This window comes from Apodemus sylvaticus, chromosome 16, assembly GCF_947179515.1.
Source record: "Apodemus sylvaticus chromosome 16, mApoSyl1.1, whole genome shotgun sequence".
In the NCBI taxonomy this organism is placed as follows: Eukaryota; Metazoa; Chordata; class Mammalia; order Rodentia; family Muridae; genus Apodemus; species Apodemus sylvaticus.
In genome coordinates, this window is record NC_067487.1 from 66925833 (window position 1) to 67069554 (window position 143722).

The 143722-nt window shown below is 46.0% G+C and overlaps 2 protein-coding genes across 2 annotated transcripts; one reads left to right on the forward strand and one right to left on the reverse strand.

The window, feature by feature from the left end:
- The first annotated feature begins 3677 nt into the window (after positions 1-3677).
- Scamp1 (secretory carrier membrane protein 1) lies at positions 3678-91795 on the forward strand. The gene is made up of 9 exons (XM_052159717.1): positions 3678-3889; positions 38432-38509; positions 68212-68310; positions 69054-69162; positions 73209-73337; positions 77821-77980; positions 84347-84448; positions 86467-86584; positions 89115-91795. Exons 1-9 carry the CDS (start codon positions 3833-3835, stop codon positions 89277-89279), a joined length of 1017 nt encoding a protein of 338 aa, XP_052015677.1. The 5' UTR covers positions 3678-3832; the 3' UTR covers positions 89280-91795.
- Positions 91796-97762: 5967 nt separating this feature from the next.
- On the reverse strand, positions 97763-120647 carry Lhfpl2 (LHFPL tetraspan subfamily member 2). The gene is made up of 2 exons (XM_052159831.1): positions 120236-120647; positions 97763-101274 (listed from the first exon to the last, which is right to left on the reverse strand). The coding sequence occupies exons 1-2, from the start codon at positions 120645-120647 to the stop codon at positions 101021-101023; spliced, it is 666 nt and encodes a 221-aa protein (XP_052015791.1). The 3' UTR covers positions 97763-101020.
- Between the last annotated feature and the right edge of the window lie 23075 nt (positions 120648-143722).

A 143722-nucleotide genomic window follows, 5' to 3' on the forward strand; every position in this document is an offset into this window, starting at 1 on the left:
TGAATTTAATCCTCGGAAGCCATTTGCCGGGGAAAGAGGAGCAAGTCCCGAGTTGTCCTCTGACTTCTGCGTGTGTCCATGCTTCGGAAGAACAGTGGGCGGTGGTGCTTACACACGCGTGAAGTGTGCAAAGAAAAGGAAGAGGGGAGACTGTCACTCTGAGCAAATTTCTAGGAGGCAGATCTTTCAACTCAAGGAGAAAAACATGCAAATGGGACCAGGGAAGAAAAATGAATCCTGCTTCATTTGCCCAGGAATGCCCAACTTAAAAAAAAATCACATCTATTTCTTTATTTATTGTGTGTATGTGTGTGTATGTGAAGTGATTTTATTTTATTATTTTATTTTATTTTATTTTTCTCATCTGCTCTCTTATGCCAGGAGGTCAGAGAACAGCTTTGTGGCTTCTGGGGATTGGACTGAGGTTGCCAGGCTTGTGTGGCAAGTACATGTATCTGCTGAGCTGTTTGGATGACTCCCACAGGCCCTACCCTTCCATCTAGTAAACCGTGTTATCCACAGCAGCTGGAACACGGCTCGCCTCTCAGTAGGGTTCAGGAAATACTTGTTAAACTGGGCGAGCAGTGCCAGCCAGTGATCCTAGCACTCCAGAGGTGCAGCCAGTGATCCTAGCACTCCAGAGGTGCAGCCAGTGATCCTAGCACTCCAGAGGTACAGCCAGTGATCCTAGCACTAGAGGGCTCAGGAGCCCAAGCCACCCCCCTCTTCCCCAAAAGAAAGACAGAATTGTTAACTGGTGATGAACTAGCTTTGGAACCTCAGACAGGAAAAGTGAACTGTTCTGACCCAGGTCACAAATAGCTGACCAGAGACCAGTTTTGAGACATTTTTTTTTTTAGCCTGCCCAATTTAGGAGGCAGATCCTAGAGAAAGAAGTCTGCTTCCCATTTCCCGATTCTTTTCCTCCCCTACTAAAATGATCGAACTGAAGTACACATCCCCAAATGACTGGATTTGCCCTGATTTATTTTCTTCAGTGGCCGTGAGAAAGGTCCAGGGTCCTTCCTCGTCCTGTTCGTCTGGTTTCAGAACAACTAATGAACGAACGAGGCCCTTCACAGACCATGCTATTTGAATATCCTAACATCCGTGCTCTTGAAGCTGAGTGAAGAGTATTCAGCACGCCACCACCGTCAGAATCACCTGGGTCGGGGAAGCTAAAAATACCATGTGTCTTACAGTTTTCAAAATAATGCTAGAGAAACATAGTTAATTCAGAGGGGTTTCCATTAGGCCATGCTTCCGAGCCCCTCCCCCACTCTATCATCACCGTTCAAATAAAAAGTGACGATATTTCTGTGTCACGGGGAAGAGACCCTAGGCTATCTCCTTGACAAGTACACAGCTTACTCAGAAACTCTGCACATGTCCCAGTGAGGAAAACAGGCTGGAGACAAACATGGATCATGCCCTGTTTCCCCAGTGTCAGGACAGCCTGAGCCGAGGACTGTCTGCAGGACTGAGAGACAGGTGTGGTATTAGGGTGTACATAATAATGTTGAGAATACTTTACAAAGTTGGTAAGAAAACACAAAACCACCACCATCACCACCACCAAGCAAAATCAAGCCCACTCCATGTGACTGTTTTGGTTGTCAGTCTGGCACACAGAGAACCAATGTGAAGAGGGGGCATCATGGGGGATTGCCTAGAGTAGTTTGGCCAATGGACATGCTGTACAGGTGTGGCTTGGTTTTGCTAATTGATATAGGAAGAGCCAGCCCCTAGCGGGCACCATCATTCCTTACACTTGAGTTATTAGTTGCTCCAAGTTCCTGTCTTGAAGTACTGAAATTATAGACAACTTGAAACATGAGCCGAATGAGTAGACCTCCTTTCTGCTGGGATTGCTTTCTGCCAGGGTATTTTAATGCCAGTACTAGGAACTAAAATCATAACAGCCATATTTATGTTTTGATCCTGTTTTAGGAATTTATATACAATAACATTTATATGAAGACATTTAAAAAATGCAGATGCAGGGTCCCTATTTGAGAACCCTAATGCAAACCCTTGGGGATAGGAGATGCACAGGCCTGGATATCTGCCCAGGAACTCCATGGGGCTGGAGCAGTGAGTGCATCTTTAGCTAAAAAACAAAACAAACAAACAAAAAAAACCCCAAGAGATCCCAGTTGGAAATTTCCACCCTGCATTGCATGCTCAGCTGATCCTTACAGCCTCGGAATACAGAAGATAAGTATAATAGACACCGGATATTTGAGTCATCTGGGGGATACATGGAAGCAGCGAGGGCAACATCAGGTTCAGGATGGATGAGAGGAATCACAGAACAAGGAGCAGGGTACCCTCACTGTTTGCACACATGCAGCCAGTATTTGCTTGTTAAAGACATGCAGGGCACATTTTACATGGTATTTCATAGTTATTCTTTAGCCTCTAATGCTCAAGAGAGGTTAGCACAGGAGCACAAATTGAAACTATTGAAGTTGGGCTTGGATTTCAACAGGTGCTGAACCAGGAATAGGCAGCTGCTATGGATCTGGGAGCAGAGTGGATTGCTCCGCCCCCCTCGCTCCCCCATCTTAGAGTCTTACCACCTTGTGGTGATCACTGTTGGATGCCTACTTCCTAATTAGTTGGTGCTGTTAGCTGGCTGTCTAGAAGCAGCTGCTTTGTAATCCCAACCTGGATTCTTCTAGACTAAGTTGTGCGGGGGTGGGGGTGGGGTGGGGAGGTGCGCTTTCACATCAGGGAAAGTTATTATTGCCTAGGTGACTGCCTAGTGCAAGGCCCGCAAAAAGCTACGGATATAAATCTGGGTTTTTCCAGTTCTTAGTGCCCTGCCAAATAAAAATAATTCTGGCTTTTCATAGGTTCATCCAAGTGCCCTTCTGTTAAAAGTGGAAGGAAGGATAGAGTTGGGAAAGCCATGTCCTCTCAACAAGTTCCGGGTGGCGCAATGAGTGATATGTCATTTACTGTATAGTTTTCGATAGTCATTCCCTTCACTGGGAAGAAAAAAAGGAGAATATCAGGAAGTGTGTGTTCTCCATCTAAAAGCCTGAAAATAAAAGGCAACAATTTCCCTTCCACTGTCAGTAACTTAAAGACCTGGGTCGATAGACTCTGCCACCTACTCGGCCGTCCCACGCCCCCCATCATTTATGAGTGTGGAGGGAGGATTGAAGGCAGGGACCGCCACCTCCCACCCCCCACCCCCCCACCCCCGCACTGAATGTTGTCTTTTCTTGGAGCAACTCCGGATCCTCAGCGCGAAGCCGCTTTCCGTGACTTAGCAGTAACCTGGGGTCGGCGGGACCGGCTGGGTTTCCCAGGTGGGGGTGTGTGTGGCACGGGTGTTTTAAGTTGTTCTAGGGTTTTTCCCTCTCTGGAGTCTGGAATCTTTAGCCTCTGCGGCAGATGTTTCCCACCTCGGCTACTCCCTCTCCAAGTGTCGTATCTCCCACCTGCCACGTGGGACCTGCGCGTACCGTCCTCCCTTACACAGGCCACCACCCCTTCCCCAAACCGCACTAGGTGGGTCCACAACCCAGGGCTTGTAACCTGCCCTCCGCCTGTGCTCGCCCTTCGGTCGGAGGCAGAGCCCGGAGCGCAGATCCAGGCGGGAAGGGACGGCCGGATGGCTGGGCGCCGCGGGCCTCCGCCGCACCGGGCATGCTCAGTGGCACGGCCGGCTCGGTGGCCCGCGAGCTGCACCCGGATCTGTGCGGCGGCGGCGGCGGCGGCGGCGGCGGCGGCGGCGACGTGAGCGCGCAGGGGGGCGGCGGCCTCGCCTCGTCTGTGTCTCGGCGCCGGGCTCGGGTGGGTGACGCGCAGTGCCGGGGCAATGTCGGATTTTGACAGCAACCCGTTTGCGGATCCGGATCTCAACAACCCGTTCAAGGTGAGCGCCGGGCCGCGGCCCTGGCCCGCGTTGGGCGTCGCGGTGCCCGCGGAGGCCCTGCCGGGAGGGTCTCGGGTCGCAGCGTCACCGGCCGCACCACCAGCCTGGAGGCTCGCACCGGGCCGCGGAGCGACCGGACCGGGAGCCGGGTCCGCAGCGGAGTGGGGCACGCGTGGCCGCCACTAGTCGGCTCGGCTCGGCGGGCCGCGGGGCGGGGGCCGGGAGGCCGGGGCGCCCGGGGCTGGGGTTGTCATGGGGACTTGGCACCGACGCTGCGTGCCGGTGACGGCCAAGGTGTGCGGGAGAGAGGCGCGGGTACTCGGACGCTGCGATGAAAGGATAAAGGGGTGTTTTTATTATCGAAACTCGGTTGCTCCCGGAGCCACCAGTGGCGCTGCTGGAGGCCCCCCTCCTCACCGGGCCCAGCTTAGGGGACCGAGCATCAGACAGAAGTTAAAAATAAATAAACATCTGGAAACAATAGTGCACGCGGGCATCTCCCCACCTAGCTGCTGTTAGCGAGGTGGACCCTGGGCCATTTTCCAAGCTGGGAGTGCGTCACCGGGGATCCGAGCTGTTTGAGGATTCCGTTCCTCACGTGAGTGAGTTGCTTTCCTTCTTGGAGTGGACATGATCCCCAGCCTCCGAAGGGCTTGGCACAGAAATAAATGCCCAGGCAGGCCATTTAAATGTTGGTCATCTGCTCTAAAATTTAATGCCGCGTCCGAGAACTTTGCCTTGAAAAGTACTTTGGGTTTCTTAAAAGACTTTGAGGCATAGCAAGGCGATTTCTTCCAACTGTTGGCTTGGTTAGTTGTTTCTTAATTTCTCTGACTATGTGCAGCTCAAACTGTAATTTGTAGTCGGTGAAATAGGAACTAATTTGTGGCGACCTAAGTGTTGCTTCTGGCCTGTTGGGTTTACCTCTTTTTAGTCCTTTTGTGGCTTACACCGAAGCAAAAAGCACCCCTGTTCTGATTAACCTCATGACTTCATAAAGGATTCTTTTAATGAAATTATCCCGTGCATACCTGACAGCTGGACCCGTTTTGCAAAACTACAGAGAAAGCCCTGCCACGGTTGACTGTAACTTCCAACCCCTCCTCCTCCCCCTCCATCGTTTGCTGTTTTGTTTTTCATTGTTGTTGCTTTGAGGCAGGGTCTCACTGGGTAGTGTACCTGGCTTTGGCACTTTCTACCTTCTACCACAGCCTGACAAACGCTGTAATCACACATAAAGCAACTCGGGTACATTTTAAAGGACATTCCATGCTCCCCAACCCCTGGAGTTTTGATTTATTTACTATTGGACTCACTTCCATGAAGTGAAAAATTGTATTATTCTTATATTATGGATATCCAAAAGAAACATCTCATAATTTGTCAAGTGAGTGTCATTTAAAAATAATTAAAGATGAAACATTAAGAACCCATTAGCCTCTCCTAACGCAGATAATTCAGGGATGCTGTTTTTAAGCATTTAACCACAAGGCTGTTGGGCTTATTTCTGCCTATCCATTTCACGGTTCCTTTCAGATTAGTCTCTTGTTAGGGCAAGATCCTGGATTTTCTGATCAGAAATTGGTATTTTGTAATATGTAATGTTACCGTGACACCTTCTGTTTCTGCTGGGCATAAGGTTGCTGTGGTAATTCTAAACACAGTAGTTTTTAAGTATTAATCATAGAAGAAAATGAATAACTTTTTCTGTTTCTGTAAAGGAGATGCATTCAGGACAGTGATTATCCATGTCCGTAGAATGCTCTAAAGGCTGGATAATTTGTGTCTGAGGAGGTTTGGTTGAACATTTGTACTATAGTTCACCACTTGTACTGACTGTCACACCACAGACAGTGTCCCTCGCATTATCTTTGCATTAGTAGCTAGTCACCCACCCTTCTGTCTCTCAAAGTAACCTTTATATCTACAGGAGGTTCCTTTCCTTCTGCTTCATTTTGTGTAGAAGTATCTTTTGAAATAATACTTCTTGTTCATGCCCTTGTTTACAAAGTTCCCAGGATTCTTACTGTTACTTTCTGGTCGATTTTCTTTTTAAATCTTACTGTTGACATTTTTTTTAATCCATGCTCCATAGTTCATTTTTACTTGATGTTGGTTTGTGTGTTTGGTTTTGGAGACTCTTGTAGCAAAAGCTGGCCTTGAATTCCTGATGAGTGGACTAAGGGCCTTGGCCAGCGCTCTTCAGGCCTCCAGGATATTGTTTCCTCTCTGCACTGTTGTGTTAGGAACACTTTTGTAGACATCTTCATTTGAGTCATGTCCTGAAAATCATTCAGCATCGAATCTCCTAGGATGATCTAAGGCTTACTTGATTTTATTGCTTTGCTGGTGTCAGTTTGTCTTCTTTGAGCACCTGTTTTACCCCAGTGACTGTGGTGGGCCTAGTGAATGGCTTTATGACATTTCAGGGTCTTTTATTATACATAAGGAGGTTGAAAGAATTAAAAATGTATGGTAATCCAAAACAATATTAATTTTTGGAAATTCATAAAAATCCATTGTTTTTGAATTGTTAAAATGTGACTTGAAAGCCAGAAAAGGGCTGTTCATAGTGATGCATGCCTGATCCCAGCATTCTGAATGTGGAGGCAGGAGGATTACCAAGTTTGAGGCCAGCATGGTTGATGTAGTGAATTGAAGGCTGGCCACAGCTAACATGGGGAGACCCTGTCCCCAAAAGTGGAATAAAATAAAAGTATTTTGTGCATACTCAACCTGTAGCTTGGGAACAGTTGCTATATGTGTCTTATTCAGTTTCCGCCTAGCCAACAGATATTGCAGCAGTATTCCTAATGTTGTGAATATTAGTCTAATACAGAGGTCAGGCATGCCTGTAGGGTGAAGGGAGTGTTTACTAACGAGCAGAGGCCCATGTAGAGACTTCTGTAATTGGTCAAAAGTTAAGTGAGTAAGGGTGGAAGGGGGGACGCTTGTTCAGAGGGCAACATTATAAGGGGCAAAGGTATCTTTAGGCTTTCTAATATGTTTTGTCCCTTAGTGTAATTGAATTAGATAAATAATAGAAGTAATATTTAAGACACTAGGGAATCAGAATTCAGAGCTTGGAAGTACATCCTCAGATATATTTGGTTAGGACTATGGATAGCAAGACTACTTTTGTGTGTGGACTTTGGTTAGACTGTACAGTGTCCAGGTTCCTAGTCCATTGTTGGTAGTGCCTTATAAGGTTGTTTGTTTTTAAAAACGTATTACTGTGTGTGTGTGTGTGTGTGAGTGTGTGTGTGAGTGTGTGTGTGAGTGTGTGTGTGAGTGTGTGTGTGAGTGTGTGTGTGTGTGAGTATGAGTGTGAGGGTGTGAGTGTGTGAGGGTATGAGTGTGTGAGGGTATGAGTGTGTGAGGGTGTATGTGTGAGGGTGTATGTAAGTGTGAGGGTGTATGTAAGTGTGAGGGTGTGTGTAAGTGTGAGGGTGTGTGTAAGTGTGAGTGTGTGTGTAAGTGTGAGTGTGTGAGTGTGTGTGAGTGTGAGTGAGTGTGAGTGTGTGTGTGTGTATGTGTGTATGAGTGGGCTGCCAGTGCTACAGTGTGCACGTGGAGGTCAGAGGACAAAGCTGTCCAGTTTCCCCTTCCACCTTTATGTAGATTCTAGGGGCTCAAATCCAGGTCCCTGGTTTGTGCAGGAGACCGTTACAGGTCGAGTTGTTCACTAGCTCTGCTCCTTACTCTTAATCAGGAGCTGAGGCTTGAGGCCCTGTGGAGTGGGAGCAGAGGGAGGTTTAGTGTGAGCTCCGGGCTTTGAAAAGGTTTGAAAAGGGTCTTGGTTCTGGTTTTATCACTAACCAGCTGTGACTCCCAGGAAAGTCACTTAGTCTTTAAGGCTCAGCAACCTTTCCCTACAGTAGGAGAAAGTGTCTTGTGCTGCTGATTTTATGTCAGTGTGCACAGGCTAGAGTCATTTGAGAGGAGGGAACCCCAACTGAGAAAATATCTCCCTAAGATCAGGCTAGAGGCAAGCAGTGGTTCTCAGCTTGTTGACCAAGACCCCTTGGGGGGGGGTCACATATCAGATATACTACATATTAGATATTAGTCTTCATAATAGTAGAAAATTACAGTTATGAAGTAGTAACAAAATAATTGTATTTTTGGGGATCTCTAAAGCGTGAGGAACTGTATTAAAGGGTCACAACATTAGGAAGATTGAGAACCACTTCTGTAGAACATTTTTCTCAGGGATTGATGTGGGAGGGCCCAGTTCAGCCATGCCATTGGGATCGAGTCAGTAAGTAGTACTCTTCAATGGCCTGTCTGTCCTCAATGGCCTGTCTGTCAGCCAGCTGCTGCTTCCAGATTCCTGCCCTGTTTGAGTTCCTGCACTGACTTTTGTTTACCTGGAAGTGTCAGCTGAAGTAAAAGCTTTCCTCCCCAAGTTGCTTTGACATGGTGTTTTCTTACAGCAGTAGGAACTACTAGGACTCTGTGCTCCATAGGAGTCCTCCCAGGATCTGAGGACTGTATGGGAGCACAGAGAAAGTGCTCAGTGCTTGGTGGCTTTGATAAGGTGCTAGTGTTTAGTTCATTACCAGTATCGGGTGCTTTATCCTTGGTTACCTGCTAGGCTCTAGGTCTAGACCAAGGTTATCTAAACTTTAGTGTTTTTTTTTTTCCACTGTACATGTCTTTCTCTAATCATTTTTTATTGTAAAGTTTTCATTAGTGCCATGTGTGTGTTTGTGTGCATATACCACTGTGTATGTGTGGAGGTCAGAGGACAGCCTTGGCTGTCTCCTTTCATGTTTGCATGGGGTCCTGGGGTCAAAACCTGGTTGTCAAGCTCATGTGTAAGTACATATCTACAGGCTCAGCTGTCTTACCATCCTCTACCTTATGTTCGGAGACATAGTCTCTCACCAGACCTGCAGCTCAGTGATTGGCTAGACCAGCTGGCCTAGTTCTTCCTGTCTGCCCTTCCAGTGCCAGGATTGCCTGGCTTTTATGGGAGTGGTCAGCTCTGATCTCTCTAGTTCCTGGAAACAGCATGTTGTTATGATCTATTTTATAAGTTGTTCATCTCTAATATTACCTAATTTATAAATTAAACTTCATTACGGGTATGTATGTGTATAAAAATACATAGTTTAGATACAGTGTGACTTATAATGCTTTGCAGAATGTCTCAGCAGCTACTGTAATCGTTTTTTGTTTTTCTCTTTTGTTGAAGTCCAGAGGATGGAGGCCAGGGCCTGGAACACATTGAGCAAGTGCTCTCCTGCAGAGCTAGGTCCTGCCCTCTGACCTGTAATCTTTAAGATAGCCTGTACAGTAGTGTGCTTCCTGACCTTACTTTTTACTTAGAGTAATTTTCCTAGCATCTTAAGAATTGAGCTGAGCCGGATGGGGTAGCCTGCACCTGCAGGAGTTTGAGGCCAGCGGGGCTTTTTTTTTCTTTTCTTTTTTAGAAAGATCTGTGGACAAGAATTTCAAGAACTTTGTCACTAAAATGTTTCCCATAATTCAAGGTTACTAATCAGCAGTCAGGCAGCTATGATAAAATACATCACACTGGGTTGTTTGTAAACAGCAGGGGGTTATTACTCTTCAATCCAGAAGCTGGAGATTCCAAGACGGAGGCTCTAACAGATTCAGTCAGACAGGCCTCGCATGAGATGGCACTTCCTGGGCCCTCTCTTTAAGGGTATTAATTCAGTCTGTGAGGCCACAGCCCTTGTGACTTAACTACCTCTGAAGGGCTCTACCTTGTGTAGTATCGCCTTAGCTTTAGGCTTTAACGTTTATGGAGGGGAGGCATATTCAGATCCCAGGGTCATTTGTTTTCAGTTTGTAACATGGATGGTGGCATCTGTCTTGTCTCATGTTTATAGGGACATTTGCAGTGATCTCTCTCCTCCACCCATTTAAAATTTGGAGTCTGGACACTGGAAAGCATTTCAGTAACACTTCAGTATTTTTTCTGCAGTAGCTACATTCTGAGGACCTTATCTTTCCCTATTACTTAGGGACACAGTGATTCATCCATGTCACCTGTCTGAGTCTGGGCTCTGTTGTCCTTGGGTTACCACTTTTGATTTATTGATTATATTTGAGTTAGGTGCTGCTATTAAAATGCAGCACTATTTACCACTGCCTCAGTTTTCCCTTTAGTCTAAACAATGGCCAAACACAGTGGCTTTCAAACAGTCAGCTGCTTGTTGGTAGCCTCACGTTTGAGCTAGAGTTGATGGCTTTTTTTTTAAATGTGTTTTAGTTATTTGACATCTTGAATGTGTGGTTTAAGGGGCTTTCGGTTCACTGCCCGCTTGTCACCTGGAGCTGCTGGGGCGGCCAGCGGTTGAGATGTTTTCCCAGTGTGGTGTCTTTGCTGGGCACAGCCTGGACTCTGCAATCACAAAGGCACAATGTCGAAGTGGACAAGAACAGAGGCTTTAGGGGTTATGGGGTCAGAAGCCACTCCTGCTATTGGTCGACATAAGCTCCAAGTCACCTTAGATTTTAAAAGCGAGGTGACAGGGGAATCAGGCTCCATTTCTTGACAAGAATGCCGCCTCTCCTGAGAGGAGCCTGTGGACTGAAAAGCTCAACCTGGCATAAAATGTTGAGACAGGTACTGAGGGAGCTCTGTAGGCAGGCTCCATACAGTAGAGGGGGAGTGGGCGGCACCCAGCAGCCGCCGTCTCTGGCTCATTCCGCATCCATTGGGGACATGGTAGCTCCCGTCAGAGGAGGTTTGCTGGGTTCCTCGAGTCAGATCCGTTCTACCTTCTTCTGGTTTTCAATGTTCTCTCAAGAAGCCTTTTTCCACTACTGAACTCTGGGGGTCAGAAGCCAGTTCTCATTTTGAAATATCTCCTCCTTTCAGTCTTGCTGATGTAAGTCTCTTTTAACAGTTTTCATTAATATTATGTGAGTTAAAACCACGCTTCAAAAGCATCTCTCCAGTCGGCGTTTGAGACAGGCCTTCCGTCCGTGGGTGCTCCGTAGTGTCAGGTGCTCAGGGTCAGCCTGTGTAGAAGTGCTTCCACCCTCTTGGGTGTTTTCTGTGTCTGGAGGACGCCCAGTATGGTACAGGGAGAAGCTGCTGTGCCTTTAAAGCCAGCATTCAGGCACAGGTTTATTTAGGGATCATCATAGTTAGCTCGAGTTGTCAACTTGACATGCCTTCAAAGAGAACTCAGTTGAGCAATTGCCTCTCTCTTTGAGGCATTTTCCTATTGCTAATTGATGCCGGAGGGTCCAGCCCCTGTTGGCACCCCTCCCTCCATCTTGAGCAGGTGGTCCTGGGTTGTATAAAGAAGGTAGGTGAGGAGTCCAGGGGAAACAAGTCAGTAAGAATCGGTTTCTGTGCTCTCTGCTTGAGCTCCTGCCCTCGGGCTCCTGCCCACGGGCTCCTGTCCACGGGCTCCTGCCCTCGGGCCCCTGCCCACGGGCCCCTGCCCTCGGGTTCCTGCCCTCGGGCCCCTGCCCTCGGGCCCCTGCCCACGGGCCCCTGCCCTCGGGCCCCTGCCCTCGGGTTCCTGCCCTCGGGCTCCTGCCCTCGGGCCCCTGCCCTCGGGCTCCTGCCCACAGGCTCCTGCCCACAGGCTCCTGCCCACAGGCTCCTGCCCTCAGGCTCCTGCCCACAGGCCCCTGCCCTCAGGCCCCTGCCCTCAGGCCCCTGCCCTCAGGTTCCTGCCCTCAGGTTCCTGCCCTCAGGTTCCTGCCCACAGGCCCCTGCCCTCAGGTTCCTGCCCACAGGCCCCTGCCCTCAGGCCCCTGCCCTCAGGCTCCTGCCCTCAGGCTCCTGCCCTCAGGTTCCTGCCCTCAGGTTCCTGCCCTCAGGTTCCTGCCCACAGGCTCCTGCCCTCAGGCTCCTGCCCTCAGGCTCCTGCCCTCAGGCTCCTGCCCACAGGCTCCTGCCCACAGGCTCCTGCCCTCAGGCTCCTGCCCACAGGCTCCTGCCCACAGGCTCCTGCCCTCAGGCTCCTGCCCTCAGGCTCCTGCCCTCAGGTTCCTGCCCACAGGCTCCTGCCCTCAGGCTCCTGCCCTCAGGCTCCTGCCCTCAGGCTCCTGCCCACAGGTTCCTGCCCTCAGGCTCCTGCCCACAGGCTCCTGCCCTCAGGCCCCTGCCCACAGGTTCCTGCCCACAGGTTCCTGCTTGGTTTCCCTTGATGCTGGCTTGTAACCTGTAAGCCCATCAGTGCTTTCCTCTCAGTGGTTTTGGCCAGGATGCTCCATCACAATGGCAGGAAAGCAAGCTAGAACAGGCGCATAGCTGTAACAGCAGTCATTCTTGTGGTGATGATTGTGGACACTGAATTGTTCTTCAGCTTATGTTATTAAATATGTTTAAGTGTGGTTAGTATTTTATAGTACTGCATGTATATCTGATAAACTTAGTGGTTCTTTTCTTTGTATGTTTGTGGGTGTGTGCGAATGACATTGTGTTTGTGGGATTATGGGTGGACAGGGTGTGTGATGGATGTTGTTGTGCAGGTCACAAACAGCCTTTGGTGTGAATCCTTTCCTTTACCTAGTTGGAGACAGAGCTCTTGTTGTTCACTGCTGTGGACATCACTGTCTGGGGATTATTCTCCTGTGTCTGCCTCCCCTCTTGGCATAGAGCACTGGGATTCAGATGCGGGCACTGCACCTGGCTTTACCTGGATTCTAGGCATTTGAAGTCAAGTGCTCCCTGTTAGTGGCAGCTGCTGTACGCTGAGATGTCCTAGTCCTAACTGTTTTTATTACGATGATCCACCACTTTGATATAGTTGCTAAAGATATATGTATTGGATTAATGATGAGTGACAGGTTCCAAAAACCTAATTCTACAATTTTTTGCTCTAGTGTAGTCACTTAGTTACTGTTCTCGTCAGCTGAGTACATTGTGAGAGTGGTTTGCAGGCGGTCCAGCGTGTCCAGTGAGAGCAGCCGGGAAGGTCCTGGAGTAAGCTGCAGGCAGCCTGAGAAGTCTCACTGAGCTGTTAGTGGATGGAAGGCTGGCCGGCAGGAAGGAGAGCTGCCAACAGGCACTTGACGTCTCCTTGTGTAGTTAAGTGAACAAACTGATTACTTGGTGCTTTAGATAAAGTATCCAAAGCTGACTGGCTTTCTGCGTAAAGGTGGACTTTGTCCCAACATAGAGATTATTTAATCAATTAGAATAGCCAGGCAATGCTTTCGTAAATATACTTCCTCCAATGCTTGATGGAATCATTCAGGCAGAAGCTGAATGCTCTATAGTGATGCCATGGTGGAGGTTTCTGTGTGGAGTCTCTCTGTTTGAGACTGCTTCGCTCCATTTCCACCACCATAGCACTTTATGACTGCGCACATTCTCTGATGTTCTGCTCTGCCTAGTAGATGCTGGAGGTGACTCTGATCATGTAAGCAAGAGAGGAGGCTCATGTTCTTAGATTGCTATGCTCTGAGACTCAGCTCCTTATGAAAGAACAGCCCTCAGTGGTTGTTCCTACTACAACTGGTTAATCATGTCCTCTGCTGAGTGATGTTGGCCTCACATGATTGAGTTTATCGGGGTACCTCTGGAGTAGGAGCTGCTTGCTCTCTCTGGGCTTCTGAGGGCTATTTTCTAAGACTTCCTCTTTTTTTTATTTATTGATTTTTTTGTTTTTTGTTTTTTGTTTTTTTGGATTTGGTTTTTTCAAGACAGGGCTTCTCTGTATAGCCCTGGCTGTCCTGGAACTCACTCTGGCCTTGAACTCAGACATCTGCTTGCCTCTGCCTTCCAGAGTGCTGGGATTACAGGTGTGCGCCCCCACTGCGTGGCTCTAGACTTCCTCTTGTGCAGTCTAGCTGCTTCTGAGCGGTAGGGACGGTGAGGGAGCAGTGTCTGTGGAAGCTGGTGGACTTTCTGTATGTGTTTTAAATGGCACCCCCACCATCCGTTTGTTTTCAGTGAAAATTGATAAACAGTAAATGCAGTGTGACTTTTTTCAAAGCTATGATGAATAAAACCTGAATTATATGTAATTTTTAATATTATGCTGGAATAGCACAGAATTATCAGGAGAGCTCTATCAACAGATGTGGAGTATAAAGCATGAAGGGGTGGGGTGGGTGTGGCTCTGTAACAAGTGCACTTGCTATTTTGTTGATTGTCTTTTGTCCCTATGGAAGACTAGACTCTATACTGTTCCATTGCTTCTGACTTTACATCTGTCCTGGGGCCAAAGCCCCGTGTAAGAGCTACCATGAGAATCCCCTGTAGACTCTCCCCAGGGGACAAGCCAGTAACCACCCTCTTGGCCTTTAGTGTTGGATCTATGTAAAAATGAAGATGATTTTGAGCCAGTGGAACTCAGAAGAAGAGTTCCTGCTTAGCATGCCCAAGGACCTGGTTTCACTCTACCGCTGGCCCCTGACCCGCTCCCATATAATGTCAGCTCGTCAGCTGCTGGACACATGGGCTGTTTTCTTTCCTATTTTGGCTGTTTTGAATAATGTTGCTGTACTTGTGCAGATCCTCATTTGAATGCTTGGTTTTCAATCACCTGGATAGTACTCAAGTCAGTGGCAGCTCTCTTCTGAGGCCCTGTGCGAGCCTTCTCCTCTGTGGCTGCTGGAGCATGCAGACTCTGTGTGTGTGGCAATGCTCCTTACTGTCTGGTGTTTATTCTGGATGTCATAGCTATTAATCCTTTTGCTTCAGCCTCTGGATGCTGGGGGTTCCAGATGTGCAGCACTGTAGTCAGCTAGAGTCTTGTGTTGGTTTGTATTCCCTGTGTTGAGGATGGTTGGTTCTACGTACATATTAGTATTGTGTATCTTTGGAGAAGTATCTGTGCACACCCTTTGCCTGTTTTGAGATTGGGCTATTTAGCTGTTTTAAAACCTGATCTAGCCGGGCAGTGGTGGCTCACACCTTTAGTCCCAGCACTTGGGAGGCAGAGGCAGGCGGATTTTTGAGTTTGAGGCCAGCCTGGTCTACAGAGTGAGTTCCAGGACAGCTAGGGCTACACAGAGAAACCCTGTCTCAAAAAACAAAAAACAAAAACCAGAAAACAAACAAACACAATAAAAACCCTGATCTAGCTCTAAGAGGGCTCTTCATCAGTTATTTGTCTTGGAAACATTTTTCCGATTTTTATTTTCTTGATGTTTTATTTTCTTGAACTTTGATCATCAAGTTGCAGTGGGGCTGTATCTGTTGTATCACTTGCTTTAGCTTGTGTGAGGCTCTGGGTTTGGTCCCCGTAACACACTTACACATACACATGGACACGTGCATATGCACAGCAGCCTTTAACTTTGATCTTACCGTGTACCTAGGACCACATGGCCTTCTTGCCTCCTCCCAGGTGCCGTGATTACAGTCTGCCACCAGACAGGACAGACCCTCTTTAGTTGTTCATATTTTGTGCTGTATCTAAACATTCTTTGCCGAGTCTGAGATAGGAGGCTTTACTCTTGTGTTTCCTTTAAGAATTTTACAGTTTTATCTAGCTCTTGCGTAGTTTCATGATTGACTTTTGGTTAATTTCTATGTGCAGTGTGAGGTAAGGGCCAACCAAGTTCATTCTTTGGCTCATGGATATCAGTTGTTCAGTACCATTCATTGAGAACACTGTTCTTTCCTGAGGTTTGTGGCACATGGCTGAACACCACAGAATCCTTTTTAATGTTCGTTCTTACAAAGGAGAATGCAATATTTGATCTACAAAACTTCTCATGTTTCATTCAAAGATGGCTGAGTCACTGGGATCCCAGAGTGTTCGTTAGCCTGCGCAGGTGTCAGCCTGGAGGTGCTAGTGTGGACCTGCCTCTACGTTGTGTGTCTATGTTATCAACTTGATAACCTTTACCTTAAAGATTCCCTTAAGAGGACGTCCTCCATTTGTTCTGCAGAACATAGGAGAATTAAGGAATTCATTTTTACTTAGTGGCAAAACCCCTGGAACTGCTCAGACTCATGAAGGAAGAAGCATACATAGGAAATGTTAGCAATTTGAGCTTCTGCCAGGTCCAGCGTTGAGTGTTGGTCCTTGTGCTACAAAGGAGAAATGTGGGTGATTATTATGAACTGATAATTTTAACTTTAATAATAGAAGCAAAATAAAATATTTTGTTTTGAAGTTTTTATTAGTATATATTAACTACACCCAGCAATGGGTTTTCCTAGGACATCTTTGTGCATTTGAACGTCTTTTGATTATGTTGACTATCCCTATAACCCTTCCTCGTTCTTTCCCCAACTCCTGCTGCTCCCTTCCCTTCTCTTCCCAAGGAGACCTCTCGCAGGGCCATGTCTGTCTGTCCCTCCTCTCCCTCCCTTCCTCTTCCCTCCTCCTCTGTTTCTTGTGACCTACAGAGTTTAATAAGTATTGCTTGTAAGAACATGGGTGAGGAGTTATTTACAGGAACATGGGTGTCTTACCAGTGGCTAAACCACTAAAGCAAACATCTCCCTACCCCCAGAAACCACAAATTGCATTTATATTCTCAGAGCGGTGTGGTCGCCATCCCCTACCCTCCCTACCACAGAGTGTCGAGTGCCTCCAGTTGCTCGGGCTTTGAGAGCTGAGTAGTACTGTGACATTGTGATGTTCTTGAGAGCTGAGTAGTACCGTGACATTGTGATGTTCTGGGTGGAAAGCCTTCTCCACACTGCACTCTGCCCTCTGGCCCTTATGTGGATTCCAGGATTCCATCTTCTCTTCCTTGATGTGCCCAAACCCTGGAGGGAAAGTTGTAGGTGTCCCATTTAGGGCTTAGTTTCCAACAGTTACTGTCAGTACTTGAGTTAGGAGTCTCTGTAGTGACCAGCTGCAAAGATAGGCCTCTCTGGTGAAGACAGAAATCAGCACAGAGATATGGGTTTAAAGAGAATTATTTAGAAGCAGTTGGATAGACACATGGGTGTTCAGTCAGCAAACAGTAGCAGATTTTTCGCTTATGACGCCTCTAACCATGGGCTTGACCACATTCACTGCCCTGTATGTGCTCCCTCCTAAGGAGCTAGCCTCAGATCCAATCTGACAGTGATTGGCTACTACAGACTTTCCGTTAGCAGCTAGCTAGTCAGTGGTGTAGCACCCAGGCTGCTTACAACTGTTGGTGACGGTGGACTCCAGCAGCCTGTCTAGCTAGCATCTTTGGGCACAGGTTCTGACTCAGTACCAATTTCTGTGTGTCCTGTGACACAGAATGTAGTCTCTTGAGCACTAGGGCTTTCCTGTCTACTGAGGAGCTGATAGCAGTGGCAGAAGCCCTGTTTGCTTTGGGGCCTCGGGGAGCTCCCGACCCAACAGGTAGGGAGGTGGCTCACCCCTTCTAGTCAGATGTTGGAATGTAAGTGGTTTTATCTACAAGATTTACTTCTTAGTGTGCTGCTGGGAATCACAGCCAGCACGATATGCAGGCTAGGCCAGCACTGTACTACTGTGCTACATTTCCTGCTATATGGTTATTAAAGATTGTGCATGTCGAACACCGTAAAAATAACACACGGCATGGAAACATTGTCTGTTAGTAAACAGACAGTGGATGTTCCTGCTTGTGCCCAGAGAAGCGAGCAGCATTTTACCTGTAGGAATCCTCGAATGGCAGTGAGAATCCTCATGGACAGTTGGAACAAATGCAAAGTGGTGACAAATAAAAGTGTTAGGTGACAGGGGACAGCACCAGTGGGTGATGAGGGTGCAGTTGTGGCATTGTCTGACAGTGTTTTTCCTTGCTTATTTTAAGTTGGTTTAACCCAATGGTTTAATATAATCTTAACTTTGATGTCTTAAGTAACCATGAATTTTAGTGAATTGCTTACAGGTAACTAACAATTATAAAATGCAAATTAACACCCTAAGCTTAATACAAGTATAATTGATGACTTTTCTATTAAAAATTTTTTAACAGAAATGTTTAGATTTGTGTCTCAGGGTAGTTTAACATTTAGAATTGATTTTATAAGAGAATGTGCTTTGAACTATGTGCATCATAAGCAGACATTTGGGCTTTTGCACTGATGTTAGGGGAATTTGAAGGAAGAAATAGATGAAACTTTGAAGACATTTGTCTTCCGGATGAAGAGAGTCAGAAAAAAGCCAAGTTGCTTAGGTGCCTTAGACAAATTCCTTGATTTCCTGCCTTCAGAATCTGCTGCTGCTTATCTTCTTCCTTTTACTCTCACAGGATGGGCGTGCCAAGGAGTTAGCTGAAAGGAAGCCCACTGCAGGCTTACCTTTGGTTGCAACGTGACATTATTCCTTCCTTCATCCTCAAAGGGTCTATTTTCTAAGGCACTCTCAAATTTTTATTAACTTTTAAAACTTTTTGGTAGTAACAGAAATAGTAATGAAAGGAAAATATAAATTATTGACTACCTTCCAAAGCTTCAGGGATTTTAGAAGCTATTATGTATCGCAGTGTGAACTGAGAGGAAGTGAGGACGTTCTTACCTTTGTGACCACTTACCTGGGGATATAGTGTTCACTCACAAGAGGCGTGGTCTTGCTGTTTAACCTGACAGGTGTTTGAAAAGAACATTTTGTGTTCTTTTCATTACATTTGCATGAATAGATTTTTAAAGTTATGATTACTTTTGAAGTCATGGAAAGCCAGCAGGAGATAAATCTCTGGTTTCTCAATTACCACTGCCCCTGACACCCTTCCCCCCCACCCCCTGTGGATACATTGTTGTAGGGAGTGGTCAGGGTGGGTGGTGCTAGGGTTCCCAGCACTGGGCTTGGAGTTAAACTATCAGTTACCTTATATCAAAATGTTGCAGAAATGATACACTTACACCCAGGAGGAAAACATAAACCTAAAAAGTTGATTGGCTAGACTATAGGAAGCTGTTAAACTCGTAAAGCCTCTTCACAGTATGCTAGGTAACTGCAAGTTACATGGTCCTATTGATGTCAAAGGTCCAGAAAGCATGGCAGTGGTTCCCTAGTTCTGAGCAGAAGAAGGGACATAGTATTTTACTATTTAATAGATGAACAGACAGTGACAGGAGCACCATTAGTCATGAAATGAAACCATAATGCATGAAAAGGTGAATTTCTTGGTGGAAAAGAAAACCTTTAACAGTTGATTACCACAGGGGTATTTATGTGAGAAGACTCTGCTATTTTCTCAACACTACATATCAATTCAGGGACTCTCCTGTAGTGAAAGTGTCACCTGAACAAATATGTGACCCCGTATTTTCCTGTTCTGTGAGCAGCCTTTTTTATCATCCGTGGGGTTCAGCACATAATCTGTGGGCACCTAACTCTTCACTACCCAGGCTCTCAGGATTTAGAAGGCGTATCAGGGCGCTGGAGCCCCTAGTAAGGAAGCGCTCACGGTGGTGGTGGTGGTGGGTGTCTATGCAGTCCGGATGCTAATCTCCCAGCCTATCCTCCTTCTCCAGAAGGAGCACATTGGTTACTTAATGTGGCACTTTGTGCTTTACACTGTGAAGATCTGTAGCTAACTGGCTAGCTATTTTTTTCAAGAAATATCATCTATGAAATACATTCCTAGTCTCTGTCTCTCTCTGCACCCAAAAAAAGAAAAATTCATCAAACTACCCTTGGAATGCAGTTTCTAAGACATCTAAAAGGCACTCTTGGCCGTTTTAACATACTTGCAGTTGTCTAGGGACAACTCCAAAAGGAAACCTGTGTTCTCTAATAGTCACTTTGTATTCCTCCAAGCCTCCAGGTCTAGGTGTTCATAGGAATGGAACCATGAAATATAGAGTCTTTTCTGACAGCTTCTTTTCCTGAACATAATGTATTGAAGGTTCATACATGTTGTGGTATGGGTCAAAACTTTTCTCCTTTGGTGTGTGTGTTTGTGTGTGTGTGTGTGTATGTGTGGTATGTATGAGAATACAAATGTATGCAATGTGTACAAGTACCTACGTGTGTAGGTTTGTGTGCACATGAGTGCATGTGTTTGTGGAAGCCAAAGAACAACATTAGATATTTTACCTTGGGAGCCACCATCACGTTGTTTTTGAGACTGAGTCTTGATAGCCTAGAACTCACTGATTTTCCAGGTTGGCTGGCCTGAAGGTTGCAGAGACTTTCTGTGTCAGCATGCACAGCACAGGGGTACTCACCATGTCAGACTTTTAATTTGGGTTCAAAGAGTCAAACACAGGTCCTTGTGCATGTGCAGCCAGGACTTCCTGTTGGTAACTTCCTATTACCTCCCCTGCTCAGCCAGCATCATTTCCTCTTACTGTCAATCAGCACTGGGTTGTGTGTTGGGTTGTGTGGCTTTGCTGGCTGCCCGTTCTCAAATGCTGCTGTGAATGTGGATCTTGTGTGCCTTCACAGTGTGCTGGCATCTGTAGGAGTAAGTGCTGCCTGTCACACAGGAACTGCCAAGCTAATTTTTGAAATGGTTGCTCCATTATTATCCGCCGTAGAGAAGGGGAGTCTTCTTTCTGTATCCTTGGCAATGCTCGTCTTCTTGTGTCTGGAAGTGCAGTGCTGTCAGAGCCTTGCGTTTCCCTGACGCCTGATGACGCAAGGCATCACATCCTGTCCTTGTTTGCTGTGCCCATGAAGACCCCAGGCCTGTGCTCTTTAGTTGTGTAGCTGCGTGACTTCTTTATACCCTCTAGACCCCGGGCACATAGCAGATAACGGGTTTGCAACATTTGCCCCCATTTCTCTGCATTTTTTTTGTCTTGATGTCATTTCCAGCATGAATTTTTAAAATTTTGGTGAAGTCCAGTTAGCTTTCATTTTTTTTCTTTGTACTTTGGTGTATAGATAATAAACTTGCTTAACTCAGGATAATGAAGGGTAAGTCTACATTTCCTTCTGTTTTATAGTTTTAATGTGTACACTGGGGCTTTGATTCATTTTGAATTAACTGTTGTATACTATAGAGATACTCATTTCCTATTTAAAACTGCTTTGTTTAAAATATTTAAGAGGGGCTGGAGAGATGGCTCAGCAGTTAAGAGCACTAACTGCACTTCCAGAGGTCCTGAGTTCAACAGCTCACAACCATCTGTAATGGAATCTGATGCCCTCTTCTGGTGTGTCTGTGACAGCGACAGTGTCCTCACATACATTAACTAAGTAACTCTTTTAAAACGTGTTTAAGAGCCAGATGTGGTGGAGCCTGCCCGTAATCGCAGGCTCGGGAGGCTGAGGCAGAGTATCACTGAGAGTCTAGGCCAGCCTGAGCTCCATAGCGAGCGAGTTTCAGGGTAGCTAGCCTGGGCTACAGGGTAAGTATCTGCTTCAACCAGTGGGGCTGGAGATAGCTAAGAACTTCAGCAAGTGCTTGCTGGCTCTTGCCCTGGACCTTGGTTGGATTCCCAGCACCCACATGATCACTTTCAACTCTCTGTAAGTCATTTCTCCGGGTCTGACAGCCTCTTCCCACACATGGGGCACATGCACATAGGGCAGGCAGTACTCCATACATCTAAGATAGGATAGCTCTAAATAAGTAAACATCTCTAAAATGCTTCAGAGGCGTGACGGCAGCTGCCAGACAGGTGGGTGCTGTCTAAACAGTTCCCTGGCTTACTTATTTCCCTAAGAAGTAATTGGTTTGGGTTTTGCTTTATTTTTAGGGATCTTTTCTACTCCCCGCCTCTTCCCCTCTTTTTCTTTTTCTGATGGGGTTGTACTATGATGAGCGGCTGAGACTATAAGTGCTTGTCTGACCTGGCTCTAGAAGTGTGCTCTGTTTGGTGGACGCTCATGTAGTCTAACTCAGTGCTGCTAACTAGAATGTGCATTTGCAATGGTAGCTGATTGTGTGACCCACACGCCTGTAATCCCAGCACCCGGGAAGCAGAGGCAGGTGGATCTCTAAGTTCCAGGGTTAGCCTGGTCTACATAGTGAGTTCCAGGACAGCCAGGGCTACATGAAAAAACTTCTGTGTCAAAAACCAAACCAAACCAAACCAAATTTTGGGAATAACGCAACTCCTTTGTCTCAGTGGCTTCTGCTACCATTGCCCAGTGTATAGTCAGTCCCTGTGCGAGGTTTTGGTTGCAGAGGTAACATGACTCGAGTCAAGTATATGCTCAGATTTTTACCATTGAAAATGAGAGCCTTCTGTGTCAGTCTTTATACTTTGCAGATACTGGTGCACACTGTGACCCATGCATCAGAGATAAAAGCCACCACACTGGCTTGTTTCCTCAAGGATTCTGCCAGACACATTGGTAGTCATTAGATAAAGACCAGTGAGACCACCATATCAACACATCACATCTAGAGTGCTTCGTGTGGGAGGATAAAGCTCAGGAAGAAGCAACACATTTTCAGGAGCAGTATATCTGAGGTGTTTTAGACAATGAAGAATTGAGGAATTGATTACGCTGTATAGTTGCCTCCTTCTTCATATACAGACAGGGAAGTTTAGTCAGACAAGTTTGTAAGTTAACTCAGGAATGACAGAACTTGGAGTAGATCTGTGTCAGGGAGCCCCTGTAACAGGCTTGTTGCCATTGAGTCTACCTTAGCCGTAGATAACAGGAGCAGGAGCACAAAGAGCAGGGGATGTTTGGAGAATGGTGGGCAGTCCACAGAAGCAATAAGTACTGATTGCTTCACAGTAGTCTCAGATTTTAGCCAAACTTTCAGTTTCCATTAGGAATGTGGAACAGTTTTTTGTTAATTTGGGACATTGTTATTAACTGACTTTGAGTTATCTTGGCTTTTGCTCACTGCCAGGTATGGGGTGTATGATCAAAGAATCTGATGGGCACCAGTACTGATGGCAGTTACGGGAAATACTAAAATAGATGCCACTCACGCTATGCCTGCAGGCCCTGTTGGGCTGGCTGGCCAGGCACTGGCGGGCATGGCCGACCTGTTCTCATCTCGTGGAGACTCTCTAACTCTGATTCTGAAATCTTCCACCCAGCTCGCTAAGTTCCCATTGGCACATCGTTACCTTACCAACCCCATGCTTCAAAATTCCCTTGGCCTTTTGGGGTGCACTTCTTGCAAACCCCGTCTGTGCCACTGTACCTTTCCCTCTGGAATCTAGTTGAACTATAGCGTGAAGAAAAACATGATACGAACTTAGTTCAGAATCAAGGGTAACTCAATCGCTGGGTGCATCAACTAGAATCCTAATCCTGTATGCCATATTAAATCTAATCCTGGAGATTCACCATCTAAACCAGGGGTCCCTAGTAGCTACATCTTGTTCTCCCTATGTCCCGTCCCCCCTCCCTTTCTCCTGCCTCTTCTCTTCTTTCCTACCCAGAAGTCCCGCCTACTCACCCAGTGATTGGTTTCTTTATTCATTAGAGGAAGGTTCACAAAAAGTCACCTGAGTAAGTGACTCATTCCTCAGTCCAGACAGCTCCTCCTGGGAAATTGGAATTAACATCAAAATACAAACAGTACCAGGGCCATCCACAATGGGCGGTGTATCAACTCTCTGTCCCTTAGCAGTCATTTCTGTCATTTCTGTAAATGGGAAGCTTTGCTCATCTTTGTCACTTCTATCCCTTAAGTAAAATTTCAGTTTCTATTATTTAAAAATGTTCACATGCCTGAAGTTTTCCAAATTCCTATCAATCAAATCTGTAGGCATGGTGTGAACAGGCTTGTACATCGAAAAGCTCATGTGGGCTCCTCCTGAAGACAAGCTCTGAGAGTGGGAGAGTTAAGAGTGGAGAGAGAGGAGGCTCTTCCTGTTAGCAGTGAGACAGACGAACTGGAGCCTGATTGGGGGTTGTGGGGCTATCACGAGGTATAGTCTGAAAGATGGGAGCAAGCAGCATGGTGGCTGCAGTGTGTGCTTCTCTTAGCTCCTTTCTCTTTGTCAAATTGTTAGAAAAATTTGAACTTCAAGGGATATTAACAAGGGAGAATACAAAAGACTATAGAGTGTATTTGTTTTCTCTTCCTCTTTTAGTTTCTAAATTAGCAGGGTAGGGGGTGGGGGTGGCAGTGGGGGTGTGAAACTAGCAATGATTTGCAGCAATTGTAGATCACGACAGCACACACGTGGCCAATACTTGTGCTTATTAAAGTCTGTCATAGCAGATTTTATATAAATACACTTATCGAAGTTAACTTTTTACGTAGAGTTTAATGAAATGCAAAATGGCAAAAACATATTGTTCTCTCTGTTCTCTAAAAGAGAAACTTCCTCAGGTGATGAGTTTATTATTAAGACTCTTAGGAGAGGGAAGGGAGCTCAATATAGTCCTCTGTAACTGTAAAGTCATAGCTGCCACTGGGGAGCCACTCCCTGCTCTTCTAGAGGAGGACCTGGGTTTGGTCCCCAACACACAGGGTGGCATCCCCTCAGTCCAACTCCAGTTCCAGGGGATCTGATGTCCTTTTCAGGCCTCTGTAGGCAGCAGGCCACAGGTGGTGCATGTAGAAACAGGCCAACACACCATATAGTAATAATATCAGCAACACCAACAACAATAATAAAAAACAGCCTCTGATGGGGGAAGGAGTAAGATGCTACCCAAGCCCTCCTCGGTGCCCTCCCTGAAGCAGGGCAAGCCACTGCAGTGAGCTCGATGGGTAGAAAACATAACAGTAGAGCTGCCTTGATGAATTCAAGCTGAGATTGAAGGCCCCTCTCGTTTCCTCCCCTCCCTCTGCCTCCCACTTTCCCTTCCACTCTCAGGCGGAATTAGTTCTGAACTACTGGCTTCTGAGAGTGGTCATTGCTCTCCAGTCAGAGCGATGGGCGCTGTGGATCTTCCTTCCCCTTCTCTGATGAGTCATCGGCAACTTTGTCTAGCTGTCATTCCCCAGAGGTCCATCTGCTGCTCTCTGCTCCCTTTCTGGTCAAGTTAAGATTTATTTATATTAGTTTTTAGCTGTGTGTGTGTGTGTGTGTGTATGTGTGTCTGGGTGTGGGCAAGTGGTTGTGAGCTGCTTAGTGTGGGTGCTGGGAACCGAGCTCAAGTTCTCTGGAAAAGCAGTACGTGCTCTTGACCATGGAACCATTGCTCTAGCTCTATAAAAATATTAAAAACTAAAAGTTCCCTTCACACCCAGTTGTGTTTGGTTGTGTAGAAGATTTATTTATATGTGTGTGTATGAATGTTTGCATGTCTGTAAGTGCCTCTTGTGCATACTTGGTGCCCAGGGAGGCCGGAAGAGAGCATTGGATCCTCTGGAACTGGAGTTAGGATAGTTGTGGTGGTGAGCTGTCACGTGGGGGGCGGCGCTGTGAACCAGACCTGGGTCTCTGCGGGAGCAGCCTGTTCCCTTAGCCCTGAAGCCAGCCCTGTTACACCCCACCCTCCTGCTCAGCCGGACCACCCATGGTGACTTTATTATGAGAACACCTTGCCTTTGACCAGCATCCACTTTTGCTGTTCCTTACTTATTGACGTGTCTGTGGTTCCTATTTGGTCTCCTTAAGAAATAGGATCTAGTTAGATTGGTGAGCGATTATCCAATCTAGACTCTCTTCTGTTGGGCCTCCCAAGTACCCTCACTTCTAGTCCTAAATGTTTCATTTGACTGGGAAGAGACTGCCTCATCTGTCCTCACGTCCTAAGCTAATAGGACCACACACCAAGGTTGACAAAGAATTACTTCTGGAAGTTTCCCTCAGAGGTGGTTGCAGGTGATTTGGCCATTTCCCCTAAGACATGCAGTATTTTATAAAATTGTCAGTAAATAAGGGGGAGCTTTTATTTCGTTATCCTTGTTGGTGATAGTAATAGCCACAGTTGTCACTGAGTACTTTTCATTGCAAGTATGTGTTAGCATGTATTAGCATGTAGCAACTGTGAGCAGTGTGATTCCTTTTACAGGTGAAAACCCAAGGGACAGTAAGTAAAGTGTGTTCCTTGTTCCTATTTTCTAAGTGGAATCAACAGTCAGCGAGTGTTCCAGACAATGAGGCACAGTCCATAGCATGACATGCTGGTCTACAGCGGGGCAAAGGGACCATCAGATCTCCTTAGTAGTTGTGAGGAAGGGCTCAGCTGGTCGGTGTCATGAACAGGTCTGGAGTCCTTCAGTAGTGCTCTTGCCTGCTAGGGAACAGTTCTCAAGTTTTGAAGTGGTAACAGGTCTTGTGTTAGACACACACTTCATGGCTGTGTGTGGTGTCACTCAGCAGTGGTGACCCACAGAGACAAGAAGCAGTGTATGGCCCTGTCAGCCAGGTGGATTGTCTGCTGAGTCAGCCTCCACTCTGACAACTGAGGAGGATGGACTCTGTTAGACTAGTCTTCCGGTGATACAGGACACTAAGAAAAGCCCTAACCAATGCCTGTTTTAGGAAAAGTGATTGCTTTGGAGAGTGGGAGGGATTCTAATGGAGGATAAGCACCCTAGGCGAGCATTGAAAATACAGTGAAGGTACACTGTCCTGAGAGCAAAGATTCTGAGATTAAAACCATCAAAAGCTAATTTTATTAGATGTAAAATTCATTGACTGGCAGAAACTTCCATTTTCATATTGCATCTTGGTTTTTAAATGAAATAACTTCAGTTATTTCATTTAAAAAATGGAATAACTGAATAGTCTTGGCTCTGCTGCCGTGCTTAGGAAATGCCTTTCGGTTTTGTGTGTGTGTGTGTGTGTGTGTGTGAGAGAGAGAGAGAGAGAGAGAGAGAGAGAAAGAGAGAATGTGTGTGTGAGTGTGTGTGTGTTTGAGTGTGTGTGGGGGTGAGTGAGTGTGTATGTGTGAGTGAGTAGTGTGTGTTTGTGAATGTGTGTGTGTGTGTGTGTATGTTCTGAGGACTACGATATTTGGAGGTTAGTAAGCATCGGAAGTCAATAAGATAGTCCTGTCCTAGAGTTCCTTTTTAGGAATCAGTTCCCCAGTCTCCATCCATGACTGATGTAGAGTGGGCTCACTAGTTTGGCTTTTATGGATAACAACTTTTCGAGATGGTTTGTTCCTGTGTATGCTGATGTTTCAGATCCAGTGACACAGGTGAAGTATGTTGTCAGTGGAAACAGTTTTATTTTCTTTACGTTAAAAGGAAAGCATTTTCTTTCCCTTGAGTATTGGGGCTCCTAATCAGCAGTGCTGAAGTCTGTACGCAAAGTTGTTTTTAAATACAGGGTTTTACGTGTGGCTGTGGCTGACCAGAACTGGCTGTGTTAGGCACAGGGGACCCTGAACTCAGAGACCATCTGCTTTAGGAGTGCTGGGATTAAAGGCATGCTCTACTCTGACCACCATCTGTTCTTGATCCAGTTTCTGAGGAGGCTGTGTGGGCACTGGGAGTCACGTTAGCAGGTGCTGGCTACACAGCAGGCAGTAAAAGATTGTTACATAAAGCTTCAGATTAATCCGAATCTCCACACTCCTCACAGTGATTACATTTGAAGTTGGACAACATATCTGTAATCAGTCTCTGGAACTCAGGCACCTGAGGGCAAGAGGCCTCAAACCTAAGTCTGAGGGCAGCTTAGGTTGGCTACTTAGTGCTTGATGAGGAAACAAACAAAATTTCAAAAAAAGTAACCAGACAAGTTGTGTGGTAATTCAGAGCTGTGAGTTCTTTCCTTTTAAAAGCGAGTCTCCTCTCACACGCTGCTGCTCTGTCAGTAAATACTTCATTAGGGAAGGTTCCAAAGAGGCTGGGCGAGTGTGCGTGAGACAGTTAACTTTGACCTGGATTGTTGTAGAAGGAACGTGTACAGTTTGGTTTCAGTAACTGAAGGTAGAGAATAGAAGGATGCTCTTACAAGAGTCTCTTTGATATAAGATATGCGTTTATTTATATACTTAATTTTTCTTTTTAGGAGTGTAAGGTGAATTTTGTGTTGAAAAAACTGAGTGTGTACATTTGAAAAATCAAAGCTGGATGCCATTGTACTCCGGTGGCACTGGAGAAACACTGGTGGCTGCAGAAATGCTGGGTGAGAAGGCCAGGCAGTGTGGTGCCGCTCACCAGCCCTCGGGAGGCAGAGCCAGGCTGACCTGCTTAGTGATGTAGGCTACCTAGGGCTGCCCAGTGAGAGTCTGGCTCCAAACAGGGTCTGCCTCTTTCTGAGGCACATTTTGCCTTTGTACTTTTGTTTTTCAACTGATTTTGTTACTTGATAATAATAAGTATTTCATGTCTCCAAAATCAAAGCTATGAAGGTCTGTGCAGTTTGGTCTAGACTCCGAGGGTCCCTTCCTCTCCGATAGGGCATCACTGATACTAGTTTTTGGGTTATTTTTTCCTTAAAAATATACACAGTCATTCTTCTCTTCTTTCTCAGTCTACATTTTCTGTAGACTCTCCTTTCCTCACCCGTGTCCGGCAGTCTGTATGACCCTTTATACACCTTCAAAGCTGTGTGTGAGTCAGCTGGCCATACCTCAGCCTGTCCGCAGGCCCCGGCTGTGGGCGGACCCGAGTCTCCATCCAGTCTTCTGCTATGATGACTAATATTTAGCTAGTATATCCTTGGGCTGGGCTCCTAGAAGTGCAGCTGTGGCTCAGGATTTCTATTCCTGTTAACCAGGTCTGAGAACCCCTGATTTCTTTGTGGCTTGCTGAGTGTGACTTAGGGAGTGTTTCTGGCTGAGGGAAGTGGCTTTATGTCAGTATAGTTTTAATTAGCCTTCTCTGGTACAAGGGACTAAAATCTTTTCATCTCCATTTTGAAGGATCTTCATAGTTTTACTCCTCTAAGGAAGTGTTTTTGGTTATTACTGTTGAATAATTCCTTTTAGTGTTTCTGTTTAGGAGTTACAATACTTATTGTATTTATACTTATACTTATGGAAAAAGGTATCACTAGGCATGCCTAGTTAAGCAGCAGACCCAGAAGCCTGCTTTGCTTTCCTCTTTACTTTTGAAAGTGTTTAACACTTAAGCTGTACAGAACCACGAGCTGAGCTGTTCCCGCCCCAGTTTGCTGTGCTCTCCTTTGTCTGCCCCGCCCCTTCCTGCTGGTCCTTCTCAGTTTCCCAAAGGCTACTTTTGTTTCATGTGACTTGTATTCTGTGGCCTCTTGTCTTGCCCTTCTGTGATCTCTTTCCCACCTCCTCGGCCTCTTTCTAGTTTCATGAGTTATATATAGGAATATACATAGATGTGTGTATAAATTTAAATCTAGATTTTGTATATGAGAGAAGCACAGGTATTTCTGTGTCTTGCTTATTTTGCTTAACATGGTGATGCTTGTCTTGGTCCATTTTTTTTTCTTTGTGACAGAATTTACCATCACTCTATCTGTTCACCTGTTGGTGGGCGTGTAAGTTGGTTTATAGCTTGTCATTGTGAATAGTACAGCAGTAAAAGAGAACCTGCAGATGTATCTGTGGCATGTTGACCCCGAGCCCCCGTATGTATCTGGGTGTGGTGGGGCTGCTGCCTGGTGGCTCTGTGCTCCATTTTTTTGAGCAGCCTGCACATGGATTTCTGTAGGGCCTGTGCCAGTTTGCATTCTTAGCATCAGAAAATGAGGGTTCCTCATCCTTTCGTCATCCTTGTCAGCATTTACTGACATTTGGTTTTTCTAATAGTGGCCTTGGTGACTGGGGAGCAAGGGACTCTCCAGCAGTTTCAATTGCATCCCTGGTGGTGAAGGATGGTGAAGACTTGCTAAGATACTTCTTGGCCATCTGTATTCCTTCTTTAAAGAACTGTATACAGTTCATTGAGGTCCCATTTATTGAGTGGATGATGGGGGGCGGATTTAATTTTTACTTTAATCCCATCTGATGTAGGTAGCAAAGGTCTCCTTTGGGGTAAAATTATCCCTTCCTTCTGGTAGAGGTTTCCGTGGCTGTGCAAAGCCCTTTTATTTTATACAATCCCTTGTCAGCTCTTCTAATTAATATCTTTTTCAGAGACACTTTGCTTGTGCCTGCATCTTGAAGTGCTTTACATGTGTTTCCCTCTAGTTTCAAAGTTTCAGGTCTCACGATAATTTCTTTAATCTATATTGAATGGAATTGCCCTCTGGGTCAGAGGGCAAGGTGCAGAGGCCATTCAGCTTCCCAGAGTGGCCCTTGTTGCAGCGGCTGGCTTTTTCCAGCGTAGGCTTCTGAACGGCACCGTTGTCAAAAACCAGGTGGCCACAGCTGTGTGGGCTTCTTTCTGGAACCTCCATTGCATAGTTGGTGTCACTGTCCCTTTTGTGAACTCCATAGTTTTTGTTACTGTAGTGTAATTTGAGATATCTCCAACATTGCTTTCTCTGCTTAGGATTCCTATGCTTGTTGGGTCCTCTGTGCTTCCTTAAGACTTTTTAAAGATTGTTTTTTAGTTCTGTGAATGTCACTGGAATTTTGATGGAGATTGCATTGACTGTCTACATCATTTCTGATAATACACTGTTACACTTTTTCCTCTGCTGCCCCACAGCATGGCGGTCTGCCTAGTTGTCTAGTTCTCTTTAGATTCATCTTCATTAAGGAGACCTTCCACCCCTTTGCTGAGGTTTATTCCTAGGTGTTTTATGTTTTTGAAGCCATTGCAAATGAGATTTTTATTAGGATTATTTGCTTAGTTTTCACACCAGAAACTGTGCTTCTGGTCATAGAACAGCTATGATTCTGATATCTTGTTGTATTGCTAGAATGTTTATCAAGTTTAAGACTCTAGTGCAGCCCTGTGGGCCCTTTAAGTAGAGAACAGTGTTGTCTATGGTACAGATGCTCTAGAGTTCTTATATTCAACCTGTCTTATTCTTTTGGCTAAAACCAATATAATTGAACCTTGTTTTATAAGTTTTATTATTTATGGGTGTGTGCATATGCATGTGCCTGAACTGTGTTGTGGAAGTCAAAGGATACTTTTGGTTTTCTCCTTCTCCCTTTGTGGGATTTCCAGGGATCAAACACAGGCTGCCGAGTGCCTTTATTCACTGAGCCATCTCATCTACCTGGATCTGTTTTTAATGGAATCAGGCCTCCTTTGCATATTTATGATTTCTAAATGAGGTTATCATTAAGAGGGGTTTAGTCACAGGGTTGCTGGCTTACATGACTGACTCATTCCTATGCCCCTTTCTTCATCCATTCCTCTAAAGAGATTGGTACTTCGCTGTCCAGTCTTCCCTGAGGAAGATTGCCTTTGCCTTCTGGGTATATATAGCATTTCTATACACAGTGGTAGTTTGGTTATTATAACTTGCTTCAGTTTGTACTGTCTTGATATGTTCTTCTCTCTGGTTTTAGTTAGGGTTTTACTGCTGTAACAGATACCATGACCAAGGCAACTCTTATAAGGACAACATTTAATTGGGGCTAGCTTACAGATTCAGAGGTTCAGTCCATTATCATTAAGGTAGGGACATGGCAGCATCCAGGCAGGCAAGGGGCAGGAAGACCTGAGAGTTCTACATCTTCATCTGAAGGCTACTAGCAGAATACTGACATCCAGGCAGCTAGGATGAGTGTCTTATAGCTCACATCCACAGTGACACACCTACTCCAACAGGGCCACAACAGCTGAAAGTGTCACTCCCTGGGCAGAGCATATACAAGCCATCACTCCACTCCCTGCCCCATAGATTTGTTTAAACATATGAGTCTATGGGGGCCACACCTAAACATAGAATAATGCAAAATACATTTAGTCTAACTTCAAAAGCCCCCAGAGTCTATAGTAGTCTCAACAATAAAAAAAAAAATCCAAAGTTCAAAGTCTCTTCTGAGATTCATCCACTCACTTAATTGTAATCCCAAAAGCAAGACAGGAAATGAGCTGGGAAAATATCAAACTCTGTTCCATGTCTGATGTCAAAGCAGTCTTCAGCTCTCCAACTCCTTTTTACATCTCTGTTGACTGCAACAAACTTCTTTCTCCTGGGTGGTTCAGCTCCCTGTTAGCAGCTTTCCTCAGCAGATAGCCCATGGCTCTGGCATCTCAAACATCTTGGGGTCTCCAAGGTAACTTCAATGTTAGAGCTTCTTGTTTGAATGTCTGGGATCTACACATGATCTTCTGGGCTCCTCCAAAGGAATGACATCACTGCTCTAGCTCTGCCCTTGGTAGTGTAAGACTCTGTCGAGCCTTAGCTTACCAGTGACCTCTTGAGTGAACAGCACAGAGTTGGAAATCAATGCAAAAAGCAAGAAGAATTTTTTGTTCCAACATGTTGGGGTCGCCCTGCACATGGAGAGAAAGAACGACCATGCACAGCCCATCCAGTGAGCCTTTATACAGTTCTCAGGACAACCACCATTAGGCACAATGTGATTGGCAGAACAATGTGACTTTTAAACTGATTGGTCTCCAGGGAATGAGGTAGGTGGCCAACTGTTGGTTCTGGGAAGGTGGCCAGGTTGGTCCCTGTGGTCTAAGGAATTTAATCTAGCCCCTCCCTTCCAGAGGGGAGAGGTCTGGTGGAATTTTCCAAAGTTTTTGAGCTGACCTCTTCATTAGCATTCTAAGCTCAGGTTGATCCACTCCACTGCTGCTGCTGTTCTTGGAGGTCATCCCATGGTACTGGCAACTCCAATATGCTGGAGTCTTCTACTGCATCGAGGCTTCACCTATAGCCTCTCATAGGCTCTCTTCATGGTGCCAAGCCTCCAACTCCTTTGCACGACCCCTTCACTCCTGGGCCATCAACTGCAACTGAGGCTACACCTTCACTAATGGCCTTCCATGGCTTCTCATAGTGTCAAGCCTCAGCTGCTTTTCATGACCTCGTCATGCCTTCAAAACCAGTACCACCTGGGTGATTCTTACACATTACCAAGTGCAGCTGCAGCGTGAGATACAATCTTGGCTATCTCTGGCACACAGCTTCTTTGTGCCCTCATTTCCCAGAAGATTTCACCTTAATGATGCTGGTCTCTTCTTAATCACCACTGCTGGTGGTGGCGGCACATGCCTGTAATCCCAGTACTCTGGGAGGCAGAGGCAGGTGGGTTTCTGAGTCCGAGGCCAGCCTGATCTATAGAGTGAGTTCCAGGACAGCCAGGGCTACACAGAGAAACCCTGTCTCGAACAAAACCAAATCCAAAAAACCGGAAAAAAAAATCACCACTAATTTCTAAGCTCCAGTTAACCAGCATAGTCTATCACCAGCTTTCTGTTTCCAGCTTCCTCATGGCCTAAGCCTGGCTGTCCTAGAACTTGCTCTGCAGAATTGCCTAGAACTCAGAGATTTGCATGGCTTTGTCTCCTGGGACTAAAGTGTGTACCACCATGCCTGGAACTAAATTTAGCTGCGTAGGATCTTGTCCCATTGTCCCACTCCCTTAATTTATCGCCTTGAACATAGGGTTCAGCTCCGTTCTACTTCCTGATGCCCCTGTAATACTTGAACCATGCATTTTATATTTTTCCTCTCTCAGCTTGCTGTGCTTGTTTAAAGCACTCTGTATGAGACTTAGCCAGAGAACAGAGCCTCTGCTGGGCTTTTTTGAGACTTCCTTTATCAATGCAATTAATATAAATCTCTTTACCTTAGCCTCAGGTGGACTATTTAGGAAAGGGCAAAAAACAGCCACATTCTTCACCCAAATACCATAAGAACAGTCTCTCAGCAACCTATTAAAATTCTCTGAAACCTCCAGAGCCAGGCTTCCACAGTTCAAGTCATCCTCAGCAACAAAGTCTTCCATATTCCCACTAGGGTAGCCTATTAAGCCCCATTTAAAGCATTCCACTGCTTTCCAAAGTCCCAAAATCCACATTGCTCTAAACAAAAGCATGGCCAATACCTACTCCTGGTACCAACTTCTGTCTTAGGGTTTTGCTGCTATGAACAAACACCATGACCAAGGCAAGTCTTATAAAGGACAACATTTAATTGGGGCTGGCTTACAGGTTCAGAGGTTCAGTCCATTATCATCAAGGCAGGAGCATGGCAGCAATCAGATAGGCATGGTGTAGAAGTAGCTGAGAGTTCTACATCTTCATGTGAAGGCTAATGGCAGAATACTGACTCCCAGGCAGCTGGGATGAGGGTCTTAAAGCCATACCCACAGTGATATACCTACTCCAACAAGGCCACACCCACTCCAACAGGGCCACACCTTTTTTTTCCCAAAGAAGCCCCGTTTTTATTGCAGAGAGCACACAAAGCTCTTTCTGGGATAAGTCCTGTTCCCCTCTCCAGGGTGACAAATTTCCTGTCCTATCTGTACTTCCCATGCCGGTTAAAAGTGTTTGTAGAAATAGCTGATGCGCTTGTTAAGGTTGTGCAGGTCCTTGATGAACATACTGTTTCCCACCATTTTCATCTTTTGGATACAATGCTGCAATTCATTCCCTCTCCAGCCTTGAAGCCATACTGGGCTCTTGATCAGTTCTTTTGGATGCTTTTGGAAATTCCCCAGGATTCCAGTGTTGTCCTATACACCAAACAGAGCCCTCTTCTCGGTCCAGCAATCAACCACTCTGGGAGGTGGAAGAATGATCCTTACATGGGCTGACAGTGGAACCCAGAGAGAAGCTTCTGTCCTCGGCATCTGGCCCCACAGCCTCCTACCTGCTGCCCAAGGGACACTCCCTGCTGTCACTCTAGCCTGTCCACCTCAGTAGGGACAGCAAGCCAGCTTGAAAAAATGGGAGCAGGTGTGAATTCCAAAGACAAGACATAGACTGCAGTCCCAGGCGGGACTCAGTATGAGAAGCCATTTAGGGCCTTACCTAGGGAAGGGCTACACCTTCTAACAGTGCCTCTCACTCCCTGGGCAGAGCATATACAAACCATCACATCTCTTCATCAGTTTTTAAAAGGTGGCTTTGCTATCTGAAGCTGTCTTGAGTGGTATTTGTTTCCTTTGGAGTGAAGTATGTGCCCCTTGCTTCTGTGGTTATTTGAGTTGCACATTGAGATCTGATGTGTTTGCCTTTGTCCATGTGTTGATGTTTTCTCCTTAAAGCTTGTTTTGTTTTATTTTGTTTTATTTTAGTTAAGTTTACATTCAGATGCTGAGGTCTGAACTATTGTTGTGCAGAGTAGGCAAGGGCACCCCCACTGAGTTGCCCCTAAACCCCTTTTCCTCTTTACTATGGCTTCCTTTGTAGTTTCAACTTCCTGACTGTGAGATGTCTGCAGGCATTCTTCTCTTGTGGTTGGTTGGTTGGTTGGTTTGTGGTTGTTTTTTTTTTTTTTTTTTTTTTTTTTTGAGAGCTGATTTCCTCCTCTAAATTTGGTAAAGTTTTTGGAATGATTTCTTGTGATAGATCACTTAAACCTTTAAATGTTAAACTTTTCATCTTTTTGGTTCTTGAGCCAGGCTGGTCTTTCCCCACAGCTGTGTGGTGCCTGCAGCAGCTGGTCCTTTTCTGGGGGCGGTGGGGCAGGGGCGATGCCAAGGTGAGGTGACTGAGAGATGGCAAGGCTGGAGAAATAGGCAGGGGCTGGGCTGGTGCTCAGAAGCCTTACATATTTTATCTGAGATATTTGAATTTAGTCTTAAAGTTGCTAGGGAGACTTAAAAAATTTGTAATGTGTGAGGGGTGGAAGAAGGAGTCCTCAAAATCAACTTTGCATCTTCAGAAGCCGGCTGTGAGGAAAATGGACTGGAGTTGTACTTGGCAGGGCCGTAGGTCCCATAGGAGCTGCATGACGGGAGAACTTGTTAGAAACACAGATTTTCTTTTACCTATTTAAAATTATCTTTTTGTGTGTGCATTGGTGTTTTGCCTGTGTGTATATCTGTGTGAGGGTATCAGACTCCTGGAACTGAAGTTACAGGCAGTTTCAAACTGCCTGTGTGCTGGGAATTGAACCTGAGTCCTCTGGAAGAGGACTGGGTTGGGGTGGAGTAGTCGGTTTCATTTGTTACATAAACCAGTGGTTGAAAGATGATGAACTTCATTTCATGCAAAGTCTGTAGTTGGTTTTATTTGGCATGTTCATTATATTTGTGTTTGACACTCAAAATTGAAGAAAATAAAATAGAATTTTGTAATTTAGTAATTTTTATAGGAAACCTTAATATTTAAAGATTTGAAAGGCTAGGAAAGTGTGCTAATGTATTTGGAAGGGGGGGGAGCCTAGGCCAAGTAGAAAAATAAACTACAGACAATTAGTGATACTGGCATAGAGAAAAGTCAGAGGAATGGTCTAGATGTTGGCTGTATATGAAGTTGATTTCTAATGTATTTAATCTGAAGTTGGGAAAACTGTTGGATGTACTATTTTTAAAATGAGGACCATCCTACTTGTAGAGAAAGTGCTATGGGGGGGGGTCAGTAGAGAAAGCGCTATGGGGGGTCAGTAGAGAAAGCGCTATGGGGGGGTCAGTAGAGAAAGCACTATGCCGGTCAGTAACTGCTGAGAGTGAAACCTTTCTTCAGTGATGAGCTTCCCGGGAGGTTAACTGACCTCAGGTGGTCAGCCTTGGATACACAAACACATGAACACATGCACTCTATAGGTTATGTATCCCAAGGACCAGCCTCGCCTTGGAGAGGGTTTATGAAAGAAGGCGTGTCTGGAGTGGCTAAAAGAACCCCAAATCAAATATCACTGATCCAAGCTGACCACCTGTGTTCTGCCTGCCTGAGATGGCTCCCTAGATTGCTCTCTATAGAGAGCTCTTTAGATTCCTCCCTCCCCCTCCCCATTACCCCTCCTCTCCCCTTCCCTCTCCCCCTCCCCTCCCCTTCCTTCTCACCCTCCTCTTCCCTTCCCTCTCCCCCTTCCCCTCTCCCTCTCTTTCTCTTTCTCTCTGTTCTGCTCTGCTCTAGACAGCATTTTTTTTTTTCTATTCTAAAAAACTGTGGTTGAGACAGCTAGCTTTCTGTTCGAGACTGCTCTCTAGTTGAGACAGCTCTCTCTGCTAGTAAAATTCTACAAGTTCTCTGCATGGCTCATGGGTTTTCTGACTGAAGACTGAAAAGGTGCTATAAAAAATTCAAGTCAGAAATTGAGTTAGGAAAATTCTAAAAGTAATCCTTGCATTTTCCAATGAAAATCAGAATGCCAGAAAAAATTCTAACTAAGCTCTGTTTGTTCTTCAGACAGTCTTCTCTGGGTAGCTGCTAGAAAACATTCTAAGGGAGCTCTGTCAGCTCTCTAAGCAATTCTTGGGATTTCTGACCCAGGACCCAGGTCAGAAATCCTATTTTAAAAAAATTCTAAAGTGCTGCATTCCCTTTCCATGGACTTTCTACTAAAATTAAAAAAAAAAATCCTATTAAAAATTAAAGAGATCTCTAGACTGTTCAGCTTTCGCTAGAAAAACATTCTAGAAAAAAATTCTAGAAAAAAAATCTTTCTGCTGGCTCATCTCATGCAGACCCAAAGCCCAGTTTTGTTTTTTATTCACATATCAACTCAGTTATTTATTCCAGGTTCCCTCTTAACTATCCCACAAGTTGCCAGGACTTTAGCTCCTTGACTCTTAAGAAAATAAATAAATAAAAAGGACTGCAAGTGCATTTTTTTTTAACATTGCAAAAAAAAAAAAAAAAAAAAAAAGGTTCAGTGATCTGCCCTCTTTGTAAACTTAGCTGGGTGGGGCCCCCTGTTCTGAGATTGCCATTCTGACCACACCTGGACCTAAATTAGCTCTGTTCCAGGCTGTCCTTAAATTCTGGAATCCAGCTACTTTTGTAAGCTTAAAAAAAAAAAAACACTTGGCTGGGTGGGATCCTGCCCTGCAATCCCCACTCCCCAAATCTCTTTATTACCTTCCTTAGCATCTTTCTGATGAGCTGGCTCATAATGCAGTTGCCTCTGTTCTTGTAGATCTGTGAAGATCCTTATACAATTCATATTACATTCTTATATTTTTGCATAATTGAGAAATTATATATTTTCAGACTCATGTTTTTAGAGTTCTTTTCCACAGCCTCAAGGATTGTCCTAAAGATCCCAGTATTTACCATTTTACTGAGACATTAACCACACCTTTGCCTCCCAGTTTCATGCTGTCTCTGATTGTCATGGAGACATTAACCTTAACTGAAAAAACTTTCCTGGAGGAACATAAACATGATGTGTATTATTATTCAAATAAGCTTTACCCCTAAGCAGCCTTCTATACTCACAGAGGCCCATGCCTCACCAAGGCCATGCTTGATTCAGCAATATATACATATTCATGCATATCTCTCAATATATACCTGTGTGCATGTATATTTACACACACACACACACAGCAACAGTAATTAAAGAAGAGATTATGATTTGGGAGGTAGAACATAGGAGGTTTTAGAGAAAGGGGGTGGGAATGATGTAGATAATTACTCATGTATCAAATTCTCAAAATAATAAACCATTGCAAAAATAAAAAGGAGACCATGAAGCCTGATATGGTGAGTTATGAATCTAATGGCCAACATTCAGGAAGCTGGGGCAGTAGGACCACCAAGGGTTCAAAGCCAGCCTGGGCTATAGAGTGAGACCCTGTGTCATAACTGGGTGAGGGTATGAACTTTATGTTGATCTTACAAATGGTAGGTTTAACCAAAGTGTCCTCGGCAGTCAGCGCCACACAGCAAGTGGGTGGGCCTACTTCAATCTTTATAGACAGACTAGTAGCTGACTTGCATCTAACACATGTTTTATTTGTTGTTCTTTGAGGGTGTGAGGGCTGCAGGTTTAAATATTCCTTTGTTGGAACGTTGAATACATCTGACAGTACTTTCAGTTTGCTTTGGTTTGCTGAGTGACCAAAGGTTCAGATAAAGCAAATAGTATGTGAATATCAAAATTGTGTCTTAATTATTAACTCGTATTTTTTTCTCTTTTAATTCCTTTTCCAGGACCCATCTGTCACACAGGTGACAAGAAATGTGCCACCGGGACTTGATGAATATAATCCTTTCTCCGACTCTAGAACGGTAACATTTATTTTTTGCACTTTTAAATGTTTAAATGGAAGTTAAATAGGGGAAATTTTAATTACTTTTTTTCAGCTGATGGATTAAGTGAATGTAAAACAAGCTGTGTGAATGTGTTGTTTAGAATTCAGCAAGTTAAGATTGTTTTCTTTTATGGGAAGGACCTTGGTGGTAACCAGAAATTACCATGATGGTTCTAGGGAAGTTCCTGGGATTTCCTCTTCCAGTCTGTACATTAAAGTGTTGTATGGACCTCCTCACAATACTTACAGCATTGGGAAATGTTGGTGCTGCCTTTGTGGGAATGTGGGCGATGCTGTCTTAGGATGGGGACTGCCGGTGACATTCATGTGCTTGTCATTTGAGTCACCTGCTGCTGTAGGAGTTTCCTTCTGGAAGCCTACTTGCTCTAGGAAAAAACTTTATTCCTCTCAAAATTCAGTGTTGCTTAGAGGAATGAGAAGAATTCCCCTGATGGGCGCTCTGCGACTCAGTGTGCTCAGTAAGGTGTAAAACACTATGTTCTGCCGTGTGGCAGGGTCATAACCAGTTACAGGTAGGGCTTTTTCTTAAAGCCTTTTTTATAATTTTATTTGATCAAGATTTTAGAACTTTTGAAGTAGCTTTAAAATAATGTTGTCTTCTGAAGCTTTGTCCATATCTTAGACAATTGTATGTACCAGGTCCCTAGGTATAAACAACTGTGACTCTGAAAATATTAGTCACCCCATGGATACTTGAGTTATATATGTGGATTTTCATCATTATAAAGATCCTTAACTGGTGATCACCTCTTCTGGTGAGTATGTTTCATAGTGTAGAAGATCATTTTGAAAGATAATGTAGAATTTCCTTGGGGGTTTTCTCAATGTGTATTTTATTGACTCCTTAGTTCTATAGGAGCTTTGTACAAAGTTGTAATTAAAAACGTAAATATACTTGGTCCCTGTCCTCAGTTCTGGGTATATAGATCCTAAAACATTTGGAATTTGTGGTATGTTAATGAGGTAATTGGTAGCTTTGTGTCCCTAGGTGCTTCAGGGTGTGTGTGTGTGTGTGTGTGTGTGTGTACGTACGTGTACACATGAGCCTGGTGGAGAAGCCGGAAGGAGGCATCCGATTCCTGGGAACTGGAGCTAGGGATGGTTGCTCGGTACCATGCAGGTGTTGGGAACTTAGTCCTCATCTTCTGGAAGCACAGCTGCTGCTCCTTTGCTCAGCCTGCTTTCTTATAGAACCCAGGCGTGGCCCCGCCCACAGTGGGATAGGCCCTCAACCACTAATGTAAAAAATGCCCTACAGCCTTGTCTATAGCCGAATTTTATGGAGTCATTTTCTTGAGGCTCCTTCTCAGAAGACTTTAGCTTATGCCCAGTTGACATAGAACTAGCCAGCACACACCATGTTCTCTTCAGAGATAAATGACTGAGGAGTAGAAGTCCTGGCCTTTGGAAAGATTGTCACCTAAATAGGATTAAAAAAACTTCACATACATTCAAAGAGGATATTCTGGATAAATGAAACCTAAGATGGGAAATTATGATCCTATATGTTGAGTCTCTGCAGTCCCGGAAAGGCTTTCTGGAAGAGCGTCTAGCTAGGCTGTAGTGAGAGTGTCTAACGCTGAGGCTGCTGTTGGCTTTGTGAGCACACACACCACATCAGTGCCAGGAGCACCATCACTGTCAAAGAACCCCATGACGCTCGTGCCGCATCCGTATTTTTTAAGGTGTGTTTTATTTCATGTGTATGGGTGTTTCTGCTTGCATGGGCCCCGTGTGCCCGCAATGTTGGCGGAGGTCAGAAGAGGGCCTTGGCTCCTCCGGGTTCATTGATAAGTGTGAGCTGTCTAGTGGGTGCTGGGCACCAAACCTAGGGCCTTTGCAAGAGCAGCAAGTGCCCTTACTGAGGAATTTGAGTTAGTCTTAAAGGTGCTAGGGAGACTTTTATAAAAATCTGTAATGTGTGAGGGGTGGAAGAAGGAAACCTCAAAATCAACTTTGCATCTTCGGAAGCCGGCTGTGAGGAAAGTGACTGGAGTTGTACTTGACAGCCCCTAAGATTCCTTGACTAATTGAATTAAATGATGTGTCTGACTTTTGTCCAAATACTGTTTTACTTGATTAGTGTATTCAGATTTGTTTTAGAAGGTATTTGTGACATGGACACTTCTAGACTGTTGCATAAGGATGTGATGCGTTACTTTAGGTCAAGCAGGCAGATTCTACAGCAGGATGGCTGAGTGTATAATCTTGCTGAGATTTAAAATGTTAACATTATTTTATTAAAAGTAGGTTTTTCGGGGTTAGGAAGCTGGCTTAGCCTTTAGGAACAACGGCTGCTCTTCCAGAAGACATGGACTCAGTTCCCAACACCTGCATGGTAGTGAACAACCATCTGTAGCTCTAGTTCCCAGGAATTGGATGCCTCCTGCCTTCCATGGGCACCAGGCTCATGGCATGCAAGTGTGTGTACACACACATGCACACACACACACACATACACATACACACACACAGGCAATACACTTGTACACATAAAAAAAATGAATCTTAATGATTTCAATCAAGGCATGATGGTATGTGCCTTTAATACCAGCACTCGGAAGGCAGAGGCTAGTGGATCTTTGTGAGTTCAAGGCCAGCCTGTCCCACTAGGGAGCACAAACGGGCTAGAGCTACATGAGACCCTGTTCTATGAAACCCAGTTCCAATGGATACATCTACAAATCAACTCCCACCTAAGGCTCAGGGAACATTTCAGAAGAAAGACTATGAGATCAGGGAGTTTGCTGTGAAATTATGTCTCCTAGGAATGCAAGAAGCATCATCCAAACAGTCTCACCAGCATGACTGCTTAAACAAGGACAGCAACAGTGACATGCCAAAGTGGGCAGTAGAAAGCTAGGTGGTCTCAACCCTACACAAAGAACTCCAGGCAGCTAAGGAATGCTCAGAGAGGGAGAAGTAGTCTGCCGTAGAGAAGAGCATTCCAACTGGTTATCCAACACCAGATGCTCAGCCCTGCAAACATCATAAATGTAACATTATACAGACGAAGGTGGGGGTAGTTAGGAATATATATGTATAGACATATATGTATGTAACAGCAAGTAATGAAAAAGAGGCTGCCTTAGACTTACTGTTACTGAGATGACACATCATGATTGAAGCAACTTGGGCAGGAAAGGATTTATTTGGCTTCTATGTCCTCATTACTCTTCATCACTGAAGAAAGTTAGGACAGGAACTCGGACAGGGCAGGAACTATACAGAGGTCATGGAGGAGTGCTGCTTGCTGATTTGCTCCCTGTCGTAGTTAGGGTTTTACTGCTGTGAAGAGACTCCATGACCAAGGCAACTCTGATAAAGGGAAACATTTAACTGGGGCTGGCTTACAGGTTCAGAGCTTCAGTCCATTATCACCAAGGTGGGAGCATGGCAGGCAGACATGGTTCTAGCGATGGAGATGAGAGTTCTTCATCTTGATTCCCAGGCATTAGAAGGGGGCCGTGTGCCACACTGGACAAAACTGGAGCACAGGATACCTCAAAGCTTGCCACCATAGGGGCACACTTCCTCCAACATGGCCACAATTCCTAATACACCACTCCCTTTGGGCCCAGCAGTCAAACATATGAATTTATGGGGCCACACCTGTTCAAACCACCATATTCCCCGTGGCTTGCTCAATCTGCTTATAGAATCCAAGACCACCAACCCAAGGATGGTACCACCCACAATGGGCTTGGGCCTTCAGACATCAATTATTTATTAAGAAAATTCTCTTCAGATTTGTCTACAACCTCATCATTTCCCCTTCTTTCTCTTGTCTACAATCTCATCATTCTCCCTTCTCTGTCTGTCTGTCTGTCTGTCTATCATAGGGTTTCTTTGTATAGTCCTGGTACTCAACTCTGTAGACTTGGCTGGTCTCGAATTCAGAGAGATCCGCCTGCCTCCTGAGTTCTGGGATTAAAGATGTGTGCCACCACCTTCCAGGCTGAAACAGTTTTCTTAATTGAAACTTCCTCCTTTCTGATGACCTTAGTTTTTATAAAGTTGTCATAAGCCAGCACTTTGGCCATGACTTTGAAAGAGACCAAGGAAGAGTATATGGGAGGATTTGGAGAGGAAACAGGAGAGGAAATGATGTAGTTATAATGTCAAAAGAAGACTTACGATGTGTAATTTTTTTTGGAAAGAAAACTTCAGGTAGTTAAAGACTATAGAATGAAAAGTTGAATACTTTTATAATTTTTGACTCAGACAGTTATAAATTCAAGAGTTTTCAGCAGAGCCATATAATGTAGACGTGTCCACTGGTGTGGGGGCTCTGAGCACTTGAAGTGGACGGGGTCTGACTTGAGATGTGCTTTAATGAAGCCATCTTGAGTTGTGACGTAGTCTGTGTTGCTTGAGTGTGAGGTGCCTTTTGTCACAGAGACCATGCACAAATATCATGTGCTAGGTGGTCCCCGCTCGACCGTCTGAGTTGCTGGGGCAATGATTTGATCCTTGAGAACTGATCAGGAACACTTCCCTCATCCAGGTAATGGTCTGATAGGTTTTCTTCTGACAGATATTAAAAGGTAAATACTGAGGACACATGGGGCTGGAATGTCGTGCTCTAGATAGAAGTCCTTAGAGACTTAGGGCCTCACTTGCTGCCATGTTTCTGTTCCTTGCAGAGGGTTGGTTTGCCTTCTGCTTTGTTGTACCATGTGCAGTTCTCTCACATATCTATCTATACCTTCCAGCAGAAAGAACCATGAGAAGGAGATAGCCAGGCAGTCATCCTAACCGTAAGGGACATCAATAACTGGCTTGTCTAAGAAAGAACTGTCTCTAACATCCACACAGGCCATGCAGTAGACGGGGCCTGGACCTGCTGTTAGCCCCGCTCTGACTGCTGGACCTGCTGTTAGCCCAGCTCTGACTGCTGGTTAGTGGTAGCTGCAGGCATGCATCTGAGCTCCTTTGGGCTTTGTTCATGTCTCACACAGAGGCAGGGAGGAAAGCATTGAGATAAATAGTTCCTCCTGTCGATGAAGCTTTTAGCTGCAGGACTGACTGTGATTGCATAGAGCAGTTCTTGTTTCTAACACTGCGATGCCCTCTCTCCATTTGACACCTATGTGCCTCTTGTACCTGTCCTTTTCTCTCTGCAGCTCTTGGCCTGGCCTGGCATCCTGGGAGCCTGGTACCTTTCTCCAGAGCCAGTGTTAGTTTCCGACTCCTTTAGTGACACTGTGCTTCTGTTCTCTGAGTGTCCTAGTGGCTAAAAGTACTGATGTTCTTGGGCTCAGATAGCATCCTTTCCTGTATCTAATCAGTGGCCACATCCTCACTCCTTGAAGAGCTTTACCTGTCTGTCTTTTTAGCTGAAACCAAGCTGCCCTCATTGAGAAACCTGCAGCACGGCACAGTGGTGGCCTTCCAGAGACGCAAGGCCGCCTGTCTGTCTTCAGACTACTTTTTATCCTGTTAGGGAATTATTTCCTTAGCGATCAGATGAACTTAGCTACTCTCTTGTATATCCTATACGTAGTCTGGCACATGGGGCCAGCTGACTAGAACTTAGCCTGTCTCCATTTTTGGCTTGTAGAGGAACTGAGGAGGAGGCCCAGCGTGGTCCAGGTTACCCATCTAGGCTTGCCTCGGTCCTAGTCTACTATGCTGTTTGCTTCAGCCAAAGCCATCCAGCTCCCTACAAAGCAAACCTCACTGAGACCCCGACTCGGCCTTCCACTGTTGTGAGGGAGTCAGGAGACTGTGTGATCACAATGCCGGGGTTTCCTAGGTTATCCTCGCCGCAGTGGGTCAAGACAGCCATCTACACAAGTTTTCTGTTGTTTGACAAACTATACAAACTCAGTGATATGAAGCAATAATAAGATTTCCCACAGTTTCTGAGGGTCAGAAGCCTGGGCTCAGTAGAGCTAGCTGCCTCCTTTAGTCAGTCTAAAGCTGTATTGAAGGTATTGTCTATGTTGTATTTTTTAAAAGATTTATTTTTAATTGTATGTCTGTGGGTATGTGCACATGAGTGCAGGTGCCCACAGATGCCAGAGGAGGGCGTCAGGTCCTTCTGAGCTGGAGTTACAGGCTGCTGTGAGCTGCCATGTGGGTGCAGGAAACCAACTTTGGATCATCTTGAAGAGCAGTATTGTTAACTGCTTATCCATCTCCACAGCCTCCTGTGCTCTGTTCTTGTCTGGGGTTTGACTGGGGAAGAATCTGCCAGGCTCCTTGAGGTTCCTCACCAAGATCATACTCTGTGTGTGACAGAGAGTCTAAGCAATTTCCAGGCAGTTAGCTGCTGCCCTCCATTGGGGCACAGATCTCCCCCGCAGTTCCCAGGGCATACATGGGTCTCCCGACATAACCATTCTGTCTATCCCATAGAGCCTCTCAGTCCAGTCTGCTAAGGTAAATTCTTAGAGCATAGTAGAATCAGGAGGGTGGCAGTCTGTCACCACTGTTGTACTTGAGTATTTTGTTGGTTCGAAGTGGGTTAAAAGCCCTGAAATGCTTTCAGGAGGAGGATTCTATTTCAAAGATGTGAAGCCATGGGGAGAATCAGGAGGGCTCCCTTTAGAGCCCAGTGCCACACTGGGAGTTAGTATGTTAGGACTAGGGCTGCATCCCTCCTGTCTGTTCACCTCAGTTTTGAAAAGGGTCAAAGTGGAGGAGCTTCTGTCAGAACTCCCTCTGCCTGCCTTTAACACCACCCGCCTGAGTCTGCCCAGACTGTTGTCATCCTGCCAGTGTCCAGGAAACAGGACTCCAGGGCTGGTTCTCCTCTGCTGCTGGTTAATCCTTACAGTGTCTGTGTGGCCTTCAGCCCGCCTCCCTTGTGTGCGTAGCTCTTTGGACTCTGTCCAGTCCTGCAGGAGTCTTGAAGTCCTTTATTCTCTTTTGAGTGCCTCTTCTTTGTGCTGTGGAAACGCCATTCCGTGAGGGTAATGTGCTATACTCTGCAGGTGTAGCCAAATGCCTTATGCTGGGTAATTTATAGACAATGGGAATTGATGGCTCACAGTTCTGGGGGCTGGAGATTCCCAGGTGCACAGGCGGGCAGATTCAGTAGCTGACAAGACTCTTTCCTGGGGCCTGTGTGCCATTTCTTGCTATGCCCTCACGTGGTGGAAGAGAGCAGCTACCCACCCCTACTACCTTATTTTTAAGGGGCACTGATTGGATTTACAGGTGTTTCTCCCTCAGAACCACATCACCTAAATATCTCATCTGCTAAAACTATTGATTGAGGATTAGGTTTCAACATAGAACTTTTGGGGTGATAAGTCATTCAGACTCTAGAATTCTGCTTCTTCTGCAGCCTTTTCAAAAAAGTAGTTGACTTTTCTCTCACAGTTTTAAACCAGGCATGAAGGAGATTGTTTCCCATGATTCTGAAAATTCCCCACCTTTGTATCTCATTAGATTTTAACTAGGAGCCAGCAGACACTGTAGCTGACATCTAAGGACCTCCACAACTTGCTTTTAATGTTTTTGTATCTTGACTCACTAGAACTATCTGTGTTTCTAATCCATTCCTATTTTGCTGTTTCTGATCATTTTTCCAAACTCTCATGTCTCGTTTCCTTGACCCTTTATGTTGACTTCTGCAGCAGTCACTGCAGTATCGTTTTGTGTGTCCATTTATTTGGTACGAGGAACTGAATGTAGGGTGTAAATAGGTTAGGCGTGTACTCTACCATTAAGCTGTATCCAGCGCCATGAAATTGGATTCCCCCCTTCTTCCCCAAGACAGGGTCTCACCATGTAGCTCTGGCTGTCCTGGAACTCACTATGTAGAACAGCCTGGCCTTGAACTCATGGAGATCTTGTCGGTTTCTGCCTCCTGAGTGCTGGATTAAATGTATATGCCACTCGTAATGGGATTATTTTAAAGGCAAATAAAAGTGGTTTATTTTAAACCAAATAATAAATAGCTATGGCCTAGAAACATGAATTTAAATTACCCCAAATGACGTGTTATTTATGCAGGAGGTTACATGAACTTTTACAGTCATAGACCTGAGAAAGTTATAAACTAGCTGTTACTAATGTTCCTGCCCTGGGGGAGAGTGAACCTTTACCCACTCCTAAGGTCCCAGTGACAAACCTCCTGCTGTGGTCTCCCCAGTCTGTATACCCTCCCATCTGTCCAAGACTCCTCTGCCACATGCTGTTAGAGTAAAACTGCATATGATGGTGAGGGGAACGGCTGGATTATCAGAAGGACCTAAAGTCCATTCCCACCCCTTCTGTGAGGAAATGCTGGTAATCCACAGGACTGGTCGTGATGGACCCCTGTGCAGCTAGAGGCAGAATCGCTGGGAGGATAGCTCCGTACAACAGCATACTATACAGTCTTCCACACAACAGGCAGCCCCGGAGCAGGGCTGTGGACTCTTCTGTAGCAGAGCAGTTTTACCCAGCTGCTCCCTTCGCTCTAGGATTTCTCCTCTGTGGCTGAGGTCCATGTGTCTGTGACTACTGCCTCTTGTCTTTCAATCACTCCTCTTGTTGGCACGTCTTCCAAGGTCTCTGGGACCTCCAGTGTGTCAGTCCTACTTGTTAGCTTTCTGATTTCCTCGACTTCATGTTCCCCCGTCATTAAATTCTGAATTGTCCTGAGGCTACATTCTAGGCTGTGATTAGAAACAGCCCTCATTTCCTCTACTTAGACAGAACCCTCTGCTCACCGCGCCCCCTTTGTTGCTTTTCAGTCAGTTATGACCAGTAGGAAAAAGGAGTTGCCTGGGCAGGGGGTAGGGCCTGCCTTTAACCGCCCCCCCCCCCCCCCCCCCACACACACACACAGGCAGAGGCAGGTGGAACTCTGAGTTTGAGGCCAGCCTGATCTACAAATCAAATCCAGTACAGCCAGGGCTACATAGAGAAACCCTTCAGTCTCTGTACTACTGAGTTTCTCTTGATCATTTCATTTCTATTTTTCCTAAAGAGGCTTTGTTCTTATAGAGCAGTGTTCCCTTCCCAGAGGAAGGTTCCCACCTGCTCCTGCCCCTTCCCCCAGCCAGCCCCAGTCTGCTGTCTCACTTTACCTCTAGATTGACACAATTTGTCAGGCTGGGCAGTGGTGTCACACGCCTTTAATCCTAGCACTTGGGAGGCAGAGGCAGGCGGAGTTTGAGGACAGCCAGGACTACACAGAGAAACCCTGTTTCAGGGGGGAAAGAGACACAGTTTGTTACAGTTAGTGAGCCTAGACTGACACAGAGAAACTCAGCCTAGCTGTGTGCCTGCTGTGGATTGAGTACATGTGGGCTGACCTAGGCCCATCACTGTAATTGACAGCACAGGGGACCCCAGCCAGCACAGGGGACCCGAGCCTTGCCCTCCTGCCACAACCTCAGCAGCAGCCGCTGGTGCTTGGGTTCCCTGCTTCTGTTCGGTTCCATTTCTGTAGCTTCACCTTTGCCACCAGTCATCTTACCATTGCACTGTGCAACTGTGCACGATGCAGCCCTGGTGTGTGTGTGTGTGTGTGTGTGTGTGTGTGTGTGTGTGTGTGTCTGAGAGTGTCTGTGTGTGTCTGTGTGTATGTGTGTCTGAGAGTGTCTGTGTGTGTCTGTGTGTGTGTCTGAGAGTGTCTCTGTGTGTGTGTGTCTGTATGTGTCTGTGTGTGTGTCTGAGTGTCTCTCTGTGTGTGTGTGTCTGAGAGTCTCTCTGTGTGTGTGTCTGTATGTGTGAGAGTGTCTGTATGTGTGTGTGTCTGAGAGTGTGTGTGTGTGTGACTGAGAGTGTCTGTGTGTGTGTGTGTGTGTGTGTGTGTGTGCGGTTATGTTTTTTCATAGCTTGATGGCTCATTTCTTTTTAGCACTGCATAGTATTCTACCTTGGGTCTACTGTGTTTAAGGATCCGTTGACCTACCGAAGGGAGTGTACTTACTTCCAGTGCCTTACTGTGATGGATAAAGATGCTGAAAATATCTGTGTAGGGTTTACTGTGAGCATAAGTGACAGCGCCCGCGCTGCCACGGTACTGAGTATCGGGCGTAGGCCTGGAGGATTAACAAAAAACACAGACGGGTCATTCTGCAAGGAGAATGCCAACGCTTTACTGAGAGACCAGCAATATATATACTAGAGGCCAGGGAAGGGAACAGGAACAGGAAAAATCAATTATAGTCATAGGTCAGGCACCTGGGAAGTCCGTACCACACCAGGCAGGAAGGTAGGAATCAAACTAAGCCACAAGATGTTTTGCTCTCAAGAAACCTGTGCAAACAACTCAGCTGGGGGTGTTGAGCCTAGCTCGCTGGTTCCCAACACATAAGTTTTCAGCTCATTTGAGTAAGTGATTGCTAGATCACACAGTAACCATATGTTTAATTTAATTTTTTAGTGTGTATATTTAATTATTGCAATATGATTTAATGAGATCTATATAGACGGGGAATTTACATTACTATCTTACTATCAGTTCACCCAGATGCTGGCTTTGGTGGCAGCTACAAGCTGCTCAGCATGCATTTCCAAACCTGTGCAGTTCCCCTCCCTCACCTGAGCTCTTCCTGCTGCACGTCCCAGTAGGAGACTTGCCTCTGAAGTTAAATTTGTATTCTCTGGCCTTCATCTGCCCCTTTCCTGCCCCAGTTCCTCCACATCTTCTGTAATCACCATTTAGTACTCTCTGTGAGCCTTCTTTTTAGCTTTCACATGTAAATGAGGTCTTGCAGTAGTCTTCTTCCTGTGTCTGGTGTATTTCACTTAGCATGACTTCCTGTGGACTCATTAGTATGGTAGATGGCAAGCTCTCATTGTTTTTGAGAGCCAAATAATTGTAAACTGCCACTTCTTTATCCATTTATGTGTGCTTCTTTTTTTAAATTCATTATATTCTTTATTTACATTTCAAATGGTTTTCCCTTTCCTGGATCCCCCCCTCCCAAAAGTCCCATAAGCCCTCTTCCCTTCCCGTTCCCTAATCCACCCCTCCCCACTTCCCTGTCCTGGTATTCCCTGACACTGCTGCACTGAGCCTTTCCAGGACCAGGAGCCACTCCTTCCTTCTTCTTGGGCATCATTTGATATGTGAATTGTGTCCTGGGTATTCCAAGCTTCTAGGCTAATAACCGCTTATCAGTGAGTATATACCATGAGTGTTCTTTTGTGATTGGGTTACCTCACTTAGGATGATATTCTCCAGTTCCATCCATTTGTTTAAGAATTTCATGAATTCATTGTTTTTAATGGCTGAATAGTACTCCATTGGGTATATATATCACATTTTTGGTATCCATTCCTCCATTGAGGGACATCTGGGTTCTTTCCAGCTTCTGGCTATTATAAATAGGGCTGCTATGAACATAGTGGAGCATGTATCCTTATTACATGCTGGGGAATCCTCTGGGTATATGCCCAGGAGTGGTATAGCAGGGTCCTCCGGTAGTATCATGCCCAGTTTTCTGAGGAACCGCCAGACTGATTTCCAGAGTGGTTGTACCAGCTTGCAACCCCACCAGCAGTGGAGGAGTGTTTCCCTTTCTCCACATCCTCACCAGTACCTGTTTTCTCCTGAGTTTTTGATCTTACCCATTCTGACTGGTGTAAGGTGGAATCTCAGGGTTGTTTTGTTTTTTTCATTTCCCTGATGACTAAGGATGTTGAACATTTCTTTAGGAATTTCTCCACCATTCAGTATTCCTCAGGTGAAAATTCTTTGTTTAGCTCTGTACCCCATTTTTTAATGGGGTTATTTGGCTCTCTGAAATCGGCCTTCTGGAGTTCTTTGTATATTTTAGGTATAAGCCCTCTGTCAGATGTAGGGTTGGTAAAGATCTTTTCCCAACTTGTTGGTTGCCATTTTGTTCTTTTGACATTGTCCTTTGCCTTACAGAAACTCAGTAATTTTATGAGGTCCCATTTGTCAATTCTTGATCTTAGAGCATAAGCTATTGGTGTTTTGTTCAGGAAATTTTCTCCTGTGTCCATGTCCTCAAGGGTCTTCCCCAGTTTCTTTTCTTTTCTTTCTTTTTTTTTTTTTTTTTTTGGTTTTTTGGATTTGGTTTTTTTGAGACAGGGTTTCTTTGTATAGCCCTGGCTGTCCTGGAACTCACTTGGTAGACCAGGCTGGCCTCGAACTCAGAAATCCGCCTGCCTCTGCCTCCTAGAGTGCTGAGATTACAGGCGTGCGCCACCACCGCCCGGCTCCCAGTTTCTTTTCTATTCGTTTCAGTGTGTCTGGTTTTATGTGGAGGTCCTTGATCCACTTGGACTTGAGCTTAGTACAAAGAGATAAGAATGGATCAATTTGCATTCTTCTGCATGCTGACCTCTAGTTGAACTAGCATCATTTGTTGAAAAGGCTATCTTTTTTCCCACTGGATGGTTGTAGCTCCTTTATCAAAGATCAAGTGACCGTAATTCTGTGGGTTCATTTCCAGATCTTCAATTCTATTCCATTGATCTACTTGCCTGTCACTGTACCAATACCATACAGTTTTTATCACAATCGCTCGGTAGTACTGCTTGAGGTCCGGGATACTGATTCCTCCAGAAGTACTTTTACTGTTGAGAATAGTTTTAGCTATCCTGGGTTTTTTGTTATTCCAGATGAATTGAGAATTGCTCTTTCTAACTCTATGAAGAATTGAGTTGGAATTTTGATGGGGGATTGCATTGAATCTGTATATTGCTTTTGGCTTTTTACTATATTAATCCTGCCAATCCAAGAGCATGGAAGATATTTTCCATCTTCTGAGGTCTTCTTGGATTTCTTTCTTCAAAGACTTGAAGTTCTTGTTGTACAGATCTTTCACTTGTTTGGTTAGAGTCACACCAAGATACTTTTGTTTGTGGCTATTGTGAAGGGTGTCATTTCCCTAATTTCTTTCTCAGCGTGTTTATCCTTTGAGTATAGGAAGGCTACTGATTTGCTTGAGTTAATTTTATATCCAGCCACTTTGCTGAAGTTGTTTATCAGCTGTAAGAGTTCTCTGGTGGAGTTTTTTGGGTCGCTTAAGTATACTATCATATCATCTGCAAATAGTGATAATTTTACTTCTTCCTTTCCAATTTGTATCCCTTTGACCTCATGTTGTCTAATTGTTCTAGCTAGAACTTCAAGTACTATATTGAATAAATATGGAGAGAGAGGGCAGCCTTGTCTAGTCCCTGATTTTAGTGGTATTGCTTCAAGTTTCTCTCCATTTAGCTTGATGTCAGTTACTGGTTTGCTGTATATTGCTTTTATTAAGTTTAGGTATGGGCCTTGAATTCCTGTTCTTTCTAAGACCTTTAACATGAAAGGATGCTGAATTTTGTCAAATGCTTTTTCAGCATCTAATAAAATGACCATGTGGTTTTTTTCTTTGAGTTTGTTTATGTAGTGGATTACATTGACGGATTTCTGTATATCGAACCATCCCTGCATCCCTGGGATGAAGCTTACTTGATCATGGTAAATGATCGTTTTGATGTGTTCTTGGATTCAGTTGGCAAGAATTTTATTTAGTATTTTTGCATCAATATTCATACGGGAATTTGGTCTAAGGTTCTCTTTTTTTTGTTGGATCTTTGTGTGGTTTTGGTATCAGCGGAACTGTGGCTTCATAGAACAAGTTAAGTTAGGTAATGGTCCTTCTGTTTCTATTTTGTGGAATAGTTTGAGGAGTATTGGTATTAGGTCTCCTTTGAAGGTCTGATAGAATTCTGCAGTAAAACCATCAGGTCCTGTGCTTTTCTTTTGGTTGGGAGACTGTCAGTGACCACTTCTATTTCTTTAGGCGTTATGGGACCTTTTAGATGGTCTGTCTGATCCTGATTAAACTTTGGTAGTTGGTATCTGTCTAGGAAATTGTCCATTTCATCCATATTTTCTAGTTGTGTTTGAGTATAGGCTTTTGTAGTAGGATATGATAATTTTTTGAATTTCCTCAGTTTCTCTTGTTCTATCTCCCTTTTCATTTCTGATTTAGTTAGTTTGGATACTGTCTCTGTGCCCTCTGTTTAGTCTGGCTAAGGGTTTATCTATCTTGTTGATTTTTCTCAAAGAACCAGCTCCTGGTTTTGTTGATTCTTTGTACATTTCTTTTTGTTTCAACTTGGTTGATTTCAGCCCTGAATTTGATTTCCTGCCTTCTACTCCTCTTGGGTGTATTAGCTTCTTTCTGTTCTAAAGTTTTCAGATGTGCTGTTAAGCTGCTAGTGTATGTTCTCTCCAGCTTCTTTTTGTAGGCACTCAGAGCTATGAGTTTTCCTCTTAGCACTGCTTTCATTGTATCCCATAAATTTGGGTATGTTGTGCCTTCATTTTCATTAAATTCTAAAAAGGTTGTGATTTCTTTCCTTATTTCTTCCTTGTCCAAGGTATCATTGAGTAGAGCATTGTTCAGCTTCCATGTATATGTGGGCTTTCTGTTGTTTTTGTTGCTATCGAAGACCACCCTTACTCCATAGTGATCTGATAGGAGGCATGGAATTAGTTCGATCTTCTTATATATGTTGAGGTCTGTTTTGTGGCCAATTATATGGTCAATTTTGGAGAAGGTACCATGAGGTGCTGAGAAGAAGGTATATCCTTTTGATTTAAGATGAAATGTTCTATAGATATTTATTAAATCCATTTGGTCCAAAACTTCTGTTTCACTGTGTCTCTGTTTAGTTTGTGTTTCCCTAATCTCTCCATTGAGGAGAGTGGGGTGTTGAAGTCACCCACAATTATTGTGTGGGGTGCGATGTGTGCTTTAAGCATTAGTAAAGTTTCCTTTACGAATGAGTGTGCCCTTGTATTTGGGGCATAGATGTTAAAAATTGAGAGTTCTTCCTGGTAGATTTTTCCTTTGAGTATAAAGTGTCCTTCTGTGTCTTTTTTGATGACTTTTGGTTGAAAGTCTATTTTATTGGATATTAGAATGGCTACTCCAGCTTGTTTTTTGGGACCATTTGCTTGGAAATCTGTTTTCCAGCCTTTTACTATGAGGTAGTGTTTGTCTTTGACACTGAAATGCATTACCTGTATGCAGCAAAATGTTGGGTCTTGTTTACGAATCCAGTCTGTTAGTCTATGTCTTTTTATTGGGGAATTGAGTCCATTGATGTTAAGAGATATTAAGGAACAGTGATTGTTGCTATTTTTGATGTAATTTTTATGTTTGTGTGGTTATCTTTTGGATTTGTTGAAAGAAGATTAATTTCTTGTTTTTTTTTTTTTTTTTTTTTTTTAGTGTGTAGTTTCCCTCCTTTTGTTGGTGTTTTCCATTCATTATCCTTTGAAGGGCTGGATTTGTGGAAAGATACTGTGTAAATTTGTTTTGGTCATGAAATACCTTGGTTTCTCCATCTGTGGTAATTGAGAGATTTGCTGGATATAGCAGTCTGGGTTGTCATTTGTGTTCCCTTGGGGTCTGCATGACATCAGCCCAGGCTCTTCTGGCTTTCATAGTCTCTGGTGAGAAGTCCGATGTAATTCTGATAGGTCTACCTTTATATGTTACTTGACCTTTTTCCCTTACTGCTTTTAATATTCTTTCTTTGTTTAGTACATGTCTTGTCAGGGTTTCTATTCCTGCACAAACATCATCACCAAGAAGCAAGTTGGGGAGGAAAGGGTTTATTGAGCTTACACTTCCACACAGCTGTTGATCACCAAAGGAAGTCAGGACTGGAACTCAAGCAGGTCAGGAAGCAGGAGCTGATGCAGAGGCCATGGAGGGATGTTACTTACTGGCTTGCTTCCCCTTGCTCTCTTATAGAACCCAAGAATACCAGCCTAGGGATGGCACCACCCACAAGGGACCCTCCCCACTTGATCACTAATTGAGAAAATGTCCCACAGCAGGATCTCATGGAGGCACTTCCCCAACTGAAGCTCCTTTCTCTGTGATAACTCCAGCCTGTATCAAGTTGACACACAAGACCAGCCAGTACTGTACATTTGGTGTTTAATTATTATGTGACAGGAGGAATTTCTTTTCTGATCAAATCTATTTGGAGTTCTGTAGGCTTCTTGTATATTCATGGGCATCTCTTTCTTTAGGTTAGGGAAGTTTTCTTCTATAATTTTGTTGAAGACATTTACTGGCCCTTTAAGGTGGAAATCTTTACTCTCTTCTATATCTATAATCCTTAGGTTTGGTCTTCTCATTTTGTCCTGGATTTCCTGGATGTTTTGGGTCAGGAGATTTTTGCATTTTTTATTTTCTTTCACTGTTGTATCAATGCTTTCATGGTATCTTCTGCATTTGAGATTCTCTCTTCTATCTCTTGTATTCTGTTGATGATGCTTGGTTCCATGACTCCTGACTTCTTTCCTAGGTTTTCTGTGTCTTGAGTTGTTTCCCTTTGTGATTTCCATTATTGTTTCTACCTCCTTCTTTAGATCCTGGATGGCTTTGTTTAATTCCTTCACCTGTTTTGTTGTGTTTTCCTTTAGTTCTTCAAGGGCTTCTCCTTGTTTACTTGTGTTCCCCTGTATTTCTTTAAGGGACTTATTTATGTCCTTCTTGAAGCCCTCCATGAAGCCTTCCATCAGCATCCTGACCTGTGATTTTAAATCCAAGTCTTGCTTTCCTGCTGTGTTGGGGTATCCAGGACTTGCTGTTGTGGGAGAATTGGGTTCGGATGATGCCATATCTCCTTGATCTCTGTTAGCATTGTTCCTACCTTTCCCTTTTGCCATCTGGTTATCTCTGGTGTTAGTTGGTTGCGCTGTCACTGGCTGGAGCTTGCCCCTCCTGTGTGTGTGTGCCTGCAGGCCTATCTCAGCAACCCTGGGTGACCTGCTTTCCCTTGGCACAAATTGCTGTGGTCCTGCCGAGTTCCTGGGTGCAAGTAGAGTCCTGGCAGGGTGTGTCCCAAGTGATCCTCTACTCTGGTGATCCCTGCCTATCAATCTGTTACACAGTCTCAGGAGCAAAGATGATGGCCGAGACCCACTCTCTTGTAGTTGTGTTTGGGTATGTAGCTCTGTGGCCCGGATCAACTCTGGGTACAGGCTGTGCTGGCTGTCTCCTCTGTGCAGCTAGGTATATAGCTGGCTTCCTGAGCCACTTGAAGATGGTGTGCTGTGGCAGGGGATGGTCCCGGTATGGAGGCAGAAATGGGAAGGCTTCTGCCAGAGGCTCCGGACAGGATCCTCCGATCTATAGGGCCAGTCTCCTCATGTGTGCTTCTTACTGATGGGGTGTGTGAACTCCAGGCAGATAAAGCAGAGTGCTAGGCTGCATTTCCCCCTGTGCTGCCATTGCTGTCTAGTCGGGTGCTGGTCTCGTGGGAAGTGCTGATGACTGCTCAGGGGAGGGAGAATGCAATCTAAGATGGAGTGCCCAGCCCCGGTGAGAAATGGCACAGTCTGAGCTGAGGCTGGTGTTCCCTAACCCCAGGAGCTCGAGGAGTCAGGAAAGGAGCCGTGTCGTTCTCCATGAGAGAGACAGTCTTTGCTTGTCCAGGCTGTTTACTCATTGTTCATTGTGGGAAATGGGTGCATACCACTTAACTCAGAGTGGACCAGAGATTAAAACTTTTGCAGAAAGGAATGTCCCAGAAGGGAAGCTTACTGGCTAAACCCTTGGGGCTGGCCCATCTAGATACCTCATTGGTATGAAGAACTCTGTACTACATGACTAGCGATCATGAAATTCATGTGAGGTGTCATGGTCTTGTGCTCCAGGACCTGAGTGGGGTGGGAGCAGATGAAACGCCTACCTCTATTAGATAGGAGAATCCTGGGGTTTCTGAATCCATTCGACCTTCCTAGTTTTTGTCTGGTGACACAGTTCCACTTGACCCAGATTCATGCTTGTTAGTAATGGTGTGCAGGGCCTGGGGTTCATAACTGTGCCATGGTTCTATGCCCTGCTGGTTACACTTGAAGAGGGATTGCTGATTCATACAGTAGCTCTGGCATCTTTTCAAGGTGTATTATTTACTTAACAAAAGTAGTTTTGTGTCTACTGGATGTAGTGTCAGGTTTTGATCTCCACGGGCCTTGTGTAGAGATGAACTCAGCCATTGCTAATTCTGTGTTGTGGTCCCTCGGGGCAGCTGTGCTCCTTTCCATAGGGACGCACCAGTCACTGCGTCCACACTGACAGTGGAGATGACCCCCTTTTGTCTGTCCGAGGTTTTGATAATAGTCATCCTGGCGGTTATAAAGGGGCATCTTCCTGTGGTCTTGATCTGCATTTCTCTGCAGATAAATGATGTGAAATCTTTTGGTATACCTGGTGGTCACTTTCTCTTTTGGTGAAATGCCTATTCAGGTCTTTTACTTAATTTTAAACTAGGCTGTTTGCTTTCCTACTAGTTACAACATTTGATTACCCTCTTATCATATAGTGCAATACAAGTCTGTCTTTCCTCCTCTGCAGCTGCTACTCCATCTTGGTTGTTATTAACTTGATATAGACCCAAGTATTTAATTTTGCCTTTTTGGCCTGCTGTGGTGTGTGAAACAGCCGTTGCCAAGGCCACGGCCACGGAGCTTCCTTTTGTGCTGTCTGCTAATTCTGTGGTTTCTCACTTCACATCTGAGTGCATCGAGCATTGTGAGTTGATGTAAGATGCTGTACATGGTGTGAGATAGCTGGTGTTTTAGTCTTTTCCATGCAGAAACACTTTACCCAGAACATGTGTTGAACCCCCTACTTTCTTTCAGTGGCCATTCTGGAAACCCATTGAGGGTGGGGGAATGACTCAGAGGATAAGGCGGTTGCTCGCTTGAGCTCCATGTGTACAGAGAAGGGCATAGCAAGTTGTCCGTAGATCTCCACCCTCCTCTCTCCCACCAGCTGATCATGCATACGTAGATTTATTTTGTCCTATCCTCCTTTTCTGTCCTTTGTACATTTGTGTGACAGTCATGCTATTTTGATTTGTATAGCTTTGTAATTTAACTTCAAGTCAAGAAATATGATGGTACCAAATTTTTCATAATTTATTGACTATCAGGTTTTTTTTATAGTTCTGTATGAAGGTTAGGATTTTTTCCCTACTTCTGTGAAGAATGTCGATGGAATTTTATAGGGCTTACATTGGATTATGTACTGCTTTAGATACGCTGAACACTTTGGCAATATTATTATGACCCGTGACCATGGCCCATCTTTTCATTTGTTTTCTTCCATTTTTTTAAATTAGTGTTCTGTGGGGTCCCCTCCCCCATTTTAACAAACACCTGAGATGATCTGTATACAGGGTAAGCTTTCCGTAGTTTCAGAGGATTCAGCAGTAAATGGTTGACTCCTGCTTTGTGGCAAGGCAGGTATCACGCTGGGCCCTCAGGGTGGAGCAAAGCCACTCACAGCACAGCTGGGGAGTGACAGAGGAAGAGGGTTTGTGACCAAAGCCCCTGCCCTTTTCTCCCACCCCACTCCTGCCACCTCCACAGTGGAATGTAAATAGTTCCCACGCACCACGCACCGTATGTCGCCTTTCAAAGTCGGGTATTCCTAGATAGTTTAGTTTCTTGATTCTATTATAAATGGAAACATTTTTTGGTTTCTTTTCCAGTTAGGTTATACAAATGGTACCGGCTGTGTTGGTATTGAACTCGCAATCTTACTGTGTTCATCTCCTGGTTCTAATATTTGTATAGCGTTTTCATCAGTCAGAGTCTTTCTATGTGTATAAAGAGGTAATTTTACATTTTGATTTGTACCTTCCCTCCCTCCCCTCCTTCCTTCCATCCACTCCTCTCATGCCTAGTGGATTTCTTCTACCTCTAGTACTAAGCTAAACGGAAACAGCAAGACGTAGGCCTCCTTGTCTCGCAGTGGGTTTTGATGGAGGAGCTTTTAGGCTTTTACTGTGGATGCTGTGGCGGTTTGGTGAGTAGTTCCTTCAGAATAAACTATGGAGAGTTTTTGCCATGAAGTATATTAGATTTTTGTTGACATATTTTCTGTGTCAGCTGAGATGATCATGTGATTTTCAGTCTCTATTGTGCTGATACAGTGTGTCATATTGACTGTTCATGTAGTGAAACAGCCTTAGTGGGCTATGGACAAACACACATGGTTATGATGTGTATTTCTAAATACGTTGTTGAACTGTGTCTGCTGGTGCCCTCTGAGGGTTTTGCATAACTTCTCCTTAGAGAGGTTGGTCTGTAGTTTGGTTTTCTTTACCTTTTTAAAAAAAGGTGTGTGTGTGTGTATGTTTTGTGTGTATTGAGTTGTGTTGCTGTGTGTGTTGTGTGATTTTTGTGTTGTATGTCATGTTTTGGATGTTGTGTGTATTGTTTGTGTTCTCATGTGTGTTGTGTTATATGTATTTTATCTTGTGTGTTGTGTTGTATGTTTGTATGTTGTGTTCTTGTGTATGTTGTGTTGCATGTTGTTTGTGTTTTATGTTGTACTGTATGTTGTTTATGTTGTGTGTTGCACTGTGTGTATTGGGTATTGTATTGTGTGTGTTGCATGTTGTGTGTGTTGTGTGCATGTTATGTTTGTGTGTGTGCTGTGTGGTTTGTATGTGTGCATGTGTTTACATGTGAGTGCAGTGCCTTTGGGAGAGAGGAAAAGAAGGCGTCTGTCCTTTGGAGCTGGGTTTCCAGTGGTTGTCAGCTGCTCAGCATGTGCTGGGAACCAAGTTAAGGTTCTTTTACCAAAGCATGTTCTTACTGGTGATTGATGAGGAAAAGCCCAGCCCATGGTGGGTGGTGCAATCCCTGGGCTGGTGGTGCTGGGCTGTTTAAGAAAGCAGGCTGAGCGAGCCAGTTAGCCAGTTAGCCAGTTAGCAGCGCCCTCTGTGTCCTCTGCATCAGCTCCGGCCTATCCTGCCCTGACTTCCTGGGTGATGAACTACAAACTGTATGTTGAGTAAACCCTTTCCTCCCCAAGTTGCTTTTGTCATGTGTTTTATCACAGTGGTAGGATAACTCAGACTGGGCTCCTGACCGCTAAGCATCTCTCCTGTACCTGGTTTTCCTTTCTTAAGGTGTCTTAGGCGTTAAAGCTAATTAATTAGCTAACTTCATAAAATATGTATGTAAATATTCCCTTTAGTTCAATTTTGGGAAAAGTTCAAGAAATACTGACAGTCACTGGGCTCGGTGGCACATTTTGGTAGAAAAGGGTCAGGTGTTTAAGGACAGACTGGGAAATACAGAGAGATTATATCTCAAACAAAAGAAGCACACAGGAAAAATGGCCTTAACTTTGTGAGTGCGCGGTAGAACTCGGGTGTGGAATTCTTTGACCCTGTGCTGCTCCTTGCTGGCCGGGTCTTGATTATTTCTCCTTTGTCATTGTCCAGTCAAGCGGTCTGTTTCCTGCTGACTCAGTCTTAGTCTTTCTGTTGCTCTAGAAGGAGTCTGTCCCTCCCCCTCACCCAGCCAGTATTGTTGGAGTAGATTTGTTTATAAGACTCTCTTATGATTCTCCTAATTTTCTGGCATTTTGTGGTAGTGGTAATTTTATTTTCATTTTTAAAGTTTTGAGAAGTTTGTTGTTTTTAGTCCACTTAAGGATGATCAACCCTGCTTATTTTCTTAGCTTAATTAATTATACCTGTAGTCTTTCTATTATATTACTGTTTTGGTTGTCCTTATTTTCTTCCTCCTGCTGATTTTGAGCATGGTTGTAACTCTGCAGTGTCCAGACAACCTTGGGCTGCTCTGCAGTCCATCCTTTGTGTGGCAGAGCTCTTCCAGGTGTCCTGGCAGCTCTTGAAGATGCTGCTCCCTGAACTAAGAATCAGTGAGCCTGGGAGAGGGTTCATGTCACCTGTAATGTGTGTGTGTGTGTGTGTGTGTAGATTATGCCGACATATTTCTAGTGTGTCTATGTTGAGGAACTTGGATGGGGGAAAGAGTTCTTGTACCCAGTGTGGATACCAGTCACCCTGAGAGTGCTGTGTGCGTGTGGGCCTCTGACCTGCTGCCTGGAGGGCTGGTTTTTCTGGCTGTGGTTTAGTGGCTGCAGGGCTCCTCTTCAGTGGGCTAGCACCGCAGCACTTTACCAAGCGTGGCTACCGGGCCCTGTCCTCCTTGTCATTACCTGCAGGGATGCAGGGCGCCCTCTTTCTCTTCAGTTCAGTCCACCACGGCTTAGTGACCTCTGCTGTGTTTCAGCTACAGTGGGCTTGCTCTTCTCGGGATTTCCAGAGAGTTAATCCTTTAAAGTGACTGTCATTGGCTTTCTTCACTTTAGAATTCTGCTCTTCTCTTCTCATCTTATAGGAAGGCAATAGTAGATGATGATATTAGGGTTTTAATCCATTTTGAAAACTCTGTTTTCAAAACACTTGGTGCATTTAAGCCACTGACATTCAAAGAAATTATGTAGTTGGACTGATGTCTCCGTATTTACACTTTTCTGCCTGTTGCCTTATTTCTATCTGATTTTTGGGTTCTTATTCAGCACCTTGTATGCATCTGTTTTCTCTAACACATCAGTTATGTTTCTTGTTTTTTTTTTAATATTTATTACCTTATTCTTTTATTTATTGTTATGTGAGTACACTGTAGCTGTCTTCAGACACCAGAAGAGGGCATTGGATCCCATTACAGATGGTTGTGAGTCACCATGTGGTTGCTGGGAATTGAACTCAGGACCTCTGAAGATCAGTCACTGCTCTTAACCACTGAGCCATCTCTCCAGCCCCATCTTCTTGGCTTTACTTTTTAGAGTTGCAAATTCACATAAATCCAAGTGCACACAAATTAACCCTGTTCCTCTTCATATGTGAATACCCTATAATAAGAGGACCCGTGGTTCCCCGGGTCCTGTATCCTCACTGCCCTTCATCTCACTCATTTGTGTGCATATAAGCACAGGCATCTGTGAGGTGTATATGTATGGCGCCCTAGTGAGAGACGCATTCTGCTACTCGGTTGATGGTGTGAAAAACACGTTTTTGTTGTCCCCTCCATCCTCTCCTCTGATCTTCTTCCCTTTTCATAGATTCTGACCCGTGTTCGCTCCCTTCTTTTCAAAGGCAAATCTACAAGCACCCTTGGTCAGTATGAGAAGTCCTTGTATTTATCACCTTTGAGGAATAGTTTCTAGGCTGGTGGCTTTATTTTCTCCCATATTTATTATTTTTGACTTTACTTTCTTTGGTCTCTGAGAAGTCAGATTTACTCATTTTTTAAATTTCTATGTTTTTGTGTACCATGTGCATGCCAGTACTTTCATGTGCCTCACAGAAGGCATCAGATCCTCTGGAACTGGAACTAGAGTTAGAGACAGTTGTGGGCTACTACAAGTATCTCTCCTTGGTGCTCCCCACCCCCACCCCCAGGTTTCTCTGTGTAGCCCTGGCTGTCTTGGAACTTGCTCTGTAGACCAGGCTGTCCTAGAACTCAGAGATCTGTCTGCCTCTGCCTTCTGAGTGCTGGGAGTAAAGGCATGGCCACCACTGCTGGCCACCAGCTTAGCAGCTGCCCTAACACAAGCCACCGGTGCCTTCCGACACACTTACTGCCTTTGCTGTTCTCAGGGAAGGTGGGCTTGTCCTGCCCTGGATTTCAGGATGTTGTTTTCTTTCTTTTTTTCTTTATTTAATTTGAAATAATATATCTGTGTATATGTAGGGTGTTATTTTATTATGTTTCTCAGTGTTCTGTGAGCTCTCTGGATCTCTAGTAGTCATGATTTTGTTTTTTTTCTTTTAAAAGCCTTTGATTCTCTGCTTCCTGGTGAGTTCATTACACAGTGTAATCCTCCTGGTGAGTTCATTGCGAGCGTAATCCTCTTGTGCGTTCATTGCACAGTGCAATTCCTGACTGGTCTGCAGTTGTCACACTTGCTCTTCCCTCCTGTCCCCCCTTAGGTTCCTCAGTCCTTAACCTCAGAGATTTACTCTTTATTTAGTCTACCAACAAACCCATCATGGGCGTTCTTTATTGCTGCTGGCTTGGATTTGATGCAAGCATGCCTTTTAGCTCTTAGGAACTCTGTCTGCTTACATGAGCACCTGTTCTCCTATGGCGTGTCCCCCCCCCCCCCCAGAGTCCTCAGAATTATTTAAATTCCTTTCCCAATGAACCTAACACCACTGGATGGTCTGGACTAGTGTCTCCTCAGGTTGACTTTTGCTTTTTAGTATCCCTCATATTTTCTTGACAGGCAGGCATGATAAACTTGGTCACAGGAACCTTGGGCCTTCCGTAATGGGCCTTCAGTTACATAGTTGTAAGGAAGTGGGGTTCTCTGTTTTATAGACTTATAAACTGTAAACTTCACCTGTGCTCCCACGTGTCGTCTTTAGATGGGACATGGTGGCTGCAGCAAGAGTAGGAGCTCCCGTCCCAGGAAACATCAGCAGATTAGACCCCAGGCAGGTCCCCGTTTCCTGCATGATGACTAGCATACTTTAGCGTGTTCCTGCCAGCCTCCTCTGTCAAACATCAGCAGATTAGACCCCAGTCAGGTCCCCGGTTCCTGCATGATGACTAGCATACTTTAGCGTGTTCCTGCCAGCCTCCTCTGTCAAACATCAGCAGATTAGACCCCAGTCAGGTCCCCGGTTCCTGCATGATGACTAGCATACTTTAGCGTGTTCCTGCCAGCCTCCTCTGTCAAACATCAGCAGATTAGACCCCAGTCAGGTCCCCGGTTCCTGCATGATGACTAGCGCTCTTTAGCATGTTCCCGCCCTGGGCAAACATCAGTAGATTAGACCTCAGTCAGGTCCCTGGTTCCTGAATGTTGACTAGCATTCTTTAGCGTGTTCCCGCCAACCTCCTCCTCCTCTTGGTAGAGGGCAGAACAAAAGCATACTGAAGGGGCCCTGTGACTTTCAGATGTACCTGTGAGGTTTGGATGTGCTCGTGCCTTCAGTGTCATCCTCAGGAATGCTGTGTGTCTCCTTGACAACTGGCCTGGAGTTAAACACTGGTTCAGACTAGCTGGCCAGTGAGCCCTGGGGGTCCTGCCGGCTCTGGTTCTCAGCCCTGGGATTACAGTGCACAAGACCATGGCCACACCTTCTCAGGTTCAGAACCTCAGGCTCCAGAGACAAATGCTTTGCTAATTGAACTCTGTCTGCCCTTCCTACTAAGTTTGTAGTTCTGAGCTGGGATGCCGTTCGCAGTTTCCCTGACTCCCACTGCTGTGTTCATGGAGAATTTGTGCTCTAGTGAACCGTTTTCTGTTCAATTTTGGGGCAATATTTTGTCCTGTGTCCTCATGCTTCCTAAAGGTTGGGGTGTTACTGATTTTCCAGTTTGTTTATTCTTTAACCTCTTGAAGAGATACATTCCACACCCCTTCCAGTCTCCCTTCCTACCACCTGTTGCTGCTGCTGCTGCTGCTGGTCCTTCCCCCTCCTCCTTCTTCCTTCTTCTTCCTCCTCCTCCTTCTTTTCATCTTTCTTTTTTTTAGCAGACTGAGATCAGGAGCCTTTAGGGCAGCCTGTTACCTGTCCCTCTTATCCTGTTCTGCATGTCTTGTGTCTCCTGCCAGCACACTGGTCCCACTCACATCGGCTGGGACTTGTTTGGAGTGGTCTTCCCTCACAAAACGATCTACACTCAGCCTGCACCTGTGGCCCCTTCAGTCCATGCCTCTGTTGTTCTAAGATGCTCTGAGTCGGCATGTATGGTGTCTTCCCTTACTAAGCCACAAGCTCCATTATGTATTTGTGGCCAATGGAGTAATCCGCGACTGGTAAATATGTGTGTGAAGGCACAGGACCTTGTATATTGGTGTGTGCAGCCCTGCTGTGCACCCCTGCTGTGTGCAGCTCCTGACCTCACACCTCTTCTCTGCTACTATGCAGCTCCTCCAAATGCTCACACAAGCAAATGAGGAGAGCTTCCTGGAGCAGCTTCCATCAGCACTATGGCGTGCCTCCCAATGGAGCTGTCTCCAAGGAATCTGGAACTTTTCAGATTTGACTCTTCATAGGCAACAGCTGGCGGTGGCTATGCTTACCTGGGTTCCCTTGGGACTAAGGACAAGGAGAGACATGTACTCTAGCTAAGAACCAGGACAAGAACCAGGATAAAATCATTCCACTCACTCTAAAACAGGCTGCTAAAGACTAGGATAAGCACTTGTTGTTTGCACAAGAGAACATTCCACAGACCCTGAGCACAAGAGAACACGGGGGTGGGGGTGGGGAGGTGGGTGGAGGGTTGCTTTGGGGATTAGATGTTTAAACTACACAGGGAAGAAGAACAGCTTTATTAGCACATGCTATCTATGCATGCCAGTGGATTTAATTATGCCATGCACATAATATCCATACACGAGGCACTTCGCTTATCCACCCCTTCATCCTCTTCATTTTCCTCCCAGCCCCATAACCTCCATCCTTCTCCCAACTCTCACTCTTTATACTTTTAGATCTTTGTGTGTGTGGCTGCTGACTGTCATTGGGGTTGTTTAGGAACATGAGTGACAGTTTGTATACAGAAGCATGTACCTTACCAGTGGCTGTGGCATTGTGCGTCTCTCCTGCGCTGTCAAAAGCTGGGAGTACTTGAGCCTCATGAGGGCGTCTCCCCCAATCCCCCTACACCTCCCCCCTACCCCGTGGCATCGAGGTGACTGAGCCCAGGCTGGTGTGGAATCCTTTGCGGAGTCAGCACAGAGTCCACAGCTGGATACGACTGATAGCTTCTCTCTCAGCTTAGCTCCACCAGCACTGGGAGCTAAGAAGGAGGGAGGAGGCTTCCAGCCCAGTGACGGCTTGATTTGTTATGTCCTGTGACAAGCTTTGTAGCTTCGTCCACAAGAGGGTCTTCTTATCACCAAGAAGGATGTACATTTTTATGTGACATAGGCAATCCCTAGATCTCTCATGCCTAGGAAGAAGGGAATTTGAATGTCGTTCTTGTGTGTGCAATGTCCTTAGCGTTTCCAGTGAGCAGAAAGCTTGTGTACTATAGAACTGTCAATTTGCAACTATGTGACCAGGGTAGGTATTATAATGTCCTTAAGTCTATTGAGGCAATGTGATCATTCTTTAATTTTTACGGGTTCTAGTTGAGCTTTCTAAATCACCCCAGAATATGCCTATATAGTGTGATAAACTGTCTTAAAGTATTGAAAAATCTTGGCCTCCAGCTTTGCCTCCCCCCCTCCCCCATTGGCCTCATCCAGGGAAGGCTGGGACTTCGGGTCCTTCCTTATAACTGGTGGCTGTGCCACACTCGTTCACTGTTTCCTCCTCACACCCACACCCACCCTTTACACACCCATCCAGGCAGTTTGGCTTCCCAAAGCATTTGAAGGCCAGCTTGATAAGTTTTGAGCACCATTACCCTAGCGAGGCTTTTACTGACCTCATATTTATTAAAGAACTTTATTTTGTATTTGGTTTGCTTGTGTATCCAGATCTTAAATGGTTGTTTTAATTTTGATCTTGGCCAAGGGTGGCTTGTTTCTTTATATGCTTAAATCATGGCCCAGTTACTTTTTAGAACTCTCTGTGAGAATTCTCTGAAGCCTCATCTTAAGGCATATTCCTTTACCTTGACCACAAGCGTGGGGTCCTCTGCAGTGAAAATTTGTCCTTAGGGCTTTTTGTTTGTATGAATACTATGAAGTCTGGTCCCAAATTTTTCCCTTGGTAGGCCTATGATCAGGTATTTTCAGGGATTTTTTTCCTTCCTCCTTCTGTATTGAGGAATCAGGACAGTACATCTAAGTATTCCCATCATTCCTCTGTGGTTTTTTTTCTTTCTCCCTCATTCCCTGAGGGTATTGTTTTCAGTGAGTCCTGGTTCTCCCCAAGGCCACTGCTTTGCTTAGTGTCCTTTAAACCCCAGTGCTCTGGAGAACCGCAGCCCACCAGAGCTTCGTCTGGACTTCCAGCTCTTGTTCCCTTCTGCCCTTCTGGGATTTCTTAGCTTAACTATGCACTTGGCGTATTATTTCAATGAATACTGACCTAGCACTTTAGATACTGTATACTACGGTTCTCCACAAATATAGGTCTGCTGTGTGACTGAAATATCAGTCTTAGTCAGGGGAGGGAGTCGACTGTTAAGAGCACTTGCTGCTCAATCCTGAGGACCAGAGTCTGGATCCCATGTGGTGGCCAAAATGGCTGTAATGCACTCTGGGAGCTCCGCACCATCTCTGGCCTACACGGGCACTCACACACTTGTGTATATACACTCACATACACACGTACAAGAGCGGCTTATGGTTTAATGCTCTTATGTCAGAGGCAAAGATGTCGGAGAATCAGGAACCATTGTCATAGTGATCGGGCAAAAAATCTTTTCCAGGAGTTGCACCTGGCATGAGGCAACCCGTGTCTTCTAGTTGAAGAAACACTAGGTCCTAAAGCTGGGTAGAGATTGAGTTAGCATCTACAAATGGAAAGAAGCTGTGACTGCAGAGGTGCAGGAGAGGCTTGCACATCCCTAGTGTTGGGAGCAGTACCATCGTGGCCTTCCATCTTGCCCCACAGACTTACTACCTTCAGCACTGCTCGGTGTTCGTGGCGGCAGCATGCCATGGAAAGGCTCTGGCTGATTGAGTTCCGGGACCGTGTCTTCTGGAAGCCAACCTGCTTACCATGCCTCAGTCCTTGCCTGCCCTCAAGCCCGTGTGTGTGCTTGCTCCTGTCTTGTTACATATTTAGCCCAGGTTAGCCTCAGGCGTGTGGTTCTCTTAAGTCCAGGGTTTCATATGCTGTTTTTGTTCTGTTCTCTTTAAAGAGATGTGTCACTCTCTAGGACACTCTAGCCCGGACCTCAGTCTATAGATTAGGCTAGCCTCAAATCTGCAGTAGCTTTTTTCCTCTCAAGGCTGGGAATGACACTTGGTCCCAGCTTGATTTTAATTTTTAAAAGCAATATGACAGTAAGGTACTGCCTGCCTTTAACCCCAGGACCTGGGGCAAATGTGGGCAGGTCTGTGAGTTCCAAGCCAGTTCCAGTTCAGCCAGGAGAGCCTGTCTCAGAGACAAACACAAAGCCGTACTGGACGACGTGTCTTCTGGGAGTCAAGCAACACAGGAGAGTGAACGCCCTGTGATGTGGTTTGCTGTGGACATCTGTGCTCATCTTGGAAATCCACTTTATTTCCTTTAGCATTTTAAAATTTCTTGTGCAGTGTTAACTCATTGTCTTTGATGTCTGCGCTGTGTATGCCATGGGTTACTTACTCATCCTCAGAGATGGACTTACAGACATCTGTCTGTCCTTTGGTGCTGCAGCCTCTTTCAGACACGGCTGGTACTGGCAAAGTGGAACTGTTAGTGATGTTGTGCCGCAGGTTTCTAATACAACTTTTTCAGTTCAAGGCCAGCCTGGTGTACAGAGTAAGTTCTGACTCGAAAAACCAAAAACTTTTTCAGGCTGTGACATGTGTCTTAAGAGGGAAGAGTTGACTGTAAACTTCAGTATCCCTCCCTCCTCCCTCTCTCCCTATCCTGCTCCTTCCCTCCCTCTCCCTCTCTCCCTCTTTCCCTCCCTCCCTCTCTCCCCCTCTCTCCTTCCCTCTCCCTTTCTCCCTCCCTTCCCCCCTCCTCATGTTCTCAGGCTGCTCTTGGGCCTTTGGGTTCCTGCCTTAGCCTCCCAGGTAGAGGCAGATGTAGCCCCGCCCTGCTGTGTAATTCTTGCTGTTTCTTACGTGGTGTTCTGTTCAGCACTGTAAAGCCGCGTGTTAAAAAGCAGTGAGACAGAAACACTTCACAGGACAGCCTGAGAGGACATAGAAAGAGCAGGGCAGGCCTTGGGGTTTTGCTTTCTGGTGCTATGACACCCGTGAGATAAGTTAAGGTTGGGTCTTTGTGTTATATACTTGTCTTTAACCGTTTTAGCCTCCGCCAGGCAGTGTGAAAATGCCTAACGTACCCAATACCCAGCCAGCAATAATGAAGCCAACAGAGGAGCATCCAGCTTACACACAGATCACAAAGGTGAGTGCCTGTTAACTGTGTAGATTGATAGTGGAAGTCCATATATGATCCCGGTGTGCAGTGTATGCGGTGAACTTTGTGTTGCCTTTGGTCTCAGTGCATAATGCCACCATAGTCACAGTAATAGAATAATAAATATGCTGGGTGAGAGCTTAGTGTCTACTCAGCAGCAGTGTGAGGAGTAGGAGCTGCAGCTGTGCAGGAGAGACAGGCGACTGGAATCACCGCGCCCTGTCACAGAGGTGGAGGTCAGCTCTGCTGGGTATCCCTGTCACCGCAGCATCCTAGACATGTCAGGCATTTTAAACTGTCCTCGCAGTTCTGAACATTATCACCTGACCCTGCTTTTCCAGCTACCTTGGCTGCCCCTCATGCCGTCCATCCTTCCTTCCTCAGCGGTTACTAGACTCTGGCTGCTCCGTCCAGAGGGCTCATTTTTAGAGCAGCACGCATGCTCTAGGTTGCTGAGCTGGCTGTCTACCCCCAGGCTCCGGCTGTTCCTAATGAGAGGTGTTGTTTTTGTTTGTTTTTCCCCATCCTGTGGCCTCAGCATTGCCCCTGAAGGCTCCCATAACTACAAGAGCAAAATAAGTCAAATAGTTCACTAATATTTTCCAAAGCTATAGTTTTCAATGAATCCCTGTTTGAAAGCACATTTAACGTTTCTCTCACGTAGAAAGTAGGCGTGCCGCTGTTGGAATGTTTGACGGTCTGCTAACCTGTGGATGTTGGTTCCCGTTTAGGAACATGCCTTGGCACAAGCTGAACTTCTCAAGCGCCAAGAAGAGCTGGAGAGAAAAGCGGCCGAGTTAGATCGTCGCGAGCGAGAGATGCAGAGCCTGAGCCAGCATGGTAGTATCCAAAGAGTTGGACTGAATGTCTGTCCTTGCTCTGAGCCCCTGGCTGGACGATAAATGCTGCCCTGTGTTCTGACTCTAGCAAAGAGGTCAGACACAGCAGGTTGCTTACCTGATACCTGTGGCTCTCTGAGCTTGCCTGATAACTACAGTCTTCTGGTAGATTAGGAGAGCATTGGCTTTCTCTCAGGGAAAGTGAGACACATCTGATAAGTTTGCTTCATTCCAAGCCAGGGAGCCTTTGATTCTACACTTGACTCTCTTGAATCTTTTCTTTTTTTCTTTAAAGAAGAGCTGGGACTTAAAAGAAAGATCTTAGTGTATTCTTAAGCATGATGGATAAGAGAAAGAGGCCTCAGAAGACAGGAAGGCACAGCTGAGAGCGTGGGTGTGGCTCGCAGTGGCCCCATTGACTGAGTGTGCCGAGGGCCCTCCTTGGACTCTTGGGTCCACATTCTTGCTTGTATCCTCACAGGTACACCATACTTGTCAAAAAATGCTAAGAAAGTATTAGCATTATTAGTTACTTGCTGTGCAATCTGTTTAGGCTCTGAGTGCTAAAGATAACTCTAAAAGAATCTATGAGGGAGAGTTAGTGACCTCAAAAGCAGGATAAGCAGACTCAGAGAAGGTGTTGTTAGGGTGGCTGGAATGGGGACAAACCCCAAACAAGGACAGCAATAGTAACGCTGAGTACCTAGAACCTTCTCTGAGAATGCTTAGGCCTTGGGCCTCTGAAGGACATGTCTCCTGACTTCTGGCATCACAGATGCCTCTGTAGGAGAAAGAATGATAATGTGTCTTACTTTCTTCATGCTGACTAACACTAATTATTTCTCTGAGATATGAAAGATGTTTTAGTAAAGATAGTAACAAAGAGATAGTTGATAGTTACATGTTGCAGTATGTTGGCACCCTGTAGTGCCTTCTACCTATAATTTAGCACCACACTGAGAAGTGTGGCCCAGTTACTCACTTTCTGAAGAAATGAAGTTTGCACTTCTTAAGACCACCCCGTGGACAGCAAGTGGCTTGAGAACTTCTGGTCCCAGTTTCCCTCTTCATTGCTATTCTTGGCTGCTCTTCACATGGTGTGATGTATCATGTGTAGCCCTGAGGGCCTGTCGGCAAGGGTTCTACCATGGAGGTATATCTCCGGTCCCCCCAATTTTAATACTGTAACTAGTGTCACTAAGGGCATATGCTAAGGAGAATAAGCAACAGGTCATACTTTTCTTTACGAAAAATGTTTAGATAGGTAAATACACACACACACACACACACACACACACATGTAATTGAATTTTAAAAGCTGTATAGTATATTTAGTATTAGAAACTGACTTTTACCAGCACTCAAGAGGCAGAGACAGGCAGATCTCTGTGAGTCAAGACTGGCCTGGTCTACAGAGTGAGTTCCAGGAAAAGCCAGGGCTACACAGAGAAACCCTGTCTCAAAAAAATTAAGCAAGCAAACACAAAAAGAAAAAGGAAGAAGAGGAAGAGAAAGAAGAAAAAAGAAAATGACTTTTGTTTTTTGCTTAAATTTTTGTCTGACTTTGTGCTTTATGGTTAATTTTTGCTCTTGCCTTCATATCCCAAGTCATGCTGCCAGTCTTGTTTTTTCAGACACAGCCTCTCCTCACACCTCACTGGGGTCTCTCCAGCTAAGGCTGCTGGAATTCCCACACAACAGGCTGTCTTATGTTTTCTCCAGGGTTCTGATTTTCTTAGATAACTTTTTTGGTCTGTCTTTGCATTGTCCACATGTGATCCTTTAGCCAGTCTTGTATTGCTGAGAGCCTCCTCTTGCCTCTGCAGATCAGTAAGGACTGTAGCAGAATTCTTTGAAAAGTCCCATGACACAACGAGAAAACAGACACTTAAGAATTAGTTGGCCAGATCCTCAGACTTTGAAATAACTCTGTTTTAGGCAATTCTTAGGGTTTGTCTCAGGGTTCTCTTATACAGAAACATGCTGAATATGATATGATATGACATTGGGAAATTATTTTACCATTTGTTTCTTTAAAAAAAGTTTCTAAGAAAAAAAGTTAAAAATGTAAGCTTGGCTTTCAGAGTTGTAAGAGCGAAGCTCCGTAGTGTTTCGTATGCCATCTACCAAAGCAAGACGCTTTACTTAGAACCGCAGGGGAGTAAGAAGAGAGTGTGTGTGATGGTTTGTATATGATTGGCCCAGGGAGTGACTCTATTAGGAGATGCGACCTTATTGGAGTAGGTGTGTCACTGTGGGTGTGGCCTTAAGACCCTCACCCTAGTTGCCTGGAAGTCAGTATTCCACTAGCAGCCTTCAGATGAAGGTGTAGAAATCTCAGCTCCTCCTGCACCATATCTGCCTAGATGCTGCCATGTTTCTGCCTTGATGACAATGGACTGAACCTCTGAACCCATAAGCCAGCCCCAATTAAATGTTGTCTTTTATAAAACTTGCATTGGTCGTGGTGTCTGTTCACAGCAGTAAAACCCTCACTAAGACAAAATGGTAGCAGCATAGTGGGGTATTCCTGTGACAACTTGACCATGTTTTGGGGAGGACTATGGAAGGACTTTGGAACTCAGTGTTAAGAACCTTATGGGATGTTGTGTAGGAGCTTGGAAGATAATGTTGAGACCAGTGCAGAGGATGGAGGCCTGACTTGTGAAATTTCAGAGAGAAGATTAAAGACTCTTATTAGGGCATGTTTTGATTCTGTGGTTTTGGTTAGCTGGGACCGAAGAATCAGCTGTGATTAACAAGATACCAGAACCACTAAAGCAAATCTTTGTGTTACTGGGACTATTGATGCTGGTTAGCTGGAGCTAAGAAATTAGCGGAGATTAAGAGGAGACCAGCATCCCTGAGGTGAAATCTTCTGGAAAGTGTTTTCTGAGAGTACAGAGGCTGTGTTCCAGAGATAGCCACGGTTGTATTTTGTGCTGTGGCTGGACTTGGTGCTGTGTAAGAGTCACCCAGGTGGTACTGGTTTTGAAGGCATGAAGGGGTCATGAAGAGCAGCTGAGGCTCTCGGCACTATGAGAGGCCATGGAAGGCCATTGGTGAAGGTGCAACCTCAGTTGGAATTGATGGCCTAGGACTTGAAGGGGTCATGCATAGGAGCAGAGGCTTGTCACCATGAAGAGAGCCTATGGAAGGCTATTGGTGACACCTAGTTGCAGTGGAAGATAGCAGTGTTTTGAAGATGCCAGCACCATGCGATGACCACCAAGAACAGCAGCAGCAGTGGAGTACAGGCATCTGAAGCCTAGAAGACAAGGTGTGTGCTACAAAGGGCAGAGATGGAGAAGTGACCCAGGCCCTTGGAGGAGCCCAGAAGATTGTTGAGTTGGATTCTAGACGTTGGATGGTTGGAGTCTGATTGTGACTGTGCCCTGATATTTTTCCCTCTTGATGGAAGAAAGTATTTTAGTGGATCTCACAGTTAAGAGACTTTGCATTTTTAAAAGATATTGGACATTTTAAAGGGATTGAACTTTTAATATGTAAAGACTGTGGGATTTTTAAAGTTATTAGATCTTGGGGATGAATAAGAAAGTAAGAATTGAGGCTTAATAGTGATGTGTTTGTATGTCAAGTTGACAAGGGGTCAATTGTACTGGCTCATTTTGTGTGTCAACTTGACACAGGTTGGAGTTATCACAGAGAAAGGAGCTTCAGTTGGGGAAGTGCCTCCATGAGATCCAGCTGTGGGGCATTTTCTCAATTAGTGATCAAGGGGGAGGGCCCCTTGTGGGTGGTACCATCCCTGGACTGGTATTCTTGGGTTCTATAAGAGAGCAGGCTGAGCAAGCCAGGGGAAGCAAGCTAGTAAGAAACATCCCTCCATGGCCTCTGCATCAGCTCCTGCTTCCTGACCTGCTTGAGTTCCAGTCCTGACTTCCTTTGGTGATTAATAGCAATATGGAAGTGTAAACTGAATAAACCCTTTCCTCCTCAACTTGCTTCTTGGTCATGTTTGTGCAGGAACAGAAACCCTGGCTAAGACTGTGTGTTTGTTGGAATAACTTTTGTTTTCACTTACAGGGAGAAAAAATAATTGGCCACCTCTTCCTAGCAATTTTCCTGTGGGACCTTGTTTCTATCAAGACTTTTCTGTAGACATTCCTGTAGAATTCCAAAAGACAGTAAAGCTCATGTACTACTTGTGGATGTGTGAGTATAGAACATTTATATTTATAAAATATAAATATAAATATACATATATATATAAATGCATCTTGAGTTCATATTTTCATAGACACCTTTAGGAAATGACATATTAAAATGCACATTAAATGTCTTTTCGTATAGAACGTAATTGTCATAGTTTCAGAGTTGAACAGTGTATTTAGATACAGACATTGTGTAACAGACAGCAATCTACGTTTCTAGATGAGAAAAGCCCACACATCAACAGCAGTACTGACTGACTGAGAGGCGACTTGTCTGTCACATGGCAGGATTTCCCAGAGACCCCTTCCCTTTGAAGAATATTATCTAGGCATGACTTGCTTTGGAAAAATTATGCATCCTATTTTTAATACAAAGGAACACCATTTAGAGTCTGTTAAATGTGGGCGTTCTGACTGTGCTTCAGGACGAATCAGAAGGTACTGTGATGTGTGAACTGTAACTTTAAAAGTTGCTTTGGGCTTGGCTTACCTTTCATCTTTAAGTGGCCGTGAATACTTCTATTCTTAACATTGGTTAATATGGGACAGTTTAATTAAACAGCAGATCAGAGTGTGTTTTCAGCTGGGATGTGTGTGGTGGTTTGACTATAGTTGCACCTCTGAGTATCAGGCTGCTAAAGGCTTGCTGTGCGCACACACACATGTCCCACCCTTTCCCTGGTTTGTGCTCCAGACAATTGCAGCCCTATTTGGTGTGAGTCTGTCAGGAGGGAAGGCAGCCGTGCGGCCCCTCATCTGCTGGACAGATTGGGCAGTAGGTAATTCGTAGGTACATTCCTTCCAAAGAAAGTGTGGGAGTTTTACTGTATGATTAGTAAGGCTTTAATGGCCAACTTCTCTTAGTAGATGTAATAATTTTCTTCAAACTGATTCTTCATTGCTGGCATATGAAAAGCAATTGTTTATAGATATTACATTTGTTATAGTTTTAAAAAGAACATTTGTTCCCATATTACCTCTTTTTGTGTGTGTGTGTGTGTGTGTGTGTGTGTGTGTGTCAGGGTTTCTTTATGAAGCTTTGGCTGTCTGGGAACTGGTTACATAGGCCAGGCTGGCCTTGGACATAGAAATCCACCAGTATCTGTCCCCTGAGAACTAGGATCAAAGGTGTGCGTACCACACCCAGCTGGTTATTACTTTCAAACTTTTAGTTTTTTTGTTGAGATTTTTGCCTTGGTATCAGTAGTAGTCTGTGTGTTTGATACTGCCATATGTGCATACTAGCAAATTCCTGTGTTTTAATTAATATTTCTGTGTGTCATATATACATTTGTATTTTTGTATATGAATTTTAAAAATAGACAGAATTTTAAGCATAACTTATTTAACTTAATTTTTTATGGTAAAGATAGAAAATTATAATAGATTTAACAAATTGAAGTTGAATAGGAAAGATAGCTAACTTTAACTGCTAACCACTAATGCTGATGGTTTCAAAGTAGGTTTGTTGGGTTTCGAGAATGCTCAACTTTCAGAGTGTCTCAGAGTAATGTAGGTAATTGTAGGTTTTCCCCCAGTTTCACTTAATTTGCCAATCTTTTTTTTGAAAAAGGACTCGATATTCTCATTAGGGTTTTGTTTCAAAGGAGCATGGTTTGGAGTGGCGTACAAGCAGCTCAGTGACTTAACTACACAAGAAGAATAGGGACTGCGTGAGTGTGGTGCTTTCTAAAGTACCAACCTGGGTGCGTTTCAGGGCTGGCTGAAGCTGTGCTACTCATTCATTCATTCATTCATTCACAGTGATTGCTAGCATTTGTTGGAGATGGATTTCATGTCCCACACATCTTCCAGTAGGTATTACACTGCTTAGTCTTGGAGAAGATAAGCTTTGACAGTTTGGGGTATTTGTTTGACATTGTGTCGACTGGGCCAACTGTATATAACAAGTCACTGTGTAACAAGCTATTCTGATAGCTTGGTTCTTAAGCCCAGCATTAGATTCCATGGTATGCCACTCACAGAGTATCAGGATGAAGAAGGGATTTCCATTTTAATGAATCCGATGAAGATGTGTGTTCAGCAGTTAATCTTTAACGGAAGCAGGTAATCGAAGCTGCCTTGAACCATAGCAGTTATCACTGTGAAGTGATATCCCACTTGATCTTGGCCAAAAGGCCGAGAAGCCATGTGAAGTGATAGTCAGCCTTCTGAATGTGCTTTTGAATTTAAGAAAAGAAGGAAGAGCAAAGTGTGGGTCCAGCCACCAGGTAGCAGAGGAGGCGCTGCCTGTAACAGCTTCTTTGGCGATTTAGATTGAGAATCACATGGCACTGGCGACTGCAAATTCAGGCTCTGATCCTGACTTTGAGTCCCTCATAAAATGAATAAATCTTTCACATAAAAAAGTATAACTTATAAAACTGTGAACATGGCTTAAAGATTTGTTTCATGTTTGGCCTGAACTCAGCATCCGCCAGCATAGACACACTGAAATTCACAGCAGTGATGGTGCAGTATAGATATGTAGCGCCTTGTCCACCCCCGACCTCACAGGTGAACAGCCGCGTCCCAGGTGCCTGGACAGGCTGCTTGTATTAAGTACAAGTTGGTGACTTACTGATCATGGTTACTTTAAAAAGCATCTAGAAAAAATTTAACACATTATAAAAGGTTATTGATATTTTCTGTACTTTGAAAACTTTTTTCTGGACTTTAAAATAATGTATATACATACAGACATGGTCTTTATTTTCTGTAAATAAAATAGAAAACTTTAAAAAGTTATTCTTTTAAGGATTAAAATTTAAGTTAGAATGTGCTAACATTAAAGAAAAACAAAGTTGGGCATGGTGGTGCACGCCTGTAATCCCAGCACTTGGGAGGCAGAGGCAGGCAGATTTCTGAGTTCAAGGCCAGCCTGGTCTGCAGAGTGAGTTCCAGGACAGCCAGGGCTACACAGAGAAACCCTGTCTCGAAAAACCAAAAAAAAAAAAAAAAAAAAAAAAAAAAAAAGGAAAAAAAAAAGGAAAAAAAAGAAAAACAAAATCCTTAAGACAGCCAGAAGTCCTTTAGAACTACAAAATAATTTCTGATTTCATGGGAAATTCAGTTCTGTCTTTTTAAGGTCTTAGATTCTTTGTTTTGAGGAAAAGGGAGTTTGAGTCATTTGATTAGTAAGCCAGCTTTCCTGGGAATATAAACTGCCTGTAGAAGCTGGATAATTAGTAGTTCTGTGTGATGGAAGGGTCTGGACCTCAGCACAAGCCCTGAGAGCCGCTGTGGCTTTGCCGTGGCTCCAGCCTCTGTCCCCCGCCCCCCCCCCCCCCATACTTGCCATGTTCCGTGTTCAGATAACAGCATCAAGGCAGTAGAATGAGCGGTTTTATCCTGCTCCTTACATTTTTATTTTTATTTCTGAACAGATTTTAAAATTAGTTTATAATGTATATTGAGTTTATAGTAAGTTTAAAAATCCTTTATTTTTTAAATCTAAGTCATAGTGGGTTGATATTTTTATTTAATAATATGCACTTTACAGTATTTTAATTTTATGGTAATTTGTTTTTCATAGTAAAATTCTACCCCATGAATACTTTTTTGCAGAATCACGTATAACTGTAGTGGGGTAGAGAAGATGGTTCAGGCTTAGGAGCACTTGCTGCTCTTGTCGAGGCCCCAGAACTGGTTCTCAGCACCCGTGTGGTAACTCAGAGCATCTGTATCCAGGGTGATACAGTACCCTCTTCTGGCCTCCTCGGGTCCTGCATGCACATGGTGCATATACGTACATGCAGGCAAACACCCAAATGCATGAAATAAAAATAAGTGTAAACAGCAGTTATAGTGGTAAGTGTGGCTCATGCGGGTCACAGCGTTGCTGGGTGCCTCACTGGGGGTTGTGACTTGTTAGGGAGAGTCAGTGCTGGCAGCATGTGAAGTGTGGCCCACATCTGTTTCTATGAAGCAAAGGGCGGTCCTGCCATGGCCCAGATCTCACTGTGTTGCCTGGCTGGGTAAAGTGAAAACCAGAATCCTCTATCAAAGTGTCCCCCATTACAAATGGCTCTCTGAGGAGGACGCCATAATCTTCTCAGACCTCCACACATGAGCACTTCTGCTGTGTGTTAATTATAACCCAGTTCCAGGGTATGGTCTCCCCTAAAGTGAGACCCTGAGAGACCCCAGCTCCTGGGCCTGCTTGCTTCTGTGTTTGCGCAGGCACTGGTGCCCCCTTGGGCCCTGGCTCAAGAAGTCACGGCTTTTTTTCTTCTCAGGGAAGCAGACCTTAGGGTTGGGCTTGGCTGTGCAGCTGCCTACTAGGAGGTGCAGCAGGATTTGGTCTAAAGTGCTCCAGTGTGTGTGCCGTGCCTTGAGAGCCCGCGTGAGAAGCAGCAGTGTTGAACAACGTGCGAGGGAAACTGAGGGAATGTTTGCTCTGAGGAAGTTCTTTGCATTCGTAGTTCTTACGGATTGTGCAACTCTATAAATGTAAACGTTCCGTTTTGTCTTCTGACCCACAGTCCACGCGGTAACCCTGTTCCTGAACATCTTCGGGTGCTTGGCGTGGTTTTGTGTTGACTCTTCAAGAGCGGTCGATTTCGGCCTGAGCATCCTGTGGTTCCTGCTTTTCACTCCGTGCTCCTTTGTCTGTTGGTACAGACCGCTGTACGGAGCGTTCAGGTAACGTGTGAGTGAACGCGTGTGCTCTAACACCTGGAATCTCAGCACATGGACACTGAAGTAGCAGCACTGCTGGGGGCCAGCCTGGGCTACAGAGACAGACCCTGCCACAAACACACCCCATGAAATGAATAATCTATATTGTTCCTTAAAGGGAAAGTTGGTGTATTTTCATTAATTTTTGTTTATCATTGTCAAGGCCAGTGAGATGGCTCAGTGGTGCTTGCTGCCAAACATGGTGACCTGAGTTCGATACCCAGGTCCACATGGTAGACTGAGTCCTGCGGGTTGTCCTCTGACCTCCTTAGTGCACGTGGCAAGCATGCTTCCTTCCCCAGGAAAGAAACATAAGCATAATACAAAGTCAGCATTTCTATTAGACTGTAACATACTTCCTGAAAAGTCTAACACAGCTTGCCCGCATATCCATTGGATTGTAAAATTCATAAGCATTGTTTCTCTTGAAAAATCAAACATGAAAATAATGCAAGAAAATTGACATTCTTAGATTTTGACATGTAACATTGTATGTCATGTATTATACATGTCTTTAGAAAAAGTTTTGCTGTTTACTCCTCTGTCCCCTACATGTCTAAATGATGAACTATACCGGTGATTACAGCCTTTATCTTAAGATGAGCCCAGGTGGGAAGAACAGCCGCAGCCTGGGAAACCCTGTGGGTGTCCATTCTTCTCCGTTCACCTGGGATTACAGCTTTTCGAGGAGAGCACTGGAGCTGAGCCCAGGGTTCTGGATTCTCCAGTGCAATGTAGCTTCTCTCATTTCCCCCAGATCTTAACTCTTCTGCCTTGCTTCTTCATTTTGCCGCCTTCCTGTTGCCTTAGTAACCAGCGCAGGTTCTGGAATAGTGAGCGCGAAGGTGGGGTGGCGGCCATGTCTTGCTCCAGGTATTAGGGGAAGAAAGCATCAGCCGTGATGTGAGTTGCAGACTTCGTTGCTGACCTCTTTGTTGGCTTGAGGATACTCTTCCTCTAGCTTGACGGGAGCTTTCACCATGAGTGGTTCTGGAGCTTTCTGGATACTTTTCTGTGCCTGTTGTCATGACCATGCGGTTGCTTCCCTTTTCTCTACACTGCTTTTATATGAGAAGCTTCTCCTCCGTTCCCTCTCCTCCCCGCCTGTGGCCCTGTTAGTCTCTTTAGGACCTGGAGCCAGGGGTCATCTTTGTGAGGCGTCTCGTCTTATTTGAAATGCCCTGCCCAGGTATAGACTGCCTGTAGGTTCAGAGAAACTGTTTCAATCGTTGATTATTTCTTTCTGCTTTGCTCGTTGTCTCTTAAAATAAAACTCTTGCTAATATAATAGAAAAATCTATTTTTCCCTCTCATTTTTTCTATCCCTTTTGTTTTTTTCCATCTGTAAAGTAGGAAACTTTTTGAACTTATTTTCCAACCATCAGGATGACATTAGCTTTGATGGTGGCTCTGAGCAGAGGCAGACAGTGCAGCAGAGGTTCCGCGTGCGCTGCTTCCACGTTCCCTGCATTCTGTGTGAGCTGCTGCCTGGCTCCAGAAGTTCAGATGGAAGGTGGTCAGGTTTTAGAGGAAAAGTTCCTAGGAGATAAAATTGGCAGAATCAATTTGAACAGGTTAAAAAGAATTTTACACATATTAAGTAGAGCATTAGTGATCAAGTACTGATAGGTATATATAAAAACCATCATCATAATTTCTAAATCTAGAGAAGCAGAAATGCAAGCTAGGAATCCTGGTAACAGTGCATCTGTTATGCCTTAGCTGTGACTGTTCAGGAATCGCATGGGCTAACAAGTGGGCAAGACCCCTCGTCAGTGGGTGACCCATGGTCAGTGGGTGACTCCTCGTCAGTGGGTGACCCATGGTCAGTGGGTGACCCATGGTCAGTGGGTGACCCCTCGTCAGTGGGTGACCCTGACCCATGGTCAGTGGGTGACCCATGGTCAGTGGGTGACCCATGGTCAGTGGGTGACCCATGGTCAGTGGGTGTCTACTGGGACCTGGGCAGAGGCGGGAGCTTTGAAAGGAAAGCCAGATCTTCCCTCCTCACAGTTCCTGTAATGCTAGGAAGCAGCAGTGTTCAAGCTCTGCAGGGCGTGGCCCCAGTGACCAGAAGCCAACTGGTGCCTGGGAACTGCAGCTGTGGGGACCTGCAGCAAGGGCCGGGAGACTACTGCTTCTGCAGAATTCCTTTGTGGCAGTAGATGTTGTCAAGCTGGTGTATATTACTTTGTGTGACAAAGAACCCAGCCAGCTTTGTAGAACAGCCTGAGAACCATAGCTGAGGGCACAGCAGGACCTGCGATGAGGAAGTCCTGTGCAGGGCTGCCTTGTGGGCGTGTCTCTGGTCCAGTGCCAGGATCTCCACCCTCCTCCTCCCTTCCAAAGCTGGCACAGGAGCTCCTGTCACTCCTCCCTCTGCTGCTCCTCACATACCGAGCGAGCTCTTTTCCCTACCCAACTCTTCAGTCACAAAAAAATCTTTGAATTTCTAAGCCAAATTTCTGCTTTCATTTTTTTTTCTACTCCTGATACTGAAGATCCTTTAAGGACCACTGCTCCGGGCTGCCGCAATCTTCGCCGCTTCATCTCCACCCTGTCTCCAGCCTAGATGGCTTCCTGGTTCCCTATTTCTTATTTCCTGTATTCCGACTCCTCTGTTAACGGAAAGCCTCTTTAAGGGTAGGCGGGACCCTGTGATCTTCTAAGGTGTGAGGGTGTCTACAGCTGAAAAGGTCCCAGTGATGTGCTACAGCTCTTGTGTCTCCAAGGGCACGTGTGTAGCCCCACAGTCTGCTCCGGCTGCCCTGACTAAGCTTTCTTGTTACTGGCAAGAAGTCCTGACACAGCCCCCTTTCTCCTGCCCAGTGTGCTGGCCTTTGCAGCATGTCGCAGCATGGTCAGCTCTGCCTACCCTCAGTTGGCACAGAACGTTGTAATAGCACCGAATATGTTAGCTAAACGATTATTCAAAAGATAATCGTGAATATTCCGATGTAAGTTAAGCCAGTATGTGTGTGGGTCTCTGAAGTACCTGGATCCATTGCAAAATAACATAGTAATAAGGTCAGGCAGGCAGAGGCTCCGAACCTCTGAGACGAAGGAGCGTGCGCTCTGCTCCAGATGATGTTTACCAAGTTGTAGAGCCTGAAGAGTATCAGGGCTAAGTGACACAAGCTCTGTAGCACGTGCACATACATATGCAAGAGAGGACATCATTTTGTTTCTGTTGGAGGTCAGATATAAAACTGGAGGGTCAGCCTGCCACGCTCTCGGCCCCAAGTTCATCTATAGAACAACAAATAACAGCACCAGCCCTGGGCACATGAGCAGTAACCGATCTAACGGAAATGGAAAGTCAACTTAGCAATGGAAAAAACAAAGGCCAAACTCGTGGCCCTTGGCAGGAGGCTCCTCAGAGAATCCCAGGCTACACGGAACACAGAGCGCAGCTGCCAGGTGTCAAGGAGGGAATGAGTTCAGTTTTCCTGAAGCATGCAGATCTCCAGATCCTTCTGGCCTTCTGAACAGGCTGCAGTCCTGAAGCCAGGGCACTGCTGAAAACAGGAATTTCACTGATCTGAGAACCCCAGCACCCGTAAACCAGCCCCGTGTGACAAGATGAACAACAGTCTGAAGCGCTTCTTTCTGAGGACCATAGAGAAGACTATGTGGTGCACTGAAGGGAACTCACTGCAAGTGCAGAGACTTGTGGGTCAGAGGATAAGAAAGCGCTGGAGTGGGCGGGCTGGGGGACGGAGGGTGGGGTAGACCTGTGGTAACCAAAGTGTGAGTCTCCAGAAGACAGAGGCTGGCTCTGGCTGGCTCTTCACAGACGCAGGAGGTAAGGTTGACAGACACTGTGAAGTAGGAGGGGACCGTAGGAGCGGAAGGATTTTCTCCTGACACGTGTACTCCTGTCTGCTGAGGAGTCTGCGGTTGAGCTTTAGTAAGCAAAGTGATTTGGGCCTTGGTAATGACAGTGCTGAACAGAACCAGGATCAGTTTAGAGCGATTAAAAATGGTGCCCGACTTGGAAAGATGCTATTCCACAGTCAAGTGGATGGAGCTTCTTCCAAAAATGCAAGTTAGCTTTTCTCAAAAGTCTCACTATGTGTCCTGGGCTGGCCTTGAACTTGGTGTCCTCCTGAGTACTGGTCTACGGGCATGTGCCTTAGCTCTGGACCTACAAGGTTGGCTTTATATTAGGAAGTCTACCACATCTAACCTAAAATTTAACAGTAGAATGACTATCTCAACTAATATAGTAAAAACATTTGACAAAAATCCAATGTCTTTTTATGTTAAAAAACAGTGAATAAACTTGGGAGTAGAAGAGAGGTTTCTTCACACTGCAAACGAAGTGTACAAGCTAAAACCTGTAGCTCATAGCTAATACCAGGTGCTGTGTGTAAGGCTGAGAGAGCTGTCTAACAGAAAATTCACAGCATTTCTGGCCACTGTAATTAGGTAAGAAAGAAACAAAAGACATCCAGATCTGGAAAGAAGCAAAACTATATAGCTCCATGATCATCTCTGTAGAAAATATAAATGGAGATAAATCCCTTTACAGTGGATGAGAAGGCTCAGTATCACTAAGGTGTGAACTTTCTCAAAGTGATCTGCAGATCCGCAGCATGACCACAGTCAATCCCAGCAGGCTGTTTTCTAGAAATGTGACATTGTTCTTCCAAAGATGTATGGAAATACAAAAGCCTTAAATTTTTAAAGCTAGTCTACAAAAGAACAGTCAAGATGGCATACTGATATGTACTTCCTGATTCGAAGACTTGCTAGAATGCGCCAGTAGCCACAGTGATGTCTTTATGTCAACAACACTTGTACCATAAACAGATGAATGGTCTAAAAATGAAACCAGCCCTTCCCTATGTGAAAGGCAATTTAAAAATCAAAGGCTCTTTACTTTAATGATGTGTGTGCACTATGTATGTGCCTGCTGTGTTAGCAGAGGCCAGCGTGGGGCATTGGGTCGTGTGGAACTGGAATTACAGACGCCTCTGAGCCACCATGTGACTGTTGGAAACCGAACCTCTACAAGGGCAGCTATTGGGAATCTCTCCAGCCCCCAACTCTGATGCTCAAGACTCAAAGGCAGTGCCGCTCAGAAAAGGCTCAGACCCACTGCTACCCTTGTGTGAAGAAAATTCAACCATACCTTATTTTCAGAAATAAGCTGGGTTTTGTTTTGTTTTGTTTTAACAGAATAACATGTCATACCATGTTTTCAGAAAGTCAGTTGAAAGAACACGTGCACAGATGTGGAGCTGTAGGACAGGGAACTGATGGGAGGGACTCTGGCTTTGCTAAAGTGGTGTTTGCTTTAGTCCAATACAAAAAGAATGACTAGGCAAATTGGAGTTCATAAAAAGGCAAAACTTTTCCTCAGAAGACACTTTTGGGACGCCTCAAGTGCACACATGCTGCCACACAAGTGCACAGATTGCAAAGACAAGGCCCGAACTATAGGAGATGTTTGCCAAGCATATATCTAATTAAAGGCTTGTATATCCAGAATATTTTTTTAATACTCTCAAAAATCAAGAATAAGGAGAAAAATCCAGTTAAAACACCAGAAAAAGATTTTAACAGTCTAACAAAGATCTATGGATAAAATGAAAAGTTGCTGAACAACATTACTCACTAATTGTTAAGTCAAAGCAAAGTGTGATACTAGTGTTGTTAGTTTCTTGTTGCTGTAACAAAACACTAGCTGAAGAGAAAGGTCGCTGTGGGGTCAGCATTTTGAGTTCCTGATGGGGCAGGAGGGGCCGGTTCCCATCAGGCCGGGATGCAGAGTGCGGCAGTAGCAGGAGAGGGGGTAAAGCCCCAGCATGCCCAGTGACCTGCTTCCTCCGGTCCTCACATTCACCACCTCCACCGCCTCCCCACAGTCCACTCAGATTCTGACTCCAGCCCCGGTTTAAGGCTTAAACTACTCATTAGTCATGATGTAATTTCTCTAGAAAAGGCCCAGACCCAGGCTTGATTTCAAGCACACAGCCATTTGTAAGTCAAGTCCCAGGGCAGCTGATCCTTTCTTCTGGCTTCCAAGGACACACACTACACACACACACACACACACACACACACACACACACACAATTCACAGTCATATGCGAAAACTAGGGAAAAAATTTTTTTAAAGGAAAACTGAACTTTGTGTTGAGGTGGATTCTGGTGGAAGGTCAGTGGAGACCCAGGGTGGGCAGGATTGTTTGCCCAGAGGCTTGGGGCTTTACCTGTTTGCAAGTGCGTGTGTGCGCGCGCACACGTGTGTGTGTGTGTGTGTGTGTGTGTGTGTGTGTGTAAGGTGCTGTGAAGACTGACATTCTCCCTTTTCTTTTAAAGGAGCGACAGTTCCTTCAGGTTCTTCGTGTTCTTCTTTGTCTATATTTGTCAGTTTGCTGTACATGTTCTCCAGGCTGCAGGATTTCATAACTGGGGAAACTGGTGAGTTATTCACTGCTTATAAGTTACTAATTTAGTATTTGTATAACTTCATGTCCTAGTGAGTTAACAGAAAAAGTCAGATTGGCAAAAGCAAACACAGAAAAATGAAAGTGCTTTGAAAACTCAACTGAAAATGTTCTGGAACAAAACTTAGAAAAAACTACTCTCTTAAAGGTTATGCTGTGATGTAAAAATCCAGTGCATGAGGTGTCTGTGTAAAGTAAAATGTGTACACATCAGGCACTGAAAGGGGCTGTGTGAAGGAGTCCAGAGAGAGACCGGTCAGTGTGAAGAGAAGAGCTTCAGGGACTGAAGGGAAGAGTGCAAGTTACGTGTAGAGCATTATTTTAGATAAACATGCACATGCACACGCACACACACACATGCACACGCACATGCACACACGCGCACACACACACATTTGTATTGGAGTTCAGCTAGACGGTAATACAGACCTCTTTCTTTCGTTCTCCATGGGGGACGCCCCTGAGTGAGATGGTGGGTGGAAGATGGCGGTCTTTAAAATACCGCCTCTCCTGTCTACACTGCCTTCCCTCCAGCGTCTGAATGCACGGTGTGCACAGGTGTGCTCACATGCATGGAGCTGCTGTTTGCCATTGTGTCTTTGGCTAAAGCTGCAGTGAGCATAGGACCAGAGGGGGTGGGGCTTGGATTCTGTGCTGCCTCTGCATGGGGGTGAGCAGCGAACAGCTCTCAGCAGTTTGTAAAGCACCCAGTGGGCACACACACTGTAGACTGTGCACTTTTGTTGTTTCCAGTTAGTCCTTGGAAATGGCTATTTTAAATATTATCTTAAATATTGCTTAGTCTGGCATGTGAATGAGAGGAAATGTTTTAGATGTTTTAAAAATGTACTGTTATAACGCTGTACATACATACACACAGTTCTTTAGAAGTTGAAGTAATTTCACCAGTTTCTTAATATGAATGTGATAGGTGTAGAGAGAAATGTAAAGTTGACTGTGACAGTCTGTGCCTAGGTACCACAGTCTGCTAATGGAAAGGGCCTGCTTCTGGTGTGCCTTGTAGAATTCAGGTAGTTTTAGTCATAATTAGAACGAAGGCAATTGTGGATTGACACGGTGTTGTAAGACCATAGAGTAGAGTGTTCCCAAGTGTCCTTCACTCAGTCCCCAATAGTGTACACTACAGTAATATATAAAAACAAGGACAACATTGAGAGAGTGTTTCCATCACTGAAGAGTCCTGCTGCTCTGTGGCAGGGAAGGTAGAACAGAGGAGCTCGTCAGACTGTCAGTCACAGAGCGTAACACACAGTTCAGTGGGCAGCTGAGGAAGCAGAGGATCGGCCAGGGGCCAGCTAGGGGGAAACCTATAGGGACCTGTGACCTGTGGCCTGTGGCCTGTGGCCTGCGACCTGTGGCCTGTGGCTTGTGGCCTGTGGCCTGTGGCCTGTGGCCTGGGACCTGTGGCCTGGGACCTGGGACCTGGGACCTGGGACTTGTGGCCTGTGGCCTGGGCCTGGGCCTGGGCCTACTTCTTCTTGCTAGTTCCTGCCTCCTGAAATGTCCATAACCTTCCAAAACAGCATCCCTGCTGGGCCTCGGTGCTCAAACCAAGTGAGTGTGTTGGGGACTTTTCACATTCAAGCACTGAGCTGTAAAGTGCAGTGATTCTAAAAGTGAATCATTTGTTAAATATGTGGTCTGCATATATTTTCTTCCCTACTTGAAAATGAGCATTTAAAATGCAAATGAAGAACCCACACTTTTAGGACAGCATATTAAAGAATACAGTCATCTGGTGAGCTCCTGGGGCTCAGGCGTGCGATTTGCCTGCAGATACAGACTGGTGCCTCTGCTGTGGGCCCTGGCACTGAAGGCCTGAGTGTGGGCTTTATCGCGGGCGGCCTGTGACGTTATTACGTATGAAGAATGCTGACATTGCCTGGCGTCACAGTGCTGCCCATGTGTCCTGTCGTTGCTCTGAGAGTTGCACTGACTCATTTGCCTGATGATGTGTCTGCTGTCCCTTAGTGGTTGGATCTCATCCCTCACTGGTCTTAACAAGAACATTCCCGTCGGGATCATGATGATAATCATCGCAGCACTCTTCACAGCGTCTGCTGTCATCTCGCTCGTCATGTTTAAAAAAGTAAGTGGGAGCCAGCCTCCGGCCCTGCCACGGTGGCCCTGGGGAGGAGTCCCTCGGCCCTGCTGCTTGAGACCAGTGCCACTCTGGCTTACTTCTGGACTTGCATGTTTGTTCTCGAGGATTATGATTTATGGTTGTTTATAGACGCATTTAAAATTGTATCATATTTCATGATTGACATAACAATGAGAACATCCCTGACTTGAAAATCCAGAACCCAAAATGTTCAACAATAAGAAACTTTTTTGTTCATGGACTTGGTACCAGAAGAGGAAGGTTCTACCTGACCTCACAGGAGAGATTATGATTATAATTATCTAGGCAAATACATTAAAATGTACAAACTACACAAAAGTATGTATATACAATATGTATGAAAATAGGAGTTTCATGTTTAGACTTGTCTCCATCCAGAGCATCTCATGCTGTGTGTGCAAGTATTGAGAGATCAGAGACATCTTTGGTGCCAGCATTTCAGAGGCGGCTCCTGAATATGTTCCTTTAGCATATGCACTGTTTTCAGTATGAAGCCTATAGCTTGATGAGTAAATACAGGTAGATTTATTATATCAGGTATATGTTTTTATCCATATTTAAAATTTAAAGACATTAAATTATTTAAGCGTTGCATTTCCTTCGTGTTTTCTTTACACCTAGTAGTTTTACAACACGTACAAGGAATCCATACAGAAGTAACTTTGGCCACTCTGTTGAGCTTTTCTCTTGGAATCTGCTGAGCGCTCACTTGTGCCCCACGTCCTGGGCCCTGTGGGCCCAGCTGCACTCCTGCCTGAGTTTCCAGATTTCACTGCTGCTTTTTCTCTCAGAAGCTAACAGTGTGAGAAGGTCAGGCCTCATCTAGCTGGGCTTTACTCGGCGATATGACTTGGGGGATGGCCATTAGGAAGAACAGGTTTGGGGCTGGTGAGCCAGCTCAGCGTGTAAAAGTGCTTCCTGCCAAGCACACAGCTGTGTCTGACCCAGGAACCGTGTGGTGGCAGGAGAGGACCAGGGCCTGCAAGTTACCATCTGACCTCCGCAGGTACTCGATGGCGTGTCCCCCCACATGCACAAAGTAAACAGAGCAGTTTGGAGTGAGGGCGATGCTGTGCCTGGGGGTGGGGTTTCTGTTAGCTGGGGCCGTCTCACTCTTACCTATGAAGTTAAGAATCTCAGATGAGATGATTTTCTATGGTATGCTAAAATATAATACATGGCAATATAAACTAAATTATAATTTGAAGCAACCATCAATCCTCTTGTCTTCTCTACCTCTGATGTAAACTGAGATCCGAGAACTGATTCTTCAACACTGACTTAAAAATTAATAATAAATTATAAACACACAAACCCCCTTGTTGGGAGTATGCAGCACTAACGTGTCCCCACTAGGGGTCAGGATCTTCATGGACGGTTCGGACCTCAGGAAGGTCTGCATAGTTCAGCTCTGGACTAGAGGCCGGGCCAGGCTGGTCCGCTCTTCACCCCCACTAAACAAGCTATGCAGTCTTAGTTTATTTTGATGAAAATAAATGTACTATTGGAATTCATTCTCATTCTGAAATCTTACAATTAGAACAGGTTATCGTTGGTTTTTGGACACTCATTGTCCCATGGTTTCTGCCATGGCCTTGTGTCTTAGCCTGTGTTGCCCCAGTGTTGAAAAAATTATCTCCTGAGTTTCTTCATAGACAGAAATCCTTAGCTTTCACACATAGGTTTGGTTTTCTACCAATTGTTCCTAACTGTGCTCTGTTTCTACAGTGAACTATCAGAAAGTACTGGATAACGAATGTTTCAGGGCTAAAGTGGTAGATATTCTAAAGGAGCCACTTAGGCAGGAACAAGCCACAGAGAGCTGTCGGAGCTCCGAACATTTCCCTCTGAGTGATCACTAAGAGTTGGGACAGTGCAACGCTGAACTGAGAGGAAGGCAGTCCAGTTTGGAGTCCCTTGGGAACCTGGTTTCCATTATGTCTTCTATGGGATTTGGGAACTTGCCCATAAACATTCACGCCCATATTAGTATACTAGTTACTAATGACTTTTTGTATTTCAAAAGAATTTTTGAAGTTAGTTCACTTTAAGAACCAAGATAATCTAGCTGTTTTAATTTTTTAAAAACTTCCTGAAATGTCTGATCTTCAGATGTTTTCATTTATAGAGAGTGTATGATTCAGAATAGGGAGTCCCGCTACCCAGTTTATTGGTGTCTTACAGCAAATGCTTGTGAAGATACTCTATTGCATATAAAAGGGTGTCTGGTCAGTCTAAGGTGGCAGTTGCTGTCTTTGAAAGCACTGTGCTGTTGCTGATCCTACTGTATTCCTCCCCGTTGTTTGCTTTGGGTAAAAAGCTGATTCCATGGGCTTCCTTTCTCTTTCCCCCACCTCCCCTCTGACCTCTGTTTGACACGCCCCCCCCCCCCCCACACACACACACATGGCTCAGTGGTTTGATTATGTCCAGCCAGCTGGGGGCACGAGTGTGGATTGCATCTTACCATCTCACATTGCTTTCTCCTCTTCAGGTACACGGACTGTATCGCACAACTGGTGCTAGCTTTGAGAAGGCCCAGCAAGAGTTTGCAACGGGAGTGATGTCCAATAAAACTGTTCAGACAGCAGCTGCAAATGCCGCCTCAACTGCAGCGACCAGCGCAGCACAGAATGCCTTCAAGGGTAACCAGATGTAGCGAGCCTCCAGGCAGTTCTGTTTCCTTATGACTGTATCTTTTTCTCCAGTTACTGTATTCTACAGATATTTTTATGTTGGAAACACACAGTACACAAAGCATGGGCATTTCCTATCCACATGTGCATGGTCTAAAAACCAGAGAAACTTCCCTGTCTTATTACTTTGCCTAATAGTTTCTTAATATTTCCATGCCCCTCACAGAAGAAAACTATCATTCGCTAAATAAATATTCTCCATATTTTTGGGGGATGGTGTTCCTCAGATTACTTCAGTGTTGACACACTGAAATGAATATGTGACTTAAGATTTAAAAAGCACTCGATACTAACCACAGAAGTTCTTCCGGAGTCAGGAGAGATACAGTTTATACATTGGAAATGAAACCATGTTTCTTTTTCCCCCTTTGTTAGTGAAGAAGGAAGAAGGTTAGCAAGGCTTGGGTGTTTTTCAATTGGCTTGCTTTCTATGAGGTTCAGCCACCAGAAAAGAGCCCTGTGCTCTGTAGTAGATAATGTATATTTTACCGTCTTTTAGTTTATTTTTAGACTAGTTGATATTTTGATAACAATCTCTGATCTTGCATGGGCACCACGTCTCTTAAGTGAAATGAATTAGTATTTTGGGTTCTGTACTGCTTATAGTTGTAGGATCTGGGGCTCTTTATAGAATCAGAAATGATTTTCTGTAATAGTTTCTTTTAAGTAAAAATTTACTGGAGTATAAAGAGTTTAATATAATGTGCAGTGCATTATCCAAAGAGAGGGTAGTGAATTGATGCAATAGAATATAGTGATAATTTCTTTTCCCTCTTAATTTTCAGTATTCATATAGTAAAATTTTACTGTATGGAAACTTTGGTATATTCTTCTGGCTGATCATTTTAATTGAACTGGGATTTGTGTTTGGCAGCTGTGTGTGTGTGTGTGTGTGTGTGTGTGTGTGAGAGAGAGAGAGAGAGAGAGAGAGAGAGAGAGATTTTGGCACAGGTATTAAAGGCTAGCCTAACCCTTGAATAAAATGAACATACAGTATTTAAGGGATTTTTCTTTTAGCCTCTCACCTTTAGTTACATTAAAAATAAAAGACCCTCCCGCTTCTTATGTACTTGATTTCTTAATGTACCTGTCTTGTACTTTTAAGACAGACTAAATACATGTAAAGCATTCCACCAAGCAACAGAGTGAAAGTTCAGGTAATATATTCATTATTAGTATCATCTGATTGACATTGGTATGATGCAGTGCAAACTGATGTGGGCTCAGACTTTTAATCATTTTTAATTAGAAGTCTCTAATCAATTTGATTAGAAGTCTCAAGAACATCTGTAAGTCATACTGTTGTAGCTTTAGATTACAGAATGATAGATAGGCTTATGTGCGTTGACTTTAAACAAAGATGAGCTATCAAAGACAGGGTATCCCTTAAAAATGAGCTTAACTGGTTGAGTCACTTTCCCCTTTCTCCAAGTCTGCAGTCAGAGCTGGGGTGCAGTTCTTAGAGGTCTGTGAGTACTGGATTATACATCCACCTATGCAGGGCCACGTTAGGTTTGCTTGGGAATTTACTGAGTACAATAGTTCAATGTTTCTTTGAGTCAGGAAAAGGTAGAATTCAGAGTATGAATTTGGAGTTGTGTTTTGAGTCCTTCTGATCAGTAGGATCCCTTCATCCTCACCTGCTCACGTGGCTGCTGAGAGCCTGTGCTGCCCAGTGTGGACTTGATGGACTCCGAGTCACTAAGACATAGACGTGCACTTAAACACCGGTACTTATGTTCCAAATCCATGTGCGTTCTTCTCTGACGTACAGTTAAGAGGCACATCAGAGATTCAAAAAATGCTAATAGAGTTTTTTTCAAAATTGGGAATGTTTCCTCTCCATTATGTGGAGGTCCCCAAAGGTAGTATTATTAAATGGCAAAGAATAGTTATAACTCACATTATGTTTTTGTGTATGAACAAGGAAAATGCTGTTTTCAATCCGATTGTTTGGATTCATACAAGTTTGAAAGAGATTATGTTGTTTGAAAACACAAAAGAACATTACAGCGATGGTGGTATCTGCGGCTGGGTCAGGTGGGAAAAGCTTGAACCCCTCATCTGCTGTCCTCTCAACAACAGTCAGTCAACAATGCGCTTTGATTTGGAGAAAGATGGCTGATGTTTGTATTTAATACCAACATCACTACAGCCATGGGCAAGCCCCATGAGAACGGGCATCCGTGTCACTTTTTAGTTTGCAATAGTAAACGGTGACTATTGTATTTAAAACTAGGGTCTGATCACTGGAAATGATTGCTTGGTGATTTGTGATTTGGGGCTTGGTTCAGTGCTCTAGGAATGTTTGTGTATTTTGTAGGTGCGTGTACTACTGCGCTGCCCCATGGTATGTCACGGTTCTGTGTAAATGCCCTCCACGTGGCCCTCTCATGTTGCATGTTTTCAGTGGTTTGGAAGTTTTGTATATTTATTGTATTAATGCAGAGTGTCATAAAATAAAATAATGTTTACTGGATGTTTTGTTTGTATAATTTTAAATACTGTATTAGCAGTTGAGGCCCAAATTCTACTTGTAGCTTTAATATACTTATTTGACTTTTATTAAAACCAGTCTTTGTACCATTTTATCACATGCTAAATACAGTATGAAAGATTTAGTGAAAAACCCACCACAGCCTTTCTGGACTGCATTAGACCTTGGTAGGCACTTGGCCGTGAGCTTTACCACATTAAATATGGTGACTACTTTGAAGTAGGCAAGATTACCTACAAGATCATTAGATTTTTGGCTTAGGATTTTCTTCATGGTTTGAGTGAGTGGCTCTGTGCCAGCACTGTACTGACAACTAAACCCACGCTGTTTCCCGAGCGCCTCCCTCTGCTGCTGTCTGCAGAGGGACGGTTGTTTGTGTACTGGATTTCTTACCTGGTGACTAATAGTGACGGAAAGTTTAACCTAATGTCATGTTCACAGTGGGTCTTATTTTGAGAAGTACATGTTGAATTAAAATAACAAACGTTATTCTCCATTTTTCATTTTAAAAAGTGAGTTAGGATTAGACACTGAGGAACTCTGTAACCCTCGTGGGTGTGCTTTACACTGAGGGGATTTGAGTTGTCAGACCATTGGTCCCTGCAGGTCTGATAATAGCACTGCTCTACGTCACCACACCCGTCGTGACATCAGCTGGTGCTGATGTCTGATTTCCAGTCACATCTGTGCTTATATTGCACAGCTTTTCACATATAGGACATACTTTTTCTGTGTTCTCTTCCATTTTCTCTTAAGGAAAAATCCTTAAAGGGATCTGTGATTCTGTGTTAACAAGCCATTTAGAGATGAGGGAATGGTTAGTTTAAAATGACTCAGAATGGCTAAAGTTACTCTAGACCATACTTTGATAGGTTTTTCAAGCATCATATTATAAATTTATTTATAGTAGAACAATACATTTTAAAATATTGGAGCTGTTTTTAATTTTTAGGTTAACAAACTTTTTTTTTTACACATATTGTTTATTAGACTAGTAAGTTGCATTTCCATGATTAGGAAAGTGAAAGGTATGTAAGAAGTTCTGGGTACATTTTATAAAACAATATACATGTTGCATTGATGGGTTTTTCAAACCTTCTTTCAGACTCTTCCGCAGACTCGGTGGGGAGCCAGAGGCCTTCTGTGCACACACCCCACCACTGGCTCTGCCGACTGCTAGGATAGGATCATCTTACCAACCCAGAGACTCCTGGGAACAGGGATGGCTCTCCTCGAGTTTCCCCTTCCCTGTGGATTTTGCAGGTACCACTTAGCTTTGTGATTTTAGCAGGACAGAGCTTCCATGCTGCAGTCTTCCCTAGTGTGGTTGAAGTTTTTGGAGGGAAAGGGGGAGCCAACGGGGCGGGCTCTGCAGTGTTACATTGCGTTCCTCCCAGCTAGGCTTTCCTTTGTGACTTCCTGGTGTAGTGAAACATCCCTCCACCCTGGGAATTAGAAAAGAGCTCATTTCTTACAGTGCTAGTATTACACATTTCTAATATTACCTTCTCTACATTAAAACAGCGCCCTCTGTATATACACATACACACACACACCCTACCATGCAGATTTTATTTTTGAGTCCTAGTTATTTCAATACTTGAGCTCCTCCTTGTAATTTATTTTTTGTGGGCGGTGATTCTCAAAATAAATGAAGGCTGAAACCATTGTTACTGTTGGGGTGCAGGATCTCGGTGTTTGGGTCTAGGAGAAAGTCAGAAGCACTGCTCTTACCTGGTCACAGGACTCCCGCAGTATCCCAGACTCCTACATAGAAGCTGAACCTTGCACGTGCACACACCCTTAAATATTTTGTTCCAGGGGCTGGGGGGATAGATAAGCTCTTCAGAGCACCAGCTGCTCTCCCAGAGGTCCTGAGTTCAATTCCCAGCAATCACATGGTGGCTCCCAACCATCTGTAACTGTACTCCCACGGGACTGATGCCCTCTTCTGGTGTGCAAATGTATATCCAGACAAAACCACGCATAGACATAAAGTACAACATACATACATGCATGCATGCATACATACATACATACATACATACAAACATACATCTTTTTAAAAAGTTGCTCCTGAGTTCAAGAGCCATACATGCATCCCGGCTGCAGAGCATTTGGACAATGAAGAGAGTGACAAGCGGGGAAACAGAACTAGCCCTTTCTTCCCTCACCCAGGGCGACCACGGCCAGTGGCTTAGTCTACCTGCTTTCTTCCGTTCTTTCTGCATGTATGTGCTTCATGGAGTTAAGCAGTATAATGAACAACTGTCTCAAAATCCTATTTCCCCCTCAAAGCATACTGACCCTTTAGTTCTAAAAGTTTATTACACATTTCAGTGTGAGTTACAGACAATATGAGCAAAAGAAGGCTATACAAATTTCTCAGTTTTATCTTTTATGTGTTTATCTTTTTATTAAGACCTGGTATCTTAAGGTTTCTATTCCTGCACAAACATCATGACCAAGAAGCAAGTTGGGGAGGAAAGGGTTTATTCAGCTTACATATTCACTTTGCTGTTCATCACCAAAGGAAGTCAGGACTGGAACTCTCACAGGGCAGGAAGCAGGAGCTGATGCAGAGGCCATGGAGAGGTGTTACTGGCTTGCTTCCCTTGGCTTTCTCAGCCTGCTCTCTTACAGAACCCAGGACTACCAGCCCAGGGATGGGCCCTCCCGCCTTGATCACTAGCTGAAAAAATGCCTTACAGCTGGATCTCATGGAGGCTCTTCCTCAAGGGAAGCTCCTTTCCCTGTGATAGTTTCAGCTATGTCAAGTTGACAAATAAAACCAGCCAGTACACCTGGCTTGTAGTTTTCTAGGAAAAGACACTTCTTCCTCAGTCAGCAGTGAGATTGTTCTGCACACCCTGAAGCTATGCGCTCCACAACCCTCCATGGCTGTTTCCCTTGCTCTAGCAAGCCCCACTTCTTTGGGCTTCTAAAGTATCCTGGAACTGGATGCTATCAAGCCAGAGTGCATGCACGCTGTGGTGAGCCCACCTTCCCTCTGTATTCATTCTCAGTGTAGATGTGTTCAGAGGGACTCTACCACCACTGAATGTATGGGCAGCCACATTGTACAATAGAGAAGGACCCACCAACCAACACGGCTGACCGTCGTGAGCTTGAGAACAGTGTGCGGCTGAGGACAGATGGTCAGAGCTCTCAGCTGACAGGCCTTTCTGCTCCACTTGGCTCCTGCCATCCTCGACCTGTTCTTACTTCCGCTACGCCCCGACCCCCACCTGCCCCGGCCTACCTTGAATTATTTTCTTTTCATTTTAAACCAGAGAGCCTTAACTCACACAGTGGCTTCTTGACTTTTTTCAGTTGCTATATAAATATACCAAAAAAAAAAAAATGCCGTTTTGTATTTCTGATTTCATGCAGCTATCGTCAAATCTTATGTTCTTACATTCTGATTTTCAAGTTTTTTTTTAAAAATTAGGAATGATTTGCCAGCAAATAATCTTGTTGCTAAATCTTGGGGCTCAAGGTTTTTGTTAGGAAAAATTTGCGAGTTGAAAGTTATGTGTGTGTTAAAAAAAAATTAAAAATAAAATCTTAACTTTTGTCTCTCCAGAAAGAATTTATATAAATCCATCATTTGGAGTCCTAGCCAGCACTAGGATTTTCCTTTTCCTCTTTCATTCCCATAAGACTGGATAAGTAAGCAGGAGATTTGGTGTGTAAGCATTCTGATTTCCCCCATCTGTGGATTTTCTCAACCTATTTTGTTGTTCTATGTAAGAATAACAGTGTCTTCTGCATCCACAGAGGAACCTCCCACCGCCAAGAGCTGCAAGGTAAAGATGTTTACTTGAATGATCTGTGATAACGAGAAACAGTGGCCTCAAGTAGCCAGGCCGCTAATTTTATAGGAAGTAAAACTTGATCACTTTTGTCAACAGGTTGTATTATCCGTCACAAAGTGTGACTTCTAAAATCCCAGCACTGAGGAGGTAGAGGCAGGTGGATCTCTGTGAGTTCAAGGCTAGCCTGGTCTATATAGCAAGTTCCAGAACAACCAGGGCTACCTAGAGACCCTGTCCAAAGAAAGCAAATAAAAAGTTTTTATTTGGAAAAATGGGGTTCTCTTCTTACTGTTCCTTTGTGCTCCTTGCACCACATCTGTGGTGTGATTGCTAACCATTGCCATTCTATTGAGGATTAGGAAATTACAACAAAGTACTTGTGAATAAAGGTGATAAAGGCTTGAGGAAGAGTAGCATCCGGGTCCTCTAGCTTCTTTCCAGTCAGGGTGGCTTCCCTCACACCTTTCCACACTTCGGGTAACTTGTGTCCATCTTTAAAGACAGTGGACCTTAGGAAAAGGATTATTACTCAAGACAAAAAAAAAAATTACATTGTTTTTCCATTTCTTGACCAAAGCTGTTTCAAATGTGTAGGCAAATTCCTGTTTCCTGTCCTTGTCTGGAGAAAGTTGAGGACAGGTTCTTAGTATTTCCTAGGTTATTTATGCCCATGTGATGCTAACAACTGCTTTCTCTTTGGATGAGATAACCATGACTTAGGTTCCCATCATGGACTGGAGGGAGGCCATCTAAGGCGCTGTCATGGAGCCGATGAATTGTCTGTTTTCAGGATCGAGCTAAACCGTGATCTCTGAGTTAAAATATAAGGTGCCATCTTCACATGTGAAAAATTGCCAGGTTCCCGAGGAGCCAGGGATGTGACCCTCGTGGAGATATGGCTGTCACAGGTGTCGGCAGTGCGGGCTTTCCCTACCCCTCCCATGAGGAAGGGATCTGGTCTCAAGCCTGGACCTGATGTTAAGCTTTGCCACCTCCTACCCGAGGCAGAGAGCGTCACCAAGGTCACGTCATGGCAGGTATGTATCTACAGAAAGGGTCCTGCCTTATAGACTGTGATGACGTATACAGAAGGGTGGGGACAAAGGCTGCCACTGTGGCTGCTTGTATGTAGTTTGGAACAGATGCAACAAAAGGCGAGGTCAGAGGTGGCAGGGGATGGCCACGGCGAGGTTCTGCCCTTGCTGCTCTCTGGAGTTGTCCTGTTTCCTGCAGTCCCTCATCCCCCACACTGAGGGTCCCAAAGGAGATCCCTGAAACAGTGCCCACGCAAGGGATATCCAGGGTGCTTAAGATTTTTATGGGTCCCTAACAGAGGGAGTTGAGTATGTTTTCCAGGAGATCTACTGGGAGATTTTTCCCTGTGAGAACTTCAGATTGGGGCTGGTGAGGTGGCTCAGTTGTGAGAGTGCTTGCTGTGTAAACAAGGAGGACCTACATAGGAATCTCTTTATAAAACCTGGGCTCGGCTGCATGGGCTTTAACCATTAGGGGTGTGGACAGGCAGATCTGGGAGCTCCTATCCAGCTAGCCTACCTGAAACGTAAAGAAATACAATAGAAAGTGCCTAGAAGACAACACCTGCTGTCCTTGTGGTTGCACGTACTAACCATACATCCGTACTAACCATACATCCGTACTAACCATACATATGTACTAACCATACATCTGTACTAACCATACATATGTACTAACCATACATCTGTACTAACCATACATATGTACTAACCGTACATCTGTACTAACCGTACATATGTACTAACCGTACATCTGTACTAACCATACATATGTACTAACCATACATCCGTACTAACCATACATCCGTACTAACCGTATATCCGTACTAACCGTACATCCGTACCTTATGGTTAGTGAGTGCTCTAAAGCACTTTGTCTCACAGCGGTACTTTAAAATTAAGATGCTTCTAATTATGTTGATAACTTCTCCAAGGAAGAAAACCTTACCTGCAAATTAAAGAAAACCTACGATGGGGTTAAGAACCAACAGTAGAGCATGTCAAGATGTTTTGTGTTATATAGTAAGTTAACTTCTAAATTTTGTGTTTTTGATCAAATTATGTGCACTGTATTGAAGCCAGCAAACTTGAAAGAATGAGTTTGCAAAATCGGATTTAATTCAGATCTCAAGAAGGGAAGGGAGGACATTGTGAAAATCCTTAAGTACATAATCCTAATCAATGCTAGACAAACAATGTATTAGTTTACGTATAATAGGATAACCACATACTTGAAGGCTCCGACCAAGTCCATCTGCTCTGGGTACAATTTTATATTTGGCTCAAGTGGCTATTAAACACCAGGCGGTGCCTGAGTCCCTTCCCAGCACCTAAGGACCCACTTGGCTGTGGAAGACGTTCCCCCACGGCCTCAGAATCCCCCACTCATCCCTTGAACTCTTTTGGCTCTTGAGAGTCTTTGCTCCCCGAAACACAAATACAGGCCTGGGGTTCTCAGCAGCCGCGTGCTATTGCACGGAGTGGTCTGTCCTAAGCCAGACGCTCATGGCGGAGAAGGTGTGAGAGCAGCCCTTAAGGATAGTAGTCTAGCCTTAGCATGGACTGTACAAGCACAGGAGGAAATAGCTGCTCACTCTACACCAGCTTCTGGTGCTCGGGCTGACAGAAGAGGCAACAGGCAGCTTCACATTTCACATGGAGGACTAGCACGGACTGGGCCTGGCCTGCTGGATCGACTCGCCCATAAGCCTAGTGATTGCTGTAGCTTAGACCCAGGAGGAAACGCCCTCATACCAGCTTTTTCCTCACACCAGGTCTGTGTGGCACTAAAACGTCACAGACTAATGACTAGTCTGAACTCTCCTTTGCCCAGAAAGAAGCATCCCTGTTTTGAATCTTGTCCAGTTTCCCCAAAGAAAACATACATATGCCTTACTTATTGCACATCTATTAGACAAACTTGTGTATGTGTGATATATATAATTAAATATGCTACACATAAAAACATGACTATGGCACATTACAGAATACATGTATAACAAAGGCCATTCGATATACCATGGATACTTCAAAGACCCTTCCACAGTTATAAATGTAATGTTGAATTACCACACAGGTTTAAAGAAGCCACAGACTCCCAAATGTTTCTTGCGTTAGAGTTCATTGAGAAGCTGAGCACGAATGCAGGCAAAGTAAGACTTTTTCTGGTATAGCAATGGTCCTATTATCTGAGAAATGGGTATCGGCCAGCAAGTGGTTTTACAGAGCCAGGAGCAGTTTCATTCTCTATTAGCACAACTGTAGATGGTCCTTTCATTCCCAGTAAAAGTCTGTGTATTGGTTTGAAGGTCTCTCTGCTATAAAATGCAATCTCATTCCATGAAGTCAGTGTGTAGGCAGTTTTCATGGTGCCCTTGGTGGTGGGGCTGTCTTCTCTAACAAATTAATGAGAAACAGTTAAGTAACAGTGTGGCAGAGGTCATGGCTTCATGTGGGACTGTTACCAGGTTTCTAGGAGTCCACCTCCCCTTGACCCCAGAGAGCAAGTGACAGGAGTGCACCCAGGAGCTGGGGCGTGGGACTGGCCTGTGCAGAGGGGGCTAAGACCGTAAAGATGGACAAGCTAACCTGGTAAACGTAAGGAAAATGAAGTGTTTTGTGTCACAGTTTTCCTAATGAACAAAACTGTGTTTCGTGCAAAGTCTTGCCCAGGTTGGAAACACGGCTACTGTGCTGCCAGAGGCCCTGCTTAGGACGTCATCAGTACCCCATGCAGATGAGCGCTTTCTCCATGTGCTCCATGGCATGTGATGGCACGTGTGCTCGGGGATATCTGTTCCTGTTTCCTGAGTGTTCCTAGGGTTGCTGAGGGAGCCTCCCCCTTCTCTTTCAAAGAAGCCACAGGGTCTCCACCTTGCTTACTTCGAATACTGATTCCAAACTGAACTTAAGATCTGATTCATACCTTTCATCTGCATGAGAGATAAGATGGTTTCTGATATTGGCCAAAGGGCCAAATTATACTATAATTAAACTGCAGTGGGCCTAGCCCATCTATATATAAGGAAGTTGGTCTGAACCAAGGCTTGGCTCTAAACTGACATAGTGATCACTGGGGCAAGGTTGTAAAATCTGAATCAGGGTTGTAAACCTTCTGAGCAGACGCCTGCCAGTGGGAGGTGCTTCACTATTGTACTTTTAAGACAAAGCCCTCAGTTGAACATATTTCTAAAGCCAAAGAGGTCCACTCCACTTGCACCAACCGCTATGGAGGGTCCCTGTATCTGCAAGGTTCATAAGATGCCAGACTATGGTGTTTCTGGCTACTTTGATCAAATGGGTAAGTTATGGAAACTGGATTAAAAGCCCTGAGTCCTCTTGAGTAGGCGTTTGGTGGCTCTGTGACCTGTTTCCACTCTAACCTGGCCATGGGATTCTTGATGTAGGGGTGAACCAGTGTCAACCAGCCTGCTCTGCGGGTCAACACCAGAAGCTTCTAGGGCTAGCCCCTGCTTTCTGTGAGAACACCAACAGTGGGGCTGGAAAGCACAAACAGAAAAGTTCACTCTGCGAACGCTGAGGTTCTGACAACCCCTCCCTGTGAACATCTGCATGAGCCACAGCAGGTCTGGAGGCTGCAGTCCTTGGAAGCGGGGAACACTGAGGTTTCCCTGGGCAGCCAAGCACAACCCCAACCCTAGGAGAAAACTAACTACCGGAGGAGACTGGGCTATCACAGGCACTAGGCTGGCTGCAGGGAACAGGAAGGTATCTACCTTACTGCTGGGGGCTTGGACTTTTATTCTTACGTGATTGTCTTTCTTTACTCAAATCCTGAGGAGAGTTCCACTGAGCCTCTTACCCTGGAACTCAAACTGGAGTAGTCCCACAGTGGGGTTCTGCACTGTCCCTGCTGTGACCTTGAGCATATAACCTGTCAGCAGTAAGTCTGCAATCTTCCTCTCAGTCTCCTCCAAGAGAGACAACATGAAAGAACGAGGAGGAAAACCAAGACCCCACCCCTCCTGCCACTCTGAGATGCTCATAAGCACAACACTGTGGACCAGAAACCTGCCTCAGGCTATCCTGAGGCTGGGCAACCTTTCTTCAGTTGCCAGGGAGATTGCCGCCCGCCTTGGTGAGTCAGATCACTATCCTTCATTGAGCCCCAACAGGACTCCACAGGGGCTATACCAAGTCCTTGTCTGGTCACGGCAGCCGGCATGTCCAAGAGTGGTGGGTGGTGGGTGATGCCCCTCACTGGTCCCACGAAGGCCCAGGGCTGTGAAATGTAGCTCCCGTAGGTCAAGACTGGCTCTCCACATGATTCAAACGATGAAGACTGTGTCACAAGGCCATAAAGAAAGGTAACGGTGGCTGTAATGTCTTCCACACTAAAGGAGGCAGATGAGGTTTTTCCCCTCTTCAATTTCTTCCTGAACTTTGTCACTGGAGGTTGCAATTTCTGCTTGTGCGGAGAAGACAGCACAGATAAAGGTGAGGACTGTGCCCCCAGTGGCCGTATAAAAGGCCCAGCCCAAGGAGCAGTCCCCAGGTTTGTAGGGGGACGCATGCCGTCCACAGTCTATGACTTCCTGGCAGCCCCAGCCTGCAGGGTAGAAGATCAGGCCGAGGATGAGGAACAGACCTGAGGGACAGAAGAGAAAACAGGTGAAGCCTTTGGCACCTCAGCAGCATCTGCTGCGCCCTGATGGTCTCTGGCTTTGGGCGGGGCCCTCCTCTCTGTCTAGATAGAAGCCTGACCTGCATAGCCAATGTCACTTTACGAGGTACACTTTTAAGTATGGGATTTACATCACTGGGAAGAGAGCTTGCCTAGAAGTATTTCCAGCCAGTTCGGGAATGGTGGAATGTGACTCCACCAGTGAGTTTGCTACGGTTCCTTTGTGTAAGGGGCTGCTAAGGCCAAACATGGCTTTACAAAGGGTCTGAAGAGCTGGCTTAACAGGAAGGGCACATGTTGCCCTTGCAGGACACATGGTTTGGTTCCCAGCACCCAATGATAGCTTCCTACAGGTCCAGAGAACCTGACGGCCAGCCTCTTCTAACCTCCATAGGTACCAAGCACGCATGTAGTCTACATACATGCAGAACACCATAATAACCCATAATAAAGCTTTATTAGAATAGAGAGTCATGCTTGCTTCAGAACATGTGGCTTGCACAACACAAAATATGATCTAGCTTTTGACAGAGTTTGCCAATCGCTGGTATAAAGTAATTCTCTCAGAACCTTGTGGCCTAAGCCTAGTTATAGGCAAAAGCCAGGAGCCTTGAAGGAGACCAGATCTTAACCTCCACCCACAAAAAGCCTTGTTTGGACTGTGTGCCAAGGAGAGAGGTATGTGTTATGCCTCTTTAGACACAAACTGTCTGAACGGCTTTATCGAGCTCTGCCCTGCACACACACCAGCATGCATGCGCCCCACTTGGCCAACACCTTTCTGCCCTTCACCGCGGCATGTTCACAAGTCACTGTGTTTCAACAACCGAGAAGCGGTTTCCTGCCTGGTCTAGCCTAGACTAGGACTAGAGAAACAACTTTAGGTACAAGATTTTCACTTGTAGGTGTGTGCTGCCTTACCCCAGACCTGGCCACACATTTCAGCTGACAGCCCTGGGGCGGGGGTGGGGGGAGTGGGGGTTGGCTTTATTATATGGTGAGGACTGAGCTCTAGAGTAGTAGCTAAGGAGATGTCGTCAGCAGCAAGGAGTAGAAAGCTGACAGGGACAAGGCACTGTGTGTGGACGGCTGGGGACCAGCTGTCTCATTCAGGGGCTGGAATCAGTTCCAAAGCTCACGGAGAATAGTTTAGCCTGGGCCCACAAGAGCAAGAGGTGAGGACACAGGCCAGGTCATTTGTCATTCTAAGCCTTGCCTGAATCAAGACCTGCCTGATTCATCATCATAAAAGTGTACCAGTCTTAAACCTAGAGGGCGGGTGTGGTTTTTAAAGTCTGTAAACAGTACTTTCTTAATAAAATGACACTTATAAACTCTTAAGCCAAACCAAAAGAAAAAAAATAACAGTTTCCAGTGAAATTTAAGGGTCATTAGGAGATTGGAAAAATCTAGAAGATAAAACAAATAAATCTCTTATGACCAATGAGATGGATAGACATCCAACAAAAGGAGTCCATCACCGGGAGTCTGTGTTCACAGATGAACTAACACTGTGCTCTTCAAACTATTCCATAAACTACCAAGGGAACAACTACTGCTAGTGTCATTTTTAAAAGCCAGGTTGCCCTGAGACCAAAGCCAGATATGAGACTATGCACGTGAATGAAAGTCACAGACCCAAACTCCTCAATCCAGTCATAGATCCAGGTCTTCAACACCACGGCCTTCTTGGCTTTAATTCCAGGACTGCAAGGACAGCTCAACAAATGTAAGCTACAATATAGAAATGAGAGATAGGGACAAAAATCTACACCATCTCAACTGATACAGGAAAGACCTTTGATACAAACTTTAACATCCTTTCATGTTAAACTTCTGCAGAAAACAATGCATCTAAGGGTATATATGTGACAAACCTCTAGCGAGCATAGTAAATGCAGGGAAACCAGAGTTAGGGGCTAGATAGAGAAATTGTCTACTACAATTTTAGTCAATAATGTGTTTGAAGTCTTAGAGCAATAAGGCAATAGAAAGAAACAGGGTACAAATAGAAAAGGAAAAATTATAGCTGTCCCTGTTTGTGTAGGAAACGATCCGCAGGAAAGGTGTGGCAAGCGAGTGAGCTTCCTGGGGATGGCTTGGCAGATCACAGGGCGGAGGTGGCTACGCTCTGAAGATGAGTGGGCCCCAGGGGATTTGTCCCAGGATTGCTGTTGCTGCTGCCGCTGTGCCTCCTCATGCCTGCCACAGATGTATTCCTCATTGTTCTGACAGGGTGTGACAGGGCAAAGACAGACCCTTGTTGCCTGTCGTCTGCTATGACTGGTTCCTAGGTATCAGCCCACCCTATTGGGAAAATTTCCTACAGATCCACATGAAGATGAACTTTCATGGATTAATGCTGTTTAGACGAATTAATGATTTTATAGAATTCCTGATTTGATTCAAATAATTTTAGGAAGTTACAATAATTGATAGAAAGTTTAAGAAGATGGTTTATGTTGTTTTGCCAAAAATATATACTAAAGTGAGAATCAAGAATAGAAGGTGTCCCCTTCTCATAGAATATAAGTAAAGGCTGCCTAAGAAAGAGTCCAGTGAGCGTCCATACGTTACAAGTACACACATTGCACTAGGAAGAAGAAAAGGCCTGGGACAAGTTAATGATCATTCATAATTCAGGGCAACATTCATTCTGGGTAAGGTCCAAGGATGAGACACAGGTGTGCACCGTGATAAAGTAAGGCCGTGGCATATGTAACTATCGCTGTGAACTTATAATGAGTTTAGGGAATGAAACTCACAGACAAAACAACTCTAACTTCCTCTGTGAGGCAGTATTTTTTCTGACACAGAGAACTCTTGTCTGAGAAGGTATAAAAGCTGGGACCCAAAATAAAGGTTAGTTGGGGCTCCTTTTGCTTCATCCATTGAATGTGAGTGTGTGGGTCTTTCTGAAGGCCCAAGTAATTAAGTTTTTCTAATCCCCTGCTGCTAGCAGCAGGAGTCAATTGCTATCAGCTCTGGCCCAGAAGAGTAAAAGAGATTTAACTGCCAGAAGCCATTAGCTCTGGCCCTAAAAAAAAAAGCAAGAAGAGCCAGATTGCCTGGGGCTACCAGGTATCAAAGCTGGTCTTTAACAAAAAGCCTAAGCCCTCTACCAGAAAATGCTCAGAACTGGTAAGTGCTTGAATCTCAGATTCCAGTGACATTCTGTGTTCTTCACAGACAGAAGAAAGAAATCCTAAAATTCAAATGAAGGCACAACTGACTCCAACTAGCCAGAACACAGGAAGGGAGATCCGTGCTGGGGGAGGCATCACAGCCCCGCCCCCAGCCCTGGCCATACCCAGAGCTGGCCAGACGTGGAGATACAGGAATAGACCCACACTTTAGCCACACCTGGTTTTCAACACACAGGAGCAAAAGACAATCTCTTCAACAGACAGTGGTGTGAAACCAGAACACCCACATGTAAAGGAATGAAATACACCTCTACCTTTCATCTCCCCCTGTACAAGAGTTACTTCAGAGTGGACCAGAGACCTCAACATTTTTAAGACCTGAAACTGGAAGGGAAGAACACGTCAAAATATGGCACAGGTACAGACTTTTCTGAGTACCCGAGCAGCAAGAATTGATTAATAGGATTATCTGCAATTAAAAAGCTTTTGTGCAACAAAAGCCAGCCTAGTGATGGCAGATAATTTCTGCCTGTACCTGTACCTGCTGGACACAGGGTTAATCCCAGATTGTAAGGTAAGAACTCAAAACTACCAAATACTGTCTTTGAGTATTCTGTCTAAGCTCCACCCCACACTTACCTGGCCACAGCCAGGTATGCCCCGCCCCATAGACCTGGCCCACTATAAAATGGGCTGCTTGCCCCTCCTCTCTCTCTCATCGCTCTCTTGGCACTCCCACCTCTCTGCCCCTCTTGGGCTCTCCCCCCTGCCCCTCTCTCCACGTGGTCATGGCTGGCCTCCACTTCTCTATTCTCCTCTCTCTCTCTCTTTCTCTCTCTGCCTCCACTATACCATTAACTCCCATGCTCTTCCCTGAATAAACTCTATTCTACCATGTCTGTGTGCGTGTGGTCCCTCAGGGGGAAGAGGTGCCTGGGCATGGGCCCGCCTAGGTACCCCCTTCCCCCACACCACCGTGCCACACTCTCTAAACCTCTCTCTTTTTATGACCCTTCATCGGTGCCAAAACCCAGGAACAAACCCATCACTGTCATCAATAGATGAGCAGATATTTCTCCAGGGGGCAGGAGAGAGAGAGAGCTCAGGGAATAAGAGGAAGAGCCAAGTCCTCCCAGCGCCAGGTCAAAGGCCAGGGCTGCTGCTATGCTGCATGTCAAAGGCCTTGGCTGCCGGTTCAGTGAGAAACTAGAGCTAGATAGTGACAGAACAGGACAGTCAAGGTCCTCCTTATACCTTTGCACACATGCACCTACACCGCAGACAAAACACAAGGTTCAGAACTCCAGATACCAAGGAAGCGCAATTCGAAGCTACTTTGACATTGTATCTCGATTCAGTCGCATGGCTATCATTAAAAGACAAATGTTGGGGGGCTGGAGAGATGGTTCAGCAGTTAAGAGCACTGACTGCCCTTCTAGGGGTCCTGAGTTCAAATCCCAGCAACCACATGGTGCCTCACAACCATCTGTAATGGGATCTGGCGCCCTCTCCTGGAGTGTCTGAAGACAGCTACAGTGTATTTACGTATAATAAACAAACAAACCAAACAAAATGCTGGTTAGGATTGGAGGGAGGGGTAGATTTTTTTTATGGGAACATAAAATAATGCAGACACCAAATCAGTATGCAAGTTTCATAAAAGCACTGAAAACAGCTACATATGACCCAGTTCCACCGTTGCAGTCAGCGGACAACAGATACCCGTGCCTCCATGTTAGTGGTGACAACTGTATGAATGGATAAAAGTGACATGCATATAACAAGCAATGAAACGTGTCATTGTAGGGAAATGGTTTTCACTGAAGATCATATAAAGTGAAATAAGCCACATTCAGAAATACAAAGATCCCACTTTTCCCCACATGGACTCTAGACTGCACTTGGACAGACCCACACGTGACCACAGAAGGAGAAGGTGGAGACGGTCTGAGTAAAGGGCGCAGGGCGTGGTGGCATACGCCTTTAATCCCAGCACTCTGGAGGTGTCTGCATGAGTTCCAAGCCAGCCAGGAATACACTGTGGCGTGGACAAGGTAGTGTGCAGGGACTGTGACTGAATGTCACATGATGTACATGTACGAAGTGCTACAGTGGAGCCATGATTTAAGAAAATGTCTATGTGACAAAATGGAACAAAGACCAACAGGTGACAGCCAGGGTAAGGCCATCAGCACAGCTCTCAGAACACAAACAAGCACGGGAGGGTCACCGCCAAAAAATTACAATAATGCCAAAAGGTACCAGCTAAGAGGCTAGAATTTAGACCTTTGAAAGGATCTTTTCCATCTGAATAGATCTTCGCTTTTCTAGGAGATCTAAAATGACTTACTTAGTTCTTAAACACATCTAAGGCCTCCGAGAAACCCAGTAATCCTGAAGAAACCCCGCCGTGTTCTTTAAAAGCCTTCCACAAGGCCTGGTAGTGTCCCCGCCTCCGGGTCCTAAGTGGCTTCTCTGAGAGGCACTGCTGAACCTCCGATTGTCCACTCGCCAGATCCCAGCGCCTCTTCCTGTGAGCCTGTGGTGGGCTTCCACACAGGCTCTACACAGGGGCTGCTCTTCCTCTTGGAAGACTGAAGTGTTTCAACTCAATGTCAATTGCGCATGTCACTTGGCACCCTGCTCTAGGCTCAGACTCATGGAAACACTTTACTATAAAAGACCTTAATGCGCCTGAGGGGATCCCCCTAGGAAACATTAAAAAGACATCCTTCCTTTAGTAGTATAGCATCAAAGTCCCGGCCAGAAAAGTATCTTCCCATTCCTTAGCGCAGGTTCCTTGTACTGCAGACCACTTGAAAGCCTTGTTGTGGCTTCTGACTTAATTTACAATGAAGACCTCAGGGAATCTTATCACAGAAGGGTGTCAAAGCTTGAATCTGTCAAAGCCTCAGCTAGGGTATAGGATCAGAGAACAGTCCACATGGAAAAGTGATAAAAAGTGGGCAAAGAATACCAAGTGTGCAGAAGCAACAGCTACACCTGCCTACCCCGGCCTGGCCGCCGTGAGAATGCAAGAATCCCTTAGGTTTGCCTGAGGGACTGTGGTCCTTCACATAACTTAGCACACATACTCTCTCCTCTCCTCTCTCCCCCACGTACACTTTTAACACCTCAATTGTCCTTTATACCAAGAAATTCCAGAAAGTGTGTTGCTTCGGGTGGCTCCGTCCTGTGAAGTCACACTTGACCGCTCCCCCATCTGAGCCAGTGTGGTGAGCACAGGCCTGGGTCCCCACTGTCCTGAGGAGGAGAGCAGGTCCCAGTGTCCCTCGCAGGGTCCCTGCGTCCTTGCTTTCTTCTGACTAGATCCTTAATGTGGTGCCCATTGTGCTGGTGGACAATTTCTGTAGCCAGAAGCCAAAGACAATGGACCCAACATGGAGTGTTCTAACCTGTTGGGGACCTGTGCTGTGGCTCTATACCTCACAGGACTGTGCCCCAGAAGGTCCCATCTTCACTGTAACTAAAGAAACCTTTCACAGCCTCCCAGTCTACCAGAGAAGACAGAAGATGGCAGCACCCGATGACCATGGTCACCATAGAGCACAGCTCACCATAGTGCACATGGTGGGAGGAGGGAGAGGAAAAGAAACTGATGGTTAATTCTACTCAGATGCTACCTGAGGCTAGAGACAGAGTTTTAACCACCTCACTGTTGGGTACTCTTGTGGCTAACCTAGCTCCCCCAGTGTGACTCCCTGTCATTACACCCTATTTTAGCCATGTTATCTCCTTGTCAGTTGTCCTGGCTTACCACGAGTATACCCTCCCACCCCCGAGTACCAGCTGCTGTTTCTTATCACTGTCCAACACACAGAAGATGCTAAAATCAAATGAAACACAAATAAATAAAACAAAGCCATAGTCCCGCTTCCTCAGCAACAGTCAGCACTGTCTGGGCAAAGACCAGCAGCAGAGTCGTTCCTTACAAATCCTGCTGTCTGTCTGCCTGGGACTGAACACGGCTGCTGGTGTAAATTTAATCAGACCCCTTTGGGGAAGGAAACAGTTTTCAGCCTTCCAGTACTTGACTGTAGAAAGACCAGACTCTGACGAGTTGGAAGGCAGTCATTCGGGCTATGTGGGTACACAGAACAAGACACATAGCCAGAGGGAACACAGCAGGGAGGGGGCGGCCTGGGGGCTGCTTTACAGCCTCTCCTGCATTGTTTTTGATACTTTCTTCCAACCATTTATGAGACTGCCTCAGCACTGGCAGGCCAAGTGGCCAGACCCAGCCTCTTCTGTGTGGATCGCCCGCTACTCACACGGGTGCCATTTCCCATGCCTGACTAGAACCCTGCAGTCCTGCCCTGAGTGATGGCTGTGCAGGCTGGCTCTCCATGTGACATTCGCTGCTCCTCAGATGGCCTCCAGACCAAACACTGCAAAGAGACTAGAGTCCTCAGTTTGCAGAGTAAACTTCCCAAGAGCAGGAACTATGGCTGCCTGTGAAACACCACAGTAAGCCAGAATACTGGGCACTCCCACCAAGTCACAATCCCAGAGACTGAGTACGAGGCTACTGGGCACCCTAACGATCCTGGAGAAGGATGGATGTGACGGAGTGCACACACGCCATGGGCTTGTCCTCACACTGGCACTGTGTGGAGGGCTGGTGCGCAGTGTGTGTGTGTGTGAGAGTGTGTGTGTGTGTGTGTGCACGTGCATGCCTGTGTGTTTGTAGCAGATGTCACTGAGTTTTAGACCTTCAGCACCTCCAAGTCAGAGACATCCAAGAATTGGATCAGATCTTGAGGCTGTCAGCTCTGGACTCACATCCACCTAGACATGCCGCCATCACTCTAGCCCTGTCACCACGTCCCGGTGGGACAGCTTCTCTGTCACTTCTGAGGACCTTCCTGTTTGACCCTTTCTCACACTGCTATTTTTATCTCTTCAGCTGCTGTATGCCATTCCCAACTGTACTTCATTTCTCTCAGCTCTGGGGATGAGGTAGTCTCTTGTGTGGGCTTCTAAGCTGCTTGAGCATATAGAAGCTTTATCCATTGTAGAATCTCCCATACTGACACATGTTGACTGACTCATTGTCCTAAGGAGACATCATAATCTGGTTTCGATCATAAACATGCTAGACAGGTCATTGTCTGCACTGAATAACTGAATGACAGCACCGTCAAGAGCTCATGATATTCCTGAGACTAAGGTAGCCATCAGCTCGGAACCCAGCAGACCATCTACCACCATCAAACAGTCATTCCCTTCCCAGGCTCTGAAGAAACACAGGTGTGTGGCGGGAAATCTACTCCGTGTGTTTTCCGAGATAGTCTGTGACTTAAGAGATCTGGACTCGAGCCCTAACTTAATAAGCCTCAGGCCCAGTCTGTGTTGACCTAGCTCAGCTCACAGAGCAGAAGAGCACTCTGGGTCCCTACCCCAAATGACAATCTACCACAAATCAACTCAACCTCAACCAGAGGACTGACCGCACTCTAGAAAGCCACTGCCTTCTGGAACACAGCTCAGAGACTGTCCAGAGCCTTGAGAAGTGTTGGCACCAACCATCAGGTTCAACAGCCGCTGTCAGTGCCAATTAAAGAGCAAACCAAGACAGGGCTAGAATGCCCGCATGGAATTTGAGCCATGAGCTGGTGTGTGCCAGGCCAGAGGTGCCCAGGCTACCCCTTTTCAGGACCCTGTGCTTCTTCCCAGGCCTTCCGACAACCCACATGGTGAAGGCCCAGGCCCACACTTCTTCCTGATCGTATGTGGTCCTGTGGCTCTCAACACACCTGGTGCTTGCTCCTGCCTCCAACTTGAGGCTGCAGCTCTGCACATCCTGCCGCAGGTATGGAGGGAGGTCTGACAAGGAACACGGACGGACTCATGTCCGAACCGGAACTCTCGTTCAACTGACCACCATGCAAGCTCAAGTTCAATTTTTACGCTGGCTCGGCTCTGAAGTCTTCATCTGGTTGTCACTCTTACCTCGGTGTCAGGAACACCTGCCGACCTTTGCTTGATTGCCTGGCGTGCTCTTTTTCTGAATAGCCTCCTGGTCAATTTCTTTTCTCCTCCTTCAAGGCATCAGCTCTCCTCAGTAACTGCCGCCCGACGACCTAGTAGGACCTATGCAGTTTCTCCACAGTTTCTCCAGACTAAGCCACTTCTGTTTCCCCGTGAGAATCACCACCATTAGCATTTTACACAATTTACTCAGGTTGTTTATTTCCTGTCTCTCTCTCTCTCAACTTGAGTTCTAATCCCATGTGGGTGAGAGGACTGTTCTGCAACTTTTATGTCCCAGTTGCCTAGAACCAGGTCTGACATGTAGTCTGTGCTCAGTGAGTTTCCGCTCACTGAAGGTTGAATGAAAGCTAGAGTCGTAAGATTTCACCGCATTGTTACATGAAGCCACCCCGGAGAGTTCTCGCTGAGTTCTTGAAATAGCTGGAGGAAGACCTTCAGTCGATAATACTAACCCCAGAGGTTGGCAGTTGGTGCCAACAGGAAGCCTGTGTCAGGCCCAAACCACTGGCTGGCCTCTTCCTTGTAGACTGAAATCCTTTCCCTGACTATCGGGAAAGGCTCTTTGCTGACAGACACACACACACACACACACACACACACACACACACACACACACACTCAGTTAACTAAATGTAATTGATTTTCAGGCATCTAGAAGCCACTTTAACCACAAAACTCAAACTTTCCAGCTATGCCCGGCTGCCTGCAGGGGGGGCCAGGGTACTTTAAGAGAGGAGTGTTTGGGGAGAAAGCTGGGAGTGGAGCTTGGGGTTAGCAAGTCCTCCTAGAGGAGCCAGCAAGGGCAGCGATTCACTCTTGCTCAGCAGCCTGAAGACAGTGCAATTCACAGGTGTGTGTGGGGGTGGGGGGTGGGGGAGTGGGTGTGTTTACAATAGAGGAAGATCATGTTTAGTGACTGAACTTTTAGTTCAGCTGACTTAAGTTCACTAAGAATTCAATCACTACACATCTACACATAAGGGACCATCTAGTTCGTGTTGGTGTGAAGAGCGTCTCTGTGCTGGCGAACATTTACCTGTCGGCTTCCCTCTTTTAAATTTTCTTTTTCTCAAGCTGTCTTGTATGCCAGTAGCCACAAGCCACTTAGCAGTCCCCAAGAGCTGTCTTTGAGTCAACACCTGTTGTCAGGAGGCAGGGTTTTCTTGCATCAATCGAGTTGACATTACAAAGACTGACAAAGACACACCATAACTGGCCACAGCTGGCTCCCAGTCACTCTAGGCTGTGTAGATTGTCCCTCCCACAGGCATGAGAGTGACCGTGGAACATCCTTCAGTAAAGATCGAACACAAGGCCATAAGGAGGCTGCCGCTTTTCTGCCTCAGAGGTAAGAGCTTTGAATAAAAGTTATGAGCAGTGGTTAGGCAACAAGGAGGAGAACAATGCACTTATTTCACTAAAGCGAGGACACTAGAAACATCACAGAGGTGAAGGATATAATCAGAATATAAAAGATTATTCTTTAAAGTGAATATATCTGGGTCTATGAAATCTCACCATATTGGCCACAGCTTTCTGGTTCTGCTGTGGACTGACGGGGATCTTTGCAGAATGTACTATACTTGTTCTCAGGCAGCAACTATGGGCTTGGAGTTCTTTAGCAGAGATGCTGAAGGATCTGTGTAAGGCGGAGACACCCCAGGAGCCTGTGCATTTATGAGATAAGAGGGAAGGGGGCTGCTTCTGAGTTCTCTGTCTTCTTGCTGTCTAGCCACAATCTCCCTATAGTTGGATTACTTTTGAAAACTTTTGAGTTTATGGATAAAGCAGATGGAGCAGACCAGGACCTGCTCTTGATGTCCAGTAAGTGTTTCCCAGTCCATAGCAGGAGTCAGAGGTCATCTAAGGAAAAGGGTTGTCAACTGATGGCTGACGTGTCTTTGTGGAACAATATTGTCTGCCTGTCAACCTGGTATATGATTATTAGTAATAACGGAAGGAGAGGAGAAGAGCAACTGGGTGGTACTTCAGATGTTAATAATTAAAAACAGTAATAAAAGGGCTTGGCAGTAATGTGTACACCATCTCTGCAGGTGTCCAGCAGGCTAGCTCTTTCTACACACAGCACCCCCAAGGCAGAGTAACTGGCAAGGAAAATGTGCTACAATGTCAGGCATGGGGACGAGAGGCTCAGCAGCCTAAATGGAATGAATCCTCTGGATGACAATCAGATCACAGGATAAAAGGCCTTACAGCCAAGGCCCCAAGAGAAGTTGCTGTTGTAATTACTGAACAGTAATGGCTACCAATTAAGAGTTATCTGATGCCCAGAGATGATGTCTTAGGCAGGGTTTCTATTCCTGCACAAACATCAGGACCAAGAAATGAGTTGGGGAGGAAAGGGTTTATTCAGCTTACAGTTCTGCATTGCTGTTCATCACCAAAGGAAGTCAGGACTGGAACTCAAGCAGGTCAGGAAGCAGGAGCTGATGCAGAGGCCATGGAGGGATGTTTATTACTGGCTTGCTTCCCCTGGCTTGCTCAGCCTGCTCTCTTATAGAATCCAAGAACGCCAGCCCAGGGATGGTACCACCCACAAGGGGCCCTCCCACCTTGATCACTAATTGAGAAAATGCCCCACAGCCGGATCTCATGGAGGCACTTCCCCAACTGAAGCTCCTTTCTCTGTGATAACTCCAGCCTGTGTCAAGTTGGCACACAAAACTAGCCAGTACAGAGGACATGGAGATACGATCTGTAAGGAAGAAGGGGTCTCTCCATTGTCCAAGCCTCTTTCTGGATCTTTCCCAGCACAGGTGAAGCAGCAGTGGCTTCCACTCCGAGCATCCCACACGTGGTTTTGTTTATGCCTTCCCAGTGATGGGAAATTGTTTCCCATTCAGAGTAAGAACCTACATATTAACTGTGGGTGGGTAACTAGGAGAACTGTTTGTTTGTTTGTTTTTCGAGACAGGGTTTCTCTGTGTAGTCCTGGCTGTCCTGGAACTCACTCTGTAGATCAGGCTGACCTCGAACTCAGAAATCCGCCTGCCTTTGCCTCCCAAGTGCTAGGATTAAAGGCATGTACCATCACAGCCCGTTTTTGTTGTTGTTGTTTTAAAGGAGTTATTTATTTCATTATATGTAAGTACAACTGTAGCTGTCTTCAGACACCCAAGAAGAGGGCATCAGATCTCATTACGGATGGTTGTGAGCCACCATGTGGTTGCTGGGATTTGAACTCAGGACCTTTGGAAGAGCAGTCAGTGCTCTTAACTGCTGAGCCATCTCCTCTAGCCCTAACTAGGAGAATTTTATGAAGTATTTAATAAAGTATTCACCCATCAGGAAAGACAGTTCCTGTTTGACAATCCACGATCAGCTTGCATGGGGCTGGAGAGACGGGTCAGCGGTCAGAGCATGTGCTGTATTTGCTGAGGAATTAAGTTTGCTTCCCAGAACCCACATCTGGCAGCTCACTATAACCCCAGCACCCACATCTGGTAGCTCACTGTAACCCCAGCACCCACATCTGGCATCTCACTGTACTCCAGTCCCAGAGCATCCAATGCCCTCTTCTGACCTCTGCATGCATATGGTCCACATATGTACACCCAGGCACACCCATGTACACATAATCAAACCCAAGGCTTCATACATATTAAGCATGTACTTTCAGAGCTAGACTATTCCCCCCCCCAGTGAGTAAAAGACTTAAAAGACAAAACAAACAAATAAAAAAGCCCAAACCCTGAAGTGATTGAGAGTGAAATCTTCCAGAAATAAGTGAACTTCTTGCCAGGGGGCCTCCAAGTGCAAATGTTAAATAATTCCTACAGCACACCAGATGTCACCGTTCAACACCGGGCCACCGGGATTGTCCTGTGACTGCACACAGCCACTCTGCACTCGGATCTGAAACTACAGTTGTGGGCACTGGCTTGCATTGATGTTTTTATCTTTCATTTTGTAAAGCAAACAGGGTTGAGGATAGAACTCTAACATGCGACACCAGCTGACTGCCACTGAGTCCTAGGCCCTGCCCTTGTTCTTTTTAGACATGATCAGAGCATGCCACCTACATTGGCCTGGAACCTGTCATTCTCCTGCCTGACTCCTAGGATTGCAAATATGTGCAGTATTTTAATACTGGCTTTAAATTCTCAGTATGTGTATTTTTAGGGTGGGAGTGTGTGTGTGTGTGTGTGTGTGTATGTGTGTGTGTGTGTACATGCATTTTTGTGTTTCTTTAGAATACAGTTTATGAATGATAATTTTCTAATACACCTTGGAAGTAGGAATTCAAATCTCTGCACTTAGTGGGCATCAAATGACACCTCTTTGGACTGATGCTTAATTATTGCTGCCTTATAGCATATATTCCCTGTTTTCTCCTAAAGGACTACTAGAAGTTGGTAAATTTGTAAATGTATTAATCTGTGGCATCCTTTTCTCTTTTTAATTTATTTTTACTTTTTAAGTGTGCATGTGTGTGACACACATGCGCGCACTGGGCCCTTTGGAGAGGTCAGAGGTGTTGTATTCCCCTTGTAGCTGAAGTCACAGTGGTTGTGAACCACCCAGTATGGGTTCTGGTGATGGAACGCTCTGAGAGAGTAGCACCTGCTTCTTGACCCAAGGCCCAACCTGTGACATTCTGAAATTGATTCAATCAGGAAACTTCTAACAGAGGTGCTGTCTGCGAAGAGAAACCAAGAGCCCTCACCTTGGGGGCTGGAAGTCCTCTGTGCTTGACTTTCACCAAAAAGGAAAGCTGGCTTGTCCTCACAATTCTCCTTACGCCCCCTTTCCCTGGGGAGATCCGAGGTAGCTCGACGAGGCCACTCTGCCAGTTCAGGAGGGAAGACCAAGTCTGGCTGGCAGTGGTGGCACCTGCATGCCCACTTACCCCTCCACACTCACGTTCATGAACAAAGCCCGGATGGCAGCTGGAGCCGCACACAGCCGCTCACACACAGCCACTCACGCTTAGATGCAGTGTCACGGTCATCGGAGCCCCTGCAACCTCTCATGGTCTGCTAACACTTTTCCTCTGCACAGTCCTCCCACTCTCTCCCACTCTGCTTACTTCTAAGGATCATACACACCGGGCCCTTCATGGGGGCCCTCCCCTGGGTTCCCATGGCTCACCCTCTACGGCAGACCTGCAGAGCAGAGGCCAGCCCACGGCAGTCTGTCTGCTCAGCAAAGAGGGACAGCTTGCTGAGAACGCCCTGTGAGGCTGATCACACAGACAGAGGGCGGGCCGGAGGAGAGAGCATGAGATCTCACAGGCAGAAAGCAGCTTGTGAGGCAGGACTGGAAGACAGCAGGCAGCCGGGCCCAGCGGCCCTCAGCAGATCTGATCCCTGCCAACTGAGCCAAGACCTGAGCTCATTTGAATGGCTTCTGTCCCAAACCTGAGTCACCGGGGTTCCCATGGACTTCAACGGTCACACTGTATGCATTTCCAAAAACAAACTGCTTGATGCTGTCATGGAAAACCTGGATCTTCGCATTCTACAGTTTCAGTATGGATTACATCCAGGTCACAACCTACAGAAGACAGCTGGCGAAAGCCAGCCCTGCTGGCCCGCTACCCAGCTTTTGTAATGAGTCCCAGAGGACTCGGAACCCATGTGTGTTGCTGGCTCTGCCAAGTCCCGGACACGCTCTCCTCTGGTGCACACCAGTCTGCAGGCCAGGGGATTCTGAGCAGCCACCTGCAGTCAGACTCTAGGAACTGCCTCCCGGAAGGGAAAGTGTAAGGATATATGTGTGTGTGTGTGTGTGTGTGTGTGTGTGTGTGTGTTTGTGTGTGTGTGTGTGTTCCAGGGAGAGGAAGAATCTCTGCTCTTTTCTGCTTCTTAGAACTGTGATAGAAGACGAAACGGTCCACAGCCTCAGGACGGCTCTGCACCTGCGCCCTACCACCTCATCTAAGTACCAGAGGGGAGCAGCACGCAGAAAATGCAGGACTTGAAGACAATATGGCCACTTACAAGGGCCAATTAAAAGGTATCCTGTTCCTTAGAATACAAAAATTCTTGGAAACATAACATTCTAAAGTTTGGCTACAAAGCAGCAATGTTTTCATGATCACCACAGAGCTACTGTCGTTTCCCAGACGTCAAACACCGCACTTGTCGGGCTAACACACTACTTTAACCCTCAGCCAGCCTTCAGCTAAGCACTGATTAGACTCGTTTACAAGTGGGCAGACTCGGAGCTGAGAGAAATGAGCTAAGTTGACCAGTGTTTCTCGGGCCTTCTGAGGTAAGGCCTAACTCCAGTGACGCTGGACACCACAGCTTCTGTGTGAAGGCACGGATGTCCAGCTTCCTGGCTGACAATAGGTCAGGCCTTGAAATAAATCCTGCTATTTCAGTTTACTGTACTTGTTTTTAAAGTTACAGGCAAGAAATGTCTACTGAAGCGACAGTATCTTTCACACGTAACTTTAACGCCGAAATACCAATATTTTATATGTTTTGTTTTGCGAGAGGGTCTTGATATGTAGCCTAGGCTGGACTCGAACTTATGGTCCTTCTGCCTCCCTCTCCCAAATGCTCAGGTTACATACTGTTAACAGTTTGCATTTCTATAAAAACCCGTGGAATATTTTGTTAAAATTAGGTATGTCTCAGGAATATGCTTATGTCATCTCATAATTTTATATCCTTTCAGTCACTTTTTCAAGTGTTATTTTTGCCATGGAGCAAGAAATACTAACTACCCCAGTGTTGGTACCCAGAAGCTGTGATGTCCAGCATCACTGGAGTTAGGCCTTACCTCAGAAGGCCCGAGAAACACTGGTCAACTTAGCTCATTTCTCTCAGCTCCGAGTCTGCCCACTTGTAAATGAGTCTAATCAGTGCTTAGCTGAAGGCTGGCTGAGGGTTAAATAATACTAGAGCTTACAGCTCTAGTAAGCAGAGCTTCACAGTAAGCAGACCACAAGGGGGCGTAATAGAGCAAAGCTTCAGGCAGCCATTCATGTGTTGAGAGTGGGACAGCCTCTGGCAAAGGGCAGGCCAGTCACTATCTCCACCCTGGTATGGCTATTTTTGTAGCCAAATATACCAGGACTAGGTCTACAAGGGGCTGGGTGCCTGGTGTGGACCTCCATCCTAGGAGAAGGAACTTAGTAAGCTTTCTAGAAGACGTGGGAACATGGGAAGAATAACTTCCCGATGTTTATCTTCACCTCACTATGGTGTGCGGTGAGCCCTGCTGCTCAAAGCGGCCAGCCTTTTCTGTGTTTCAGAACTTCACCTTACACCCGCAGCCTCCAGAGAGCAGACTGCAGCCAGGAGGACCGACTGCAGCCAGGAGGACCGACTGTAGCCAGGAGGACTGTCTGTCGTCTGCCAATTGAAAACTGTGAATAACCCCAGAATTTCTGAAATGTGCTTAAGGCACAGGGATGAACAGAAAAGTCAAATTTACACAAACTTCTCTAGGAAGATCAGACTTTTGTAACTCTCCTCTCTAGCAGGCTGCCCACAAGGTATATACAGCCTCCTTAGCTCTTCTCAGATGATCTATGAAGAGCGAGAAGTCAGACAAATTCACGTTCAAGGATGCATATTGAACTCTGCAAAAGACGTTTGCTTGCTAGTTAGGGGACGCAACAAACAAGAGCGTAACAAGATTTGTTGGGCTAACATCCTCAGGGATAGAGTTTGCTGGAATGATCCTTGTTAAAAACCATACAGGAACCTGGATGTGATAGTCCAGTGCCGGTAATGCCAGCACCTAGAAGCGGAGGCAGGAGGATTCCCATGTGTTCAAAGGGAAGAAAAAGAAACATAAAAACAAAAGAAGCCACACTGGAATAGTCTTTAAGACCAAAAGATAAAGGATGTCGTTACTTTGTATCCAAAGACTACAAAAGATAAGCCGGAGCTCAGACTTCCTGCCACCCCCACCCGGTAAATGGCTACTGTTTTTGTGTTTGTTTGCCAGAAGGTAGGTATTTCTGTGAACTTCTCAGGGGAAGAGGAGCTCCTAGAAAGCCACACCAGGAGTCTCTTACAGGCCAGCTTAAAAAACCCCACCAGCAAGGCATGAAACCACAGAGGGTCAACTGGACCTGGTTGGAAAGCTAAACCCTTCTTTCTGGCTAACCAGAGGCCTTCAAGAGGATTAATTACTGAACCCTGGGCGCAGGCTGTGTGTTTAGTTTGACTTTTTTTAAACACTTTGGTAACACTTCACAAATGTTTTAAGATCAGATAACCCGGGGCAGTATGTCAGAGCAGAAGAAAGCTGACAACACCACCACCACCACCACCACCACCACCACCACCACCACCACCACCAACACCACCACCACCACCACCAACCCAACCCCTCTGCCTTTAAGGATTCTGGCAGGTGAGACACCAGGGATACAGGCTTCAGATTTCACACGTGACTGTAAAGGACTAAGAGCCCACAGGATTAGAAGGATTAGATGAAAACACACACACAGAGGTGACGTCCCACTTTGCAGAGAGGGGGATTGGCACCCTGTCCCAGAGCGAACCTGCTAGGATGGAAGCCTGCTCTAGCAGATTCAGTGAGTCTATATCATCCTCTCAGATAAATGAGTGCCCAAAAAACAGTCACATGGAGAACAACCCCAGGGGGACAGCTCAGCCTGCAGGGCAGGGCGTGTCACCTCTCTCAGCTACCCCAGCCTCAGTCACCGCATACAGTGCCCCCTAAGGTTGGAGGAACAGAAAAAATAAAAGGTTATCTTATCAGCTGTTGGAGAAAAGCCCTGCCATTTGATCTGTTTGTTTGGAAGCAGCCCCGCTGAGCTCACGACTTTGCTGTGAGGCCGAGCAGAGACAGCTCAGGTAAGCTCTGGGGCTTCCCACCTCCCGGGATCCGAGGCTCAGCGGCCTCCACTGATGAAGGGCCCAGGCCCTGCTTATGCGGTGCTGAGAGGGAGACTCTTCAACAGGGCTGTGGTAGATTCCTGCTCCTCCCACTGTAGCTCAAACGAACGGTATACCCTGTTTAAAATAGGAATGTTCCCCAAGTTCATTCTATCTCTGGGCATGGGTTCTGACACAACTGCACAGAGGCAGTCCATTCAGCCTGGGCTAACTGCTGTTGTCTTGGGCCAGGGTCTACCTTTCAACCCTTTGGGGGAACCTAGGTAGTGCCAGGGTCCACAGACCTTCCCTGGAAGCCTTCCCTCCGGGATCACTGTCAAGAACTCAAGACTTTCCACCGATTTCCAACAAGCTCATTAGTGAGAAATACCCAAAGTGGAAGCTAGTTAGCTTGCATCTTCTGATCTGAGGGCACAGAACATTCTTCTGTCAGGCTCCAGGAGACAACAGAAGTGGAGCTTTATTAAACACTGAGCAGCTGATGCTAATCCCGTCCGGGGAGGCTGGAGTCCTCCCAGCCCAAAGCTGAACTCACTGGGGTGGGAGGGCAACCTCTCAGCCTCCAACTAAACTCCAGGGCAATGTCTTTCCGCGTTAGCAGAGTTCTTGCTGCAGTTAGAACCAGTTCTGACCAAACCTCTCAGATATGCCCTCACCACACGCGCACGGGCGCTTGGTCGAAAGCACAGTTTTCATTAATGAGAAAAAGCAAAAAGTAGAACAGTTACTCAAACAACTCAGACCCAGAGAAACCGAGCAGGGAGGGGGGCTCGCAATGCCAGATCGCAAGCCTAGGTCTTACTGTTGAGACAGTGCGGCCAGAGGAAAGAGATCTTGGCAACTCTCTTCAACAGATGCAAGCACTAAGTGCCAGGAGTCCCGGGCTCTGGCTTTCCGGCTCACCCCAGCACTCACCTGCGATTCCCTGCAGGAGCCCGCAGACGTTGAAGATGCTTTTCCTCATGATGCTTTGCACGCACATGGTGAAGACGGACACCAAGGCCACTACGCAGAGAATGAAGATCCCCACGGCCAGGAAAATAGCGGTAGCCCGCCAGAAGCCGCTGGCTATCTCCCCGAAGCTCTTGGCGTAGGTCCCGCACAGTGTGTCCCGAGGGACTTGCTGCATGGCAGGGGTGCGGAGGCAGAGGATGCCCAGGTAGTGGGGCTCCGAGTCCATGCCTGCCTGCTCGTCGTCGCCGCTGCGGGTCTTGGCTTTCCCGATCAGCCAGTCGGCGCTCATGAAGGCAACGAGCTCAGCAAAGGCCACCACGATACTCAGGAGGGTCCAGAGCATCGAGCGGCAGGTGACGATGACATGACACATATTGATGTTCACCGTGGGAAAGCGAGGTTGGAGTCCACGGGGTCAATCCGGAAAGACAGATGTGAGTTGCGAGGAGGTCCGGGAAGGAGGTCTCGGCGAGGGTCGCTCAGTCCCGTCCGAGGCAGCAGAAGCAGGGAGGGCTGGGTCCCGGGCTGACAGCATTCAGACGGAGCACTGAGTCCCAGTGGCCAGCAGCCTCACCTATGTCCAGAAAGGAGGAGGGTGAGCAGCTGGCCAGGCCCCGCCCCGCCCCGCCCCGCGCCACCCCCACCCGGGACGCCCGCCACCTTCCCGCCCACCTTCCCGCGCTCAGCTCGCAGCCAGGCGGCCCGGGGCTCTTTCTAGATGGCCATTGTTCCTCTTTTTTTTTTTTTTTTTTCAGCAACACTGAGTGGGGAGCTGGGGAAACTTATCAGGCGCCCACTGGGACACTCGCTTCCCTGGACACTGACTGCCCCAGCAGCCAACCGTCTCGGGGAGATGCAAGCACGGCAGGCAGGGAACTTTGTCAACGCCCTGACTGCCCCTTGGAGAGTTTGCAAGGCAGTGGCCACTGCTGTGCTAGCACATAACGCCAAGTTCTCTAAAACACCGACAGTTTTGGCTATTTAATAGGAGAGAGTAAAAAAACCTTCAACTGCCTGGAAATCAAATCACCAGCAAAGTATTTGGTTCCTAGGCTGAGTAAGGATGAACGGGGAAATGATCCCGGGAGAAAGAATAAACAAGACATTGCTGCCCAAACTTATTTCCCATGTGTTCCTCACATTATTTTAGAGAAGTTAATTTATGTGAGTTAAAACTTTTTTAAAAAGCCTCACGGAGATCACGACTTGAGAAACTGATTCAAAATGGTACACTGAGGAGCATTGACTAGGTGTCATTACAGCCGGGTCCACTTGTTGACAACAGAAAGCTGTCCTTGAATGCATCTCTTGGATTGTCCCGATTCCTCTCATGCCCCTTGGCCAGAGCCTTCATTCACCCCAGGTCTGGAACTCAACACGCTCATTGTTTCTGAGTTCACAGAGAGCTCATTCTGCTCCTGAGGACACATGACTTCATTACCAGAGGACTCTGCCCCAGTGGCTCAACCCTCCTTAGGAGCCTGAACCCTCCCTCCTTCAGGGGCTGGCACTGCCGCCCTGCAGCCCCAGCTCCCTGTTCCCTCTCCAAGGTCAGGCAGGGCCGTGCAGCCTGTATCCGACAGCTGGGCATATGGCCCTGCTCTGAATGACTCCATCTCATTAACCGAGGTCATGTCAACTCTCCAGGAGAACTACAAAGAGCCCCTGGGAAGGCTGGGCTTGGGTGAGGCAGGCCCACTGAGGAAGAGGGAGGCAACTGTGGAACTAGCACAGTCCACTGTCACAGCTTAAAATGGTGGCCGGTGTACCACACACCAGCACTCTGCCTGCTGCCTGACAGGGTAGTGAGCGGGGACCCGGCTCATCTCACAAGTCACATGGGATGTGATTACTAATGCCACACGGGTGTAAGCTGCCAGGCTGTGTGACACATGGTTAAGGGAGGAGGTCATGTGTTTGGATTCCCTCGGATCTGGGTTCTAGAGCCCGGCAAGTCTGCCACTGCCTGGATGAATAACTTCTCAGGGTGTCTTCATCTACAACCTGTATGAGGCGACTGCAAGGCTCACGAGACACTTGTAAGAGATAAACGTGAGCCTGCTAAAGCAGTCCTCTGTGCAGCACTGGGTTCAGCAGGTAGAGTCTTGTGGCCCTCGTGTTGTACTTCTGCACTAGACTTCCAAATCCAACTGGAGAAAAAAAGATTAGCGCTAAGCACAAACACAGGTGTCACTCCCAAGCACTTTATAACCAAAGACTGCCAACTGAAAAGCCTACAACGGTTCACAGGGACGGTTTACAATGGAGCAGATCCTGATGGATGAGACCTGGAAAGAAGGCAGGAGGGCTTCCTGGAGGTGGCGCCTGCCTAGTCTGTCGTAAGTGGCGAGACCTCTGGAGACCCCTCCCCCACAGCTGATTCCAAAAGCCAACTTGCTGTTACTTCCCAGCCCATCAACACCCTTGGCCCTCTTCTATTTAAAGTAGCTTTTCGGACTCTTATCTATTTGTCCCCTTGCTGATCTGCAGGGCTCTGTCATGATCTCTCTCAGGGGGCAGTGGCTGTGCTCTGGGTGAGGCTTGTGAGGAGGTTGTGGTCTCTGAAGAGAAAGAGAGGCAGTGAGGAACCTCAGGCCTTGGGGCTGAGGTATGGTCCATGCTGCAGGTAAGGCAAGGTTATTTAGGGACCCACAGGCTTGAATGTACAAAGTGAGGCACGTCCCTGTCTATACCCACAGAACACTTTCCCCTCTAAACACATGTTCATAACGGAACGGCTGAGACGAAACCGCCAGCGTTGTGAACCAGGAGATAAGACGCCCGGCCCCCAGCTAGTTTCCTTCTGCTACACCAGAGGACTGTCTTGTTATTCTAGGCTGACTAACCGACAAGGCAGCTCCCCCAGAGGGAAGCAAAGTCAGGGTAGCTGGACCAAGGAAAATCTGGGAACGCAGCAGGGGACTTGACTAGGCTGTGTTCTGAGAAGTGTCCCCATTTGGCAAAAGGCGCTGAAAGGCAGGCACCTGCTGAGACAACCTCCCAGTGTCAGAGGGGAAATGGATCTTCATTATAGATCTCTGTTAACCTCAGGCCCCAGGCCCTGCGCTCCTCAGCAGGGGCACTCTCCTCTGTAAACGGCCATTTCAGCCCTACATCCCTCAGAATCCACCTGGGAAAAAGGCCAATAAATTCATCTCCAGTCAGGATACCTGACCTCACTGTCACAGGCACAGTGACCGTGGGTCACCTGGAGAGCCTGTTCCAGAAAATGTTACAAAACGGTCATGAAGGCCCACAAGAAAAGTGTCTGGGGAGAGGAAGGGTGACATAAAAGGAGAATGACCTAGGATTAGCACCCCATCATCTGAGCGAAAAGAGAGCCGGGAGGTCACAGTGGGATGCATTCTTCACAAGCTCTCACTGTGCAAGAGAGGTGTGCAGAGCTAGGCGTGTGCGGAGAATATAAGGCCTCCATCCTTCCCCAAGTGCCTATTGTCAGGAGAGAATGAAGCACACACACAAAACCAGAAGCAGGCGGTGCCCACAGGCCAGATTTCTTAGATCGCTGGAACTGATACCCAGGTACAAAGTTCATCTCTACTCCGAAGGTGCAGGAAACCTGAGGTGTCAGTCACCACTGCATCCCATCCTACCCTCCCAGCCTGGCAGAGAGGCTGACCTACCAGGCCCACTGAAGCGAGGTCAGGCCTTACTCATCTTGTGCCTTATTATTATATTACAATAATGTCGAACACAGACGTAAATAGTCAAGACAGGCAAGGAACAGCTGCACACCCAACACAAGATTCAACATTTTTGCTAACATTCTCCCTTATTTTTTTCCTATTCTAAAGCAGGCACATACTTTTTTCTTTTTAAGCCATCTGAAAATGATGTGTCTAATAGTTCATCCCTAAATGCTTTAGCAGAGACCTCCTAAAATCAGGGCACTTCGTCTCATAGCTACAAGACAATCAGTCCACTCAAGTCAACAGCCTACTCATAGCCAACGCCTTGTCCACGCTGTGCCAAGCCTGCTCCATTTTTAGTTTGTTGTCACCCCCCTACCCCCCGCCACACCCCCTTAAAGCTGTGACTCAATTGAGGCTCATGAATTGCGTTTGGTTATTTTCTAGATAAGGGCTGCCTTTCCTCCCTAACTACCCTCCTACTGCCACTGCCACATCCCCTGAAAACACTAGGACTGCTAACTTACAGAGGACCCAACAACCTGGGGTATTTGACTTTCTCCTTGTTCCCCCTAAGCTTGTTTTCCACTGTCTGTGGAAACAGACATAGAGACAGATGCCCACCCCAAGTTCGGTGTGAGCATTTCCCGTAAGCATCTTTTGGAGCTGATGTGTTTAATCCCCCGCTGCTTATCTGGGAGGATAGTACTGAGACCTCAGGACCAGGACAACTTTATGCATATCCATTTCACATAAACTCAGACACACACAAGCACACTGTGCCCAGGGTTCTCGCTAGCTGATATGGAGCTTGAGTCTGTACAAAGAGATGGGAGACTGGCTCCTCGGGTTTGAGGGTGTCCTTGGGCAGATCCTGTTGCTGAAGTTGGGAAGCTCTAGTCTAAGTGATGCAACTTTGAAGCTAGGAATCTTCTCAGCAATGAGTTCCGCCTCTCCTTGTACCACAATCATGCTTTGTTTATAACCTATAAAAATTTAAAAAGACGACCAGCAGACCTAAAAAGGGAGATACACTCTAAATGGGAATTTTCTTGAATCGAGAAGACACATGCTATAAAGAGAAAAGCTTTCCTGCAACCAGGAAGGTCATGATTTAACAGCAGCCTGCTGACCCCAGGGTATCCAGAGATTCTACTGGAAAAGGACAAACTCGGTGTCCTCTGCTCTCTGCCCACCATGCCCCTCAGCAAGCAAGTCACACTGGCTTCCTCATCCCCCAGAACAGAACAGTGCCCTGCTTCCCATGACTGCAGTGAGGAATAAGACATGGGCATCGGAATGATGAGGAGCATACCATCCGATCCACAGAACCAGCTCTTACTCACTAATCTTCATTAGTGAAGATTGTGCTAATCATGGGATTAGCACAGCGCTTGGGGTACAGGGAGTGCTCATGCATATCAGCTTAGGCAGGCACAGGTCCCCTTGTTCCACACCCTACTGAGACTACAGGGTCCCCTGGGCTCCAGTTTTGTGCAGATGACGAAAAGAAAAAACTCTAGAAAGCAGCAAAGGAAGGCAGGGACCGACAAATCTGTGGGGCAAAGGGAAGTGTCCCCAGGTCGGAGCTCTGGTAGAAAGGATGGTCCCGTCTTAGCTGAGGAACCTGCTTAGCGCAGACTCTGTAAGGATGCTCCCAACTTTAGCTTTGGTCTCTGAGAGATTGAAGCTGGATGGGTCCCTGGCCAGGGTGGGCCCCTGGGAGCTTTATAGAAAAAGAAATACCATGCAGGTTTCAAAGTACAAAACTTAGGTAATTTACACTGAAAATACCAAAGGGGGGGGGATACTTTTCTGCTGGTGAACTGTAGGTAGGGAAGACTAAAATATTAAATTAACAATATATGGTCCAAATATAAGTAAATTTACTACCTTGATCTAGGGGGAGGACAAGCATGTGCTTCTGAGAAACTATTTGTTTCTTGGCCCATTTCTGCATTATTGTCTCCCCTAGATCCAGGAACCCCAGAAAAGGCTTAGCAAAATGGCCTTCATCCCCCAGGTCTTCTGCAAGCATGAGACAGCTGAATAAAGCCAATTGTATGTGATTTTGCTTCTGAAAGGGAAGATGACCCTTCGCTACCTTGACAGATGGTTCCTGGTTCAGTCTCCATCTCCTAGTAGGGGACAAGGGCCTATGCTCCTGCAGGGAGGTGTTGGGGGACCTGCATCTCTAACCAGCTCCCACATTCTGTCATAGTTTATGAAGACAAAGGGGTGTGACCCAGTGTGATCAGGACACAGTCACTGGCCAGCCAGCCGCCCGTTCTCTGTCCAGCTCAGGGTAGCTCCCAAGTTCATGGGAACAAGGGATTCTGTCAGCAGAGCAGCTGTTCTCCAGCAAATCCTGGGACAGCAAAGGAGCTCCCTGATGGCCTGGGACCTTTCTCCACGAACACAAGCACAGTCTTCAAATCTAAGACCAATGCTTGTAGAGAGCGAAGCACCTTTCATGGGCTGCTGTTGTCTTCAGATAAAAGATACGAGCAGAGGAGGCTTCTCAAGGTTTTGCTCTGATGACCCCAGAAAATTCACTCATTACAGAAAAACAGGTGTTCTGGCTGTCGAAGGGTCAAATGCATCAGCAAGTGCGGTGTTCTTTGAGCTGACAGTGTTCAGCACCTACCTGCTTTGGCCAGGAACCTTTCCAACCCCTAGGACAAGCGTCTCCACCTCCCATCAGTGATCCTCTGGGAACCTGGGGTTCTCATCTCTCCTGGGGTGATTGTGCCCTGCCCATGCAGTGATGCGTGCCAGTGTCTAGATGCACTATTGCCTGTCACATCTTTTGGGAGAGAGGTATAAGTGCTACACGTTTCTCAAGAAAGACGCTATTAGGTATCTTACAAGGACAATAAAGGGTTGTCCTGTTCGGATGTCAGAGGTCTAGATCTAAAGAAGCCTCAGTCTGATAGCTTCCCACAGTGTGGCATGTACGGGTGTAACTTAAAATAGATTTCTATCACCGGCACACTGCATTTCAGTGGTATCTTCTGTTCTATCATCTGGATAGATGCCATGTTTACCACACTCAATGTGTTTTTAATTGGGTTTCTGAATTTTTGAAAAGTCCATGCTAGTCTGTATGTTTGAGAAACAGTTTGGTAGGAGGGTAGAAGCTGTCTTTCCAGGAAGGGACAGTAAAGGGCCAGGGCTATGCACTCTGCCTCCGCTTTCCCTGGATCACACACTAAAGTTAGCTTGCGTTTTCGGTTATCACTATTCTGTAAATGGAAGAACGGAGCTTCCCGGAGCCACGCAGGGTTCACACTCCTGTAATCCCGGCTCTCGGGAGACTGAGGCAGAAGGTAATGAGTCTGAGACCACTCTAGACACAGGTTCATGTACACACACACACACACACACATGGGAGGGAGGGAGGGAGAGGGAAAAGTGGTGAGGGAAGGAGGGGCAGAGGGAGAGGTGTCCTTAGACTTCACCTCTGAGACCTGCAAGTGTGAGCACAGGCCTTGGATGGTCTCCTCACCATGGAAAACTCCAGGAGGCGGGATGGACCAAGCAGGCAACACCACAAGGTTTCTCTGCATTCTGATCCCTTCCTCACCTACTCTCAGTGTTCCCACTGCCTGGATGTCTCTCTCTCCAGCAGCTCTCAACAGACTCATTCTCTTGGGGACAGAACACCGGGGGCTCTCTTGGCCCCCTGTTCACCAACCACATCGTTTTTTTTGTAACTCACTAGCCCTGGCTAGCTCCAGACCTTTCTAGAAGCCTACCCTCAACCCTTTCATGTGCTGCCTGCCTCCCTAGCACCTCTTTCAGGATATCACATAGTCAGTAAGACAGCGATGGCCTGGACAGCAGATCCTCCCACCAACCCCATTGGCTAATGATCCTTTTCCACGGAAAAATGGATTCCCCATTTTCCCTGAGCCAAGCACGGTTCATACTCCTTTAATCCCAGAACTCCGGAGACTGAGGCAGAAGATAATGAATCTGAAACCATTTTACACACACACACACACACACACACACACACACACACAAGTCCCTAGATCTACCATGAAAGATCACTTGCGTATTTTAAACTTCCTTTTGCCTTTTCTACATACTCCCATTTAAACTCTTAAGAAGGTGGGTCTTCCTCAGGGGTTTGGCTGTTGTGTCTGTCAGAGAGCAGGATTGAGCAAACTAGCCTTCCAGGCTAGCCCAGGCATGACTGGACTGGAGCCTCTGTGCTCCCCCCAACCCCCTTGTGGGTCCAAAGCTACTTTTGGTTTGTTAATGAAGCGAAAAGTTATTTCCAAGAGTTACGTTTTTTATGCCCTCTTTTTATATAATTTTAAACCACCGGTATTTTTCTAATTTATAATGCATTCTGTGTCAAGCCAAAGTCTTAATGTGGGCTCAGGTATCATTCCAGGATCAATAGGAGAGAAAAAGGGTCACAAGGACAGGGTGACCGAGGAACCGGGGACTCAACTCTGGGGCCCAGCAGCGGGGAACTGCTGCAGTCCAGAGTCCGGGTGTGATCCTAAGAGAACAGACCAGTGTGTAAGGGGCAGCTGGGCAGCTCTGTGCCCAGGGAACACTGACGTCATTTGCACAGCAACTGCAGGCTCTTCTGACCCCTGCCGTGGACAGGCAGAAAGAAATACCACTTGTTCAGCTGCAGCCAGGTCCCGCCCAGTCACTTCACAAGCCCCAAACAAGATAAGCAGAGAGGATTATGCCATCTGTTGTTTCTGAGACTCTCATACAACTCCAGCAAACACCAGAAAAGCTAGGGATCAACTAGAACAAGAGTCACTCCCTGCCCGGAAGCTTCTTGAACAGCTCCCACAGAGGATGACCTTGTAGTCTCATGCAGCCGGTCTCTCCTGGGGACTGCATTTTCACCCCACTGACTGACTGCAGGGCTTTGCCCTTCTGACTTGAGGCATGTATCACTCTATAGCTTACCAGCTTTCCTTTCCCTTTGCTATGACATCAGAGACCCTTCCACTGCTGTGTCCCTGACAACACGAATCAAGGGAACAGCCACTATAACAAAACCAAACCTCAGCTGTACCCAGTGCTGAGATATCAGGGCCACAGCAAATGCCTTGACAGTCAGTGTGTCCTTCCATTCACTGCTCTCCCGAGAGCTATCACCATCAGTGGATCAGTTCCGGCCACCTCCTGCCCCTGCAGTCAGGGCTATGACTAAGAAGCTGCTTCTCACACTCACAGGCAGGGGACTGTGCGCTCGCCTCAAGGGCAAGGACCCCCTCCCCAAGAGCAGCTCCAAAGACAACTCAGGGATCATTTGGTACCTGGTGTCAACACCGAACAAAACTGTAGGGTGTCCCAGAGGCCAGCCTCCAACACAGAGCAGGCCAAGTCTGTCTAAGTATTGGGGACAACTGGGACAACTAACAGAGGGAGATAAGAAGCCATCCAAGGAAGCAGCGAGGGAAGCAGTGAAGACAACTTAGATTACACGATGGGGAGACAGCCATAGGGCAGCATTCCAGAGAGTGACAAGTAGAGTCTCCACCTCCATCATAAAATCCTAACAATCCCTTGGAGAGGACAGTCATTTGCGAGGTCAGGGGGAAGAATACGCATGTGGGTGGAAATGGTGTCACCCATGTGTTCACCTGTATCAGCTCACAAGGTAACTACACTGCAAACAACTTTAATCTGGCCATTGTCTCCTTTTATACAATCCTCTGTTTGCTTAAGACAGCAATGTTAGTTTGGACACAAGCACAGATAGTTAAAAATTCTTCTCTTCCATCATCACTGCCTGATACTGGACAAAAGCAAGTTGAAGTGCTTAATGTGCAGCCTGGTGTCAGGGCCCCGGTCTCTGGTGGCCGTGAAAGGTCACAGGTATGAAAGAGGTAAGCGGAAGTCTCTCGCTCGAGTAGTAAAGGAAGCCCGTGATAGAGGCACTCACCAGCCAGCACTTCGGAGACAGAGGCAGGTAGATCTCTATGTTCAAGGCCAGCCTGGTCTACAGAGTGAGTTCTAGGACAGCCAGAGCTACACAGAGAAACACTGTCTTGAAAAACCAAAAGCAGGAGTGGGGAGGGGAGAGTGGTAAAGGGGACAGACCCACAGAGAGGACCCACAGCTTCCAGCGGAAACACCAGTTCGCTCCAGCAGTTTCCTGGGAGGCAGAGGCAGGAGCAGCCTCCACCACAGCAGAGTCCTTGACTTGGACCCCAGTAAAGTGAGCACGCCAAGCATACCCTAGCGCCACCAGCCTCAGTGAGGTCCCTTACAAACCCTGTGTGGACGAGCACATTTCCAACCATCAGCAAACTGGACCTGATGATGTAAGATACCCACGTCCTTAAGGCCCGGAGCCTGATAGATTTACTCAGGGACAATGCCAGTGGCTATTTATTTTTTCTTAAAACAACAACAACAACAGCAACAGCAGCAGCAACAACAACAACAAAACAACCTTTGATTCTCTGTCTGAGGTCCCTTCTGCTTCTCATCGGTAGAACAGAACAGTAAGTTGTAGACTGTGACAAAGCCTCAAGCTGATGTCTCCTCTCAGTTCAGCTCCTGCTTCCGAGCATGTTACTGAAATGCTCTCTCTTCTCATTCACATGGGCACTGGCTAATTTTTACCCCTAACAACACAGACTCCGGCCTATAAGTCCCTACTCCAAAGATCCAGCAAGCTTTGAGAAGCTTTGAGAACAGCTCAAGTCTTGTGTGCTGAACACACGTGCAAGAAAGAACAGTACACACAGGAAGGTGTTTCCATCTGAGGCGCGGGCTCTTAGTTATATTCCGAAAGTCTCCTCTCTGCTAGTTCATTTCTGTCAGAGATTTAACACCAATAAAAAAAAATCAGTGATTAGGTATAATGACTTGGATGGATATGGCATATTGGAATCTACTAGATATGCTCATCAAAATAAAATATATAGAAATATTCTAGGACAAGTATACACATATTTGTGATGTACAGATGTGTAAATATCACCCACACCCAGCTTATTAAACATGGTATGTTTCAATGATTTCAGAATTAGCTATCCAACCGATCTAGCATCTTCTAGCTTTCCCTGTTGAGAGCTACTAATCTCAAACCATCCACAAAGAAAGTTTAAATTTTCTTTATTTACTAAAAAATGAATCTCCATTTTGTTAGGATTCAACTTTTTTGTTTTTTGTTTTGTGTTTTGTTTTGTTTTGTTTTGTTTTGTTTTGAGACAGGGTTTCTCTGTGTATCCCTGACTGTCCTGGAACTCACTCTATAGACAAGGCTGGTCTCAAACTCAGAAATCTGCCTGTCGCTGCCTCCCAAGTGCTGGTATTAAAGGTGTGCACCACCACTGCCCAGTTCAATATATCTTTGAAGAACAGATGATCTTAAAACAATTAGGCTTAAGTGTAACCTTAAAAGGATACCCACTTTCTGAGAGAACACTACACGCCGTTGGATACATGACTCGGAAGTTTCACGTACTTGCTGACCCAGAGCAAAACTTAAGCTCACACAGCAAGCATCCTTGGCCCCAACACTGGCTGGCCTAAGGGCTGGGCAATGCACCGCTGGGAAGAGAAGGCCCAGCGTTCCCACCTTCCTCGGGGCAGCCCAGGTAAAGTCACTGCAGGCTTGGAGTTCAAGAGCACCACGGGGGCCCTCAGCCCTCCCAGGCCCTCTTTGGAAACCTGCGATCCATGTTCAGATGACCCAGTATCCTCTTTGTGGGAACAGGGATCTCTTATCACAGCCCCTAATAACAATGACGTGTAACAGGGGAGAGGTTTGTGACAGGAACATATTGTTGGGAAGGCTTGGGCAGAAAGGGCCTTAGGCACAGTTCTCTGGGAGAGACACCTCCTGGTCCGGTCACTTGGACAGCCTGTGCACTAGAAGGGAGGCAGAGCAGGCAGGCAAAGAGGAAGATAATCCCTTTGAAGTCACAGATGCAGTACTATGGACTCACAGGGTTCCAGCAGGCTCAACCATCTGCTTTCTAGCACAATCCAGGGCAGAATATACAATACCCCAAGAAGTCATCTGCCCCCTATTCTGGTTAAAGTGTGAGCATGTGTGCGCGTACGTGTGTGTGTGTGTGTGTGTGTGTGTGTGCGCGTACGCAAGTTGTGTGTATGTGTGTTTTCTCACACATATGCATGTGATCTTTACACAAGCCAGGATTACCTGGGAAGAACAGATCAATGGAGAAAATGCCACTATCAGTCTGGCCAGGAGGTAAGTCTGTGGGGGTATTTTCTTGGCTAATGATTGATGGGGGTGGGGGAACCCAGCCAACTGTGGGCAGCACCACCCCTGGCCAGGTGGTCCTGGATTAAGTATTAAAAGGCAGACCGAGCGAACCTTGGGGTTGAGCAGGCCAGTAAGTCGCCTCTGCTTCAGATCCTGTCCCTACTTCCCTCAGTGATGAAGTGTGACCTAAGAGTTGTCACACCACCTCAGCTGCTTTTGGTCATGGTGTTTATCACAGCAATAGAAACCAAACTAAGACACTCCACAATGAGAGAGCTACAAGAAAAGAAAGAGAGGCCAGCAACAAGCTTCTCTTGATAAGAATTGTTTCCTCATCCCCAAGGAAATGAGGATGGAATTAGCTCACGTGGCTTACAAACACTGGGCAGACCGAGCCAGGGATGACTGTAAGTGGTGCTCCATGGGAGGAGTCAGCAAAGAAAATGGGACTGTGTTTTAGCTAGGTTATGAAAAGGATAGATGCTGAACCCACCCATCCCCGCAGCATCGGGACCAGGCTCAGCCAGAAGCCAGACTGGACACTAGCATCCAAGTTCTCCCACTATCTAAGTGGCGTCCCTGGACATGGCCATGCCCGGTTCCCTACTTCCCTGTTGTAAAGTGTGATAATGCTAGAACCTGTTAAACAGGGATGTTGGGAGGACCAACTCTATGAAACTAGTAATAAGCTTAGGACAGAACCTAGCCCAGAGCCAGTCCTCCGTGATAGGGAGCCTACCTTCTAGAATAAGAACCAGCAGCCTTGCCTCCACTGGTATCTCAAAGTCCACTTCTGAGTCATGCCAAGGCATCCTTCTGTGCTGGGGCCAGTCTGACAGTACCTAGCTTCATATTCAAATACTAATTTCCTGTGTAAACCGAGTCATATGACTCAAACAGTATAGCATAGAATCCTCGCAGTTTCAGCTCTATCTCCCACGCCCTATCATTAACGAGCCCAGCAATGAGTTTTTCCTTGATAAGAATTATTTCCTCATCCCCAAGGAAACGAGGAGAAAGGAAGTAGCAGTCATGTGCCTTGCAAACACCCGGCAGCCGGAGCCAGGGATAACTGTAAGTCGTGCTCCACGGGAGGAGTCAGCACTGCATTTGACCAATATCTATTTACTGATCTCTATGAGGCAAAAACCATCTTCTCTTATGAGCAATTGGCGGAAGTTTGTCTTATGGCAAAATAACTGGTGGCGAGGACTAGGCAGGAATCCAGGGAAGCACGAGTCCAGTCCTAGGCTCCTGGCTAACTGGCATGTGACCCTGTACTACTCCCTCAAGAAAGGTGATGATCTGGTGGGATGCCACATCCCTGCTTTTGAGTAATGCCAAGCATATGATTACGTCTGACCACCTTCTTAGAGGGACACAGGCTCTCCCGGGCTGAAGGGCTCATAAAGACAGGCTATAAGACATGTTAAACTTGACAAAAGAGTACAGGTCCCACCCAGACACAGAGCCAAGCAGATAACGTGCAGAGTGCTACACAGACACTGCCCAAGACTCACAGCCAAAGGACGGAGGTTTAGACCAGCTCCCCTTTTGATCTCTTTTCTTGGTGTGAGACCCAATTCGAACTTTCACTCCTGGGAATACAGTAGGCGGGCCATAGCCCAACCTTTGGGCTAATAGCTAAGGGCAAGGCCCCCTTTGCACTTAGCACCAAAGACAAACTTTGCAGCTTCTCAGATCTGAAAGGTCTTGGTCCTAAAGGAGACCCTTCCTCCTTTAGGATGTGTTTTTGCTTACTAGTCCAGAAAATGAGAGGCACGGAATTATGAAGAAGCTAAACAGTACAGGCAAGCAGGGCAGTATATACAAGTTCCATGCTTTTTTTTTAAAGCATGTTTGGGTCTCATCTTATGTCATGACACATACAGACTGATAAGTAAATGCACATTAATAAGACTCCCCAGACGAGAAGCCAACAGCTGAGCGGGAATTCTCTCTAGGTCCTTTAGTTCCCAGCAAGAGTCAAAAGTCATCTCTTTATTATGTCACAGTAGTAACCATATGAAACTGTCAATGTTTACTGTTTGTTTGCGTTCCTTGGTGAATTATTAAGATCAAACAGTGTGATTCTCTCATAGGTAATAAATACCGAGGCAGGCTCATTTACACCCATTCAGCAGCAGACACTTTTAATTCATTTTACTGATCATCTAATGGAACATCTTATTTTGATATAATCACCCAAATGACTCAAACGACACTTACAGCCCGGTTGTCTGGTGATGGGAATATGGGGTAGACTTGATATTTTTGTTTTTAAACTTTTGGTCAAAGGCAGTATTTTACAAGTTTTGGTAAAACTGACCCTGTTAACATGTGGATCACGACTAGCAAAGGCCAAGGGATAGAGGCTCTGGCAAGATCAATTGTTATGATCAGCTACATACACCGGCAGGAGGACCGCATGGGTATAAAGCTGGGGTATAAAGCTCTGTTCCCATTCCCATCCTGTTGACTTTCATGTCCCTGATCTTCCTGATCTTTGGTGAGGGTGGCACTTATAATACCAAGAGCTGACCCACAGAGGGCTTATGACATCATGGGATGGGGAAGTAGAAATGGAGGCCTTTGGGGCTTCTAAGTTTAGGGAGCTGTAACTGATCCCCCTTCTGCCTGAAGAATAGAGGTGCTGAGACTCACTCCTTCGGGCGGTGCAGGTAATGGGCATCTGAGGCGAGGGAAGAGACCACCATGTCCCTTGTCCTTGATCTTTCTTCTCCTCGTTACGGCCTGCTCTTCCTGAGAAGCACACTCGCCAAGCATCTCCTAAAACCAACTCATATCAAAGGGAGACTCTTGGAGCAGTTCCCCCAAGGGAGAATTCACAGTACAGAGCCTCTGTCGACCTTTGTACTGTGATATCCACAGCTTATTGAGCCACACCCTGAGGTTCTACAGAGGTGAGACCTGGCAGGAACCTAGACAACCTGGAATCCCATGCACACTGGGACTGTGTCCAAAGAAATAAGTGTGAGTAATGGGGCAAAGGGCACGTGGGGAGACCGACCTATCCTCCTGCCCCGGAGGAACCCGGGAGCCGCAGTGAGAGCTGCAATCAGGAACCGAGGATCAGAGCAGGCCGCGGGAACTCTGGGAGGTATGGGAGAACCCCAAGGAAAGCACGTGGAGGCTTTGCAGGAGCATGCTGAATGGGCATGTCAAGGATGGCCAACTGCAGGGGGGACATTACAGTCAGAGAAAGGAGGGCATTCCCGGCTCCTGTTGGGTGACCCTGGAAGGCTGTGCAAACCTTTCCTTCTTAGAGCCGTCAAAAGGGGCGGGCTCTGCCCACATGTCTTAAATTCTGAGCAGAGTAAGTCGGTGTGCTTGTGTGCATAAATACAGTAGCTACAAAGACATACGCGGTATATTCAACACGACACATCTTAAATGACATCACGGCCGCGTGTTCCCAAAGCTCCTCTCGTCTTTTCCCACTCACTCTAACTCTCAGAATTATCTGTGAACCCTTTCTACTGATTTTTGAGAGTCAAGGTAGCCTCTACATGAGTCCACCTTTCTGATCCAAATCCTGTCAAGAAAACAGCTCCCAGGAAGCATTGTGGGGAGGGGGCATGGTGGTGGGGCGTGGTTAGGAGGGAGTCAGGTCATGTTGGCTATGGGGCCTAAATGTGGGTCAGTTAGGAATGTGGAGTGACACCTGTCCCTTGGTACAGACTGAACCTGTAAGCATCTCAAAAGGTCTGCACTCACTATACAAGGCTCTGGCAAACGACACCCCCGCCCCCGGGCACAACTTTGTGACTGTCAGTCCCTTTGCAGTCAGTTCATCTCCACTGAGCTCTTAGCTCTCACCACAGGCACCCTATTTGTCCATCCTGTTAACCAGAGTTGAAGGGCCTCTGGTCTCCCAGAAGCCTCCTGAGCAGCTCTGTGAGGGAAGCAGGAGCCTCGGATCTGGGTTCTGCCTCGATGCAGTGTTTTTTTTTTTTTTTTTTTTGTTTTGTTTTTTTAGGCAGACCACATTCGCTTACTGCACACGGGAACTCCAGAGCCTGTTCACGTGCCTGCCTCTGAGGCGTGGTCTAGGTGGCACAATGACAGCTCTCCATTCTCAAAGGGGTCCAGGCACAGTGAGAGAAGGGAGCTACCCATGTTCTGTTCTACCTGGGGTGGGAGTTAAGACCACAGAGAGCAAAGGTTGAGTGTGTCCTCTGTTAGGACTAGGGAGACCTGGGGAGTGGGGGGGAAGAGGAGCCAGCGTGTGGGGGCTGGAGATTCGTGTTTACGACTGGTGACGCCGCGCTGGCTTCTCTTGTGATAGGAGGGACTATAATACTTATCTATATAAAAGTGACAAGGGCTGGAGAGATGGCTCAGTGGTTAAGAGCACTGGCTGCTCTTCCAGAGGTCCTGAGTTCAGTTCCCAGAAACCATATGGTGGCTCACAACATCTATAATGAGATCTGATATAATGATGCTCTTTTCTAGTGTTTGAAGACAGCTACAGTATAGTCACATACATAAACTAAATAACTCTTTTTCTTTTTAAAGAGACAAGTTCCAAACTGGAGAGATGACTCAGTGGTTAAGAATGCATGTTTCTCTTGCTGAGGACGCAGGCTGGATTTCCAGACCCCACATGGTGGTTCACAATCATCTATAGTTATAGCTCCAGGGCCCCTGACACTGACTGGGTCTGACCGTCACAGCACCAAGCATGCAAGGGACAGCTAGACACAAGGGAGAGCAATGATCAAAGAGGCTCCTTGTGCTGTGCTGACAGACTTGTGTGCTTGTACATACTTACAGTCACTCAAGCATGTAAAATAAAACAAATCTAAAACTAACTAACTAAATAAATGACATTTTTTTAAAGTGACAAGATCAGATACTAATTTTTAAAAATCACCTTTAGGGTATTTTTAAAGTGTTAAGTCAAGTGACAGGAGGAATAAAACCCACCTGCGGCAAGTATGTCTTTGTGTGTGCCTTTGAGTGTGTCCACATACATACAGTTATATTCATGCAGGCGCAAGGCCTGACCCAAGGGACAGCCGGATTCCAGGGAGAGCAGTGGAGAGCAGTGGAGAGCAGTGGTCTAAGGCTGCTCAGGGCTATGTGTGCAGGTGCAGGACAGCCGCTGCCGCCACCGCCGCCGCCGCCACCACCACCAAGCAACAACCTGGGGGTCAGGAAGCTCCTACTGTGGCCAGGGAAAGGAAGCTGAGTGCTTTGCTCCCTGCGGCAGAGAGTGAGGCTCCAGAAACGTTCAGGATGGACAGTCAGATGTGAGGACTAATTGTTGGTATTCTGTCTAATACCAACATACCTGTCAATAGCCAGGTATGCCCCATCCCATAGATCTGGCCCAGTGTAAAAGGGGCTACTTGCCCCTCCTCTCTCTCTCTCTTTGCTCTCTCATCTCTCTGCCCCTTGGGCTCTCCACCCCCCCCCCCCCCCCGCATGATCATGGCCGGCCTCCACTCCACTTCTCTACTCTCCATCTCTCTCTCTCTCTCCCTGCCTCTGTAACTCCCAACCTCTACCCTGAATAAACTCTACTCTATACCATGTCTGTGTGCATGTGATCCCTCAGGAGGAAGAGGTGCTGGGGGAAGGGGGTACTGCCTGGGTACCCCCTTCCCCCACACCGCCGTGCCACACTCCCTTAACCCCCAATTCTCTCTTTTTAAGCTCCTTCACTAATTACTACAGAAGTTGCTGGGACAGGAGTCAACGATGATGTCCAGATTTCTCTTTTCTTTTTTTGGTTTTTCGAGACAGGATTTCTTTGTATAGCCCTGGCTGTAGACCAGGCTGGCTTTGAACTCAGAAACCTGCCTGCCTCTGCCTCCCAAGTGCTGGGATTAAAGGCGTGCGCCACCACTTCCCAGCTTGATGCCCAGATTTCTACTTCCCAGGAATAAGCAATATGATCGAGAGGACGTGGTCCGTGTCTGCAGGAGCTGGAGAGTCCTACAGACACTCAGGAGAGACTCAGACGACGGGAGTGAGGAAAGCCCTGGGGATGGGGGTGCCCAGCCATGGTGATAATGTACCGTAAGAAGACAGAGGGCTAGGGATGGACCTTGGGGTAGCACCAGCTCAGGACAGGCAAGGGACCTGGGAGGGACAAGGGAGGCCCAAGGGGAAGAGTAAGGGGAGCGTGGAGAAGGCAGACTGGGATGTCGGAGGTGTGCAGCTATGGGTAGCAGAGACCCTGAGGCGCGTCAGTGGGAATGATGAACAAGGGTCAAAGCCAGCCTCACACCGGCCTGGGACAGGCTTCAAAATGTCTTGGGCAGCGTTTTAGTTTGACCCTTGATCTTTCACCTCCAAGTATTTAGCTAAAAAAAGTCCCAAGGAGTGCTTTATCTGAGGCGCCATTCCAGTAAACAGGCATCGCAAGGTCAAAATGGGGAAGAACGTGAAGGACACAATGGTGCAGATACTGCTGGGGGCTCAGAGGGCTGCGGGCAAGGAAGCCAGCATCACCACAATGCACAGATGTCTACGCTCTGCAGCCAGGAGTGCAGACAAACAGGAAGACCTTCAACTTCTCCGACTGGGAAAGCTCGGCTGGGCCGGATGAGCAGCGGGGGCCAGCACATGACTGGAGCTCACCAGCAGAAGGTTGTGATTAAAGCTGCGAGAAGTACTCTCACACAACCTACATCCAGCCTCCACGGCAGAAACCCGTAAGCCCAACCCCCCAGGGCCCAGGTCCTGCTCCTCATTAAGTTCCTTAGCCTGGAGGCCTCGCCCAGACTGTTCCTGGGGGCTGGGGGAAGGGGGAGCACACGGTCTGTACAGCCACAACCCTGACATCCACTCACAGGCGCAAACAAAAATTTCACAATTCTAAAACTTCCTGCTGACATCGAACAAGGACTTATGCATACGCAGCCTCCCAGTAGAAACTAAAGAAATCACAGCTGGCATAATTACCCAAATGACATGCCCTTCCCAATACCTCTGTCACAGCCAGAGGCAGTAGGACTGTTTGGACCGTTCCAAAACTAAGGGGTTGCATCAAAGGTTTTCTAATTTTATACTTACATGTCTTTCCTCTGATAAGTCATTTTCAAATATTTCATGACTGTGCAAATATGGAGTATTTCTTGAGGTAAGTAAAATTTCAGAACATTGTGTGGATGGTGTGCCCCTTGACTATTAAACGTAAATGCTCTGCTGCGTTCTGTAGAACAGTCTTGCCAACACTGCTTCTTTTTCCACCTGTGGCTGGGTAATCCTTGGCTGGGGGGCCTGGCCTGAGCATGAACAGTGTTTAGCAGTGTAATCTCCAATCTCCAGCCTCTGCTTTTTCCCACTAGTGCCCTCCCAGATGTGTAAAAAGAAAAAGAAAAAAAGTAAAAGTCTTCATAGACGTTGCACTAAGCCCCTGGAAAACAGATCTGCTACAGAAGGTTCCACTTGAGTTTAAGAGAGACACAGACTCTGGGGTGAGCTGAGAGTCAAGACTCAGCTCTGTTTCTTACTAATGCAGCAAGGGAGCCAAGTAACTAACTGTCCCATGCCTGCACCTTCCTGGCTGAAAAATGGAGATGCTACAGCTAAACTCGTAGAGTGATCCGAAGATAAAACAGAAGGCACAGGCAAAGGCTTTGTAGACAGCCTGGCACATAGTACACGGTAGCAATGAAGTGGATTAAAGAAGAGAGTCTTGTATCCCTGTCCCTGGAAGAGCCTTTATCCAGTCAGCCACAGAGCAAACAGATTATCCAGTTCCTATCTCTAGAATCTGCACCAGGGCTCTTGCTTTAGACACATACACTTGCTATACTAAGCTTGACAGAAATCAAGTTGTTTTAATTTTTTGAAGGGGAAATAGGAGTAAAAGAAAAATAATACAATGGAAAAAATAGATACAGACCAAAGAAAAATATCTTAATGCAAAACAGAAAAGGTCCAGTTTTATACTCTATAAAAAGTCCTTTCAGTTACTAGCTAAAATAACCAGGCTGAATCTGGAGAGCAGCAGAAGGCAGTGAGCATCTGAAGAGCCAGAGAAGCAGACTGTAAAGCTAGAGGCTGCTCCTGCAATAGCACGCGCTTGATTCAGTCAAGAGGGAAAACGAAGTAACCAAACATCAGAGGAGGAGGGGAATGGAGATTCTGGCTAACAGCCGCCTCTCCAGTTTCCTCTTGTCAACACAGCAGAATCTGCAGAAGTGGCAGATACCCAGAGTCCATCCCCCATTAAGAAAAAGGCTGAAAGCCTTCTCAGGCGTTCAATCTGCACCCCCCCCCCCAGTACTTCCCTTTACCTAGTTGGGAACTTAACAGTCCCACCTCATTATCCCTCACCAGCCCCAGGTCTCCTCAGGACACCAGACAGTGTCTTCCTCAGCTCTATCTCACCTGTAGGCTGGGTGCAGACAGAATCATCAGAACATAGGAGCTGTGAATATTAGCACCCAAACATCAAGCTTGAAAGACATTCTGAAACTTTACCAACAACTTAGGCCAGCATCTAGAACTATCCAACAATAACAACAACAACAACAACAAAAACCCAACAACAATAACAAAAACAACCATCTTGAATTTCTACCTTAATGCAATACCAAAGGAAATTATCACCCAAAGGAACCTTTCTAAAATATATCCAAATCTTAAGGCAAACTTCTAATTCAGTGGTTCTCGACCTATGGGGTCACTGCCCATTTGGAGGCCACATATCAGATATTTACGTTATGATTCTTAACAGTAGAAAATATAGAGTTATGAAGAGGTAATCAATAATTTTGTGGTTGGGGTCACCACAACCTGAGGAACTGTCTGAAAGGGTCTCAGTATTAGGAAGGTTGAGAATCACTGCTCTTGAATAGTTAGTGTTGGTTTTTAATAAGCTCTTATTATACACTTGTAGATCACAGAACACATAATTATCTGCTAGGGTGTTCAGATGGCCATGTTTTTCTTTCCACATTAAGGTAAAATTAATAACCCAGGATGGCAGTGACAGGTTAAGACTCTACATACTACATGCAACAATGTACCTGTTCAGTTCTTATCCTGAGCCCAGGTTGTGCTTGCACACAGTCCCACTGGAGGCAAGCGACTTTTTGTCCTAATTCACTCTCATGTGATGTTGAATGTGTTCTAAAAACCAGAAGAGGAAAACAAGACAACATTTCCTCTATGGGACCCCAACGCTGAATCGAGGATGTCACTACGACATGGACTTTCTGAGACAGTTTTTACAAGCTGATAAACCTCCCAGCACAACTTAAGAAAGCAAACTATTTGGTGTAAAAGAATAAATAAATGTATATGTAACAAATGTAACAGGCAAAGAAGTTAGAAATCTGAAAAGCAAGGCAACATATATGTCATTGGCTAGAAAGATCTCTTTAGCTGTTCTGAGAAACTCCAGAAGGCTGAATGCTAAGCTCACTTTGTCAGATTCGATTTGGGAAACACTGGTGGCCTTCTGCACAGTGCATTCCCCAGACCTCGGCCAAGTCAGTGTTTCCGAGCAGTTCACACCAGCGTTCACACCAGCGTTCACACCAGCGTTCACACCAGCGTTCACACCAGCGTTCAGTTTGAGTAACCAGTGTCTTCTCGTCCACCCTGGCTGGGAGGACTACCAGGGGCCCAGTCCCCCAGGAGAGCAACACAAACAACTACAAAATGGACCCAGTCACTCTGGTTTTAACTCACCTCTGTAGAGCTTTGGAGAAAGCCCTTCATGCACTGCCCCTCCCCCATCCTATCTCAGAAGTTCAAATGAGCTGTCCCAGAGAGCCTAGGAGAGGGGAGGGGAGGGGCAACATGACAGGGTAGCCTGCTCTACCCTGCTGCTTGGGACCACACTTAACTCGAAATGAAATGGGAAGCACCCTCAGTCTGGTTTGGACACGGCTCTTTTGTATTTAAACACTTTTTTTGTAGACCATGTCCTCTGCCCAGAAATGAGCATACCAGGCCAGGGTTCACTGTTTATCTCCTGGGGCCCAGCCAGGAATGGTGACTTTTAGCTATTACTTCATTCATACCAAAACAGTGAACAAAAAAAGATAGTCAATTGTTCAAATTTTAACATGATGAGCTTCTAGCCTATCAAAAGGGAGACCACACCATCCCTTCATTGGACATCGGTTCCTCAGTCGCTCACTGAACTGCCCAGAGAGCACAGCCTGAGGGATGGTGGAGCGCGGCATCCGCCTCTGCCTTCTCTGCTCTACACCCCTCTCTTCTGTCTTGAACCTGAAGCTGCCAGAAGTTTCCATCTCTGTGCCACACGGTCAATGCAAAAGCAGCGGCTCCTGGGATAGCTGTGCCCTTAGACACACTGAGAACAGTACTGAAATGTTTAAACTGATGTGTTTGCTATGAGCTGTGAAACTATACCTACTGTGGGCTTCTCCTTCAGAGGTGGAGTTGACTGTTCCTAGCTCAGCCCCATTCCCACAGTCCAGTTTTCCAGAATGTCCTAAATGCTAAACCCCTCACAGCTTCCGGGCACCTGCTGTTATCACATGTCAAAAATGGGGAGACTTGAAGTGCCAGGCATATAACTGGATCAATAGATACTGGCCATTCTCTTCCAAGGCCTAAGATCCAGCATCCCTTTCAAAGATGATGATAAATGCTGACAACCAAGATACTTCCATTTCAGTCAGTTCAGTGCTAACCAATGATGACACACTTCTCAAAAACTCATTCTCTGGCTGGAAGCAACCAACCTCCCACTGACTGGCAGAGGCCTGCAGAGAGGCAAGCACCTCTGTTCTCTAAAATTAAATGTCTGCCAGTATCAACACCTGGAATTCTGGAGCAGGTGTCTTCATAAAACTGAAAGAGGCCTTTACTGCTGACCTCATCCTAATGGCACAGCACTCCTGACAGGCTGAAATAAACCTGATGAACTGCACCACTGTTCCCTGAAGCAGAAAGCTGTGGGCTGCCTCTGGAGGGCTCTCCCATCTTGAAGGCAACGGAGGTGAGCTCAGCACGGAAGCTAGCCCTTGGAGAGAGGAGGTCTTAATGTGAAGACTCAGATGAAAGAGCTTGTGAAACAAATCGCTGAACTTTTGCAACCCTAGAGTCCCAGGAAAGGAGATCGATCATCTGACAGCGTGAATCATGAATTTGCAAAACGCAAGGGTTTAGAAAAGCATCGCAGCGTGAGTCATAGCCACAAAATGTTGCTCTCTGGACATCTTTGTAAAACCCAACCTCGTGAATGTAGCGGCTCTTCCAAAACCTCTAGTCATTCATTTCAATACTAGCTCATTGAACTATTTGATTTAAGACATTATAAAACTTAGACCAGATGAGGAGGGGGCATATCTTTAATCCCAGCACTCTAGAGGCAGAGGCAGAGGCAGAAGCAGAGGCAGACAAGTTTCAGTGAGTTTCAGATCAACTAGGGCCACACAGTCATCTCCTTCTCAAAAAAAAAGTATCAAAAATGATAACAAACAAAGTATAAAAATGAACAAAGCCCACAAAATTTATAGGTTAAGAAAAGAAAACACGTATAATGGATTCAAGGGAGAGTCACTTTCTCCAGTACAGCTTATGTCACAAGGGCCACCACACATGCTGTTT

Excerpts from the sequence above, each read along its gene's own strand:
- Scamp1 (XM_052159717.1), top strand. The coding sequence starts at position 3,833 with ATGTCGGATTTTGACAGCAACCCGTTTGCGGATCCGGATCTCAACAAC. Across the intron at positions 69,163-73,208 it reads GCAGAGCCTGAGCCAGCATG|GGAGAAAAAATAATTGGCCA; the intron begins GTAGTATCCAAA and ends TTTCACTTACAG. Across the intron at positions 84,449-86,466 it reads TTTCATAACTGGGGAAACTG|TGGTTGGATCTCATCCCTCA; the intron begins GTGAGTTATTCA and ends GCTGTCCCTTAG.
- Lhfpl2 (XM_052159831.1), bottom strand. The coding sequence starts at position 120,647 with ATGTGTCATGTCATCGTCACCTGCCGCTCGATGCTCTGGACCCTCCTG. Across the intron at positions 101,275-120,235 it reads GCTCCTGCAGGGAATCGCAG|GTCTGTTCCTCATCCTCGGC; the intron begins GTGAGTGCTGGG and ends TCTGTCCCTCAG.